Source organism: Thamnophis elegans, chromosome 7 (assembly GCF_009769535.1).
Source record: "Thamnophis elegans isolate rThaEle1 chromosome 7, rThaEle1.pri, whole genome shotgun sequence".
NCBI classification, from domain to species: Eukaryota; Metazoa; Chordata; class Lepidosauria; order Squamata; family Colubridae; genus Thamnophis; species Thamnophis elegans.
In genome coordinates this window covers 47921898-48066076 of record NC_045547.1, presented here as the reverse complement: position 1 = coordinate 48066076, position 144179 = coordinate 47921898, and the positions used below count along the sequence as shown (strand labels likewise).

General features: G+C 37.9%; 5 protein-coding genes across 12 annotated transcripts in view; 4 read left to right on the top strand and 1 right to left on the bottom strand.

The window, feature by feature from the left end:
- Nucleotides 1-2039, top strand: part of SLC35E3 (solute carrier family 35 member E3) — a 9529-nt gene extending 7490 nt beyond the window's left edge. Inside the window, exons 4-5 of the mRNA XM_032221756.1 lie at nt 199-281; nt 1323-2039. Coding sequence (XP_032077647.1) covers nt 199-281; nt 1323-1509 — 270 coding nt within the window. The 3' untranslated portion in view covers nt 1510-2039. The remainder of the gene's footprint in view (nt 1-198; nt 282-1322) is intronic.
- A 21063-nt stretch (nt 2040-23102) lies between these two features.
- On the top strand, nt 23103-38625 carry MDM2 (MDM2 proto-oncogene). 3 transcript variants are annotated; one of them, XM_032220733.1, is made up of 11 exons: nt 23103-23404; nt 24017-24104; nt 25613-25687; nt 28428-28561; nt 29635-29684; nt 29973-30034; nt 30819-30879; nt 31640-31794; nt 34229-34378; nt 35811-35888; nt 37216-38625. In XM_032220733.1, the coding sequence occupies exons 2-11, from the start codon at nt 24036-24038 to the stop codon at nt 37765-37767; spliced, it is 1386 nt and encodes a 461-aa protein (XP_032076624.1). In that variant the 5' UTR covers nt 23103-23404; nt 24017-24035; the 3' UTR covers nt 37768-38625. The 3 variants fall into 3 exon arrangements, with proteins under 3 accessions (XP_032076624.1, XP_032076625.1, XP_032076623.1); XM_032220732.1 differs by lacking the exon at nt 23103-23404 and adding an exon at nt 23446-23781; XM_032220734.1 differs by lacking the exons at nt 23103-23404; nt 34229-34378 and adding an exon at nt 23445-23781.
- On the bottom strand, nt 38363-63494 carry CPM (carboxypeptidase M). 2 transcript variants are annotated; one of them, XM_032220735.1, is made up of 9 exons: nt 63409-63494; nt 63075-63234; nt 54884-54981; nt 49663-49835; nt 48604-48788; nt 46030-46200; nt 45023-45175; nt 40049-40197; nt 38363-39801 (listed from the first exon to the last, which is right to left on the bottom strand). In XM_032220735.1, the coding sequence occupies exons 2-9, from the start codon at nt 63226-63228 to the stop codon at nt 39586-39588; spliced, it is 1299 nt and encodes a 432-aa protein (XP_032076626.1). In that variant the 5' UTR covers nt 63229-63234; nt 63409-63494; the 3' UTR covers nt 38363-39585. The 2 variants fall into 2 exon arrangements, with proteins under 2 accessions (XP_032076626.1, XP_032076627.1); XM_032220736.1 differs by lacking the exons at nt 63075-63234; nt 63409-63494 and adding an exon at nt 63298-63401.
- Nucleotides 63495-77996: 14502 nt separating this feature from the next.
- On the top strand, nt 77997-121582 carry CPSF6 (cleavage and polyadenylation specific factor 6). 5 transcript variants are annotated; one of them, XM_032220549.1, is made up of 11 exons: nt 77997-78147; nt 86123-86332; nt 86701-86804; nt 87207-87352; nt 100076-100249; nt 101026-101530; nt 103369-103461; nt 104348-104463; nt 105923-106076; nt 107119-107311; nt 121055-121582. In XM_032220549.1, exons 1-10 carry the CDS (start codon nt 78088-78090, stop codon nt 107306-107308), a joined length of 1752 nt encoding a protein of 583 aa, XP_032076440.1. In that variant the 5' UTR covers nt 77997-78087; the 3' UTR covers nt 107309-107311; nt 121055-121582. The 5 variants fall into 5 exon arrangements, with proteins under 5 accessions (XP_032076440.1, XP_032076439.1, XP_032076444.1 ...); XM_032220548.1 differs by having other exon boundaries at nt 117041-121582; XM_032220551.1 differs by having other exon boundaries at nt 77998-78147; nt 107122-107311; nt 117041-121582.
- Nucleotides 121583-126958: 5376 nt separating this feature from the next.
- YEATS4 (YEATS domain containing 4) lies at nt 126959-136263 on the top strand. The gene is made up of 7 exons (XM_032221743.1): nt 126959-127155; nt 130429-130548; nt 130838-130904; nt 130997-131091; nt 132541-132633; nt 132892-132979; nt 135694-136263. The coding sequence occupies exons 1-7, from the start codon at nt 127105-127107 to the stop codon at nt 135861-135863; spliced, it is 684 nt and encodes a 227-aa protein (XP_032077634.1). The 5' UTR covers nt 126959-127104; the 3' UTR covers nt 135864-136263.
- The last annotated feature ends 7916 nt before the right edge of the window (nt 136264-144179 follow it).

The window sequence follows — 144179 nt, the reverse complement described above, 5'->3', positions numbered from 1 at the left end:
GTAGAAAAAGCTAAGGATAAGAAATCAGATCCAATTGTTTATAAACACAGGCAGTAATTCTTACTGTGAATGTAAAATGATCAGAAAAGCAATGAACAGGATACCATTTGCAACCATCGATGTCACTTTATAAAGGATATTGTCTATTAAAAATAATTTGCAGTGATTTGTAAGTGCTTTCCCCTCCCTAATCCACAGTCTATGGTGCTGGTTTCTGGAATAATAGCATTTATGGTGAACTTGTCTATTTACTGGATTATTGGGAATACTTCACCAGTGACGTATCCTTTCACTTGAAAAATTATTGCTGCAGTTTTGCAAAATTATTTACTGTATTACACTGGTAATAAACTCTACAAATCAGAAACATCAGGTGAGTCACCAATAAGATCTTTAAAGTAAAATTCAGAAATTGTAGAATCATATTGTATTGGACTTAAATACTATGTTTTAGGATCTTTCAACAAGTTTGTTTGCATTGTTTTATGAGAGAATAACTAATCTCCAATTCCTGAATTTACTTTCTATAGTAGCAGTAAAATAATGATGAATCTTTTATTGAAAAATATATAAAATGAACACAGGCAGTCCTCGACTTACAACAGTTCATTTAGTGACTGTTCAGAGTTACAATAGCCCTCAAAAAGTCCATTTTTCAGACTTATGATCGTTGCAGCATCCCCATAATCAAAATTCTCAATTTTCAGCAATGTTTTGGGGTGATGTGAACACCTTCTGACAAGCAAAGCCACTTCGGAAACCAGATTCAGTTAATAACCATGTTACTAACTTAACAGCCACAGTGGATTCACTTAACAACTATGGCAGGAGAGGTGGTATAAACGTCTTAGCAACATAAATTTCAGGATTACCTGTATTGTTAACAGTGAGAGAAGTTTTCCTTAAAGGCAAAAATGAATGAACAAATACAAGAGAAAGTCTTGCTAGGCATTTTTAAGAACCATTGTACATAATAAGAAACTATGGAAGTGACTCTAGCAAAAGTATGCACTAACAGTAACAAAAATATTATTTAAGCTCAGGAGAAGAGGAAAACTTTAGAATGAAACTGACTCCACTAACTTGCTTGGGAATAAGAAAGAGGGAGGAAAATGCTATTGGGCTTTCAAGATTCTATTACTATAACCTGTATTAATGAATCAGAATTCCAGTTATTCTTGAGGGATGTGTTTTCTGACCTAGCTTACATTTACAAGAGTGGGACTTAAGAAGCCAAACTGGCACAGGATATAGTATTTGATTATTTTGGATTAATTATTGGATTTGGCTTAATTATGATGTTCCTTAACACGGTTATATAGATACAACATGTTTGGACACTTCAAATTCTGCATCACCCTCATGGGAGGATATCTCTTATTTAAGGATCCTTTATCGATTAATCAAGGCCTTGGAATTACATGCACATTGTTTGGCATTCTAGCTTATACACACTTCAAACTTAGTGAGCAAGATGGGAGCAAAAGCAAGCTGGTTCAACGTCCGTAAATTAAGTATTTTTGTTGGTAACAAATGAATTGCTTTAATATGCACTGATTCCAAAAGCAATGTACTGTCTATGGAGGAATCTAAAATTGTCCATCTCCCAGCAGAGCAGGTATTCTTTCTCCTATAGCCGCCATGCACTGCCTCCGCCTCCTCTGGCCAGTTGGGGTATGGATTGGATTACATCGAGGGGGTCACAGGACTCAGTAGAAAGAAAAGCATAGTAAAGAAGACTGGTAGTTGATGTGTGTCTGCTTACGTTGGCATGCCCAGATTCTCCCTCTCTCTTTTCTCCCCTTCCCTGTGTGTGTGTTGTGTGTGTTTGTATGCACATATGTATGTATGCACAATTTGTTTTTTAAAGGGCTGTTTGTAATTACAGTGCAATCATTGTGAACTGTTCTATTTATACCAAATGAACTCATTCAGACAGATACAGTGTTTTTTGCTAGAAAATTAATCATGTCCTTATGATTTTGTCAGTATTAAGAGACTGTTTTTTGTGATCAAGTGAACATTGAAGTTTCTTGATATGGTAAATACCGAAAACCAAATTGTTTTTTCTGGATTTTTAATTTCCATCTGGGACTTTGTTTCTAGTAGTCACATGCATTGTTATATTTTTTTCTGCATATTTTAAAACTTAATGTATATTTAACTATAATTAACATTCACGGTTGAACAAAATACTGGTACTCCAAAATTATTAAGACTGAGAATTTTACAAGTTGTTAAATTTTCTAAGTTTATAAGTATTACCTAACTCAGTGCAGGCTGGCTCCTGTAGTTTGAAAGTGTTTTCTTTTACTTTGTTCAAGATTCAGTAATTTATATAAAAGATTTATTTTCTTATTATTTTGGCCAGTGTAGATGTAGTGTTACTTGCAACTTGATTTGTAAACTTTCTTGCAACTTGTATATATTTCTGCTATGTTTTAAACATATTTAAGACAGAACTTCCAAAGCATTATGGGAATTTTTTAAAATCAATATCATCCTCTTAACCCCAGGTTAAGAATAAATTCTCACTGAATATTAACTTGGTGATATAAAGATAATCATAGTTAAATCAAGATAGGGTATTAATCAGTCTCACCCAAATGTATCCTTATGTTTTAAACTGTAGTTATAATATCGACTAGAAATTACCAGTTCAATTTAGTTGGATTATGATTAGCTATGGATTTGTCATGTTACCAGATTCTATGCTATCAACACTGTATAGAAGAGTTTTGTATTCTTGACCATAATAGAGGCTGCTTATTATGGTTGGAAGTCATAACAGTAGTTAAAGGAAGTGACTCATTTGCAATCCCTTCATCCCTGCTTTCCCAGATGTGGTTGTTCGATAGATCATGATGTCCTTTGGGGTGGCCGGGGAGGCTCTGGAAGGCCTAATCCAGGGTCTCCCCCACCCCCAAGACATCCTGAACTCTGTTTTCCTCCCCTAAGCGTCTCTGCAGGCTTTGGGCCTGATTCCCATCCCACCAAGTGCCACACCTTCCTCCCCACTTCACGTCACCATCACACACTTTTCAAAGATCTCTGATCTCAGTTAGGGAAAGAGGACAGGCTGCTTCCAGGATGTTACTGTCTGGCCCAGCAACAGAGAAGCTTGCTGTGCTCCCCTAACACACGTTCTGCAGTATTCTACCACATTCTTCAGGGCTGCGGAATACTGTGGGACTCATGTTAGGGAAGCAAAGTAACCACTCCATTGGCACTATCCTGGAAGAAGCCATTATTTTCCAAGCCACCACAATTCAATGTGGCTGCTTGGGAAATTACAGCTGTTTCTGGGATCACACCACTTAGCCCAGGAACAGAGCAGCCTGTCCTTCCCTAAACTGAGCTCTGGAGATCTTTTAAAGGTAAGTGAGGAGGAGGAGGATATAGATCCCGGCAGGATGGAAAGCAGGCCCAAGGCCTGCAGGAACCAGAGGAAGGGAATGGGCATGGGAAACAGGCAGGAGGATGCTACAAGATCCTGCAGCCAGCCCTAAGGGCAAAGCACTGTAATGGAACACCAGAGGTTTAACAAAAAGGCAAGAATTCTATAATAAAAGTGTAGTCTCGGACAAATCTTGTTATTATTGCTTTATATATTGAAAAGTGTTATGTTCTGCTTTATTTTTGAGAGCCAGTCTGGTCTACAGGTAGTCCTTGTCTTCGTGGCACGACAAAACCGCGCTCGTCAAAAAAGCGGTGATTAAACCGCGTTGCTAAAGCCGCGACGTCATCACCACGCGTCATCACCACCGCGACAATAGCGCGGCGACAGAAGGGCGTTCTACATGCTTCGTTCTTTGCCTCCAAAGGTAGCCCTCCTCCTCCAGCTGACAGCGGCAGCGGGCACGGGGCAAAGCGGGCTGCCCAGCAGCAGCAGCCGGCGGGAAGGGTCTAGCTCAGCCGCGGGGGGCAGCAGGAAGCCCGTGGGGGCCCCGAGCCGCCCATCCAAGGAGATGTTGAGGAAGAAGAGGGCAGCCTGCCTCCGCCGGGCAAGCCCACTTCGCCGGCCCCGGGAGAGCCTTAGCCGCCACTGCTGCCGTGTCCTCTGCCGCCGCCGGCCCCGCTCAGGGCCCCCGTGGGCTTCCTGCTTCCCCCCCCTGGCGGCTGAGCTGGACCCTTCCCGCGGGCTGCTGCTGCTGGGCAGCCCGCTTTGCCCCGTGCCCGCTGCCGCTGTCAGCTGGAGGAGGAGGGCTACCTTTGGAGGCAAAGAACGAAACATGTAGAACGCCCTTCTGTCGCCGCGCTGTTGTCGCGGCGGTAGGGTCGTTTTTTTCTTAGTGCTTCGGACGCCGCGGATTTGCCTCCGCACTTATGTCGGCGCGGATAAGGGCATTGCGGTTTTGTGGTGGAACCCCTTGTCTTACAACCATTCATTTAATGACAGTTTGAAGTTACAACAACTCTGACAAAAATGACTTTATGACAGTTGCACTGTCATGGGGGTCATTATCTGTAATCTTCCCAGCTGGCATCCGACAAGCAAAATAATTGGGAGAAGCTGGGCTCACTTAACAATCATGTGATTCACTTAACAACTACAATGATTCGTTGAACAATGGTGGCTAAAAGAGTCATAAAAAGGGGAAAACTCATTTAACAACTGTCTTGTTTAACAATGGAAATGTTGGGCTCAGTTGTGGTCATAAGTCAAGAACTATGTGTATGGTTAAGGCCTGAGGCTAGAAACCACAAGACTGATATCCCTGGTTTTGCCTCATTCTCAGTCATTCTCAGTTGTGGGGAAAATGGAGCCAGGAGAATTAGGTATGTTTGCTGTCTTAAATGTGTGGGAGAGGGTGTATATAAATCTTTTAAAATGTATTGGAGAAAAGACTTTTCTAGGAAAGGAACAAAAGTCACTTTCCTAATGAATCTTTAATTTTAAAATAGTTATTATCTGAATATTCCAAATATTAACTATAGTTCTAATTGAAAGCACCCACTACAGACACGGTGAATTGATCAACTGTAATAATATACTGTTCAGCCAAATTCTAGAAGGGAATGCAAAACATGAGATGAACTGGACCAATATATTGACACTATGATTCAAGATCCGTAGTTGGTTTTATGTACTCATTAAACATATTGTCTGATTAATGTACATTTTTGGAATCCAAAGCTGCAAAAAATATTGAAACCTCATCATGCTATACACTAATATAATGACCTCTAATTTTCTGAAAATGCAAGCAGAGTCTGTATTTTGAACCTTTGATTCATTTGTACTGTTTGTTACAGGAAAATGTAGTTGTTTCTTAATTGTATACATTTATGTTAGAAATTAACCTTATAGGCTTATATTACTTTTGTGAGTGTATATAAAATCAGTCTGAATCAATTTGCTTTGTCCACTGAAAGTCATGCTGGATCAGTCCTAGTTCAGCACCATAATCTCCTACTGACTCTATTGTGTATGTTTGTATGTATTAAGTTCTTGTGTACACAAGAGAGTACACAGTAGTGTAGAGTACACAGAGCCAAGGTGGCGCAGTGGTTAAATGCAGCACTGCAGGCTACTGCTAGATCAGCAGTTCAGCGGTTCAAATCTCACCGGCTCAGGGTTGACTCAGCCTTCCATCCTTCCGAGGTGGGTAAAATGAGGACCCAGATTGTTGGGGGCAATATGCTGACTCTCTGTAAACCGCTTAGAGAGGGCTGAAAGCCCTATGAAGCGGTATATAAGTCTACTGCTATTACACACCATCCATTCGTCCCCTGGCAATTTCAATTTTTACAAAGAACAAACCCAAAAGCAGATGAGGAACAGAGTCTTTGCTCTCCTGTTACAAGTAGATACTTAGCTCCCATTAAAGATTTAGGTTTGTTGTTATCCTGCCTTTATTGTTTCCATAAATAACTGAAGGTGATAAACATAACTAATATTCTTTCCTCCTCCTACTTTCCCCACAACAAATCTATGAAAGTTGAGCTGAGAATGTGTGACTGACCTAAAGACACCTGGTTGATTTTTACTCCCAGTTTCCTGGTTTCTGGTGTCTTAACCACTATATCAAACTGGCTCCTATGTACCTGAACTTCAAAGTTGGCATTTTACAGTATGCTTTCAAAAGTATTCATTTTGGAAGGGAGTTCACTTTTATTTCAAAAATACATTTGATCATTATATTAGAATAAAGACATTACAATGTTTTGGGATTTTTTTTTTGCTTTGTTTTCTTATAAAATATGCTATAAAACAGAACTTTTAATGTATTATCCAAACATTTTTTCCCATATCACTTTAGGAAGCTGTGATAATGGGCAAAAAACTGAATCTATCTCCTCCAATAAAATGTCTCTGAAGTGTCATGAAGAATATAAATTTAATATGCTTTCAGAAATTTGACCAGTATATTTTATAAGCTGTCTTAAGTGGATCTTTTTTTAAAGAGGAGCATTTGTTCACATGCACAAAAGTAATAGCACAGAACATGCCCCCAGTTTCATTTGCTGTTCTAAAAGTATTTGATATCTTGAATACCAAATTTATTCAGTAAATCATTCTTGTACTTTCTGTCAGTATTATGAAAGCTCGGCTATTTCATGTGATTAGCTGGATCTTAGCTATTATTCAGACTGAAGAATGCTTTAAATGCAATATTTGATAGCTGTAGTTATTATTCAAAACTGCCTGCTAAAGGTAATGTTCAAAACAGCATGTCCAGGGCAGTATCATTGTGTATTACAAAGCAATTTTGTGCTCTGAAGAGTATTTTCTGAAATGTAAATACAATTTTAAAATTTCAAGTCCTTGCATCCTATGTCTTGAAGAGAGTAACAATAATTTAGAGTATCTTTATCCATCCAAGCTCAATATATTCTTTCCTCAAGTCTTTTAGAGAACAAAATGGTAACTCCACATCTCATTCAGCTGTAACATTGCATTTGTAAAATAAATTTCCATTGATGGGGAATTTGTAGGTCTCTACATGCTACTGGATTCCACCACTTGTCAGACTTACAGGGTTTTAAGAATAACTGGAGTGTCAATCCACTAATATCTAGAGACTTAATAATTTTCACCCCTTATTAATATAATTATAACACACAACAAACATGTACAAAATATTAATAGGGATGGTGTAGATGGTAGTCTGCACTGTGTGGGAGTCTTTTTATTGTCAGAAATAGAATATATCATAAAATATATTTATGACTGTATAAAACAGAATGGCAATGTTTTTTAATGTAATATACTTGTTTTTTATGAATAAAATAGATCTTTATTAGTCTTGCCTCTGAACTCTATTTTGCTTCTTTTAGAAAACTGAAACAGTTTTCACTTCTTTAATATCTCCCCCTAATATGCAGCAGATTAAGTGATGTATTTTTACTACTCTTTATTTTTCAAAATACTTAAATGGAATGCTATTATACTGAAAAAAGGTAATATTTAAGGAAAACATGATTGTGTTGATACAAATATTCCTACAATTGTCCACTTTCATAATTATCTTTCTTTATCTCTCTCACCCACACACCCACACAGAATTCTGCCGTAAGCACATGCATCCCACAATCTTTCAGAATTGCCTGCCTTTTCATTCTTTTCTCAAGCAGCAGCAGCTGGGGAGAGGTACAGAATATCTCCAGGAACCCAGAGAGACACAACTCCTGGCCTTCACTGGATCAGCTGATCCATGGGCCATGCATGGTTAAGGGGCCAAGGTGACAGGGAAGGGAAGGGCTGCTTCCCACCCACTTCACTAGGGCTTATTTGGGGGCAAGGATAGTTGATGCGCAAAACATACATTGCAACGCTTATTGCAAAGCCTCTCAACTATCAAACGACAACCCGGCCTTCACGTGGTGCCCCCCGTTCCCACCAATCGGGCTCCGTCGACCCTTGGGACTGGCGTCCCCTTGGGTATATCCAGCCGAAACAGCTTCCATGGATCGCCGTATCCAACAGTGGCGTCAAATTTCCATGGAAGTCGCCTATACCCACGATGGGTGAAGAGGCGTCAAGTACAAGTACGTCTTATATTAGGCCCACCCCAAAAAATCAGGGGAGGGCTTACTTTAAGGGGACGTATTTTTGGGGAAACACAGCTAGAGGATTTTGGACCAGTCATTCTTTTTCAGCCTCAGGAAGAAGGAAAGGTAAACCAGTTCTGAAAAATGTTGCCCAAAAAATTTCATGGAATTTCCCAGGCAGTGGCTAGGAGTCAAAGGTAACTAGGATATTATATTTGTGTGTGTGTGTGTATATATGTATTTTACACACACACACACAAATATAATATACTAGGAGAAAAATAATGCTCTTTAATTTGGAATAGTTTTTAAAATTGAGTAGGGCAGTACATTCAACGTAGCTGCAACCATACCAATTTTTAAAAAATCTTGTCCCAAATTATTGCAGAGCCTGGATGAAAAAGCTCTACTTATATTAAAAATATTGCTTATTTTTATCACAGAAAAATGATTTCATGAATTTTTTTTAAACAGGTTTACTAGTTCAGGGAAAATTTCAAGATAGAACATTAAATTATCTTGTTTTTTTTCTTGGATATAGGCAAGCAATTATAGCATGTGAAAGAAGTCATAAGGCCGTGACATACTATCACAACAATGTGAATTATAGAATTTCAAAAATTCTTGACTTTATCTCAGTATAAATTAACATAAGTTTAGCAAGGACACTTGTGAAAACAAATAATACATCAAAATGAGAACAATGAATTCAAGATCAAGAAACAAATGTTTTCCCTTGTATAATTGAAAATATCTTTACTGTATATTTATTTGAGTTACATTTTTAATTTGCTACACCTAGAGGATAATTGATAATTGTATCAATTATTACTATTTTTGCTGATCTGAATCAATTTGGCCTTGGTATTTTGTATTGGTGTTCCAAATGCCAAAAGTAATTTTACTGACCAAATATTAGGATGATGAGAATAATATCTTAGAGGAAAAGAGTGGTTGTGTCTTCCCTTACAGTAGCTTTCAGTGATGGGCCACTTCCTTTAATACTAGCACCACACTGGAGGTTTTTCTTCTGGATAGTCAAGAGATGCCAATTTTTGAAACCATCTACAAGTACATGAGTTCCTCAGAGCTCATCCTTCCCTAGCCAAGACCTACCTCTACTCTTTCAGTTTTAAGTCTCTCTATTTTAACTAATCATATTGGTACAAATTAACATTTTCACATGGGAAATTCCTGATATTTCAATAACTTCTATAAGGGAGAAGGAGGGAAACCAAGTTTACTCTTGTGGGCCACTGATGTATGTTCTGTCCAGACCATGTTATCTTTTGAAGAAACCTCTGCTTGTTGACAGTTCACAGATGGATTTCTACCTAAACCATTCCCAAGCTTTGTTGTTACTGATTAGCCCAATAGGCCATATCAAAATACAAAAGGAAACATTCAGAACAAAACATAAAATGTGACACAATAGAACATGTAAAAGTGAAGTTACAACAAATAAAAAGGGATAAATAAGGAACACAATATCATATTTCTGAATCACCCCTACAATTTAGTCCAATCAGACCAACATATGTAGATCTCAGCCGGATTGTTTTATTCAGACAAAGGACTGTGAAATCAATCCCACATCAGAAAACATCTGTGATAAAAAGTGGACATGCACTGGAGTTTCAGGTTATACTGTATTTAACAAATGCTATCTTCCGTCATTAGATACTTTACCTCCTACATCAGTGATGGCGAACCTATGACACGCGTGTCAGTGCTGACACACGTAGCCATTTGGGGTGACACGCACAGGATTTCATGCGATTCATCCTCGGCTCCTGCACGGCCGCCGAGGATGAAAGAATCTGTGCTGGAGGAACGGGGCGGCGGGACGTGTGATCTCCCCCGCCCACACTCACTTACTGTATCGCCGCCGCCCCTTTCTGAGCGCAGGGGCTGCTGGTAAGGCGTGCGTGCCGTGCGCACACACGTCATCAGCGCGGCGAGGGAGGACCCGCAGGAGAGGAGCGCGGGAACAGTGCGCGCCTCTCTCCAGTCAGGCCGGCACAGAGAGTCTACTCCTGGGACTGTCGGTTACGACCGCACCACAGCAGGGAACAGCGGAGTGCCAATGGGAACTGTGAGCGCCATTATACATTTTTGTAGTTTAAACTATAAATTGCGCAAAATTATGTTTTTGTCGAAGTGACACACAACGCGAGTTATGCTCGATTTTTTGCCGATTTTTGACACACCACGCCAAAAAGGTTGCCCATCACTGTCCTACATACTTTGAATGCAGGGGGAAAGTGTTCTTTGATTAGATGTTGGGTCATGTCTAATATACACTACTAGTGGAAAATAGACCTCTATAGGAATTACTGTCAATTCAGTAAGGAGAATGGAGGATTTGACAACTATAGGTACCAGGGCTCTACAGTTTGTAGGACTGTAAATTACAGGTCTGTAAAACGTAAGACACATTTTATCCTTAAGAACCCTAAAAAATTTTAACTCCAAATCCCACTCAGAGATTGTATCTCAGCATCCTACATAAAACCTTTCAAAGGCATCCAGTTTAATTTGTCAGAGTATACCAGTAATAGAATGATAGATGGCTACTTTGTAGAGTATAAGAACATGGTTTATTCTAGGGAAGGCAAGCAAAAAGAGTAAATATCATAAAATACCATTTCTCCAGAGTTTAGTTTGGTCTATGAGAGCCAGTTTGGTCTAGTGGTTAAGGCAATAGGCTAGAAAGCGGGAGACTTTGAGTTTTAAGTCCTACCTTAGCTATGAACATAAGCTGTGTGATGTTGTGTCAGTCACTGACTTAGCCCAAGTTACGTCACAGGATTGTTGTGGGGAAAATAGGAAACAGAATATGTGTTGGATAAGTTTAAGGAGCAAATAACATGGGTTTTGTTATTTGTTAACTAACATAGTTACCTTGGATTTTAATCTGATTTATATTTTTTTCTTTTAAAGTGATGTTCAAGATTTATTAGCTTTTAGCATTCCTAAACTGATGAACAAGAGGGAGACTAGCTCCTGATAAGAAAAGCTCCTGATAAGATTTGTTAGTACAAATCGGAGTATAGTTTATCTCTTTTGTGAACCCTAAACCTTTCTCCTTACAAGTTATTCCCCTTCAGATCTCATTTTAATAAACATGCATGCTATTAACCTGTCCAATCAACTTTCTTCTTTCAGACTTCTTTGTTATTTTAACTGAAAGACCTTTAACATCCCATCCAACTCTGATATTCTGTTTTTGGTATTGTATGTGTGTGTGAACTTTGCATTGATTTTCCTTTGCATTTAGTTTGGATTTATCCTAAATAATGGGTTGGAGGGCATTCTTGTCAAAGGAACAATCCTATGAAATTTTATTTACAGCATGTGTTTTTGGAACTCCTTGCTACTGCAGAGAGGTGATTAATTGCTGGTTATTTGTACCGTTAATTAGTTATTTGTAAAAATAATATGAGAAATAAATAGTATGATAATACCAATATAAGAAATCTAAGTTTACTTTTTAAGGTAATGGAAATACAATTTTAAAATGTATTTATTTTTATCTGAAATAAGCATAGAATAAATGATGCAATTTGTGACAAAAATCCCTTCAGGTTAATGTGTTAATTCTGTCATCAACATTAATACCTCATGACTTTTATACATTTGGGGCTTTTACTTGCAATGGCAAAAGACTAATCCAATTCAATACAAATTCAAGGAATATCACAGAGAAAAATCATTTCTTCAAGAAATTTGAAGAAAAAAAGTATTTTTATGTACAAGTGTTGTGGCTCGGTAGGAGCCTTTGGAGCTGCTGTCAGACTCTGAGAAGATAACAAGCAGCTGTGGCTCGTTAAGATCTCCTCCTGCAGATAAAAGACTGATGGTGCCACACCCTAGTTGCAGAAGTCAACGTTCGTTCATTCATTCCATTCCGTTCCGTGCCTGTCCTAGTCAAGTCTCTGTTTGTTTGCAATCATCGAGAAGAAGCACTTGGATAAGCGATTTGCTTTATATAAACCTGGTTTGCTGTGAGTGTTTGTTTTTGCATTTGCTGTTTAACTTTTTGCCAGAGAATTTATCTATGTTTATTTTGGGCTCGCAGCCAGCAAAAGACTCTGACGCTACTGGCCCCACATTGGCAAACAGGGGGCAGGAGAGAATTGAGGGGGAGGAAAGAATTCCAAAGGTGTATTGGGATCTCAGGGGTTTTTTTAGTGAAAAATCTTCTGACAAATTACCCCCCCCCCCCAGACCCACAGATTGCACTGTTGATATTTTACCTGGGGTGAAGCTTCCAAAGCCCCAAATATATTCAATGTCCCCTAGGGAAATGGAGGAAATGAGGAAATTCATTGATAAGAACTTGGAAAGGGGTTTCATTGAACCGGCGAGACCCAAGGTAGCAGCTCCTGTACTATTCAGAGAGAAGAAAGATGGCTCCATGAGATTATGTGTTAATTTCAAAAACTTGAATGCCATATCATCTCAGAACCTCTAACCGTTGCCACTAATGAAGGACGTGCTGGCCCAACTAGGGAAGGGCTGTATTTTCACTAAGTTGGACTTAAGAGAGGCGTATTATAGAGTCAGAATTAAAGAGGGGGACGAATGGAAAACTGCTTTCAACTGTCCCCTTGGCTGTTTCTAATTTCGTGTGATGCCATTTGGCCTACAGCGGGTGCCAGCAGTCTTCATGCAACTAATGAGGTTTTACATGACCATCTTTACAAGGGCGTTATCGTATATTTAGATGATATCCTTATTTACATGGAAACACGTGAAGAACACGTGAAGCTGGTTCGTACAGTGCTGAAGAAACTTCGGGCAGCTGAACTCTACGACAAATTATCCAAGTGTGAATTCCATCAGAAGAAGGTTGACTACCTGGGCTATCGCATCTCCCACGAGGGTGTTGAAATGGACCCCGCTAAGGTCAAAGTGGTCACTGAGTGGGAGGCCCCTCGTACACGCAAGCAATTGCAAAAAAATTTGGGTTTTGCTAATTTCTATCGCCAATTTATTCCCTCTTTTGCTAAGATAGCTCTTCCGATAACTAACCTTTCCTCAACCATCCTGGACTTTTTGGACCTTCCCAGAATCTGCACCTTTTTTAATAACTGCGCAACTTTCTTTCTCCTTCTTTTTCTTTTCTCCTCTTCTTTCTTTCTTTTGTATGGGATATGCATGGGATACGCATGTGATTGAGTGAATGGTCCCACTTTTATTGATCTATTTTGCTGTATTTTATGTGTTTTAACTATCACGTGGGGACTGTCTGAGTGAACAAATGAGTGTGCTTGATTCGGAGGGCCTGCCGGGGAACGCAGGAGCCATAGGGGTGGTTGAGGGAACCACGGACACGGGAGTGGGCCGGAGCATCACGGTCGTAACAGGGAGGGGCAGATATGGCGGGGACTTTAGGGCTGGCCATTACCGGGGAAGGAGGGCTCGCTACGTCACAGAGATCCCTCCTTCCGGCCCTATGAGTCCCACTCCAAGGCCAGATGGCGCGAGTAATCAGGACCCTGGTCTCAGGCTGTTGTCGCTAAATGCCAGGTCTGTAATTCACAAGGCTCCCCTCGTCCGGGACTTAATTTTAGATGAGAAGGCAGACCTGGCATGTATCACTGAAACCTGGCTGGGCCCGGAGGGAGGAGTCCCCCTCGTAGAGATGTGCCCAGAAGGATTTCAGGTGCTCCATCAGCCGAGAGCCCAGGGAAGGGGTGGAGGTGTGGCTATTGTTATCCGAGAGTCTCTAGTACCTCGTAGGATCCCTGCTCCGGAGCTTGTCGGGTGTGAGTCCCTGCTGGTGAAGTTGGACCTCAAGGGTCAAGTGGGTTTGCTGTTAACGTACCTGCCTCCCAACAGCGTTGCAGCAGCCCTCCCCTCGCTCCTCGAGTCGGTAGCCGAGCTGGCAGTTGAGTTCCCCAGGCTTATGGTTCTGGGGGATTTCAATTTGCCTTCGCTCGGTGAACACTCTGATGGAGCGCAGGAGTTCATGGCTTCCATGACAGCCATGGGCTTGACCCAGGTAATTCGGGGCCCAACCCACTCAGCGGGTCACACGCTCGACCTCGTATTCCTCTCGGAGCAGTGGACTTGTGATCTTGGTCTGAGGGGTAGTGAGATCATACCCCTGTCGTGGTCAGACCACTGCCTACTGAGGCTTGACTTTCGGAGACCAAACCTCCACTGTAGGGAGGAGGAACCGACCAGGTGGTTCCGCCCCAGGCGACTTATGGACCCCTTGATGTTCCAGACAGAGCTTGGGGTTATTCCCGATACTCTCGCCCACAGTCCGGTGGAGACCCTGGTTGCTGCCTGGAACTCGGCAGCGTCGGAGTCTCTTGACCGGATTGCGCCACTACGGCCGCTCCGAGGCAGTGGATCCAGGAGGCCTCCTTGGTTTACCGAGGAACTCCGGGAGAGGAAGCGCCAGAAGAGACGCCTAGAGCACCTATGGAGGTCCAACAAATCCGAATCGAGCCGAGCATTTCTAACATCGTGCATCAAGGAATACATCAGGGCAATTAGGACGGCAAAAAGAGCTTATATTGCCACCTTGATCGCCTCCGCTGAGTCGCGCCCAGCCGCCCTGTTTAGGATAACCCATTCCCTCCTAAATAGGAGGGTTACGGAGGATCCCCTGCAGGGTAGGCCTGAGGACTACGTCCAGTTCTTAGCGGACAAAGTTGCTCGGTTTCGGTCGGAGTTGGACTCCGATTCTGCAGATCCAGCCGAGGCACAAGGGGATAGGAATAGGAATAGGAAAGTTTATTTATAGGCCGCCCTTTTCCCTGGGGGGACTCAGGGCGGCTTACAATCCATGGGGGGGGAACACAAACAGTAAAACATATAACAATACATAATTAAAAATAAAACACAACATTCATTCATTCGGGTGGGGACGGATTACAATCTAACCCCAGGCCTGACGGGATAGCCAGATCTTAAGGGCAGTGCAGAAGGTCTGGAGGGTGGTGAGGGTACGGATCTCCACGGGGAGATCGTTCCACAGGGTCGGAGCTACTACCGAGAAGGCTCTCCTCCGCGTAGTCGCCAGTCGACACTGACTGGCAGATGGAATTCGGAGGAGGCCTAATCTGTGTGATCGAATTGGTCGCGAGGAGGTAATTGGCAGGAGGCGGTCTCTCAAGTACCCAGATCCACTACCATGAAGGGCTTTATGGGTGGTAAGTTGCACCTTGAAGCGCACCCGGAGATCAACAGGTAGCCAGTGCAGCTCGCGGAGGATAGGTGTTATGTGGGTGAACCGAGGTGCACCCACAGTCGCTCACGCGGCCGCATTCTGGACTAGCTGAAGTCGCCGGATGCTCTTCAAGGGCAGCCCCATGTAGAGCACGTTGCAGTATTCCAGCCTTGAGGTCACAAGGGCACGAGTGACTGTTGTGAGGGCCTCCCGGTTCAGGTAGGGTCGCAACTGGTGCACCAGGCGAACCTGGGCAAATGCCCCCCTGGTCACAGCCAACAGGTGATGATCAAAGATCAGCTGTGGGTCCAGGAGGGTAATAATCTGGTAGACCACCCCTGGGTTGAGTTTCAAGATGTTGCCCCTGAGGACGTGGACAAGGCCATGAGAGCTGTGAGTGCCTCCACATGTGTACTGGACCCGTGCCCCTCCTGGCTGGTTGCTAACAGCAGGGAGGTGACACGGGGCTGGATCCAGGCGGTTGTTACTGCCTACCTTCGGGAGGGGGTCTTTCCCCCCGCACTTAAAGCGGCGGTGGTGAGACCCCTCCTGAAGAAACCATCTTTGGATCCAGCCGTTCTTAACAATTATCGTCCAGTCTCCAACCTCCCCTTTGTGGGGAAGGTTGTTGAGAAGGTGGTGGCCTTTCAGCTCCAGCGGTCCTTGGAGGAAGCTAGCTATCTTGACCCATTCCAGTCTGGCTTCAGGCCTGGCTACAGCACAGAAACCGCTTTGGTCGCATTGACCGATGACCTCTGGAGAGCCAGGGACGGAGGCCATGCCTCCATCCTGGTTCTCCTTGACCTCTCAGCGGCTTTCGATACCATTGACCATGGTATCCTTCTGCGATGACTGTGGGAGGTGGGGGTGGGAGGCACTGTTTTGCGGTGGTTCTCCTCTTACCTCTCGGACAGGTCGCAGTCGGTGTTAGTTGGAGGGCAGAGATCGACCCCTAGGCCCCTAACATATGGGGTGCCACAGGGTTCGGTCCTGTCCCCCCTACTTTTCAACATCTACATGAAACCGCTGGGCGAGATCATTCGGCGGCACGGGATAAAATACCACCAGTATGCGGACGATACCCAGTTGTATCTGTCCGCCCCGTGCCAACTCAATGAAGCGGTGGAAGTGATGAACCAGGGACTTGAAGCTGTTAGTGACTGGATGAGGGCTAACAAACTCGTGGTCAACCCAGATAAGACCGAGTGGCTGTTGTGTTTCCCTCCCACCAATTTGGCTAGTATTCCATCTCTCAGGCTGGGGGGTCAAACACTACGCCCCTCAGACAGGATCCGCAACTTGGGAGTCCTCCTGGACCCACAGCTGACTTTCGAACATCACTTGTCAGCTGTGACCAGGGGGGCATTTGCCCAGGTTCGCCTGGTCCACCAGTTGCGCCCCTACCTGAACCGGGAGGCTCTCACAACAGTCACTCGTGCCCTTGTGACCTCTAGGCTGGAATACTGCAATGTGCTCTACATGGGGCTGCCCTTGAAGAGTATTCGGCGACTTCAGCTAGTCCAGAATGCGGCCGCGCGAGCGATTGTGGGTGCACCTCGTTTCACCCACATAACACCTATCCTCCGCGAGCTGCACTGGCTACCTGTCAATCTCCGGGTGCGCTTCAAGGTGCTACTTGCCACCCATAAAGCCCTCCATGGTAGTGGATCTGGATACTTGAGAGACCGCCTACTGCCAATTACCTCCACACGGCCTATTAGATCTCACCGGTTAGGCCTCCTCCGAGTCCCATCTGCCGGTCAATGTCGACTGGCAACTACGTGGAGGAGAGCTTTCTCAGTGGCAGCTCCGACCCTGTGGAACGATCTCCCCGTGGAAATTCGTACCCTCACCACCCTCCAGACCTTCCACACAGCCCTCAGAACCTGGCTATCCCGTCAGGCCTGGGGTTAAGACTACAACCCGCCCAAATAGTATGAATGTTGTGTTTTAATTATGTATTTGTCTTATATGTTAAAAGTTTGTCTCCCCCCCCTTTTTAAGTTGTAAGCTGCCCTGAGTCCCCCCAGGGAAAAGGGTGGCATATAAATAAACTTTAAAATCTTAAATCTTAACCTCCTGAAATCTAAAGGTGGGGCGAAACCCAAGCCAAGGTGGCGCAGTGGTTAAATGCAGCACTGCAGGCTACTGCTAGATCAGCAGTTCAGCGGTTCAAATCTCACCGGCTCAGGGTTGACTCAGCCTTCCATCCTTCCGAGGTGGGTAAAATGAGGACCCAGATTGTTGGGGGCAATATGCTGACTCTCTGTAAACCGCTTAGAGAGGGCTGAAAGCCCTATGAAGCGGTATATAAGTCTACTGCTATTGCTATTGCCTAGCAAGCCGCTGGATTGGACCATGGAATGCCAAGCTACCTTCGAGAAGTTAAAGCGACTTTTCATGGAGGAACCAGTCCTCAAACACCCGGACATGGACGCACCTTTTGTGGTCCAAGCTGACGCCAGTGACGTGGCTGTCGGGGCTGTGTTACTTCAAGCTAATAGTCAAGGTAATTTACAACCCTGCGCATACACCTCTCGCAAACTAACCGACACGGAGAGACGTTGGGCCATTTGGGAGAAGGAAGCGTTTGTTGTTCGCTGGGCTTTGGCCACATGGCGCCATTTTCTAGAGGGCGCCAAACACCCTTTCGAGGTATGGACCTACCATAAAAATTTGGAAGCTTTGAGGACGCCCAGAAAACTTTCTCCTAAACAGATGCACTGGGCTCAGCATTTCAATAGATTTAATTTTACCTTGAAATACATTCCAGGGGGAAAAAAATTTATGGCTGATGCTTTATCCAGACTTCCTCAATACAACTGTTCTAAGCTCAGTGTGGTCCAGCCTGTCATTCCCGCGACGAGCCTCGCTGCTCCTGTTGTTACTAGAAGTCAAGCACTTTCTAAGGTAGAGGTGTCTCAAGACTTTCTTTCTAACCTGAAAAAAGCCCTCACTGATGATGATTGGTTCCAACAGCACGTGAATGAATGCACAATGAGGGATGAATTGCCTTGGATTGGGACGAAATTATACGTTCCTGCATCTCTTAGACTCATTGTTCTTCAACGGGCACATGATTCTAAGATGGCAGGGCACTTTGGTTTCGTCAAGACGCTCCACCTCGTCAAGCGACAATTTTGGTGGCCCTCTTTGAAAAAGGACATTGAGAAATATGTTGCCAGTTGTCCCATTTGTGCTGCTGCTAAACGCCCCCAGGGGTTAACTTGTTGGGGAAATCCATTTTGCTTTCTAAATTGATACAGATCTAACCCTAAGTGAAGCTGTCCCATAAAAGGATTTTTTCTTGAATTTTACCAAGAAACACAAATAAGGCGGACTTGAAAAGTCAAGGCCCTCCTAAGCAAACCGAAACGCTACAAATTCACTGTACATCCATTTTGCATGTCCAAATTCATGGAAACCTATCCCCACAGTGGGATTTTTCTGTGTATTTTACTAGGAAATGCAGATAAGGCAGGCTTGAAAAGTCGGCTCCCACCTAAGGTGATAGGAATCTGTTAGGTGGATTCAGATTACATTAAAATATCCATATTAATTTAATCATATTTGCTTTCCTTCATTCACATGTTCTTCGTACTTACCATATTGTAATAGAATTCACAGGGAATCCACAATTTAGCAAATAAAACAGTAAAATAGTAGAGAAAGTATGATAGTCAATAATGAGTATCGGGGAGAAGTGAAATAAATATTGTATGTTTAATTAAAAGTGTCAAAATAAAGGCAAAGTGGGATGGCTTGGACACTTTTATAGTTATAGATAGACCCACTTTAATAATGGGAATCCTAGGTACAACATATATCAATGGCATTATGAATGTTACATATGTCGATGGATCTAGAGGGAAGCTGTTTCAAATACTGAAATCTACCCGCATTTCTGGAGCAACTCCATTTTAAACATTGAATTATCTAAAAGTGTTCTTCTAGTGGCCAAATAAAGAATAAAATAAAGATCTTGGCCAGTTGTAAGATTGAAAGCATTTTAGATTTTTAGAATTTTAGAAATTCTGGAGGAAAAAGTTCCAATTATTATTTAAATGCCAGTTTTTATGTGGTTTTGCATATTTAAGTTATGTGCTTAACAATTTGTAATATTTATTTGCTGCTGCTTAAGAACAGAACAAGTTTGGGCAAAGATAATCTCAAAATAGCCCTGCTGAGTCAGACCAAAGATCAGGCTTATGATAATGACCAAAGAAATATTTATGAAGCAGTGGTGGGTTCCTACCGGTTCGGACCAATTCGGCTGAACTGGTAGTGGTTTGGCTGCGACCCAGGCCTGCCACACCACCAAACTGGTTCCCTGCCATAGGCACCGCCATCTTTTTTCAATTCTGCGAATGCGCAAAACAGTTTTAAGTGCACTGTGCATCAAGTGTGTGCAGCGCACTTAAAACTGTTTTGCGCATTCGCAGAATTGAAAAAAGATGGCAGCAACCGGCAATAATGTCTGCCAGAACCCACCCCTGCTGTGAAGCCTACACAGAGGAAACCTTTTGTTTTTCAGGATTATTCTATCACAAGGTAGAATATTGCTTTGGTAATACCGTGTTTCCCCCAAAATAAGAAAGGGTCTTGTTTTCTTTTGACCCACAAATATGGCTTGGGCCTTATTATCGGGGGGGGGGAATTGTTTTAGGGTTGCCAGGCAACTGCTTTCTTCCGAGTGGGCTCCCGAAGAGCCTTGCATAGCCTCAGGGGCAAACAGCTGTATTGCGCTGTCACAGCAGCGCAACACAGCAGCCATGAGGTGACCACACTCAGGAACAGCCGCCCAGCGACCCCCCTCTCTAGCCGTGCAGAGCGCCATTCACTGACCTAGCTGTATCCTGAAGGCAACAAGCCATGTGGCATTCTGCCCGCCCACCAGCTCCCGTGGCTTGGCACATTCGATATACTCCTAGGTCAGTGCGTGGTGCTCTGCCCAGCTGGAGAGGGGGGTTGTGCAAATGCCTGTCCGCCCCCAGCTCGCGTGCCTCCCAGCCTCGCCATGCCCTGCCCAGTTTTCCTGCAGAGCCAGGGCTGCACCGCCGCCACACTCCGAGCATAACTTCTTCCCCGGCTTCCAAACTCCGGAGATCAGCTGCCAAGTCTTCCGGCAGCAGCCATTCTGGGAATGCACTCTATGGTTGTGGGCTGGCTGCTGGAAGACACTGGTGGGGCAGAGCAGCATGCACTGACCTAGGGGGTATCCAGAATGTGCCAAGATGCGGGAGCTGGGGGACGGGCAGAGTGCCACGCATCTTGGCGCCTTTGGGATACTGCTAGGTTAGTGAATGGCGCTCTGCCCAGCTGGAGAGGGGAGTTGCCGGGTGGCTGCTCATGAGCGTGATCACCTCAACCGTTCTCCCGGGACTGTGTATGGCTCTTCGGGAGCCCGTTCGCAAGAGAGCAGCCGCCCGACAATTCCTCTCTCCAGCTGGGTACAGTGCCACTCACCAACCTAGTGGTATCCCAAAGGCGCCAAGTAACGTGAGCACCTTTGCCCTCCCTGGCTTGGTGCCTTCAGGATACCTCTAGGTTGGTGAGTGGTGCTCTGCCTGGCCGGAGGGGGGTGGTTGTCCAGGGGGCTTATTTTCAGGGGAGGGCATATATTTTTGTCCACCTGAAAAATATGGCATGGCCTTATTTTCAAGACATGTTGTATTTTCAGGGGAAATGGTAGTAGGCACTAATAACTTGTGACCCGTCAAAACCGCGGAGGACAAAATCGCGCTTGACGAAAGCGCGCATTTGACGTCATCACAGCGCGACGAAAAAAATTAAAAATTGAAATAAAAATAAAATTAAAGCAAGCCGATTCACATAAAGGTAAGGGTTAGGGTTAGGGTTAGGTTAAGGGTTAGGTTTAAAGCGTTAGGGTTACGTTTAGCGTTAGGTTAAGAGTAGCGTTAGGTTTAGCGTTAGGTTAAGGGTTACGTTTAGGGTTAGATTTAGGGTTAGGTTAAGGGTTAGGTTTAGGGTTAGGTTTGGGGGGGTTAGGATAAGGTTTTTGCTTTATTTTTACATTTTTCGATCACAGCGCGATGTTTTCGTCGCACTGTCATGACGTCAAATGCGCGCTTTCGTCGACCGCGATTTTGTCCTCCGCGATTTTGTGGTGGAACCCTAATAACTTTGTCACCTAGAAATACACCATGTCCCCTCTTAAAACCTTCAGGTATCTAAAGCTGTCATGGCTTCAGAAATTTATCTATAAAGGTTGTGCATGCTGCCTACTCATGACACAATTTATTATTTTATTTTTGCTTTCAAGTCAGTCTTGACTCCTGGCAACTGCCTGGACATGTCCCTGTAGTTTTCTTGACAAAATTTCGAAAGTAGTTTGTCACTGTTTCCTAGTGCAGAGGGTGAGTCTGTGGTCCAAAATCAACCAGCTGACTTCATGCAAAAGTTGGAACTAGAACTAGCAGTCTCCCAGTTTCTTATCTGATACCTTAACCACTAAACCAAATGGTTTTTCTGATTACTTTTATACATTCTCTCACAGAACCTATTTTGTTTGAATTTGGTGCCCTATTGTTGTATGAAAACTTTTTGCTTAGTTCTTTCCCATTTTTAAAAATTATGGGGAACCCCAAAAACAGCTCTTATCTGTCTAGATTATATTTATCAATATTTATTGTATTAAGAATTACAATTGAAACATTCATAGTACCCACAGGTGAACGGTCACTAGAGCAGCTGAGCTGTATTTTCCATAATCTGACAGAGGTTTGCACAAATGTACACGTCAGGGCAAGTCTCTTAAGCTGGTCCTTCGCCATACATAGAATTTTACACATAAATGCAGTGTGGTACATTATGCTTCCAGTCTATTTTTACAAATAACTCAAGGCAGCAAATTTATTCAACACTTTCCTCCTATTTTCCCCCAAACCAACCTGTGAGATGAGCTGATCTGAGAGAGACTGGCCCGAAGTCACTCAGCTGGCTTTCATGGCTAAGGCAGTAGAACTCACGGTCTCCACAATATTAATGTATCTACTAGGCCTTTCAAGTTGTGGAAAAAAACACGGAGTAAACGTGCATTGGATTTTATGTTTGTATACGGACCCAAAAATAATCAAAGCCAAACCAAGAGAAACACGCTGATAAGAGTGCTTGTTTTACTAATAAACCTTGTGCATTTTTTTTTAAATTAAACCCGCGGAATGCAGCGCAATGCAGGAAGTCTGCAGCAGCAAATGATCCCCTCCTTCCATGGTATTGTAGGAAGTTATCACCCAGCCCTCTCCCAGAAAAATGAAATATCCTAGGAAATATTGAAAGGGCAGAATATTTCTCTGGATGTGAAAAGAAAGAAACATGTTTTAAAAGACAGAATAGCTGCCTGTAACTTTCTGCCCATCCCCACTTTGTCAATGGGCCATTAAGAAGGCCAAGCTAGTCCACTTTACATAATAAAGGCTTCTCCACTTCAGCTCCAGGGGGATGAGATTAAAGCATGATAATATTGGCCCCAACTCACCACATGGCATCTGAGAACTCAACCAAACCTGGATTCAAAATGCAGCCTAGCGAGTTGCCCCTGCATGGCCCCATGGGAGTCTGACAACCAATCAGAATACATTTCTTACACAGGAACAGGAAACAGAGAGGTGGGACTGAGCAGGTTATATAAAGCCTAGCAAACCCCTCCCTCAGTCCTTCTCTTCTTCTCCACCAACATTGAAGCATGTGATCACCTTTTCTGTTCAGGAGCTCAAGCCATGTGGTCCTGTCCACCAATAAACCATCTTTCCAAGCAGCCTCCATGTCTCCAGTGTCTTTTTCACCACTTGGAGCCGAACCCAGAAGGACATTTCTTTCATCAGTTTGAAACAGGGGTTTCCAACCTTGTCAACTTTAATCCTGGCGGACTTCAACTCCCAGAGTTGAAGTCCGCCAGGATTAAAGTTGACAAGGTTGGAGACCCCTGGTTTGAAACATGAACGATAGCGCGGGGCAGGCACTGAGGGGGGAAAAGGCGGCCCCTTCCGTAGAAAGCGGCTCGCTCGGGCCGGCTGGGGGAAGTCGGGAGACGGCGCGAGCTTCAGCAGGCCTAGCTGGCGGCGCCGCGTAGGCCTCTCTCGCGCAACCGCTGACAGGAAGCGGCTTCGAGCTCCTTGGTTCGAAATGGCGATGCGTGGCACGACATTGGGCCTCCGCTCTTAGGCGGAAGCGGTTTTTCCTTCGCTAACAGGGAAAGAGGCGCGTGAGGAAACGGGCGAGCGCGGGGGGACGGGGGAGGGGGGGGACGAGCGCAAGGGAAGGAGCCGCGGAGCGGTTTGGGAGTTGGGCTGGAAGAGGGATTTCTCCTCTTGCTTCCCCGGACGAGGCGCGTTCAGCTTTGAGGGATCGTTGGGGGAAAAAGCGGAGGGGGGACGGGGTGGCGGCTTCGCTCCGTTCCCGGCCCTTCTAACCTTGCTGACTCAGCGCTTCTCTCTCTAATCATGCTCGGACATGCCCGGCCGTTCTGTTTGGAGGAGCGAAGTCCAGGCATGCCCGTAAAACGAGGTCGCGGGGTTACTATTTATGCTCGGCTCTTGCGAGGCGCTTGAGACCGCGTAGCTGCAGGGCTCCTTACGGTAAGGTCACCGTGGTACTTTGGGTTTTGCTGCCATGTCGTCTAAGCAGGGGTCTCCAACCTTGGCAACTTTAAGACCCGTGGACTTCAACTCCCAGAGTTCCTCAGCCGCTGGCTGAGGAACTCTGGGAGTTGAAGTCCACAAGTCTTGAAGTTGCCAAGGTTGGAGACCCCTGAATTGCACCGCCTCGTCTTATTTTATTTTATTTTCTTTTTTTCCCTTTCCTCCCTATCAGGCAAGTGTGCAATACTAAAATGGCTTCTGCGACCGACCAGCCCGCCGCTGGCTCAGCTGTCATTGGCTGCTCGGATCAAGAAGGCCTGGTAAGCGCGTGAGGCGAGGCCGAGGCCTTTCAAGAGACGGTTGCATTTTTCCCGAGGACCCTGTTGAGCCCCTGCCGACAGGACAATAGGAAGGAGAGGGCGGTTTGTTAGTGTTGTTTATTCTGTATGTACGCGCCCCATGTTAGATGAGGGTTCTTTAAAAGTAATGGCAGGGGTGTTAAAAGGTTAGGTGGGTCACACGTTTTAAAGTTTTAAACCCTGATTTAGGAACTGCAATGAGGGATTCTGTCAGCATCCTGAGATCAGCAAATGACAGGCTGATTTAACCAATGAGGGTTAATTAGTAAACCTACTAATAGGTTTTTTTTTAATCGGAGAACTTTGATCCACTTCATCGTTCAAAAAATCCTTTGCAGTGTCTCGGTTTACAAATTCAGAGAAAAAGCTACTGTTAATTTGCTTGGGAAAAATCCATTGGATTTTTAAAAAACATGCTTTTGTGTAAATTATTCCCGAGATGATTATTTACGTGACGCCAAAGACCCAGTGAAAAAGCTATAAAGTGTGCTGGGAAGTTCAGGCTAATGAGATTTCTTGGCATAAATTTCACAGGTGCAAGGTATAATCTGTCACTTGAAAGGTATAAAAAAATTGCTACATGGAATTGCAGTAATTAAGTATTACCCTGTATTTGAGATAGAAAGACATTTTTGAACCAAAGTGAATATCACTTAAAAATATGTCCTCATTTGGATACGGGATATTTTCAACTTCCTAGTTCAGGGCTGAAGACTGGCTGGTTAAATTCTTAAGGGAAATCTAAAACTTAGGTCACCTTTATCATTTAAAAAAATGTGGAATATGTACTTATGAAGCTATTCTGTTTGATAGCTGTATTCAAAGAATTTACAAATACTGGCAACATAGTATCTAAAAAGCCCCAACATTCCTTTAGACCAGTGTTTTTCAACCACTGTGCCATAGTGTAAGGTGTGCCGTGGGAAAATTACTTTATATATAGTCAATATAGGCACAGAGTTAAATTTTGAACATTTTCTAATGGTGGTGTGCCTCGTGATTTTTTTCATGAAAAAAGTGTGCCTTTGCACAAAAAGGTTGAAAAACACTGCTTTAGACATCAAAATAAGATTCAGTTGGTTATCAACGCCCATGTGTGGCTGTTTTTCATTTCATATGTTTAAAGCTGTTCTGTTATTTATTTAGTTTTGGTTATGTTATTGTATCTCATGTGAATATATAAAATATGTTAAGAGCCAGTTTCAGCCCATCTCATAATAAGTAAGCAGAATATAAGATTTTAAATAAAATAGCATTCTCTGTTGTTTGGACATGATAGAAACAAGTTTAGGAAATTGTGCTTTTTTCCCCTTCTGCTTTTAAATACAAGCCTTTTTGAGGTTGACCTCAGAAAGATTTGCTACTGTTGAGCATATTAAAAACTTTAGAGCTAGGTTAGTTTTTGAAACATTTCCCATATTTTGAACAAGACACAACTTAACAAACTGCATCTTTGTTTATATTTTCAGATTAAGCCCAAACCACTGCTTATGAAACTTCTACAGTTTGCTGGTGCAGAAAAGGATACTTTTACCATGAAGGAGGTAAATAGATTTATTGCAATCAACATATGAAGTGAAAATGATTTAGGTATTTATTTTTCATATATTGAACAACATGTTGCGTTAACCTTGGCTGAAGAGTGAAGAATACTACAGAGCTGAGAAGCTGAGGTTGTTACTTTATCTTAGCTTTATATATGAAAGCAAACACAAGACCCATATTCTATTTTCCAAAGTTACCCATTTTCAAAGAATTATTTTCAACATTGTGAATATTTCTAATTTGATTAGAAATCATTAATTTCTAATTTTAAAAATAACCTTATTAGATTTTAAGATAAATGGAAACTAACAAAAATAATATTTAAGGTCAAAAATAAAAAAGAGGAGAAAAAAGAATGAAAAAGAAAGCAAAACCAAAAATGTATGTGGAAATTAAAATATCCTTTTTATTATTTTAGATCCTTTTTATTTCTTTCGATTTTCCTTTTTCATTCTTTATTCTTTATAAATACAAATAAGTTACCTCCACCTTTATCTACTTTTATTTCTAAATTAATATTTTTCTTAATATTTTTTCTGGTTCTTGCAAAATATCAAAAGGGGCTTCAAATCAGCATTAAAATCAATGTATTTTCTCTCACTATCTTAGCCAGCTCCATTTGGTGAAATTATAAAAAAACTTAATTGCAGTCAAGTGATTGTGGGACACTGCAAACAGTCATAAATGTCAACTGCTCAGTGCAATCTTATTTCAGGTCTGTCATAACTCTGAGCAACCATTAAATGACCAGTCATAAGTCAAGGACTACATGCATATCACTACTACTATACCTTTTAAAGAATTATCCATCTGATACAAAATTTCATCTGTCTTTTCAAGCCAATTTTAGTCCTGAATTAATCAAACATTGATTTTAATAAACTTAAAAGGATTGCTTTATCTTCATTACCATTATCTTTTCTACTCTAACAGTTGTTCTGAAAAGCCTCTGTTCTCCCTTTGCTTGTTGTCATTCCAAAGCAAAAGGCAGAAAAGAAAACAGATACAGGTAGTCCTCGACTTACGACCACAGTTGAGCCCAAAGTTTCTGTCGCTAAGTGAAAAATTTGTTAAGTGAATTTTGCTACATTTTATTACCTTAAGTGGATCACTGCAGTTAAGTTAGTAACACGGCTGTTAAGTGACCTGGCTTCCCCATTGACTTTGCTTAGAAGAAGGTTGCAAAAGATGTAACACTGCAACAGTGATAAATATGAGTCAGTTGTCAAGTGTCTGAATTTTGATCACATGACCAGGGGGATGCTGCATATGTAACTGTAAAAATCAGTCATAAGTCGCTTTTTTCAGCACTGTTGTAACTTTGAAGAATCACTGAATAAATTGTTTTAAGTCAAGGATTATCTACTTCACTCCCTCCAGTGTCTTTAAAGCTGTAGTTATATGTCTCAGCCAAATACACAATCTTCTCAAATTACTGTGGCCTTTTGTTTTATAAATCCAGTCAACAAGATATTAAGACAAAACAAAAAGCATTCCCATGGAAGAACTGTCAAATTAATGCAGTTGAGAATTTTACAATGCAAATTCATGAAAAACTTTTTTTTAAAAGTAATCTTCCCCATCTATTAATACCTTTCTTATATGACACCTATTATCTGGCTTATTGTAAAATATCAGTATATTTTTAAGTTTCTAAAACTTCTAGGTTTATAGTCACAGAAAGAAGTACTTATCTGTTGCAAAAGAAAATCTCTCTTAAATTGAAGAATAATAATTTTCTAAATATAATTAAGAAATGAGGATTGGCAGATCCAAATGTCCATAGGCTACATCCGTGATGGCGAACCTATGGCATGCGTGCCACATTTGCAGGGCACGCAAGGCGTTGCCCTGTCAGCTGGCCAGCTGACTTCGGCCTTCTTTTGAGGCCATTTTTCACCCTACTGAGGCTTTCTTGAGGCCTCCAGAGCGTGAAAAGCCGGCCCTATGGGCAAACCAGAAGTTTGGGAATGTACTTCCGGTTTGCTCATAGGGGCGGTTTTAGCCTTCCCGAGACTTCAGTGAAGCCTCCGGAAGGCTCCATAGGGCTAAAACCGGCCCTACGAGCAAACCGGAAGTCCGTTCCTGAACTTCCAATTTGCCCATAGGGCTGGTTTTTCGCACTCCGGAGGCTTCAGGGAAGCTCCTGAAGCCTCCGGAGTGTGGGGGAGGCTGTTTTCGCCCTCCCCAGGCTCCTATAAAGCCTCTGGAGCCTGGGGAAGGCAAAAAAAGCACACAAAAAATGGGGGGAGCAGTGGACGTGTACGCATGCACGCTGGGATAGTGCACATAGCATTATGGGTGTGACATGCCCGTGCACGACCCCCTTGCACTCCCCCCACCTTTGGCATGCAAGCCAAAAAAGTTTACCATCACTGGGCTACACCATTCTTAACTTGTGAAACAACCACAAAAAACTTCCATCTTTGTCTTTAACTGATAGTGAATGGCCATCTGAAGATCAAGTAGGTTTATTTCATACTTCCTCCTTCATTCAGAGGAAGTTCAGCAACCTGCACTGGATGTTGGGTTCCAATCAAACTTAAACTAAAGCACCATTAGTCCTCACTGGAATATTTATAATTTCAGAATGGCACCATAGCATTATAACTGAGACATTGAGAACTAGCTTTTGATTTAATAAATGTAATTGTTCTGTGAGCAAACTGTACTAAATGCAGTACAGATTCCACTTTCTAAATCTTGTATTATAAAACTGTTTAATGTTGTTTGTTGTAGATTTTGTTCTATATTGGCCAATATATTATGTCTAAACGTCTATATGATGAAAAGCAACAGCATATTGTACACTGTGCAAATGACCTTCTGGGGGATCTGTTTGGAGTACAGAGTTTCTCTATAAAAGAACACAGGTAAAAAAATACCCAAACTTGTAGATTGATCTTAAATGCTGTGCTATAGTTTTATTGGCATGACTTTATGTGCTACAAACATATCAATTCAGATTGCCTGCATGCTTATAGTGAACTTATTTTTAATGTAGAAATCTAATGTAACCTTTTATAGTTCTGTGTTGTATTTCCTTAGTACCTGTAATAAATAAACTGTAAAATAAAATAGTGTCTACAAGAAAACCATCCACATTTTGGCAATATTTATTTACTGCATTTATATACTTCTGTGAGAGCTCACGAACTGTTTGCAAAGGAACCGGTGCTGATTATTGGGGGCTGTAGATAAGAGTTTTTTAAACGTACTATAGCAAGTGTGATATAGTGTTTCAGGTGTTGGGCTGGCACTGAGGATACAGCTTCTAGTCATCTTTTAGCCTTGGAAACTCTGGATGACTTTGGGTCAAGACTGAAGATAGGCTGGAATCTGGATCCTAAGTGCTAACCCAGCAGCTTAATATTATATCACATGGCTGGATCTGAATGTAGCCTTAATATGGCCATTTAGAATTTTTTTGGGGGGGGGGAGGTAAAATATGCTATTTCAACAATTCTAGCTTTAGAATTAGAAGTGGATAGATGATTAATAAGTGTCAAATAGGCTGTTAGTTGGTATAAGTAAATGGTATAAAGATAAATGCAGATTTAATTCCAATCCTGCCTAATTGTAGTCATATTTTAGGCACTGTCAGTTGTACAAGGTTGGAATAACCACTTTATTTCAGTCTAGGAACAGGGCAAGGGCAAACCACTTCCAAAAATGTTGCCAAGAAAACTGCAAGGACTTGTCCAAGCAATTGTCAGAATGCAGAGAAATAAAAAAAGAGGCTGGGAGGAGGAGGAGAATCATATACTGAAAGATCTGTACTGATTGCTGAATGGCTTAAAGCCCTCTTTCACTCTGCTTTTAGCAGCCATTTTCAATTTGCTGTTTCTTTCCCAGAACTTCTGAATACATACAAGCTTTTTAAAAATCATTTTTTGTTCACTGTTCTTTATATCTAAAGCTCAGATCTTATTTTATCTTTAAAAAGGCAGTTATATTTGATGATTTCCAAAAACCTGGTAACAGCCACCCAGCAAGGTAAGTTATTTTTTTTCTAATAAGCTTGCACTACAATTGATGGACAGAGAGCAAATAAGAAACCCATTGAACTGTTGCATGGTTAAAATTTTGAAAACAGAATAGATCCTGAAATGCAGTTATATAAATATTTGTTTAATCCTTTCTAACTATTGGTCAACATTTATTACTGAATTTTAAGGAATTAAAATTTATACAATTATAAAGTAATAACTAGATTATTTTTAAATGTGTGTCTGAATTGCCAGCTTTCCTCTTTTGTGACTTTCAGTATGTATTTTTTTAAAGACTTTAATGCCATAGCTGTGAATCAGTCCAGATGCCAGCTAGAAAATGGAAACATTCTAAAGGTGATCACTGATTTATATTACATTTATTTATTTATTCATTCATTCATTCATTCATTCATTCATTCATTCATTCATTAAATTTATTTGCTACCCATCTCACCACAAAGCAACTCTGGGCAGCTTACAAAGTTAAAACCAACAAAATAGTACAAATACACATATAACAATAACATTATAAGTTATGGTAAAAATATAGGGAGGGAGGTAACAAGTTGTGCGGATGGTGATGTGGGATCAGTTATTAATCTACCAACCATCTCCAGCGTAGCATTCCCCCATTGGGGCCCCAAGCCAACTGGCAGAAACAGGTTTTCGGGTCCTTATGGAAGGTCAGGAGAGAGTGGTGTGGTGGCTTAGAGGTGAAGACATGCTTGCCTTCCACTCAGAAGTTTCAAAGTTCAATCCTGGGTAGCAGCAGAGGTTTCTCTATCAGGGTACAAAGAGAAAATATCTGCTGCGGACTCCATGTAGGTGTCAGGAAGGGCATCCAATCAGTAAACACCATTTAGCTACCCTGACTCCACTCCAAATAAAGGAATTAAATGATATAAAAAGGAATCTCTCCCCAGGAGGTAAGATGTTCCAAAGAGTAGGAGCCACATGAGAGAAGGCTCTTGACCTCACCAACCGAAATTCCTTGACTGACCGGATTGCAGTATACCTCCCCTGATGGGGCAGCATGTCCCCTTGTATTGAGATAATTCTTCAGGAATATATATGGTATTTGCCCCTTTATTCTTTCACATGTAATTCTGAAATTGTTATTTAATATATTATTAAACAGGACACAATACAAGAAGCCACTGAAGCCACCACTTCCCGAAGAACAAGATCCAGTGAAACAGGTATATAAATCTGTTGTGTTATGTTTCAGTCCTTAGAATAATTTGGATTTTCAAAGGTAATCATTGACTACTAATGTGATTGTATACATTGTGTGGAAATAGAGTTGTTTATTGTTGGCTAACCTCTGATTGATATCTGACTTCTCATACTCTTTAATACATTGACTGTTGGCCTCAAATTTAACAATGGAATTTAACTTGTCTGTCTAATACAGTGTGTTGTGGAGATATAGCTAAGTGAGATATAGCAGCTTTGTTTATTCTTTGTATCCTGAATATTATTTATCCTATAGATCAATTTACTTCACACTGTTCCAACTGGTTTAGTGAAAAGCAATTGTACTAGAAACATTTTAAATATAGTTACAATTACTACTGTCAAGTAGAAGCTTTTTTTAATCTTTATAAAATAATGTCTGCTTTTAAAAATATTTAGCAGTGTTTCTTTTAAAGATAGCAATCCAATGAACAATTTCTCGTAATTTGAAATTACATTGAAAACATGTAACTTGGGGGGGGGGGGCATGTCAATAGATGTCTTAGTGAGCCATTAGTATTTTATGCAACGTTTTAGGTAGTACTGGTGATTTTCTTTCAGAATATGGAAAGAAGATTTAGTCCTCAGATAAGAATAAGACATAGCAATCACCTATACTTTCTGAAGTTTAGAAATTGCCTAGCAGAGTTTCATCATTCAGTTCTTTTCTAACACAAAATCAGAGATTTGGTAATTTGCTTAAGAGAGTTTTTTTTCCAATAGAAGAAAGTGCTTCAGAAGATGTGAATTATGAAAGACAAAGAAAAAGGCAGAAATCTGACAGTATTTCTCTTACATTTGATGAAAGTCTTAAATGGTGTGTAGTACATTGTGAGCGAAGCAACAGCAGCAGTTCAATCAATTCCTCACCAAGTCCAGTAAGTAGATACTAGTTTGAATTTTTAAACAAGAAACTTAACTATTAAAGCTGTAACACTAGCAGTAAATGATAATAGCATGAGAAAATGATATGATGTATTTTAACCTGACATATCAAAAAAGAAGAAAACTAGTCAAGGCTTCTCAGTAAACCTGCTAATTTGTTATCTGTAGTTTCCCCATCAGAAATAGGAAAGTATTGAATTCATGTCCGTATTCTAAGACAGAAAATGGCTGAGAAAATTTTTCATGAAGTGAAAGGCTGAAAGGCCTCTTTGGAAGTACTAGAAACAAATAGGTCTCATGTATATCACTGTATACAAGAGGAAAAAAATTCCCCTTTAATATTTTGTATGTTTTACTCCAATTCTGTTGCATTGAAATATACCCACCAAAAAGATAACAGAATTGGAAGGAAACTTGGAGGTCTTCTAGTTAACGCTCCGCTCCAACAGAAAACTCTATGCCATTTCAGACAAATACTTGTACAATCTTTTCTTTAAAACCTCCAACGGTAAGAGTATGACTGTCAGGAAACTTCTCCTTAGTTCTAGGCTGGTTCTCTCGATTTAGTTTCCATCCATTGCTTCTTCTGCTTTCAGGTGGTTTGGAGAATAGGTTGACCCCCCTTTTCTTTCTGGCAGCCCCTTGGATATTGATATCATGTCATTCCTAATCCTTCTTTTCATTAAACTAGACATACCCAATTCCTAAAACCATTCTTCATATGTTTTAGCCTCCAATCCCCTAAACATCTTTATTGCTCTTCTCTGCATTCTTTCTAGAGTTTCAACATCTTTTTTATATTGTGGTAACCCAAACTGGATGAAATAGTCCAAGTGTGGTCTTACCAAAGCATTATAAAGTGGTAGTAACTCTTCATGTGAACCTGATTCTATCCCTCTGTTAATGACTGTGTTGGCTTTTTGGCAGCTACAGCACACTGCTGGCTTATATTTAAGTGACTGCCCACTTGGACTCCAATATCCTTATAACAGTTACTATTATTGAGATAGTCATTCTGATGTATATTTATTATGACTGTTAGCTTTCATAGTTTGAACCCTCTTTTTGTTGACTAATTTACATAATTGGTAAGATGGAATTACTACTGTAAAATGTGTTGTTATTAGTCTGAGTTGCATATTTCAAGATGCTGTATTTTGTCTACCTCCACCCACTATGTTTTCAAACTTAAAACTTATCCTTGTCCTTCCTGCCTAAGGTGATGTTTCTTAGGGGCTTCAGCAACTTTAACTGCAATGTATTCTTAGCTAGTAAATTATTACATCTAGAGCCTTTCTGTAACTGCAGTCACAGTACATATTTTTCAAAACCTGTTTATTCTGCTTAAATAAGCCAAGGGTTTGTTAAATTAGATATTGTAAAATAGAGGAAGCTTTTATTAAAATATGATTTTGAATTGGCAGAATGGGTAATAGTATTTCAGTGTTGACTGGCATTTTCCGCAACATTTGATTTGACAAAGCATAATGCAATAGTGAATCATTAATATTCAGTGATATCAGAACTTGCCTCTACAGACTGGAAACTAGCACAGTACAATATAATACTGGCTAAACAATTTTTTTAGACTTTTGTGCAACACACCACCTGCTAAAATGCTAAATGTTCCACACAGAACCATAGTAAGGCAATTCCTAAAACTGTATGACAACTGATGCCTTATGATCATTGTTGCTGAAACATAATTTGTCTCTTCTGTTCAGTTCATACCCATGCCATTTCAATAATGTTCCTTCTTTCAAAAGATTAATGTTTACTTTTTAATTATGGAAGTAGTCTTGTTTTTAAAGAAAGAAAACACTTTTTCCCATAGCAATGCCCCTCTACTTCAGAGAATATGCAATTTTCATTGTAGGAGCTTGGACCATAATTGGGATCTGAACCAATTGGGATTGCTAAACTGATGTGGTCATTAAGTGAGTCATGCCCAATTTTACAATCCTTTTTGTCATGATTGTTGAGCAAATCATATGGTTGTTAAATGAATCTGGCCTCCCCCATTGACTTTGCTTGTTGAAAGGCCCCTGGGCAGTTTGCAAATGGTGATCATGTAACCCAGAGACACTGGAACCATTGTAAATACATGCTGGTTGTCAAGCATCTGGCTTTTGATCATGTGACTATGGGGATATTACAGCATTCATAAGTGCAGAGACTAGTCATATGTCACTTTTTTCAATGCTGTCCTAACTTCGAAAGGTCAAATGAATGATTGTAAATCAAGGGGTTCCTGTACTTTGATAAACAAATAAATAAAATTAACTACTTCCTAGAAGTTTGTATCCTATTAGCACAGTTTTGTTTCCATTATTTCAGATGCTCTTTTCATCCTATATATGCATTATAATTTTAGGGACCTCATCTCTTAAATTTCATTACTATTCTAATCAGAAACATTCTTTCTAGGATCGTGCCAGTTTAAGTGAAAATTCAGACTGGTTAGATGAAGATTCGATTTCAGATCAATTCAGTGTAGAGTTTGAAGTTGAATCTATCTACTCAGAAGACTATAGTCCTAATGAAGAAGGGTTTGAATTAACAGATGAGGATGATGAAGTATGTATATTTGAACCAAAATCAGATGGAATGTTGTTTGAGAAATGTAACTTCATATAGGAATGTTTAAAAGTGAACATAACCAAGCGAACTAGCAATCTCTCAAAATCTAGAGGTACATTTCTGTGAAGTTTCAGAAGTTCTGCTTACCTTTGCTACTCACTATTATCAGATCTTCATGTAAGTCCTTCTGCTATATATAAAAGGAGTCTGAATGAAGAAATAAAGTTTGATGCTGGGAGAAAATGCTTCCTCCCTGAATGGCATATTCTTTATTCTATTTTGAAAATCAATAAATAGCAATAGCAATAGCAGTAGACTTATATACCGCTTCATAGGGCTTTCAGCCCTCTCTAAGCGGTTTACAGAGAGTCAGCATATTGCCCCCAACAATCTGGGTCCTCATTTTACCCACCTCGGAAGGATGGAAGGCTGAGTCAACCCTGAGCCGGTGAGATTTGAACCGCTGAACTGCTGATCTAGCAGTAGCCTGCAGTGCTGCATTTAACCACTGCGCCACCTTGGCTCTTAAGAGGAATAATTGTAGCTTGGAATAATAAAGAGGAATAATTGTAGCTTGGAGTTGAAATTAGGGGTCCTTGGTGGTTTCTTACTTGCTTGTTTTCTTGCAGACGATTCATTACCCAAACTAGGGCAAAGCTCTGAGCACTGATGTTACCTAGTTTGGGTAATGAAACGTCTGCAAGAAAACAAGCTCAGAGACCATCAGACCCCTCATTTTGAAAATGAAATCCAGGTTTTAAACATAGGACTTTTCAGTGCAAAATTCTACATCATTAGTCTTCGAATGTGTCTGATTAAGTTGTGTACTGACAAGTTCTCAGTTCTTTGAAGATTAGTATAAAAAATTTGGAAATTCAAAAATAGCTAATAATGTCAAAAACAATGTACTGAGGCTGTGCAATGCTTATAAACCTTTCTCTCTTAATCCATGTTTGCTTCCATCCCCCAAAGCTTTTAGACAAAGGCTGGGTTTACTTATGATGCAGTTATGATATGAGTTATTTGATATGGTTTAGCACATTATATGCAGCCAAATATTGTTTTGAATAGCCTAATTAATGTTTTAATTTTCTGAACTGGACCTCTAGCTTTTTAAAATAAGTAATTGTGTAGTACAATTTATAGCTAATTTTGAAAGTATTCTGAAAGAGTAGGAAGCTGGTAACTTTCCTTTTTATCACAATCTTGTTCTCAATAATAATTTCTAATAAGATTTTATTGATTTAAAGTATTCTAAAAGTAAATAGTCATTGACTTGGGATGGAGAAATTACTGTATTTTCTTCTCAAATGATAAAATAATGGTGAAATTTATTTTCATTGATGAAAGAAAATTAAAACTTCACAAATTAACGTTAGAGTTATAATTTGTGTGAATTTTAATTAAAAACAATTTAATTTTTCATCAGGTATATCAGTTAACTATATATCAGACTGAAGACAGTGATATAGATTCATTTGATGAAGACCCTGAAATTTCACTAGCAGTAAGTAAAACCTTGATTTGAGACAAATTGCAGTTTTGAATTTTCAACATATTCCTTAATTTATTCCAGGAGATGACCCATCTGTCTGTAAACACACACACACACACACACACACACACACACACACACACAGAGCGAGAGAGTGAGTTTACCCGAAAATAAGCCCCACCCCGAAAACAAGCCCCAGCCTCATTTTTTGGGGTGGGTCTAATATAAGCCCTACTCCAAAAATAACCCTGGGAGAATGGGTGTGGCCAGCACGAGAGACCGCAAGTGTACAGGTGTCGATGGTGTCTGGATGCAGCCGCCAGTCCCTTGGCGCAGTGCAAATACCGTTAATTCTGAGCTTAGTGGGAGAGGGGGAGGGGGAGAAGACAGGTGATCCAGACAAGCTGCGGGGCTGCCTGACTCACGGGAGGTTGCCTATTGGGTGCTTGGGATATATTGATTGAATGTATAGCATGTGTTGTACTTCAAATTGCACTCGTCTTCCTTGGGAAGCGCTCCCCACCACCACTATTGGGCAATAACACTTTAGGAAAGAATACATATTGTTCCCTTTTCACAAACTATTACACGTGGAATGATAATAATTTCCCTAATAGGATCAATGTGATTGCATTGATGCAACAAAATGTGAATTGTGTATATCACCAAATCATTCTGCAGGAAATCAAGTATCTCGGACAGCAGAGTGCATTACAATAAATATGGCACCAAGTCTGAAATCCTGTCAGGATCATCTCCTGAAATAATCTTGGCAAAAACGTATCAATTTTAAATCATTTTTCTTTAAGCACAACTGTTCTGTGGCTAAAGCCAAAGTGCTGTGAATAGCTGTACCCTAAAGTATATTGAGCAGTCCAGATCCTGGCCAGTTAAAATACTTCTACAATGAAATTTTGTTCCAGTCATGGACAATTTTGCCTTTCAGAATATATTCACCTCATATCTTACCAGAGGCCAAAGCATCTGACTTAGGACTTCCAGTCAATTGCTATTTATATACAAAGCTTCAATCTTTCATGAACGTAGAAGAAGTATAGGCTTTACATATTTATATATGTGAAAGCATCCAATGTTATTAGCTCTTCAACATCTTTCTAGATTACCATGCATCTATGGCAAGTGCCATTGTTTTGACTTTACATGTTTATTTTCTACAAATAAGGTTTGCAATAATCAGAGAGGGTAGTTTTGGTTAAAAATATGACCCTTCTGAGATCTTCTTAGAGCCCATCATGTGTACAAATAACTTTATAGTTTATCTTTTATTTTGATAAAGCATTTGCTTTAACACAAATTATTTCTATTTAATTCACCAAAGGATTATTGGAAATGCTCAAAGTGCAATGAAATGAACCCCCCTCTTCCATCCCATTGCCCAAGATGCTGGACTCTTCGGAAGGACTGGCTTCCTGATAAAAAGACTGACATAGCCAAGAAGAACAAATTTCTAAATTGCTCACCGTTAGATCCTGAGGAGGGCTTTGATGTTCCTGACTGTAAGAAAGGGAAAATTAATGAGGATAAAGAAGAGGAAAGTGCAGAACAAAGTCCCGAATCTCAGGAAAGTGAGGCATATTCACAGCCATCTACATCTAGCAGTATGGTTTATAGTAGCCAAGAAGACTATAAAGAATCTGAGAAAGAAGACATTGAAGACAAAGAAGAAAAACTGGAACTGGGGCAGCCTGTCTCCAGTGTAGAGCCTTGTGTCATATGTCAGACAAGACCTAAAAATGGTTGCATAGTACATGGAAGGACAGGACACTTAATGTCATGTTTTGTATGTGCAAAAAAGCTGAAGAAAAGGAACAAACCTTGTCCAGTCTGCAGGCAGCCTATTGAGATGATATTGCTAACTTATTTTTGCTAGCTGCAGTACAAACAGCTGTTCCAACATGTAGAATAACAGGATGCAATTTTGAATGTTTACAGAAATATATTTATTTTCCAAAAGAGATAAACTTTTAAACATTGCACTGCAATTGACAGTATGATCATAACATTCTCGAGTTTAGTTTTGAAATTTGCCAAAACAGTAAGCACATGTATATTGTACATGATGAAGACTGATAATTCAGAGTTTATTCTTTATATTTAATATAAAGAAATCTTAATACACTTATAGGGATCACAGAAGTAAAGTATGTATTACCTTCTAAATCTGAAACTGATTTACTTACCTAAGCTGATCCAAATACTGTAGGCCAAACACCGTGGATACAATGGAAGGTCCTTAATGATTTTTAGTTGTTTTCCAGGTTTCTTATATCTAAGTGGTTATTGGCTAGTTATCTCAAAAAGAGCTTAAAGCTGATGTGAAAAAACTTGTCTGACAGATCCCTTAATTCTGATTAAAACAAGAGGCAGACAGTTGTTTTGTGCCTGGATAAGCTTACAAATCTGTTCCCAATGTGAAAGCTCTACCTTTGCCTCAGTGAACCCAATGAAGTTTTGGTGGTCTACTCGAGTTGCGTTCTTTAGGCCATAGTTACCATACTTGTATTTCTTTGGTGAAATTATAAAGGGTGACTTACATTTGTGCTGTGATGAAATATTATGGCAAGAATTCTGTTTAAAAGGTTCTTACAAGAACTAATTCTAAAAGTCACTGAAATAAGATGTAGCATTCCAAGTACTTACCCACTGTTTTAATACATTCACAGCAAGCAAATACTGTACAATGTGTGTGAGTTGCAACCTATAATTTACCAATAAACAGTCAATCTTTGCTTTTGTTGATTTGCCACATTTTATTTTCATATAGTAATTCAGTTCACAGTAGTAATAGGTTATCAGTTTCCAGTTTTTCTTTGGTAATAGGGAAAGGCAGCAATGTGTAATTTTTATTCTTTTCCTCCACATCTACAATCTAAAGATTGTAATGGTGATCAATTTACTTGAACTTTTTCTAAAATGAGATCTGACAAGAGCTTCCATAATACATTGTATTTCTTGGTGTGTGTGTGTGTGTGTGTGTGTGTGTGTGTGTGTGTTTGTATGTGTGTTTGTATGTATGTGTGTGTACTTCCCCATTTGTATTAATTCTGGGGCAAAACTCTGTATCAGTACTGTTATTTTGTTTCTACCTGAAATGCAAAAATAGTTTGTCATTGAAATTTTTCCCTAATTTAGTTCTCTTGACTTCAGTATTCTAAAATGTGATTCTAAAGAGACGAGGAAAGGTAGAAGCAACAGATCATGCTTTTTTATACAGTACCATATCCAAGAGCATTTGTTATAGATGCTTAATAGGTACTAATAAAATAATCTCATTGGCTCAGGTTGGCTCAGAGTAGGTTCCATGTGTGTACAGATGCCCTACACAGTGGGGAAAAAGAATTTATTCAAGCAAATTTTTGCATTCATTTGTCCATTAAAGAGAAAAGACCAATCATGTAAAATTAAAACATCATGTTGGTCTCTTCTGACCTATCATTTTTATCCTTAAGATCCAGTTATGTTAGTATAGTAATTCTATTTTAAGTGAAAGGCAAAGGTGATGTTTCATTAAATTAATCATAAATTAATAATTATATCACTGTGACCCGAGTGCACATTTTCCTATTCTCAAAGGCTGAAACAGAATGCAGTTGTTAATTCAAAGACTTTATTATCCAGAATAACTCAATAAAAATTAAAATCTTCTATAGTCAAGTAATGTTAAAAAGCAAATCTAAAAATACAAATATTATATGCCTATATATACAAAAATTAGAAAGTTAAACACTGTAACAGTAACCGTACTAACACTGTTTGAATAAAGTGGTTTCAATGGACATGGAACAGGCTTTTTTGAGGTAGATCCCAGGGAGAAAATAAAGTCATATTCATAGGCACTGAATTTTTCTGCACCATTTGGTAAAACTACTTCCTGTTGTAATGACATAAATCCAGGGAGGGTTGCCTGAAAAACAATTTAGTCTTGTCAGTATGCTTTACTATGTTTACTATTCTAATTTTCAGAGTAACTTGGAAGTTCCATTATCAATGTAAATGTTTGCTCCATGTGCAGAATGCTCATTTCGTATCATAAAGCTTGAAACACAAGTTATTTCAAATTCCTTAGATTAATAGATTTTAAGGGCCTGGGACAGATTAAACAAAATACAAAAGAATTTTGGATAAGAGCTGGATAAGAGTATTGTACTTACATTGAGAGTGTAGACTCCAGGCAGGAGGAGAAGGTAATATTCACCATTTTTATTGGTTACGTAAGGACATATATGCCTCCTTCCCTGAACTTCCACGATCACATTTGCAATGGGTTTGTTCTTTTGATTCAGAACACGACCTTTTACACCTATAAGGAGGAAAAAAGAGAGGATGGTGTTTTTATTTTTTTCAGGCTACAATTGAGAATTTTCTTTGCTACAGATAATCACAATTCAGTGATGACTCTTTGCAGGCACAATTGTGGCTGAAGGGCAAGTTGGAATTTCTTGGCTGTGGCTGCACAATAGGACAAGCCTAAATCATAGCAATAGCAATAGCAGTTAGACTTATATACTGCTTCATAGGGCTTTCAGCCCTCTCTAAGCGGTTTACAGAGTCAGCATATTGCCCCCACAGTCTGGGCCCTCATTTCACCCACCTCGGAAGGATGGAAGGCAGAGGCAACCTTGTGCCGGTGAGATTTGAACCGCCGAACTGCAGATAGCAGTCAGCTGAAGTGGCCTGCAGTACTGCACTCTAACCACTGCGCCACCTCGGCATCAATACGTAACACACATAAATGCTCCAAAGTACCTCAGACAAAGTTAATGTGGATATTATTTCTCTGTGGTAGTGCTAATGTTATTGAGCTCCATGTCTCTGAAATCTGAACAGCTCCTTGTTAGGCTTTAGGAAAATTATTACAAACAGGATTGTTTCAAAGGGCCTTTGATTAATACACTAGATATTTCAATTTATACTGTTTGCTCTTATGTAAGTCATTTTATGATTTAATACATGATTTTATTATTTATAGGGAATTACATGTTTTATTGTTAGATGATTTGAAATTGTACTATACGTGTTTTCATTATGATAATTGTAACCCACTAAGAGTCTCTGGGAAAAACATTAATAGATAAATAAATAATCTTTTCCTCGAAAGGACTACACAAGGTGATCTGAGTGATGCTATCTATGCTCTCACATGATGCCTGGAGGCTGCAGAGATTTGGATGGGGGGCAACAGATTTCGACAATCTTGTACTTGCTTTGGGTACATCAAGCCTCAAGACTTAGTGTTTGTCAACCTTAGTTCTGGATGTGGTTGCACATCCCTGATTAGATCCAGTTTGCAATCAATAGATTCTGCTTGATTCATGCGCCTAGAGCAATGTTGGAGGGCTAGCAACTCCGAATCCGACCGAACACTACTAAGAGCCTTTACTAGGACTTATTTAGTGGCGATACGGGCGGTAAAATGTGCGCATTTTTCCGCTCTTATTGTGTCCGCAGAATCTCGCCCAGCCGCCCTGTTTAGGATAACCCGTTCCCTCCTGAAAGGGGGGGAAACGGGGGATGCCTTACAGGGACGAGCTGAGGAGTTTGCTCAGTTTCTGTCGGACAAAATCGTTCAGATTTGGACAGACCTGGAGTCCATTTGGACAGAACCAGCGGAGATGCCGAGGAAGGGTCTTGTTCAGACTTTCTGGAATGAGTTCCAGCTTGTCACTCCTGATGAAGTGGATAAGGCCATGGGAGCGATGAGTGCCTCCACCTGTTTACTGGATCCGTGCCCCTCATGGCTTGTTTCGACCAGCAGGGAGGTAACACGAGGCTGGCTCCAGAGAATTACAAACGCCTCCTTGCGGGAGGGATCTTTTCCACAACCTCTGAAGGAGGCGGTGGTGAGACCCCTCCTCAAGAAGCCTTCTCTGGACCCAGCTATTTTTAAAAACTATTGTCCAGTCTCCAACCTCCCTTTTTTGAAGCAGATTATCTAGACCCTTTTCAGTCTGGTTTCAGGCCTGGTTACTGCACCGAAACCGCTTTGGTTGCACTGACTGATGATCTCTGGCGGGCCAGGTATAGAGGGCATTCCTTTATCCTTGTGCTCCTTGACCTCTCAGCAGCCTTTGATACCATCGACCATGGTATCCTTCTGCGACAGCTGGAAGAGGTGGGAGTGGGAGGCACCGTTCTACGGTGGTTCTCTTACCTCTCCGACAGGTCGCAGTCGGTGTTGGTTGGAGGACAGAGGTTGACTCCTAGGCCCCTCAATTATGGGGTGCCGCAGGGGTCGGTCTTGTCCCCCCTCCTATTTAATATCTACATGAAGCCACTGGGTGAGATCATTCGCCGGCACGAGATTAAATACCATCAGTACGCGGACGACACACAGTTGTATCTGTCCGCCCCGTGCCAACTCAGCGTAGTAGTGGAAGTGATGTGCCACTGCCTGGAAGCTGTTAGGGTCTGGATGGGAGTGAACAAACTCGTACTCAATCCTGACAAGACCGAATGGCTGTGGATGTTGCCCCCTAAGGACAGCCCAGCTAGTCCGTCCTTAAGCCTGGGAGGAGAAAATTTGCTCCCCTCAGAGAGGGTCCGCAACTTGGGGGTCCTCCTGGATCCGCAGCTGACTTTGGAACATCACCTGTCGGCTGTGACCAGGGGGGCCTTTGCCCAGGTTCGCCTGGTGTACCAGTTGCGGCTCTATTTGGACCGGAAGGCACTTCAAACAGTCACTCACGCCCTCATCACCTCAAGACTGGATTACTGTAATCTGCTCTACTTGGGGCTGCCCCTGAAAAGTGTTCGGAGACTACAATTAGTCCAGAATGCAGCCGCATGAGCGATACTGGGTGTACCAAGGTGCACCCACACTACACCTATCCTCCGCGAGCTGCACTGGCTTCCCATTGGTCTCCGAGCATGATTCAAGGTGCTGGTTATCACCTTTAAAGCCCTGCATGGCCTAGGACCCGGATATCTACGAAACCGTCTTCTGCCGCATACCTCCCTAAGACCGATAAGATCGCACAGGATGGGCCTTCTCCGGGTGCCATCAGCTGGACAGTGCCGGTTGGCGACGCCTCAGAGTAGGGCCTTCTCTGTTGCCGCTCCGGCCCTATGGAATGAGCTACCCCCAGAGATCTGGGCCCTACCCACTCTCATGGCCTTCCGTAAAGCTATCAAAACCTGGCTTTTCCGGAGGCCTGGGGCTGTTGACCTCTTGACTGAGGTCCAGCCCCACTTAGACTGGGTGCATGTTGTGTTTCTTTTAATTTGTTGTGTCTTACTGTTTTAATCCTTTCTTAAAATTTCTAATTTCTGTAAGCCGCCCGGAGTCCTCTGAGATTGGACGGCCTATAAATTCAATAAATGGAAATGGAAATGCTTTCTGCTCAAAGAGAAGCTGGTAAGCATGAATAGGAGAGCTTTTGCGTAGTTCCAGTTTGTACACCAGTTGTGACCTTTCCTAGATCACGATTCCCTGTGCTCATCTGGACTAGTACAATGCATTCTACATGGGGCTACTCCATTTGGAAGCTTCAACTGGTGCAAAGCCCTTCATGGTAGTGGATCTGGGTACTTGAGAGACCGCCTACTGCCGATCACCTCCACACGACCCATTAGATCCCATCGTTTAGGCCTCCTCCGAGTTCCATCCGCTGGCCAATGCCGACTGGCCACCACGCGGAGGAGAGCCTTCTCGGTGGTAGCCCCGACCCAATGGAACGATCTCCCCGTGGAGCTTCGTACCCTCACCACTCTCCAGACCTTCCGCACAGCCCTTAGACTCTGGCTATCCCGTCAGGCCTGGGGCTAAAGATTGTGTCCTGCCCGAATGGTATGAATGTTGCGTTTTAATTATGTACTGTCTATATGTAAAAGTTTGTTTCTCCCTTCCTTTCTGATTGTGAGCCGCCCTGAGTCCCCCCAGGGAAAAGGGCGGCATACAAATAAACACAAACTAAAACTAAAGTGCAGTAGTAATAACAGTCTTTAGAGTCCCTATGATGGCCCATATTTCATCTCTGTTCCACTTCACTGGAACCGGTCTGCTTCCAAGTACAGTAAAAGGGGATGTATTGATGTATTCTCATTGTGCTCTTTTTCATTGTTTATTTTATTGCTCTATTATCTTGTTCTGTTTACCCTCTTTTCATTTCTCCCTTTTTATTGTTGCAAGCCCCACAGCAAGAAAGGCAGCAAATGAATTAAACAAACAATAATAATGAGAATATTTATCAGTGGTGGGATACAAATAATTTAATAACCAGTTCTCTGCCCTAATGACCAGCTGAGTAGGCGTGGTTCAGTGGTCATGTGACTGGGTGGATGTGGCCAACTCAATGTTACTCACGTCAATAGGCGCCTTAGCTGTTATAATGTAATAAGGGTTAACTAGAGAGGCAGTTTTTTTAAGCAGGGCAATAAAGATTAAGCTAGAAACAACACCAGAATGTTTCCCTTCCTACCTTCCTTACAGGATTAGCCCTGTAAAGTGGGGAAAAAAACAAAATGAGATTTCTTCCATCAACCGGTTCTCCCAACTGCTTAGAAAGTTAACAGCCGGTTCTCCTGAATAGGTATGGACTGGCTGAATCCCACCACTGATATTTATCATATATACATTAAAATGAATTGAGCATGTAGAATGATAACAGTGAGTAGACAATGTACTTTTTGGGGAAAAACATACTGCATGTTCACATATGAATTATAATTTGTAATTGTAAATGTATATTTATTATTCAGTCATTCAGCCACTTCTCATTCTATATGATTAGATGGACATTATTTTTCCAGGATGGTTTGTTAGTACTGGTGGTCATCAACGTACAAATGTTCACTTAATAATGGTTCCAAATTATGACAGCTTCAGAGAAAGTTATTTTCATCTGCCCCCGAAGTTACGATGCTCCCACAACCCCAGTAGTTACATGATCACAATTCAGGAGTTTGGCAACTGGTTCCCGTTTTACAACTAGTTGCAACCTTCCCAGCCAGTTTCTAACAAGCAATGTTACCGTAATTAGGGAAGCTGGATTTGCTTAACAATATTATTATCAGTGACAATTCTTGTACAAACAACCCAACAAATATAAATTGTCCTTTTAGTAATTTATTCCATAAGATTTAAGTATATCAGATTCCAATAACCAAAAACAGTAGAACTGACTTACCTAGATGAATTTGTTTAATATATTCAATCAGAGCAATTTTATTGTCATCCCAGAAATCTTGAATCTTATCTTCTGAGGGATAGTGACAACATGATAACTCCAATGTAATTTCAAAGCATTGTCCCCAAACATAATTATAATCCTGCATACTACCTAAAATAAAATGTTCAATTACATCACTGAAAGGTCAGTCCAAAAATAAACAAGCATATTATTCTCCTGATCACTTCCATATTACTTCTCATCCATCAAAATGTGCTCTTGATCTGAAAGCAAGCACTTCTGCATCATGAATGAGTCTGGACAACACCAATACTGAACCTCTCTGCAGATGTCACCATCAGGTTTTGCAACTCCAAATAATTAATTATAATAATGCTAATTATGAATTTTATCACTGCTATTGTCTATGCTACTGCTTCCACATAAGGATCCCCTGAGGAGATGAAAGCACAAATAACTGCCATGTACTGCTACTGTTAGGTGGAGCAAACTATTGATTCTTTATAATTTGTGTCTCCTCCCTATTACACGATAGACAATGGGAACAGTGCGCTACTGCTCCTTTAGCCTTTTCATACCTCTTTTTGTTGGTGTAACATTACATAAGATCAGGCATACAAAATAACCTCAATGCCAAATATAATGCAAATAATGCAAATGCAAATAATGTTGAATACAATTTAGACGTTAATCTGAATAGGTGTTTTAGCCTGTGTATTTATTCAAACAAATGTACATTGAAACAAATCCAAAGAATTTAAGATGCATGAAGCATCTTAACAATTCCCCACTCTTCCTTATTTCCATCTTTGGCCCCAAAAGTATCTAAATCCTGTCGCTATGTTTTCAGCATAAGATTGATCCATATTGGATTCCATATTAATCTCAACTTTCACCACTGTGAGTTCTTCAAACTCTTTATGAATGACAAAGATCTTAAAATATATACACTTTATACTACCAAAGAAACAGAAGAGGCACAAGGAAAGAATGGGAAATTGTACCTTTCACTATATACCAGTGATATCCATTCGTAATGCCATCTTTAAAGTAATTCGTATCATCACACACAATGTCTTTATGCATCATGCGATGGTTGTTAGAATATGTGCTTGCAAGATGAACAAAAACATCATCATCCACTGTTTTGCTAACACCATTTGCATCAATTGTAACTGTAGAAAGAAGGTGGTTGCAGTGAAATTCATATTAATGTTTAGTCAATTTAATGAATAAATATACAAATAAAGGTAATATAAATCCTTTCCCAGGTCTTCCACAGACAATAGAATTTTCAGTTTTCTCCTATAAGGGCAGAAAAATGATTGTACTTAGGGACAGTGTCTTGAAAACAGCTGATGCCTCTTCAAATTTGAAATTTTTACAACAGTCGTAAATAAAAATGTTTGGAGATATGAAATATGACATGATGCTCTGGATCCTTGGATTTCAAAGTCCATTCCATTTCACACCCCAAGAATAGAACCACAAATATTTTGTGTCAACCATGAAGTTCAATTTTCAATAATCTGTTCGCCTTGTACAATTTGCCTTTGAGTGCTCTCATTTCTTCTTTTAGTTAGACTATCATATTCAGCATATTTATGCTGATAACATCCAGATGTCATTCTCTATTCAGGCATGATCATCCTTTTTCTGTTGCCTTCCTAGTTGGATTTGCAGTTGAGTCTGTTTCTCACAACCTTAAACTAGATATGAAGACCAAACTTGTCTCTTATCTTGATCATTCTTCTCCCATTTCTTTTGCTTTTCAGGACTGTCAGCTGTAGTGTTACCAATGGTGCATTGGGCATTCTTATGAAGGAGAAATTTTATGTGAAACTTTGATTGATAAAGCCACAAGAACCTGCAATCTTTATCTCCTGAATGCCCAGAGAATTTATCCATTTCTTACTGTTGAAAAGGTCATACAGTTCATGCCTTTGTAGTGTACAGAACTACTGTAATGGTTTGTTGGCGTGCTTTCCTAACTTTGCTCTCCATTCTTTATCTGAATCTAGAACAATACAATCCATTATCCTGGGATGTTTTCTGATCTTCCTTACTTTTTTCCATCGATCTCTCCACTGACTGGATCTTTAGGTGTTTTACTAGTTAAAACTTCTCTTCTTGCGTTTCGGGGCCATGATATAGGAAACCTCCATTATTTGACTCAAGTCCATATTCCTGTGCATCCAACTTAACTATGCAGTTCCGGGTTACTTACTTTTTCCATATATAAGATTGTTACAATTTTAAGCAGCATCAACAGGACAGCTTTTCAGTGACGAGAAATTTTAAAAAACTGTACTTTTCATTAGTCAGACCCTACCTTAAGTATTGTTTCTAGTTCTGGGCACCACATTTTTAAAAAAAATCAGAGAAATTGAAACAGATATTTCCCCCCAAAACACAATAACAAAACAGGGATGCTCCAGGAACTGGAAACAAAGTCGTATGTGGAGAGTTTTAGGGGACTGGATATATCTGACTGTGAAAAAAGGAAAATAATTAAGTCATGCAGATAATGTCAAGCTATATTTTTCTAATTCCAAAGTGCAAGCCATGAATTAACATTCATAAGTTACAAGAAAGAAAATTGCAGCTTAATTTCTTAGTTTTCCTAACTTTCAGAAAAATGTACTCGTGGTAAGACTAGTTCAATCGGGGAGGCAATTACTGAGGGAAATGATGATCTGTTTTTCATCATGCATGTTCAGATGGTAGCTAACAACAATCTGTTAGGGAAGCTTTAATTTGGATAACTATTGTAAAGGAAGTTCTGTAGATTTATATGCTGCTCTTTTGCCTTCCTGGTGATGGTGGGAAGAGTTTTCCACAATGAGGATGCCACAGCACATCCTGCCTCTTTCTGCTAGCATTGTTCTTATAATCGCTTCTTGCACAATTCACATTTTTACATTTATAATGCTGGCTCCTGCAGTAAATTTTCCCTTTATCAGTTCAGAATGAAGAAAAAACTCTCCTGTATTTTAGTGGAAATTTATCTTGGTCTGTTATCTATAGGATAGCTGGCTATTATTATAAGATGGATTTCATATGACAAATCTCATTAAATGTTACATTTTTAAAAAACTTTAACGTTCACATTTTTCTGATAATTTAGATGCAAATGAGTATGTACATGCAGATAAAATGTTAGTTTTCTAATTGTTTCCTACCTTGGAATTGATAAACCATGCACTGGATTAACAGAGTCTAAATTAGTTTGTTAGACTGAATGACTGTTTACGCCTTTTAGTGGGGTTTTTTTTTTTTTTTGTTTTTTTTTTTGGCATATCACCTTGAGTCTCTGGAAGTGGGTGATCTATAAAAACATGCATAAGTTAACAAATAAATGTGCTGGTCAGTTGCATTGTTAGATAAATTAAAGTACTGTGTGTGCGTGCGTGCATGTGTGTGTGTGTAAAATCCAAAGCTAATTTATTTTGATTTATTATAATACTTGCTATTAATAAATTCATTAATTTATTTTGAGATGAGTATCATGTAACATTAATTAAAAATTGAGAAATGTTTATTGTAGTATCCTTATGGTCATCCAAGTATTAGCTTACCGTGATTGCCATTATCAAAGGGGTAACTTGCAACCAGTGCTCCACCATGCAGATTAGCAGAAAGAACAAACATTCCAGAATTTATCCAGTTCATAATTGCTTTAGTCTCTGGCTGGATAATTTGATTATTGGTGGTAAAATGATCAGGAAAATTCCTGTTCAGATCTTTTTTATTAGCATTGTACCTTGAAGAGATAACATTATAATTATATAACTTTTAATGTACTTTTTGAGTATATGAGCTCAGCCATAAGAATTGAATCAGAGGCTAGGCTAATGCTAACAGAATTGTAGGAAATAGTAACAAGCAACAGTACCTGCACTGGCTTTGATGATTAGTCAGGATGGTCTGTTATCAAGTAGATTAGGAAAGAACAGTTCCAAGGAAACAGAGCAAAGATGAGTAGATAATAAAATAAGTAAATCTAAGAGCAAAGAGATGACCTGTAAGGAGAGCAAACAAGGCATAAGCCTGTAGGAAGAGTAATAGAAACCGTCATCTCAGAGGAACCCAGGGAAATGTGTTTGTGTGTGTGTGTGTGTGTGTGTTAATCAAAGGAAAGTTAAAGACCAGCAGAGAAATTTACACTAATCTGGAATGAAAGATGGACATGATTATGGCAGGTATTGATAAAGGATGATATGAGACTGGTTAATTCAGAAAGGCACATACATTTTGAAGAAGTATCTAAAGATGACCCAAACATTAGAAGAGGACTGATGAATATTCATTCTTGTGGACCAAGGGCAAGATTACATGAAATTCTAAAACCTCTTTGCAAAAACTCACAAACTATTTATTCCCTTGCCCCCAGCCTGCTTTTGAGTTAATAAAATCTTCCTTGTTACATGTAAAGGTAAGTGGGAAAGACCAGGCTAAATAAAATTTCCTACTCCTGTTCAAGAAACTATAACTTGATTTAATGATATGATAGTTAAGAACAGAGCCTACAAAATTGTTCTGCTATACGTATTGTGTAGCAATACATAATAGCATGTAGCATGTTGAAAACATACCCAAGACATTCCTCACTGTATCCTAGGTTGCTTTTTTCTTACCTGCCAATTGTGGCTGCACACTGAAGCATTGTTGATGCTTCAAAACCATCAGGGTTCATTGAAGGCATGATGTGTATCCGAGTGTGGTTAATGAGTTTTGTGATGACTGGATCATGTTGATCATTGTCCACCAAATATTTAATCAAATGGAGGAGGAGTTCCCGCCCAAGAGCCTATGTAGGGAAGCAGAGGAATAAGTACTCAAATTAAATTGGCAATAAGAGGCAACAAACCAATATTAGTTGGGCAAAAATCACATGATACAGAAGTAAGACAAAACAAACAAATGCGATGGGTAATGTTTTCAACTTACAAATAATCTCCCTGAAAACTGGTCAGAAAAAAAAAACATGTGCTATCTTATTTACATGAAACGGTTCCTAATATCACATAGCAATAGCATTTACACTTATATACCGCTTCATAGTGCTTTACAGCCCTAAGCGGTTTACAGAGTCAGCCTATTACCCCCAACAATCTGGGTCCTCATTTTACCCACCTCGGAAGGCTGGAAGGCTGAGTCAACCTTGAGCCTGCTGAGATATGAACTGTCGAACTGCAGCTAGCAGAGTTGAAGTAGCCTGCAGTACTGCACACTGCGCCACCATGTAGAGAAATAGCACAATGCATGTACCTAATTAATGGATACATATGTATGGACATATGTACAGCATGCATGTGTACAAAACAGAATTTATAAAAAATATCAACTTAATTTATGGCCAGACTAATTAATTAAAGGGTATTCTTCATATAATCATACAAATACATCTTAGATTCATGGATTGTGATAAAGTTTCATTTAACCATGATCAGCGAAAATCAATTGTTAGCCATATACTAAACTATACAAGTAGTCCTCAACTTATGAGTACAATTGAGCACAAAATTTCTGTTGCTAAGCGAGACAGTTTTTAAGTGAATTTTGCCTCATTTTTGGCCTTTCTTGCCATAATTGATAAGTCAATCACTGCAGGGGTTAGTAATATGGTTATTAAGTGAATCTGGCTTCCCCATTGACTTTGCTTGTTGAAGGCTGCAAAAAGGGATCACATGACCTGGGACATGGCAACCATAACAAATAAGAAACCAGTTGCCAAGCATCCGAATTTTAATCATGTGACCATGGGGTTGTTTCAATGATCATAACTGTGAAAAACACTCAGAACTTTTTCCAGTGCCATTATAACTTTGAATAGTCACTAAAGAACTGTTGTAAGTCAAGAACTACCTGTAATTATGGATTACAAACCACAATAGCTGGAGTCACAGCGCTTGCCAAACCAAAAACAAACCATGCAATGATTTAGCAACATGTATGATTTCAGCTATTGAAAGAAACAGATTTCATAACAGAAGCCAGCCTGTTTTCCTTAACATCAGCTGTCAATGGGATTCCATGCTTGAAAATGTAACTATGTGCATATTTTATGTTATATTTTTGGTAAAAATAAAGACTATTATTGACATTTAACTACCCATGTTTCTCTGAAAATAATTTTCTTTTGGGCCCCAAAATAAGCACTAGGACTTATTTTGGGGGGTTGTCTTATTCCCCCCCCGAACGGGAGACCCACTTCTGCTTGCTTGCGGCAAGGCAGCAGACTGTGTGGTATACAAGTGCTGCCACCATGAGGCAGGGAAGGGTGGAGCTGCCCCATGGACCCCATACCAGCTTACTTAAGCACCCTTGCAACCAGGCCACCCACGCCCCAACATCTGCCTTGCCTCATGGCAGCAGCTCTAACAACCACGTCCAGCAGGACCCCACATGGCCCCTGGCCCATTTCTTCTGCTTGCTTGCAGCCACAACAAAGCAGGAGGCTGAGCGACACAACAGTGCCACATCCGCAAGGTGAGATAGAGAGTAGACCTGCCCCACGTGCCCCTCACCGGCTTACCTCAGGGCCCCCAAATCCAGGCCATCCATGGCCCAACAGCTGCCTCGCCTCAGCACCACACACCACTCAGCCTTCTGCTCCATAGCAGCCATGAGCAAGCAGAAGTGGGCTGGTGGCCACGTGAGCTCCTGCTGCACATGGCTGTTGATGCTGCCACCACAAGGCAGATGTTGAGGCATGGGTGGCCTGGCTGCAGAGACCCTGAGGTAAGTTAGTGCAGGATTTATATGGCAGCTCCACCATCACCCCACTTTGTGGCCGAGGTACCGCAAGCAACCAGGCAAAATGGGCTGCTGGCCAGCTGTGCAGGCTCTTAAGTAGGTCTTATTTGGTGGGGGGTTGGGGCTTATATTAGACACATACATAAAAACATGTTGGGCCTTATTTTTGGGATAAGTCTTATTTTGGGGGCAACAGGGTAGTCATTAAAAGAAATGAGAATATTTTTATTTTCTTCATAGTAATAATTGATAACTTTAAATTTAGTTATTCCTGTAATATCAACCCTCAAACTTGCAAATAGTGAAATCAAGATAGGAGATTATTGTCCAGTGTCCATTTATAAAAGTATTCTAGACCTCTTTATGTGAATAAAATATACAGGTCCTTGCAAGTAGGGCTCAGAATCATTAACTGCCCCACAAGAGACTACAAAATTAAAGAAAAACCTATATTATTTCTTCTGGACCATATTGGGCAAACCAAAACTGCCAGATTCATTGTATCCCAGAATTTATTTATTTTTTCATTAGAATGTTTAAAATATTGTAAGAGTTTGGATCATGTGTGATTTTGACCATTTTAAGTACTTCTGATAATGATAATCATTTAAATTACTAGGAAGAAAATAATAATAAAAGAACATAAGAAAAAAATATAGCCTAAGAAGACAAATAAATATCATGTATTACGATATTATTATTAAAGGCAAGTTCCTATCTACTTAATGCAGTAAAACAAATACAAATTCAATTAAGAAAATCAACAATTAAATCAGGCCAAAATGCATAAATGTATTTATTTATTTATAAAATTTATCGGCCGTCCATTTAAGATAACTACTTAAAATAATACCAAAATGCCTGAATAAATAGAAAAGGATAAGTTTCTAGATGAAGCAATTTAGGATTAAAAAATTATTACGGTAAATTTATTTGCATTGTATGGATAGAGAGACCAAGAAAGATAATAAAAAATCCAATAAATTGTAGTAGTTGAAGATAAGAAAAAAGAATGAAATCGCTAGTAATTTAAAAAGCAACAGGAAATTATTTCGGATCCATATTGAATAGATTGTGGCTTAGATATGGAACACTAATCTGACCAAAAGGACCTTGTTTGAGGGATCTGCACAATTGCTCTGTCTGGTCTAGAAGCCAGATACTCACTTTACTTATTGTCTCCAACCCCTTATCAGCCTACAGCATTGTAACTGTATTTCTCCAGCAATTCTTGAGCCCATTTTGGGTGCAGAGAAACAATGTGGGCTACAAAAGTAGGGCAGAATTGGTAAGAATAGTAATAAAAAAGATTAGAAACCCACCACTGATCTTTGGCCACTGCTGATGTACCAACTACAAGCATCTCTCTGCAAATCCTGAATGTCATGTTATCATTTCCTTGGCTGAACTTCAACCTCCATGTTCTGTCACAGCAACTACCAGTATAGTCCCAAAACATGCAGGCAGGTACACGCTTGACCTAGTCTTTGTTTCAGAGCAGATGAGATGTGATCTGAGAATGGAGGAAATTACATGTACCCTTTACCATAATTACATCAGTACTTCAATAAACTGGACATCATGACGACATGGACCTCTGTATCGCATTGGGCCCATTTGAATAGTCCGCCTATCAACTCAAGTGGATTGATAGGAATTTCATTCTTTGATATGACTTCTTAGAGGTGTACATATGTTTTGATGTAAGTTGTCTGGATTGCCTTCTGTTGATTCCACTTTAGTTCGTTTCTTTATCATTTTAGAGTTCGGTGGCATTAAAATAGAAACATACAAACAAATAAATAAGTGAATACTTCCCTTTCATCTTGTATTCTGTGATTAATATATTCTTATGTTTTGGGCCTAAATGACTGACTGTGGATATTCATTCTGATCAGTTATTTTCTGAGTTGATGTTTTGTACTCTGTCCAGAGCCTCACAATATAGGAGTAATGCTACAGCAAGAAAAAGGAGGTGAAGCATTGCTTTAGTTTAATTCAATTAATACATATGTCTGATCCAATTGTTCCAACTTTTCTCTTTGTCTTTGGGGAAGCAGATAAATACACACCTTTGGAGCTGAGACAAGTTTTTTCTTTCATCTTTAGATGTCATTATGTTTCTATTTATAAGTGGGAGAATGGAAAAACTATTTGGCTGTTGTAAGGAAGGCATAAGAAACAGCAGAGATCCAAAATTGGACTGCCAGTGATCATAGGACCATTTATGTTGTCTCTTTATTGATAAACATTACTGAAAACATATGGCTGGTTTCTAAAATAATTTAAATATTTTTATAATGGCCACAAGGATTAAAATATCAGAAATGTTTTGATTCTTCAACTTACTTTGGAATTCTTATGCTCCCCCCCTCCCCCCGATTATTCTTTACAGATAAGACTATCAGGATCATATATTTCCTCTCAGAATCAATAGAAAAATGCAAATGGCAGAACCAGCAAAAAGTGAACTTTTATTTGAATGGTAGCTTTATAAAATTGAACTTTTTTTTATTTTTTTTTATTTTTTATTTTAACATACATATAATATAATCCAAAGCATATAGATCTTAACAAACATTTTTTGAGTGTTCAATAGTATATCAATTCTTTGTGCCATTAAGCCTCTTCAATATAAAATTGAATTTATAGTGGGAAAAGATTTTTGGAAATGGTGAAGGGTAATGCTAATAAAATTATATAAAGGACACTGTAATTCTACTTCTAATTATAAACAGTATTAGAATGGTAATCTATTAAGTGACATAAATTTCAACCGACTATTTATGGCTTGTCCTTGTTGCTGAAAGCCATTTGATTTAAATGTGCCTTACTAGATCATGCTCATTAATGATAGCAAAATATAACTCTTTTTACTTCATGAAATTAAGGAAAATACAGAGCATTTAGCAGACCTCCCTGTCTTGTATGGTAGCATTTTTATAACTTTGTACAATATTCCGTGGGGGTGGGGTGGGGAATGTTGTCAGTCTTCTTTTTTTTTTAGATAAAAGATTAAACTTTCCCCACACATATATAAATCGGGGTGCTTCCTAAAAAAGTGCTGTAAGGAAACCACAACTGAAGTTATAGACGTACCTCATTCCCATGCATATTACCAACATACTTGAACTCTGGTATGCCAATCTTATGCTGAGTTGGAGACCTTCCCAGAGCAAGAACCCAGAGGTCTCTACCTTTAAGTGGAAAAGAATTTTACATACACATAGATATAGAATGTATGCACATAGTTGTAAAAAAATAACACAAAAAAACAATGAAGAGCTAAGATAAACTGTCTTATTTTTAATTCATTTGTCATGGCATTGAATCAATGACTTTTAAACATAGGTTATTCAGCTGAATTAAAGCCCAATGTTTTCTTTTCCTTTTATTTCAATTAAAACACTATCTATCTATCTATCTATCTATCTATCTATCTATCTATCTATCTATCTATCTATATATCTATCTCTATCTATCTATCTATATATATATATATATATATATATATATATATATATATACATATACATACTATATACATATATACATACTATATACATATATACATATATACATATATACATATATACATATATACATATATACATCATATACTACATATATACATATATACATATATACATATATACATATACATATACATATACATATACATATACATATACATATATATATATATATATATAGTATTTGGGCTGATAAATAAATAAAGGGAGACTAGTATAGATCTAGTATAGATCTAGTATAGATCTATTTCAAACTATTTAGCTCTCATCAGCTAGCCATACCCTTACTGGCTAGCTGATGAGAGCTAAATAGCTTGAAATAGATCTATACTAGTCTCCCTTTATTTATTTATCAGCACAAATACAACACAAATGTAACAAAGGCAACAGTAAAAATATTGGGTTTCTGGATGGATGGTCTCTTGTGACGAGCCGATGGACAGAGAATGGAAGCAGTGAACGTCCTCCCATATTTGGGCATACCAGGGGTTGTGACTTTTTATATATATATATATATATATATATATATATATATATATATATATATATATATATATATATATATATATATACACACACACACACACACACACACACACACACACACACACACACACACACATCATACACATATATATTTCATTCCTACAAGAATCCATTAATAATAACTAAATAAAATTATTGAAGAAAGCTAAGTTTAAAAATATATGAACAAGAAATCTGCAAAAAAAGAGATACAAACAAGAAGTCAGACCAATGAGGCTTAGTGAGAGACAACAGAGGACTGCAAATGTTTAAAAGATCAAATATAATATACAACTAATATTAAAATGGAATAAATTCTTGTTTGAAAACTTGGAAGCACTTGGAACAAACTATTTTTCTCTGAGTAGCTAAAACAAATATTTAACTTAGGAAGAAAAGTCCCTTTTAAAACATTTTCACTGTTTTAGAATAGAATAGAATAGAATAGAATAGAATAATAGAGTTGGAAGGGACCTTGGAGCTTCTAGTCCAACCCCCTGCCTAGGCAGGAAACCCTATACCGCGTCAGACAAATGGTTATCCAACATCTTCTTAAAAACTTCCAGTATTGGAGCATTCACAACTTCTGGAGGCAAGTTGTTCCACTGATTAATTGTTCTAACTGTCAGGAAATTTCTCCTCAGTTCTAAGTTGCTTCTCTCCTTGATTAGTTTCCACCCATTGCTTTTTGTCCTACCCTCAGATGCTTTGAAGAATAGCTTGACTCCCTCTTTTTTGTGGCAACCCCTGAGATATTGGAACACTGCTATCATGTTTCTCCTACTCCTTTCATTAATAGCAATAGCAATAGCAGTTAGACTTATATGCCGCTTCATAGGGCTTTCAGCCCTCTCTAAGCGGTTTACAGAGTCAGCCTATTGCCCCCAACAACAATCCGGGTCCTCATTTTACCCACCTCGGAAGGATGGAAGGCTGAGTCAACCCTGAGCCGGTGAGATTTGAACAGCCAAACTGCAGAGCTGCAGTCAGCTGAAGTAGCCTGCAGTGTTGCATTTAACCACTGCGCCACCTCGGCTTAAACTAAGCATACTCAATTCCTGCAACCGTTCTTCATATGTTTTGGCATCCAGTCCCCTAATCCTCTTTGTTGCTCTTCTCTGCACTCTTTCTAAGTTCCAACGTCATTTTTACATTGTGGCGACCAAAACTGAACACAGTATTCCAAGTATGGCCTTACCAAGGCTTTATAACGTTGATCTTTACACTGGCCCAAGTCTGAGATTTAAAAAAAATGAAGTAGCACTTTATATTTTAGTTTAAATGGGACTTATATTATTGGGGGATCATTTTATCCAACCCCCTATTAATATTAATTGGAGCTTTTAATAGTGTTTACAGAGGAAGTTAAGCAGGCTGAATTTTCCGAATAAAATCGCCATTCCTTCCTCACTCCTGGGGGAAGGTTGCTGCAAAATTCCCATTCCCTCCCCACCCTACTACACTGCTTTCCAGCTCCGTTCTTCTGTGCAGAGCAACCAAAGAAGACCCAGCCGATCAGCTGAGACTTGGGAGGCAGCGAATAAATCCAGCAACTGAATTACTTCAGTTAGAACAGTTCACCAAAGTGATCAATACCAATCCCCTCAAGATCAATGGGACTATCCAAGAACATGATAAATGGCTGTGGATCAAAAGAAAGAAATTACAGGGGGGATCAGTATATAGTTTAATAAATATTGAAAGGTTGACTGGAGACAATTAATTTTCGGGGGTCTCTGTAGAACTTGTCTCTAGGCCTGAAGATGATTAGCCTAGCAGTGAGGCAGGCTTAACCCAGTGTCTGATGATCAGCTACCAGTGAGCGAGGCCTTGAGTTGCCTCTATTATTATTGTTCTTATTTGTAGTATTATTAATTAAAGTAGCATTTATTACATTATTTTCGTGTAGTAATTATTTGTGAATTGTGAACAATCTGGAACTTCATGAAGGGGTCAATGAGGCAAAGAGTTTAGGGAACGCTGCTTTAGAACTAACATATTTCCATGCACATTACAATGAAGTCTTTCTGATTCTCCTTCTAACAGTCTTCTGATGAACCAACAGAGAAGCAGGTGTCTACATAAGGGGAATTCTACAATAGCTATACAGTATGTACACTGTACATACAATACAATAACTGTCTCTTGAATTTCTATCAATATGGGAATCAACTCTTATAACCATTTTACCAATTAAAAAAGAATGCTCTGCACATGCTTGTACATTCTGAACCACATCTTTGGAAGGATTTGTACAGCCCTAGTTTACAATATGACAGACAATGTGAGTCGGAGAGAAGTGAAACAAAATCATAGACCAGGGATGTCCAACTCTATTTCACTGAGGGCCCTATCAGGGTTGTGTTTGACCTCGGGGGGCTGGAGTGGGCATGGCCACCTCGACATCAATATGTGGATGATACTCAGTTGTATCTCTCCGCCCCGTGCCAACTCAGTGTAGCGGTGGAAGTGATGTGCCAGTGCCTGGAAGCTGTCAGGCCCTGGATGGGAATGAACAAGCTTACACTCAATCCTGACAAGACCAAGTGGCTATGGGTGCTGCCCCCCCCCAAGGACAATCCAGACATTCCATCTCTAAGCCTGGGGGGTGAAACTCTACACCCCTCAGAGAGGGCCCGCAACTTGGGTGTCCTCCTGGACCCGCAGCTGACATTAGAACATCATTTGTCAGCTGTGACCGGGGGGGCTTTTACCCAGGTTCGCCTGGTGCACCAGTTGCGGCCCTACCTGGACCGGGAGGCACTTCAAATGGTCACTCACGCCCTCGTCACCTCAAGACTTGACTACTGTAACGCGCTCTACATGGGGCTGCCCCTGAAAAGTGTTCGGAGACTACGATTGGTCCAGAATGCAGCCATGCGAGCTATATTGGGTGTACCGAAATACACCCATGTTACACGTATCCTCCGCAAGCTGCACTGGCTTCCTATCGGTCTCCAAACGCGCTTCAAGGTTCTGGTTATTACCTTTAAAGCCCTACATGGCCTAGGACCCGGATACCCGCGAGAGCGTTTTCTGCCACATACCTCCCAACGGCCGATAAGATCACACACGATGGGCCCTCTCCAGGTGCCATCAACCAGACAATGTCGTCTGGCGGCTCCTCAGGGGAGGGCCTTCTCTGTAGCTGCTCCGACCCTATGGAACAATCTACCCCCAGAGTTCCGGACCCTTCCCACTCTCTCGGCCTTCTGAAAGGCTACTAAAACCTGGCTATTCCGGCAGGTCTGGGGCTGTTGACCTCATGAATGAGGTCCAGCCCCGCCTAGATTGAGTGCATGAAGTGATTTTTTTAAATCTGTTTTTCTTTTCGCTATTTTTTAATTTTTATCCTTTTAGTGATGTATTTCTGTAAGCCTCCCGGAGTCCTTCGGGATTGTGCGGCATATAAATTTTTAAAAAAATTTTAAAAAATGAAAAAAAAAAAAGGCTCCTGAGTTCCGTTTTCAGCTGCGATGGCCTCCTGCAATCTTCTGCCAGCAAAAATGGAGCTCAGGAGCTCAGTAGGGCCGAGGCACTGCTCTTTCAGGGCAGTTCCATGGGCCAGATCTAAGCACCACATGGGCTGGATCTGGCCCCTGGGCCTTGAGTTTGACACCCCTCTCCTAGACTGTCAGATGGAATTGGCTCCATCATAAAAATGTATAAGAAAGCAGGGAAATGTAAATTAGCCTTTATTATCACTCTGTTACACTATCAATTAATGTTAAGTTGGAAAATGCCTGCAAGCTCTTGAAGACAAGTACTGTATATGCAGGATGATATTCCATATACAGTACAATTGTGAAATTAATGCCATAGCCTTCATCCTCATTCTATTACAAATATGATTTAAGTCAGATAAAGCATTTTAAAATGAAGTCCACATTCCATCCAGGGTAATTTGTTGAGGTTATATAATTGGAAAGGCACAAGAACTGTAATTTGCTGGGAGGAATAAAATCAGTAGGGGTAAAATAAGAACCAAAAGTGGATGAGTACTTCCTTTTTTTCTCCCTCTCATTCTTTTTGTGACATTTTTTTCTGTCTCTCCCATGCATTATGTTATGGGGAAGGAAGAGATATTTATTACTAAAGACTAAACTAATCTCATTCAAAGTTTTTTTTTTTAATAAGCAGAGAAAGGTATGAAATTTGATTATGCCTATAGTTCTGGAGCTAAAAAAGTGCTCAATGCTCATCAGTAATTAAGCAGAATTAACCATGCTCATATTACACAACTCAACGATCATTCACTGTGTTTCTTTCAAACCTGTAAAGGATTTTTCTTAGTCCCCAATGACTCTTTAAATAAGGGACTTCTGTAGCTTCACAAACTATTAGTATCTCTGATGTGTTTAGAAATACATAGGTTAGAATAATTAAAAATCTATCCACATTCCATCAGGACTAATTTGTGGGCACAATAGAAAAAAGGCTAATACTTGAAAATGCTGACATTTTCAAATTCCAAAGCATAATCCAGGTCTTTGCCTTTGTCAAGAAAGTTAAAAAATGTATACATGTCAGCATTATGAGGTATACCAGATCAAGAAACTGACACCACATGAAATCTATAACTACATTATTTTGACAGAGGAGGAGGAGAAACAACCGCAAAATAGAGAAAGTCATAGAAAATGAAGAAGTTAAATTGCCCTGGGATTTTAGAATTCAAACAGACAGGCATCTGTCACATAGCACCCCAAACTTAACAATTGTCAATAAGAAAGGCAAAAATGTCTGGCTAGTGTCTATGTCAGTACCAGAAGCAGTGGTGGGTTTCTGCCGGTTCGAACCGGATCGGGAGAACCGGATGGTGAAATGGACCCGGAAGTAACTTCCGGAACGCCTGCCCTGGCCCACGCTCGCTCCACGCTCACCCCCACCTGCTGGAGAAGTCCAGCGGCACAATCCACCAGACAGCAGAGGCAAGCTCGGGAGTTTTCTCCTGGATTCCCCTCTGTCTTGCTTCCTCCAATCTCCCAAAGTTCTTTCCCCAGCGTGTGATAGCTTTCTACTGGATTCCCCTCTGTCTTGCCTCCTCCGATCTCCCAAAGTTCTTTCCCAGTGTGTGACAGCTTTCTACTGGATTCCCCTCTGTCTTGCCTCCTCCGATCTCCCAAAGTTCTTTCCCCAGCGTGTGATAGCTTTCTACTGGATTCCCCTCTGTCTTGGCTCCTCCGATCTCCCAGTTCTTTCCCCAGCGTGTGATAGCTTTCTACTGGATTCCTCTCTGTCCTGCCTTCTCCGATCTCCCTAATTTCAGACTTTAATCCTCCAGTTGTCTATTTTTGGGAGGTTTTCCCCTCTCTCCCCCGCCCCCCCCCTTAATAGGAGTTCCAAAAAATTTTGCCACATGGCTTGGGGGTGGTGGTCATGTGACTGAGTGTACATGAATGATGTCAAGTTGGCTAAAGCTGCCCAGTCACATGACTATCAAGCCATGCCCACAAAATAGGCCACACCCACAGAATAGGTTCTAAAAAAATTGAAACCCACCACGGACCTGAAGACAGCAGAATAGAAGAAAAAATACTGGGGAAAATCCCAATGTGCAAAGACTTGCAAATAGAACAAGTGTGACAAAAGAAAGCAAAGACAGTACCAATAGTAACAGAATCCCAAAATACCCTGGACCGCCAACAGTATTGAATACCAACAGTATTGACAAAATCACCATCAGTCAATTACAAAAGGTGGATTTTGTACTGTACTGTTCCTGGAACAGTTTACATCCTGTAACAGTACCTTTAACATTATCAAAAGATAACATTTGTCTATCCCAGGTCCCAGGAGTTTTTTTACATGGGCTAAAATATTAATAATATCTCAGAAAGGGTACAGATTTCGGTGGATAAGAATTTAAAAGATGATGAGAAAATCTTCAAAAACCTTTATGTGACATAGACCTTACAAAGAGTTTGAACGCATGGATGATAACAAAATTGACATTATCCAAGTACAAAAGACAATTCAAAAAATATGGGAGACACAGTAAGATATTTTGGTCTCTTTTTGGGAAGAAAAGGAAATAGAACTGGGAATAGCTATGACAAGAAAACCTGGGTGATGCCTCTTTATGGGATTTACAGAGTATCCTGGTGAAATCTTTGAAGACTTTTTTAAAGTATGAAAAATGATGGAAGATCAAATGTTTCAATCCCCTATAGGGAGTAAGTCAAAATTGTACAGAGCAAAAATACGAACTATAAAGTTGGACTATCAGAGACAAACTATGTGTTTGATATTTCTGGCAACTTCTAATGGATTTTTTGTTGAACCAGGATGAAAAATATTATTTCTTTTTCTTTTAGTTTAGTTTTTATTACCTTTAACTATGTTTAGGATTACATTGTATTAATGTTTAACCAGAATATGAACCTCAATCTTAAATCTTTAAACTTATTTTTTCAAAGAAAAAAACTGATCTTGCACAAATTATTTGTTGCAAATCATTTCATCCTCAACGGTTTAACTAACTAACCAAAAAGATAGATGCACTTATTTCCTTTTTAATTGGAGAGGGGGGTGAAGAAAAAAAAGCTGGGAAGACTTGGATTACTTATGACAGAGGGCAACATGCTGGACCTCTTTTAAAATGCTATGTTTAAGTAACAGCAGTCTTCTTTCCCTGTAATGGAGATATTACAGCCCTTTTCAAAGTTGCACAGCTCCAGCTAGATGAGGACACTCTCCCATGATAATCCTTAGGCCCTCAGGAATAACTAGAGTGGGCAGGAAATGTAGCCCAACTTGTCCGGATGATTTCAGTGGGACTGTATTCTAGGGCCAGGGGTCTCCAACCTTGGTCCCTTTAAGCCTTGCGGACTTCAACTCCCAGAATTCCTCAGCCAACCTTGGGGCTCTTTAAGCCTTGCGGACTTCAACTCCCAGAATTCCTCAGCTAACCTTGGGCCCTTTAAGCCTTGCGGACTTCAACTCCCAGAATTCCTCAGCCAACCTTGGGGCCCTTTAAGCCTTGCGGACTTCAACTCCCAGAATTCCTCAGCCAACCTTGGGCCCTTTAAGCCTTGCGGAGTTAAACTCCCAGAGTCCGCAAGCTTAAAGCGCCCAAGGTTGGAGACTTCTGTATCTAGGCAATGGTGCTTAGCCATACCTCTGGCCGATACCGACTTTTTTTTTCTTTCCTTTGCAAATGCTAAATTCTACGCTGGGCAAACAGGCCGGAGAGAAACAGCGTAAGTTCATCCACCCCACCCCAGCCTTACCTTGCACTGACTTGCCAATGCTGTACAAGTGAGTGATGGCCGGGTAATTCTTCTGCACCTCCTTCAAAAAAGCTTCCAATTCCTTGGTGCGATGGTAGCGGAAATCCAAGCCGGATGCCAAAGGGAGCAGAAGAAGCAGGGAGAAGATGCCCATCTCCTCCTGCTCGAAAGAAGCATAGCAAGGGAATAAGCGCCAGGGGAGGAGAGCGCCGACGAGACCCACCTTGAAGAGTTTAAGCCGAGCGAATAAAGTGCCCAATCAGCCTCGGGAGCAGCAAGCCGACTGGCAGAAGGGGCACGGGGCGAGTTTGGCCAGGCGCTGCCTTATTCTTACCGAAACGACGGCACCCAACCAGCCTCTCAGAGGCAGCCGCAAAACCCGTAGGGCACTGGATGATTCTGTTATGTCTGAGACTGGGCAAACGCGAGGTGTCAATCATCTCCACCCGATGGCAGGATTGGTCGGTCAATGTAGGCGGCGCCTAAGGAAGCTAACGTCGTTCTTTTATATCGGAGCTGTCAAACCGGCAACCAATCAAAACGACGTGAGCTTCCTTAGGCGCCGCCTAAATTAACCGACCAATCCTATCATCGGATGGAGATGATTGACACCTCGCGTTTGCCCAGCAAGACAGAACAGCTTCACCCAAACTGGAGGGGCGAAGAGCTAGGAGGGGCGAGGCGGGACCTTATTTTGAGTGACACAGGAGGTGTCCAGTCCAGTGAAAAGAGACCGACTTGCCCGGCCAGCCCCCCCACCTCTTCTCCACCTCGACTTCCCCCGCCCGAGTGTCCCGAGAGCAGTCAATCAGCGCGCGAAGCCAGCGGGCCGATTCGCGCCGAGTCCTTCGCCGTGATGCTAAGGTTGTAAACCGCCTGGAAGAAACGTTCCCTGCAATCGAGCGGGAACTACCTTCAGCGCAAGCAGAGCAGGCCGGTTTTCGGGACTGAGGCGCGCGCTTACAGAAGACTTCGGAATGTTACTCCGTGTTCCAACGAGGGCTCTTCAAATCCTGCTGCTCCAATCCAATTCACCGCAATTCGTTCCTGTTCCTCTCTTTTGCGATAGCAGCAGCAGCAGCAGCAGTGAAATTCAATATTAGGATAAAAGGGGGAGAAAGGAAACTACCCTCACATTTTGCATTGGACGCTGGCCAGTCAGATGCATTCTGAAACAGTGATGTGCCACATTTGCCTTCGAGAAGTGGAAAGGATTATAATCTTACTGCATAAAATACAGGACATTTGACAACTTCTTTCCCCCCCCCTGCCCGATCCTTATGGCACTGCCTTCATCTCACCTGTAACTTATAACAAGCCAGTCTTAAGTCATTGCCCAACAGCAGGAAAAATATGTATATACCTATATGCAAACATATCAGCCTGTGAATCAATTATGCAGTGATTAATTAATTAATTAAGCAGCAGATTTTGGCAGTAGATGCACTTGCTAGTTTAGGGCTCTTCCAGTCTGTTGATGAGGAAGAATGAAGAAATTGTGACATTAAATCCAAAAGTCTAATTATTTACCAAAACCATTTGCTAATCACAGCACAGCACAGATTAGCAGATGCTTCCCATCACTTGGTGAGGCTTAGAATAGGGGATGGCAATAACCTAGTCCTATGGTTTAATGAATGACTTAATATACTCTGGACATATGAAATCATGACATCATGATTTGACAGCAAGCCAGAGGCTGCAAGATAGGAATGGGGAATGGGAACAGCAAATGTTTGCCATGGTTATCTGTGCCTTTCAAGTCCCATTGCACTCCCTCAGTGTGAAAATTTGTGTGTGTTTGTATATGTGTCCTGGGAGGGATGAACAAAGAAGTCTGGGTGCCAATATTATATTCTCTTAGCAGGGTCACAGAAGACATGAAGGTCACTTCAGCTGCCTACTTAAAGCAAACAGGTACCTATATTGGGATCTATGATATGGAAAGATACTAGAAGCAAATTATTGGCTCAGCCTTCCATCTTTCCGAGGTTGATAAAATGAGGACCTAGATTGTTGGGTGCAATACGCTGACACTGTAAACTGCTTAGAGGGGGCTGCATGGAAGAAGTCTGTGGCAAACTATTGTATTTTGCCCAGAAAATCACATGGATTAACAAAATAAAGTTATTTACAATATAGTGCTGGCTCCTCAAGTTCGGAATACTCAAGATGCTACTGAGGAACTGCTGAGGACTTTCAGAATGCTAATGGTATTTATGACACAGAATGAAGCTCTTCAGACATCTATTTGCTGAAGTTGTCATTCAGGAAAAGAAAATCCCAAGCTGCTAAAACAGTATTACAATGGGAACATAGTATTTTTATCTATCTATCTATCTATCTATCTATCTATCTATCTATCTATCTATCTATCTATCTATATCAGATTTCTAGCCACCCATCACACTTCTGAGAATGCAGGAAACATGTACATAGGAACACTTGACACAGTGAAAAATAAAACAAATTGACTTCATGTTGATACATTGGTAAATGAAATAGACTGAAACTGAACACATACCCACACAGCAAAATGAAGAAAAGATATAATAAAGATAGTATTTGGGTATAATACCACCAGTGATCAAGTAATATTAATTAAACTTCATGAACAGCCAATTGATATAACAATTATCCAAGATTATGTTCCAGCCACTGATGCAAAAGTAGAGAAGGTTGACAAGTTTTATGATCAACTTCAATTTAAAATTGTTAGAAAGTACAAGCAAGATGTGGTGCTTGTAGTTGGAAATTAGAATGCTAATGTTGGAAATAGTAAAATGTAATTGGATTGTACAGTCTAGGAAACAGAAATGAGGCAGAAAAATGATTCATTGCTAACACAATCTTTAAACAACCATCGCATTTATATAAAAGGATATCTTCTTAACCAAATTGATCTTATTACTGGTAAAGAAAATAGAATAGTTTGGTTATAATAGGAAAGCATGGCCAGGAGACCAGTGTAGAACATATCAGATTCAGAAATACTTGTGTCCAAGTTCCAAGTCAAGTTAAAGCAAATAAAGCCAACCGGTTTCCACAGTATGATATTAATCTACATTCATACATCAAGGAGAATCCTGAATAATCACTTTGAAGTCCTGGATCTCACTGATAGAAGGAGAAAAAGAAGAACTGCAGAATGAGATCAAAAGAATTGTTAAGAATATGAAAAGAGAATACCAGAGAGTAAGAAACAAATGAAAGCAAACTGGATGTCAGAACATAATCAAATTTGTCAATATGAGATACCAAAGTCAAGAGGGACAAAGATCTAAGGAAGAAAGTTAACAGCAGAGAATGGTTGAAAGAGACAAGATTATAATGTTGACTATAAGTCATCAAAGCTAGAAAGAGATGAAAAAACAAGGAAATTGTTTTATTTATTTCCCACCTTTACTGATTTTATAACTAATTCAAGGTAGCAAACATAGTTAACACTTCTTCCTATTTTCCACAGAATAACAACAACCCTGTTAGGATTAAAGTAAGAGTACAAAAGTCACTCAGCCTGCTTTCATGCCTAAAGCATAAACTCAGAGACTAGAAATCAATCTCAGTCTCCTGGTTTCAAGCTTGTGCCTTAATCACTACACCAAAATGCTTAGACTGCTGACATAGTCATGTTTTAAGGGACTTCTGGAAAAATATTAAATATGGGATCAATTTTCAAATGTTCAGACTTATTATTTATGGTGCCTTATGTGTATTTCTATTTGTTATAATTTAGATTGAAGGTTATTCACAATTAATGGACATAGACTAAATACAGGATTATTAATACGTAGGAAAACTGTATGAGCCAATTGAGCCATTCTGAGCCTAAACAACAAAATAAGCTACAAATAAAATCCAACAAATGTATTCATTGATAGGTTATGGTTTTCAAAATGGGAATAATATATGGGAAAATGGCCACTAAAGACAATGAGCTAGCAGTAAAATTGAATCAAGAGCCTGCCTATCAATTAAGTGTAAAGGATTATTAGCAATGGGAAATGAGATCTGAATCCTTTCCTGAGGAGCTGTTAAGATTATATTACAACTTTACCCTTCAAATTGCACTAAAATATTTTGGAATTTATTAGGATGGCAGAGTGTATGATCTGCATCAATCCTAGTACCCAATTCTGCTTTACTGAGGCCAATGTAAAACTGAACATGTATATTCATATTTACATTGATTAAATCAACAAAACCTCTTAGTATTCTTTGGAAAAAGTATTATGTTTTACAATCATTCCTCATAAACTGGAAGTGAAGTGAAACCATAAATTCTATTGCGGTACATTGATAAGAAAAAGGCACAGATTAGCAGAAGACAAGGAAGATCAAACAAATGCACTAAAATATGTTGTGACACCGATACCGAACAGAAGTCACAAAAACTCTATAATGAAAGTAATCCAGCAGTAATAATTAACTTTTATGTTATATAAATTCTTGCCATAACATGGATGGTATGAGGAAATGCCTTGCCCTTGAAAATACCTGTTCCTACTTTAAAAAAAAATTTTTTTAAACAATGCATTATAGTGATGGAGTAAGGCAACCAACACTTTAAATTAAGATTTGTTCCTGTTGTGAAATATAGAGTTCCAATGTTTTCTTCCTGTGATAAAAAAGCTGGCTGACTAATTTTAGTATCAGGGTTGGGTGAAAGATCATCTATCATTTACTTGGTGATGAATCAACAGCAGATTGAGGGGAGGGAGGAAACGGGTAAAGTTCAGCCATAATTAAAATGAGATCAGATCTGACTGCAATGGGGTATTGCCAAAATCGTGTACCTAATAAATGACTGGATATCTTTTGAAACTTGATTCGAGGCTCATGAATTAATTTCGGAAACCTGACACAAAGTTTCATTTTTTTCCACTTCAAGCACAAAGTTCAGAAGTGTCTCCATGTGGAAGCAAAAGTACTTATATTCTTTTCTTTAATCAAAATGGTCAATTTTGCCATTTTAGCCAACTACATCAGCTTCTGCAACCATTCATTCATGGTAGGAATCAAGGTGTCCTTCCATTTTTGTGCATACAGGAGTCTTGCTGCTCTCAACATATATAGTAACAAAGTTCCGATTTTTTTCTCCAAATCTTTTTCCATTAGGCCTAAAAGGAAAATTTCTGGTTGCATCTTCATTTTCAAAATTTTCTGTATTAAAATATGGATCATATTCCAATTCTTTTTTTTCTCTTTATCACATGATCACCATAAATGATAAAAAGTCCCTACTTTACTTTCACACTTTCAACATTCATTTGACATACCTTTATAAATCTTAGATAACTTATCTGGTATTAAATACCAGTGATACATCATCTTATTAAATGTTTCTTTTAGAGTATAATTTAATATAAATTTAAAACCCCTTGTCTACATATTTTCCCATTGTTCAAGCATCACACTATATCCAAAATTCCTTGCCCTCTGAATCATACAAATTTATGTTGGTTATTAAGAAACCATACATGAGATCTGAACCAAAGATTCAAAATCTATTATTACGGCCTTCAGTTAAGCAAAACAATTTTGGAATGCTTTGCTCTGTCTGACACACAATTGTTAAGAGTGATTGTATCAAGAGTTACATCTTCTGGATAGATTGCATCATGAACTACATTCATTTTTCTTTGCCCTTATCACAGAGAAGAGAAATACATTACTATAGCAATAACATTTGATTGCCAAGTACTATCACAAACCTCTATACCAGCAGGAATGCATCAGCACAAATATGAAAAATGAATAGTTAAGTGATGTGTGGGGTGACAAGAGAAGTACTGGCAGTTGTTGAAGGTCTCTGCTTTCCAGTTCAACCTGTTCTCTTTGCTCGTATGTCACCCAAAACAAAGACTATAGAATAGTGCTTCTTAAATATTTTTCTCTCAGGACTTATGGAGAACTCCAAAGCACTTGGGTTATATTTATTGATATTTCCAATACTAAAAATTTAAATTGACAAATTTGCTGTTGCTATCATTTCTCATGATTGTTTAATGGGACTTTAATCTTGTATTACTTACAACCGAAACTAGCCAATAATTTTGATTTTGCAGTTACTTGGGAGGGGAAAGTATGCATGCAATTGCAATCTCTTTGCAACTCTTTGGTGCAAAGGTGTATCTTTTTCAGGAATCATGCAGCTGCCACTGTCCAGCGGGGAAAAACCCCCACAGCTGCTTTAAAGAGTTGCAACTGAATGATATATTTGTACCCCCGCATGCTAAAGTGTTTTTGGAATTGACTTTGAAACATGGTCTTTATTTAAAGAGTTTTTCTTTATTGCTGTCTGCTAAATATTCTTGAGTTGTAACTGAAAACGAAATGTAATATGAATTGATGAAAGAAATCTTTAGACATTTGAGTGATCCAAAACAACTGACAACTTGTAGTGTGAAATATATAAAAATAGAACAGGCAGCTTGAGGTTAGTGGACTGGTCACTGCACACAGAGACACTACTGTCAAAAGACTGCTGAATAGGGGGACCTATAGGAGCAAATCATATTCTACACTCACATTGACTGGATTCCTCTGTTGTCCTGAGCATAATGTGCTTCGTCAAAGTTTACCATATATTGTGTGAAATTAGAGACTTGCACTTTATTTAACAAATCATAATCAAACAATGCCATAGTTATGTCTGAATTAGATCATTAACCATTCCATTCAGCCACAGTCACTCAGAATTCTGTGGAACTGAATCCCCTCAATAATCTTCTGTCTGTTTGGGACAAGATGGGTTCCTGTCTCTAGGCATTTGTTCATTTAAAGAGTCATGGGGACGGGGTGATCTGGGAACATATGCTATTCGCAAACAACTGGTAGATTGTTCTGTTCTTTTTTACAATAATACAATAGCAGAGTTGGAAGGGACCCCGGAGGTCTTCTAGTCCAACCCCCTGCCTAGGCAGGAAACCCTATACCATTCTAGACAAATGGCTATCCAACATCTTCTTAAAGACTTCTAGTGTTGGGGCATTCACAACTTCTGGAGGCAAGCTGTTCCACTGATCAATTGTTCTAACTGTCAGGAAATTTCTCCTCAGTTCTAAATTGCTTATCTCCGTGACTAGTTTCCACCCATTGCTTCTTGTTCTGCCCTCAGGTGCTTTGGAGAATAGTTTGACTCCCTCTTCTTTGTGGCAACCCCTGAGATATTGGAACACTGCTATCATGTCTCCCCTAGTCCTTCTTTTCATTAAACTAGACGTACCCAGTTCCTGCAACCGTTCTTCATGTTTTAGTCTTCAGTCCCTTAATCATCTTTGTTGCTCTTCTCTGCACTCTTTCTAGAGTCTCCACATCTTTTCTACATCATGGCGACCAAAACTGAATGCAATATTCCAAGTGTGGCCTTACCAAGACATCATAAACTGGTATTAACACTTCACATGATCTTGATTCTATCTCTCTGTTTATGTAGCCTAGAACTGTGCTGGCTTTTTTGGCAGCTGCTGCACACTGCTGGCTCATATTTAAATGGTTGTCCACTAGGACTCCAAGATCCCTCTCAGAGTTACTACTATTGAGCAAGGTACCATCTATACTGTACCTGTGCATTTTGTTTTTCTTGCCTAAATGTAGAATCTTACTCTTTTCACCATTGGATTTCATTTTATTAGATAGTGCCTAATGTTCAAGTTTGTCAAGATCCTTCTGTATCTTAAGCCTGTCTCTGGAGTGTTGGCTATTCCTGCCAGCTTGGTGTCATCTGCAAATTTGATGAGCCCCATTTATTCCCTCATCCAAATCATTGATGAAGATGTTGAAGAGTACTGGGCCTAAAACAGAGCCTTGGGGTACTCCACTGCATACTTCCCTCCATGTAAATGCAGTTCCATTGAGGGTGGTTGGTCAGCCAATTACGAATCCATCTGCTGGTGATGTTGTCCAACCCACATTCTTCTACTTTATCTAGTAGTAGGTTATGGTCTACCTTATCAAATGCCTTACTGAAGTCCAAGTAAACTATATTGACGGCATTCCTTTGGTCCACTAATTTTGTCACTTTGACAAAGAATGCAATAAGATTAGTCTGGCATTATGTTTTTGACAACCCTATGTTGGCTTTTGGTTATTACTTTGTTTACTTCTAGGTGTTCGCTAATTCATTGCTTGATTATCTTTTCCAGAATCTTTCCTGGTATTGAGGTCAGGCTGATAGGTCTATAGTTTCCTGGATCTATTTTTTTCCCTTTTTTGAAGATGGGAACCACATCAGCTCTTTTCCAGTCCTCTGGCAGTTCCCTGGTGCTCCAGGATCTCTGAAAGATATAGTTCAGTGGTTCTGAGATCTCATCTGCCAGTTCCTTCAGAACCCTGGGGTGTAATCTGTCCGGTCCTGGTGATTTCAACTCATCAAGGGTAGACAGGTGCTCACTTACCATTTTTCCTCCTCCTATTTCAATTTGTGTTCCTAATCTGATTTTTGTAGTGCTGTTTTTGATAGTTTGGACTGTTTTATCCCTTTGTGTAAAAACAAATGCAAAAAATGAGTTAAATAGTTCTGCTTTCTCCCTGTTGCTTGTCACCTTTCCACTTTCTCCCAGCAATGGACCAATTGTTTCCTTAACCTTTGTATTGTTTTTAACATGTTGGAAGCTTTTTTTGTTATTTTTTACTTTTGTGGAAAGCCTTTCTTCATTGTGAGCCTTAGCTTTCCTTACTTCATCTTTAAAGGCCCGGGCTATTTGCTGATATTCTGCCTTATTTATGTCCCGCTTTTTATTCTTATCTTTTTTGTCTTTCAATTTGTCAGAGAGTTCCTTATGCAGCCATGCTGGTTTCTTTGGCATAGCAAAACAGCAAGTTCTGCAATGAAATCAGAGCCTACATTTCTGAGATAAGGATGCAACTACACTGACAGCAACTTCACTTGCTAACCTCAGGAATATACTGAAAGAAAAGGATTGGTAATATTCACCTGCAGATGATAAAATCTTGCCTGAAAATATGCAATTTTCAACTCCAAATTTTCTTTATATTCAAGTCCCCAGAGCCTACAGATTATTAGTATAATTACTGATTTCTATCTCTTTAAATACTCTTGGTTTATGGTGCAAAAACCCAAGCCTGAAATTTGATAATGTAAAAGTATTTGTTGAAAATCTAGCCATTGATCACTGATTAACGCTTGTCGTTCTAGGATGGCTAGAAATATAAGTAAGAATTGGGCAGTACTATTTTTCCCTTCTATGACTGGTAGATTTATAAAATAAACATTTTTACAATTAATTTGGAGGAAAATGAGACAGAAAATGCCTTTTGTCTGACTCTTGAGGAAGAAAAGCAGTAGCTAACTATGTTGAGGTAGGAGACAAGGATACCAAAAGCATAAAGTTCTTATAACATGTATTGTAATTTTTGACCTTGCTAATGTTGGATAAAGCCTAAATAATTTTGATGATAGGGCTAGTATATAGTCTCACCTTAGCCTTTTTTAACCTTCTTTTCATTACTGTCTATAAGCATTTGTATATCCACCATGAAGGACATTTAGCTATATCCTTAGCTCATTACACTGCATTACAATGTTTTTGTTAATAGCATTACATTACCTTATAAGGATCTCTTAGATTAAATTACAGTGTAAAAATAATAATGTATTTTTTCCTGCCATCCTAGGGCCACCATACTGTATCTGGGCTGCAAAATTCTGGAAATTATTAGACAGCAGCAAAGAGAAGCAGAAAACTGAATCTTTGCAGCTGTCCAATTTTATTAGCATAATTAAAGATAAATAATTACTGAACCAAAGTGGAAAAAAATAGGCAATGAATTTTTAAAATCAAATTTATGGGTCTAAGGTTCTCCAGTGCAGATTTTTTGACTTTTCTTTAATCTTGTAAATGCAGTCAGGAAAAAATAGGGGGGAAAATAGAAGAGCTGATAGAGAGAGGTCAAATAAATGTAACAACTAACACCTATACAAACAATAATTGAGATCCAATCCATATATCTAATTTATAGCACTGCAACTTACAGGGTGAATATCAATGACATTCTACAGTATCTCACTATGACACTGATGTCAATCTATCAAGTATATACTGTACATTTACTAAAAGCCTTTTAATTAATGCTGAATGCTGTCGAATTAACCTGATTATGCACAGCTTAAAAATATGCATTTGAATTAGATAATTACTAAGTTAATCAGAGTTGATCCTGGTACTTGTGCCTGAAGTTGCAAACTGGGTTCTTCACAATTATGCTTTTGCTCCCATCATTCATGTACTGGTAATGGTCCTGCCAGAATGTGTTTTGAGCAACTGCTGAAAAAAGACTCATTTCTTCATTCATTATTTCTTTTTGTGAACATTAAGAATGAAAGTTTTCTTCTCTGTCCTCTCAGATTTTTAACAGATCACATTTATACCAAAAATTCTTAATATAATTGCATGTCTTTTAAGCATTTTTTTCATCTTTTATGGTAATAGTACACATTTTGTGTACATCAGGAATGTAGTGCCTATCTTTTTAAAATAGCAGGCATAATATATTCTGTACATGACTGTATGTGACTAGTATTTTATTACACTTAACAAATTAAGACTAAACCTACGAACAAAAACTTATTTTAGATGAAAAATATAAAAAAGTTTCAAGAAATAGTTTAATTTAAAGAGAGTTTAAGGAGTCATAAGTTCCAAAAAAAGCAGCTTTCTTTAGTATCTCTTGTGATATATATGCTTAGAAATTAATAATTGCTGCTATTAAAATGGCTTTCAAGTATCAGTAAAACAAAACCTAGAGATAAATTTGTAGATAAAGTATCTACAAATATACTCATCCTGCTAGTTATCTTCTTTTTAGCAACTCCTTTTAATCAGTTTTATATAATTAGTTTCTTTGATTATGTGATATCTCCAGATCTCTGCTCTTCCCTGTTTATGAGCAGCAGAAGCAGAATACTGTTTATTAAGAGGATGACCTAGCACAGGTAACACTGGATATTTTGAGAACATTTCATGTGGTCCACTGTGAATCATGTCTTGTATTAAGTCTTTTCTGATATATTTTCTCCAGTTCTTTCTTTTCAAAAAGAACCGATGTCCCATTCGAGTTACTAAGAAATTTTTTATCTTGTCAAGGTTTTTCAATGGAAATTAGTTCAAGCTTACAACATGAATGTGACTAAGGTATTACTACAAATACTGTCCTAAGCAAAAATAGTTTTTGTACAAAATTTATGGAAATATTTCCAAACTTTCAAAGAGAAAAAGCTCCTAATAGCTTCAGAATATATAATGATGATATTACAAAATGATGGAGAATGGACATTTTGGACAATATGGACATATGATTATTGAACATACACTTTGAATATAATCCAGGAAAATAGGAAAAGTTAGTTCAGCTCAAAAGGTGAACAAATGGCACAACACAATTCAATCAATAATATTTATTTGGACAATGCTCAGCAAAGTTTAAAAGAACAAAACAAATGAGTGAAGCAAATGAGTGCAATAATACACTAACAACTAAATTAGATTAGAATGTAAAAGAAAATGAAAAATACAAGGTATTTTAAAGAAAATCAGAAAAAAAATGTTTGCTGCATCCCTGGTAGGAATTTCAAAAATAACCACATAACAATCTAAAAAAAAAGACTAAAAGCAGATAGAAAAATAAAACTGAAACAAATAATTCTAGAATGATTGAAACACTTCTAGTGAGAAGAACCAATTCAATTAGACAGTGAAATATGACACGCAACAAAGCAGCTATAGAAGTAACAAGCAATAGAAAAACCACTGAACTATTTGTAATTGCATAAGAGAGAATTGAAGTGCTAATAGGTATGTAAATCAAGAATAATTTAAAGGAGTTGTAGTACAGACAGATGCAGTGTGATCCAGAAAAATGGTAGCTCCTAAAAAGGACTCTTTGCACATAATACCTTTCTCTGTGGCATGCCCACCAATATAATGGTCACTACTTGCTGCTCCTCTATAAGGTCTTACAGTGTATCTAGTATCTTCCTCTGCCTCCTTCACTGAGTACACAAGGCCAAGCAATGGAGGACCAACAGGGCAGGAATGCAAGTGAAGATGGCATTGCTGGTTGCTGCAGAGACTGAAAAAAAGCAGTTATCACCAAGGAACAGAGAGGAAGGAAGGAAACTGTCCTCCTACTTGTCTGCTGGATGGTCCAGCCTAGTTGCCAATGCCCACCAAAGTTGAGGACAGTGACAGAGTCAACTGTGTGTATATGAAGTCTTGTACTGTATGAGGTGCAATTTCATTAGCTTAGGGCTATAGCTGTGTCGCAATTTAAACAACAGCAGGTATGTAGAAACTTCTAATGCCGTGATGGTGAACCTATGGCACGTGTGCCAGAGGTGGCATGCAGAGCTTTCTCTGTGGGCACGCATGCTGTCGCCAGCTGCTCTTCTGGTTTCCAGCGCACACAGGAGCACTGGCCAGCTGGTCTTCGGTTTCTGGTGCTCCAGTGCACGTGTGTATATTCTGGTTTGGGCACTTGGTGCCAAAAAGGTTCGGCATCACTGTTCTAATGCAGGGGTCTCCAACCTTGGGCCCTTTAAGCCTTGTGGACTTCAACTCCCAGAATTCCTCAGCCAGCTAGACCTCTGTTCTAATGCATCCAGCGTTTTGTAGCACACACTATTATGTTTTTAATCCCAACTTTAGAAAAATTATTTGGTCAACTCAAGATAATTTACCTAATTTCTCCTGTGTGTGTGACTGGCCTTAAGTCACCCAATTGGCTTTCACACCCAGTGGAGGCCTAGTACTCAAGTCTCCTAGTTCCTAAATGAACCACCCGACCTAACTGGCTCTCTTTGGCAGTCCTAATACCCTTCCATCAAACGTATGTATATGTGTGGCTATCTGTTTGTGCGCATCAGTGGAACGGAGAAATGTTTTAACAATTGTAGACTGCCCGGAATCACTGGGAGTCAGGCAGCTTATAAATTTAATGTTATTTTTATGAAGCTAAACTTAGATGTGAAATACAATGTACCCTATTTTATATTCTCAAAGAAAGATCACACTTTATTTGTTTGGATATTGCCTATTATAACTATCCCCCCCACTTGCCTTTTTCTACTTATCCACTAATAATACCAGTGAAAGCTAAACAATCAAAGAACGGACAAGAGTTTATTTCCTAAAGAAGTCATTACAAGAATCTAATCTCTAATCCTTATTGTGGTCTCAAATTATAAATCTGAGTTTCCCTGATGACTATTCGGGTTCTCCCTTTGCCAATTGGGAATTATAAGAACTGTTGTTCATTGCCTGTGGAGGGCATCAGATAAAAGAAAAGCTGCAAGAGAGATGCCTGGACCAGGAGCTAATGCATCAGATGCTGTTTATTATTCACACATTGTTTATGCTTTGCCCTAAGATTTAGGAATACTCCACACACTCTTGAAAACAAGAGGTAAGTAACCTAAAAATACATTGCAGTCTAAGAAAATTGCAGTTACTAGCAAGGACTTTAGAAAGCCTTCCGACTTGTAAAAGTTAAAGCATTTTGGATAAAAATATGGTGGATTATTCAAAATATTTTTAAAAAGAGGATAAAGTTTACTCCTCAGTTGTTCTTGCTAGGTATAATTACAGACTGTACAGTTATAGAGACTAAGTTGGTTCTGAAAATAACGGCAGCAAGATTGTTGGTGGCGCAGTACTGGAAGAAAGAAGAATTGCCTACTATTCAAGAATGGATGTTAAAAGTAGTAAATTTAGCAGAGATGGCCAAAATCTCAGTATATTTGAAGGACCGTTCAAATGAGAAATATAAGTTGGAATGGAGAAGATGGATTGATTACATTCAAAATAAAGATTGGACTAAGAAATTTCAATTAGCTTATGAATGAACAAGAAATGTTATAATTTATCTAAATTTAGTTTAATAAAAGGGGAGTTAAAGTACAAGAGGGAGGTAGGATGCTATAGTTAGTTAGCTTATGTTAGTGTATGATTGTTAAATGTTTATACCCTGTATTTTGCTCTGGGAAGTTGGGAGGAGGGAGGGTTGGAGGTGGGGAGGGAAGGGGAAATATTTGTAAAATTTATTAAAACTTTTCAATTAAAAAAAAGAAAGCCTTCCGACTTGGAAAGTGGCTGCCAGCTAAATGGGTTGCTTAACCTTGTATAATTTAGACCAGGCTCGGCAACTTTATGAGGTATGATCTTCAGCTGCCATCCCCCAGCCAGCAAGGTGGGTAGCTAGGGAATTCTGGGGTTTTAAGTTCACACATCTTAACGTTGCCAAGTTTGAAAAACATTTATTATTCTAGACTTTCTCTTATCCCCTCCGTGCTCTCCTCGCCTATAGATCCGGAGCACAAGCAGGCACCTTCGAAACCTCTGTTGTTGGTAGATGACATTCTGGTTCTGAGCGACTTAAAGATCACCTAATCTCCTACCTTGGCAACTTTAAAGAAAAGCAAAGCTGTCTGAGGAACTCTGGGAGTTGAAGTCCACAGGTCTTAAAGTTGCCAAGGTTGGAGACCACTGATCCTAAGGCAATGGAGACTTTACAGTAATGGCAACGGACTGATCTGCCACTGCAAAAAATATAACGTCCGGTTTTCTGACAGCTCGTTCCGCGTGGAACTGGACAGAAAAACGGTCAGGGAAAAGTGCCCCAAAGGTACATTTCCAAAAGGCAACTGGACTTCCTTGTTTTTTTTCCCCCTTGAAAACGTTTCGCTCTTCATCCGTTTCTTTCGTTCTCAAGAACTGTCTTTTGGAAAAGCTCCTTTTGGACCACCGCCACCTGGGCGATGCAGAACCTCCGCAGGGGGAGGGAGGGGGGGTTGGACAAGGAACCTCCTCCTTCATCGCTCCGTGGGCGTGGCCACCCGCGCAGCCCTTCGGAGCGCCCGCCGGATGTTCCCTTGTCAGCTCCCGGAAGTGACGTTGCGCAGCGCTAACTCCCCCCCCCCTCTCCGGCGGTGGCTGGCTGCGGCAGCTGTAGAGCCAGGCTGGGCCGGCGGAGGCGAAGGGAGCAGCCGTGCAACATGGCGGACGGCGTGGACCACATAGACATTTACGCCGATGTAGGAGAGGAGTTTAACCAGGTAGGAAAATTGTGCGCGGCCGGCTTTCCGCGGGGACGTTCCAAGCCAGAAATGGCAGCCGGCGGGGAGGTGAGAGACCTGCGGCTTCGAGGGGCAGAGCGTGGCTGGCTAGCGCGGGCCTTTCAGCTCACGGGGAAGCCGGCGCCATTGTTGACTGTGGCGCTCACAAGCGCGACTTTCCCGCCTGGCGTTTGGCGCGGCTGCACACCGGCTGTGTGCCCGGAGGATCGCACGACAGGGGCACGGCATCGTACCTAGAATGCGCCTTTTCTCTCCCTTCTCTGCTCCGCCTCTTCCCTTTTCTCGTCGAGGCTCCCGAGCGCTAGGAGACAATGAGCCGAAGGAGGAGTCTTCTCTCCCTGAAGACTCCCCGTCTTGTTTATTCCCAATCCCGCCGGCTCGCTCCCTTCAGGAAAGGGAAGCTGGAATCACCCCGCGGCACAAAAACACGGCGGCCTTTTCTTCTATGAGGCTCTAAAATCATCGCGGGGAAAACGGGGCTTTCACGGCCTCCCTCTCTGTGGCGGATCCATCGAGATGGTCGCTTTCAACCTGTAGGGGTAAAAATTATTCCCCCCCCCCAAAAAAAAGAGTATGCAAGTCCTTCGGTGCCCTCTTTTATCTTTTCACAAAACGATTCGGTGTAATGAATTCGGGGCAACCTTCGATGTGCAAGTTTTAATAATAAACTCGATTATACCAGAATGACATTTCCGTTATTTTTTTTAAGAGCATCGGCTTCCGCAGATTAATTCTTAAAAATTAAATCGGTGTATTTTACATGTTTGGTGAAATATTTTTTACTTTTGAAATCGGTAGAATTGGACAGAATTGTAAAACGGTTCGATTGCAGAACTATGTTCCCAGTCAGTGATAGTATTAAATCGCATATTATGATGTAAAGCTGATAAATTTGGTTCTATTCTTCCCTTTGTCATACTCTGGATTACAATTTTATAGTTCTCTATATCAGCAAGCATTTAAAACTGTACATAAAAAAAATTCAAAGGCAAAATAATTTTCCATTGGCTAATCAAATATAGAGTAACAATTGAGAGTACAGATAGTCCTCAATTTACAATCACAATTGACCCAACTTTTTTATTGCTAAGCAAGACAGTTAAGTAAGTTTTGCCCCATTTTACAATCTTTCTTGCAACAGTTGTTAAGAAGTCGATCTGGCTTCCCAATTGACTTTGCTTGTCAGAAGTTGCAAAAGCTGGTAATATAAACCTGGGACACTGCAAGTATCATAAATACCAGTCCCCAAAAGTCTGAATTTTGATCAAGTGATCATGGGGATGCTGCAATGGTCATAAGTAGTAATAAATCCTGTTTTTAGTTTCATTGTAATTTTGAACTGTCAAAAATGAATGGTTGTAGGTCAAGGACTTCCTGTACTTACAGTCCTGCAGAAAATATTCTTTGAAAATTCCAACTGATTACAGATATTCCTCGATTTACTAGCACAATAGAGCTCAAAATGTATTTTGCTAAGCGAGACATTTAAGTGAGCTTTGCCCCATTTTGCAACCTTTCCTGCCACATCTGTTAAGTTAAATTAATACTTGGTAATATAGTAATTAGTATTTAATAATGCAATTGTTGCATTATTAAATATTAATTTAACGATGCAACAAACAATTGCATTGTTAAATCAGTATCACGGTTATTAAGTGAATCTGGCTTCCCCCATTGACTTTGCTTGTGAGAAGGTCACAAAAATATGAGTCAGTTGCCAAGCACCTGAATTTTGAACACATGACCATGAGGATGCTGCAATGGTCATAAGTATGAAAAATTGTACGTCACTTTTTTAGTGCTGTGGTAACTTTGAATAGTCACTAAATGAACTGTTAAGTACAGGAATACCTATACTTAAGTGTAGAACTTGGCAACAAAAAAAGAAGGAAAAGTAGCCTGTACTGCTTTGTGCTTTTGCATAATTGGCTTGATTTGTATTTAAGTCATAGTAAATTGCTTTATATTTTATTGCTATTGCCATCAAGTGCAAACTCAATTGTAATATCTGCAGATATGCTATGAATTCTAAATCTATACTCATTGTTGGAGTGATGTGATTCTTTAAATTTTTGGTATTTGATTTCTCATATTTAAATGTAATTTGAATATTTTAATAGCAGGAACAACTTCTTCATAGTCCATGCAGATAATATTGCAAAGATGCTTCAAAAGATGATACCATTCCCAGAAATTTGGAGAAAGGTGGGATGACAGAACTATGTTTGATTTTAAAAGATATAGAAGTGTTTTGCAGATACATCATTGTTCAAAGATAGACTTCTCCCTTATTGATTGCATTTATGGCACTGGCTTTATCCTGTTTATCTAAACAGAAAGTAAACATAAATATTAGATGAAGTGATAAACAGAGTTATACAATCCCTGTCACCCTGATCTTACCAGTGTAGGTTGCCAGCTTTAATTGAAATTAATCATAGAGGTAGTCTCTATGATTAGTTTCAACTAAAGTTGGCAACCTCCCTATATATATATATATATATATATATATATATATATATATATATATATATATATATATATATATATATATATATATATACACACACACACACACACATACATACATACATATACATATATATGTTATATTTATGCTGATAAATAAATAAAGGGAGACTAGTATAGATCTATTTCAAGCTATTTAGCTCTCATCAGCTAGCCATACCCATGTTGGGAATCGAACCTGTGCTCTATTGCCTCTTAGGCAGATGTGTTAACCATTGAGCTACAGAGCTCGACACCTTATCAGCCAGCCAGGGTAAGAGGTATATATTTAAAGTCACAACCTCTGGTATGCCCAAATATGGGAGGAAGGTCACACTTCCACTCTCTGTTTTCGGCTCGTCACAAGAGACCATCCAGACAGAAACCCAATATTTTTTACTGTTGCCTTTTTGTTACATTTGTTATATTTATGCTGATAAATAAATAAAGGGAGACTAGTATAGATCTATTTCAAGCTATTTAGCTCTCATCAGCTAGCCATACCCTTACTGGGATTTGAACCTGGGCTATATTACATACTAGGCAGACATCTTAGCCATTAGGCCACAGGCTCTTATCCGTTATCAGCGAAGCCAGGGTGAAAGGTATCTATTAGATTTTTACAACCTAGCTAGCTGATGAGAGCTAAATAGCTTGAAATAGATCTATACTAGTCTCCCTTTATTTATTTATCAGCACAAATTAAAAAAAACACAATATAACAAAGGCAACAGTAAAAATATTGGGTTTCTGTCGTGATGGACTCTTGTGACGAGCTGATTGACAGATGATGGAAGCAGTTAGCTTCCTCCCATAATTGGGGCTTACCAGGGGTTGTAAAAATCTAATATATATATATATACATGTATGTATGTGTGTATGTGTGTATGTATATATAGTGTGTGTATACATACACACACACACACGACATTTATGGGTAGTCTGAGTAGTGTGTATGTATGTGTGTGTATGTATGTATGTGTATATATATATATATATATACATATGTATGTGTGTATATATATATGTGTGTGTGTGTATGTATGTATCTATATCTATCTTATCTTATCTATCTATCTATCTATCTATCTATCTATCTATCTATCTATCTATCTATCTAAACAAGCCTGAAGATGACAAATGAGACTTCGTCGAAACGTCGCCAAGACACTTCCTATTTTACGCGGGAGAAAACCCGAATAACCAAAGACATATATATAGATAGATAGAAAGAATACATCTGTGAATACATAGTTGCCTGAAGTCCAGTTCCCAAAATGGGCAAGGCCAAGACAATGAAAGTTGTAGAAACTAGTCACGGATAGATCTGATTAGGATTTGGGCAGGAGATCACCAGAGAAATATTATTGGGTGCATAATTAATTCAGGCTGTATATTGAATCAGTATTCCTGTTTGAAGGATGATTCTTGAGAACAACAAGTTCTCAAGAAGTTTCCATTGTTTTTCATTATTTCCACTAAAAAAATTTCACCTTTAGATTTTCCCGCAGAAGCAATATTTAACCGAAGTTATTGCTGATTTGATTATTTATGAGCACTGCTTGACCGCTTCATATGAATCTAAAGAACAAAATAAAAGAAGTTGAATGCCTGACAGGTTTTCCTGCTCCATTTAGTCCAAAAATCAGTTTGACTCTGCTTTTAGAGATACTCCAAATATGTCTCATCTCTCTATACATCTCTTCAAACCCATTCTGGGATTTGATTGTGGATGTATTTTATATTCTTTAAGGATTCAATGCCCTTATAGTCTGTTTTGTATTAAATGAAGAAGGATTAAATATCTCTTGGGTTTTACTTTCATTTTTGCCTGCATATGAGGTGATATGGACAAGTTCTATTTCCTGCTCAGGCATCCTTTCGTTTGGCTACTTTTTCTCTTCTAATGTTTTTATTCTTGTAGTAACGAGATTCTTGAGCAAAAATTGTTTACACTTTTGTTTTGGGTCGGGGAGTTTGTCTACAATAGACACATTTCTTGTAACTATCATTCTATTTCATAGTGCTGGCTAAAATCAGAGTAATACAGAAATATTTTCTCTTTGTGAATTTCATTTTCATTTGTAAAGTTACTTTTGGCAATGTGTTTTAAAGTCCTCCTCCCTTCTTGTACATTTCTCATTCAGAGAGTTCTCAACTTACGACTGACCATTACAGTAATAAGGCATTATGGTCTCAAGCAGGTCACCCATGTGTTACAATTGTTTTTTGTGGTGGTCATTAAGCAAATCTGTGGTTGTTAAATGAAACCATTGTTCTCTATAGAGCGTTTTTGCTGAGACTGGAAATAAATGATAATTTGGGGCAAAAATAAATCATGGTCATGTGACTGCAAGATTGCAAGTGGTTGTAAGTGAGGACAGTTGCCCAAAATGTGGTTACATGACTCTGGATGGCAGCAATTAAAACTTCAGAACCTGGTTGTAAGTATTTTTGTGGGGAGGTCCATTGTATGTTTGCTAAGCCACAGGTCATAAGTCAAGGAGGACCTCTGCAACTTTTAAATTGTATCATTCTGTCTCCTGGCAGTTTACACCTGTAATGACAATGGTGTTATAAGGAATGCTGTAAATTTTTTGTTTCACTAAACATTAATACATGTTTAAAGGATACATAGCTTTTGGATACATTCTTTCTTTTTTTTAAAAAGTTGAGTAGTATACATTTTTTTTGCAAGGAATGGCTGTTTTTGCCAAATTGAATTGGAAGGGATGGCTGACTTCTCATAAATGTGCTAAGCAAGGATAATGCAATTTTTCCAGGCTGTGGGCTGCCCTATTTTTGAATAGCAGGTGTGGGGCTTTGCTGCAGAAGTGGATAAAAGTTTGACAAAAACGGTCCTTGAATTAAATTTTTAAAATGCAATTAAAATTTAAATCCTTCCTTAAGTTGAACACAACTGGTGATTTAGTATAGTTTTCTAGCCAGCAGTATAGAAATAGCTTTATCTTGATTTCTTCCAGAAAATATTCTCAACTTTGTTGTTTAGTCTAGATTAGAGCCCTAAATTTTTTTGCTAGGTTTTCATTGAAGTATTAACAAGTTTCTGTTGTCAGCGTTCCAAATATCATGCAGAATTAAATCAGACTCGAAGGCAAAACTATGCTTAAAGTTCCAATTTAATAAGACAGGCATGTTGGCATCGTGCTGTGGGATTACATCAGAATGGAAGTTACATCAGAATCCCACCCATTAAAAGTTCATGATCTTGTCCCCTTACCCACAATCCATCACATAGTCCAATCTTTTTCTTCCACGCTGGCATCCATGCCCAGCTTCTTCCAGTCAGGTGTACTGGTGAGGAGACAAAGGATGACCTTGCTTCTAGTAAAGAATGAAAAACAATACATTCCACAATCCTACTCCTTCTATTCCCCCCTCTCACCTACTATACTTAAAGAAACAGCATAATGAAATAAGAGAAAGTGTAGCAGGCCAAAATTCTAAAAGGAATATAAATGCAGGCCTGACATCTGTCCTGCTTAGGTTTTTGCTTTCTGTGTGTTTAGTAAATTTGCCATGTGATACATTTAAAATGAGTGAAAGAAAATGTAAATGAAAAATTGCTACAAAAGTTGTTATGCTCAGAATAGAATATCTGGTTATATTTTATCACATAAGCCTGTCAAGAAAGCTTATTTGCTGCTTTTGCAAGTTGCCATCTAATCTGTATAATTTGATTTTGAAGATTGATTTCCTCTACTCTGAGAAATTTGCTTTGACAATTTGCTGAATGTTTTGAGGAAATTATTCATAACTATATTGGCATACATGCTAGGTGTTAAACAGATTGAAGTGGGATGTCTAATGTTTTTACCCATTATTGTTTTGTGAAAACAGTTTTTGTTATCTTTGAATAGATAGCCACTATGTCTTCAGTATTATCAGTCCAGATCAATCCACTGCATGATAAAAGGCTCTTCATTGAAGGTCATGGGCCATGCTGATCCAATGTGAGCTGGTAGCTTTTTGCTCCCAGTATGGGCTGAGATAACATGAGTGCCCCTAAATTACCCAATTTTGACTTCCATTCCTAGAGGAAAGGACTAGAACCTGGGTTGTCTTCTTCAGCATCTTGGCTTTCTTGTATTGTATATTAAAATTAAATCATTGGTTTTCTTGGAGGCTAGATAGGGAAGAATTGAGGAACAGATGCAGGAAATAGTAGTAGTAGATGGCCTTTATCTAAAAACGTAAGACAATTACTTAGGTTCATAGCTATTAGGTATTATACTAAAAGTCTGTAATTTAGAAGAGCAAGAGGAAACCTCAAATTTAACCCATGAAATATAAAGGTGATTTCCAATTTTGTACTAATAATAGTATGTAATCAACTACTGCATAATGGCTTCATTTCTAATCTTATTTAACCATGTCTATAAGTCTTCTGAGAAGTCAAGCAATGACATATTGGGTGTGATTTACTGCTGAATCCAGATTGGGAAGTCTGACAACTTGACTGCTCACTCTTTGATCACTTTGGGAAAGGAACCATTGTCTTGAGCCCAAAGAGTAACATAATGAGTACCTTTATCTGGCAGCTATACTAATTGTATTAATCCTTCCCTCCTGTGGCCCCAAGGATGAAGAAATGCTATTGTTCTTGTTAATGGTAAGGTGCTTGACAGTTGGCCTGGGGTTGTCCCATTGAAGTGAAGTGACTCTGCCTTTTTTTTTAATCCCTTTGGGTGAGAACCAGAAGTAGTTTGGGTGTATGTGTGTTATGAGAAACCTCTCCTGGATGATGGGGATGTGTTGGGGGACAAGGAGCAGTTCATTGTTGGGGACAAGGAACAATTGTCTTAAAATGGTTCCATGTTCCAACACCTTGATCTTAGCCTTTATGTCTTGTCAGTGGATATTCAGTTGCTCTGGTCTCCAGTTGCTGTTATTGAATGCTAAGTTGGACTGCAGTAAAGCTCTGTAAACCCACTTTAATAGGCTTGGTAGTAAATGCAGGTTATATGTGCATGAAGAGGAAGTACCTTTTACCCCCATATACTTTTAAGCACCACTGTATGTGCTTTGCTCTTTCCATTATATGTATGTATATGTACATATTATAAATAATATATAGAATAATCATTTTAAATTTAATAATAGTAATGTAAATTTGGAGACCCCATTTGTGATGGATAAGATAAATCAACTAGTTGCATATGATTTATACATTTTTAATATTTGACTTGTTAAGGTAATATTTTAAACAGTGAAAATGTGTTGCTTTAGAATATTTTAAATATGTGATTGATCTTAATTTTAATGTATAATTTATTTTTGCAGCATAAAATTGTTTTAGGATAATTAGTATAAAGAAAGCATGTGATCTATACATAACTTTTTTTTTTGAAAAAAGGAATTTAGATATAGACTTGTCTAAAGGAAAATAAGAACTGATCATTAATATTTATACATTGTCTTTTAGGAAGCTGAATATGGTGGGCATGATCAGATAGATCTGTATGACGATGTCATCTCTCCATCTGCCAATAACGGCGATGCACCAGAGGATCGTGATTATATGGACTCTCTTCCACCATCTGTTGGAGATGATGTGGGCAAAGGATCAGCACCAAATGTTGTCTATACATATACAGGGAAGAGAATTGCATTATATATTGGGAATCTTACTTGGGTAAGTGCTGGATTAGTTACTGCTGTATTAGTCATTTAGTCTGTAATCAATTTAATTCACAATTATTTAAATTTGGCAGTCGCTCTAATATTTGTTAGTAAACAGTTTTTCTGAAAACTTACTTGAAGGTGCAAACATGAAACTTTTTTCCCATGTGGAACATAAACTATTGCTGAACTATAACTGTGATTGTAAGATACTTTTTAGGATTTGTAATCCTAAATTACTTATTACTTATTTTTAAAACATGGAATATGTTGGGGCATATATTTGTGCATTATGTTGAACATTATTGTTGTGAATGGTGTGTTGAGAAAAGTATTGTGCTCTTTTGCTGTTAGAAAATGTCATTTACAACTGTCTTGCAGTGGACCACAGATGAAGATTTAACTGAAGCAGTTCATTCACTTGGTGTAAATGATGTTTTGGAGATAAAATTTTTTGAAAACCGTGCTAATGGCCAATCTAAGGGGTAAGAATGTATTTAAATTCAGCACAGGTGCTGTTTCTAAAGTGTTATAGTATACTTTATTTTGAAAGACCAGGCTGATGAATGATAGGGAAAAAAATAGGTGGGAAGAAGACCAGAGATCAGAATGAGAAAATTGTAATGATTTTACAGTGTCTGATTACAGTAATAGCTGAGACATTCTAGAAAAAATATTTCTGGAAAACTTGGAAGATAATTTATGGAGTGGAAGAAATAGTTCCACATATAAAATAAGTCATGATTATAATTATTTTGAGTTACAGTGGGATATTCTAGGTGGTTGAATATAAATCATAATTGTGCTAAATCATAATGTGGTTTGATTTATCAAGTTATTCATCTGTTAAGAATCCTCATCATAAAATTATATTGTCTGTCCTTCAGATTTGCTCTTGTGGGTGTGGGATCTGAGGCATCTTCCAAAAAGCTGATGGACCTGTTGCCCAAAAGAGAGTTACATGGTCAAAATCCTGTTGTAACTCCTTGTAATAAGCAATTTCTCAGTCAATTTGAACTGCAATCGAGAAAAAGTAAGAATTGTTCTCTACTATTTCCTATGAACTGGAAAAATATTTGGGGGGGAGTGGTTAGAAATTACCAATTACTATATTATATATTTGAATGATTAATAGTTTTGATATAATCTGCTATCTTTCAATCTCATTCACTGAAGGTCTGTCTTGTTCAAACTACTATTGAAGACTGCTGGAAATAGTATGTTTTGGAAGTAAAACATGTTTCTTTAGTTTTAGTAACAAAATATTCATAGGGATTTTTAACATCTATATGGCTCAAAATTATTTTTAAAAATGTTTTGGATAGAGTACAAGCACAATTTTTTTTAATGTTTATTCTCTTACATACCATTTTAAGTATACATTCACATAATGGTTATTCTTTACATTTATCATTCTTATACATTTATTATTTCATTTAATAGGTTATAATATACAGTTTGGGTTGCTTTGTTTACCATCCCTTCCTCCTGTTGTAGCACCACCTTATTTCCCTTTCTTTTCTCCCTCCCTCCCTTCTCTACTTCCTTCCTTCCTCCTCTCCTTCCCCTTCCTTCTTCCCTTCTCTTTCTCCTACTTCTACTCTTCCTCTTCCCCTCCCCACCCTATCTCCTTCTCTTCCTCTTCCTTCCATCCTCCTCTCCTTACCTCTTTCTTCTTTCCCTCGTCTTCCTTTCATTCTCTCCTCCTCTCTCCCTTTCTTTTCTATTATTGTAGGTGTCTCTTTCAGGTCTCAGTTTATGTTTCCGTGGGATGATATTTCTGCAAACCCAAATATAATTTAATATTTATTATTCCCTTACCTTCGCTAATCTATATTTCCCCCCCCCCCCTGTGTGTCTCGCTCTTGTAGTACTTATATATTTAATATTTTCTTTTCTGTTTTTCCCTTCCTTTTCCCCTTTTCCATTTAACAGTGCATCGTCTGGGTTCTATATCTTCTCCTTACTTTTTTTCTAGTTTACTTTCTCTAGCCAACCATAAAATCTTTCCCATATCTTCAAGTACTCTGATTCCTCTTTATCCTTTATTTTCATCATCAGCCTATTCATCTCTGCACAATCTAATAGCTTTTTTATTGGCTCTTCATCTGTTGGTAGCTTATTTAGTTTCCAATTTTGGGCAAATATGATTCTTGCTGCCGTAGTTACATGTATAATCAAATAGGTATCCTCTTTCTTAAATTTCTCTGGGATAATACCTAGTAAAAATAACTCTCGTCTAAATTCTATTTCTTGAGACTTCCGGGGAGGGACTTGCCGTCGTTGGCAGCTTAACGGAGCTGCCCCCAGATTCCTGGTTCGTTATCTATTTAATATCTATTAGATGTCTCTTTTTTCAAGAAAAAAGCAGAGAGCGACTCAGTCGGTACGAGTCTTCTTTGAAGTTCGCAGTTTTTTTTTTTTTTTTGGCTGCGAACGGAGGGGGAGAGTCAGCCAAGTCTGAGTCATTTACTCCAGCCAGAAAATCTCAGCTGTTTTTTTTACAGTACAAGGCAAGAACCCCCCCCCCTTGGACAATTTTTGTAACTATGTTATTGAAATTAATACAGGCAGAGACCGAACTTGAGAACTTTATCTTTTTTTTTTTTTCCTACCAAAAATCCCAGTTTCAATGTGATAAAAAAATCCCTTTGTGTAATTGGTTCTAAGATGGCGATCTTGTAGCTTTCGCATTTGTATATTTTTAGCTTCCTGGCACAGCCGACAGAGAGAAAGATCAAAGGTATTGCCTGATAGCATTCTCCGACTAATTAACATTGTTTCCTTGAAGACCTACCAAGAATTTCTTTTTCTTATCAATTCTTAAAAGCTGTTAAGCCTCCTTGTCAATATAGAGATATTTTAAACACAGATGAATATGAACTGTTACACTACAATGCTAATTTTTTGAGACGTGCTTTGTTACAATGCTCTTTTTTGAAATCTTTTGAAAAACCTCTATGAACAAATAAAGGGGGGACTCAACACTTTCTTCTCTTGCAAGTTACATAACGGGCCAGCAGAGTTCGAGTAATTCTTGACTAATTGTTTGAAATAATGGCACCAAAATCAAAGTCGGGGAGACGTCCTTTTAGCAATACACCTCATGCATTTGGAATGAAGTCGCAGCCTTTACCTTCTACGCCCCCTACTAGAGATTTGCTAACGAAAGAATTTCTTTTTGAGACACTTAGAGAATTCAGAGAGGAGATAAAGCAACTTATTACAGACTTTTGTGACAAGTTTGACACTAAGATTGCTAATACAAAGGAAGACATGATAGGACTTGTAACTGTATTGACAGAGTATGTTGCTGGAATGGAAGATAAGCTAGAGCTTCTGGAGGAAGCCAATACCAACTTGACATCCAAAATCGAAGTGATGCAACAAAAAGTTGAAAAAGCTGGAATGGAAGATAAGCTAGAGCTTCTGGAGGAAGCCAATACCAACTTGACATCCAAAATTGAAGTGATGCAACAAAAAGTTGAAAATACAGAAAAACAAATTGTTATGATAAATTATAAAAAGATGGAGCTTGCATTAAGAATCAGGGGACTGCGTGAAAGGGAACAGGAGAACCTGAAACAGATTTTCTCAGAGGCCTTCAGTCGTCTGGTGGGAAGACCGGGAATCAACTTTGATTGGCAGATTGAAAAAATTTACCGCCATAATTCTTGGACGGCAAAACAGAGACAGCTCCCTCGAGATGTAATCATATATTTTGCTACAAGAGAGTCTAGAAATAGGATACTACAAAAGTCTTATAATACCAAGCTACAAATTGGCGGACAGGATTTGATTGTCTTCAAAGAAATACCACCCCAAATGTTAAGAGCCAGGAGAGATTACACTTTTCTAGTGGAAGAACTCAGAAACTGTCAGATACAGTATAGATGGGATGAGCCATTTGGTATTATAATTACACTTGGTGAGCAAAAATATCGTCTCAACTCTGTATGGGAAGCCCGAGATTTCTATCATAAGACCCTGAAGGTGGGACATTCTGAATCATCTGGATCCGGAGAAAGACAATGAGAAGGACAAGATAAACAACAAATTATACAACCACAAGATAGAAAGCATCTTCTTTCCTTCCCGGTAGGGCAAGGGATCAGAGAACAAGGACCTAGCGGTACGACTACCAGACGAATGGGGAAATAAGGCAGACTGCAACAACTTTAATAGTTATTGGCCATTGATTACATGGTCAATACTTTGTGACTTCTGTCATGCAAAAGAAAAATGACATAGTTGCATACTGAAGAAAAGATATTGACTTGATGGATAATTATGAACTTTTATATAAATTACTGATGATTTATTTTCTGGGGCGAAGAGGACAGAGATTGTGGTGGGGGTTCTTTTGGATCATGGCCCAGTTTGGATGGAGTTGGGAAGGGTAGTGTAGGTAAGAAGATCTTGGAGGTCGAATGGGAGCTATTTTGATATGAAAAGTATATTAATGATTGTAAAAATCGCTATCTGAATATCATGTTCGGAATATGAATAAGGGTATATTTAGGGAATTTCTAGGAGACCCAAGAAAAGCATATATGAGAGGAGTACTAATGAATATAAAAATATATATGTATATATATGTACGTATATATATACATATATAGGTGTGTGAAGGTGTGTGTGTGTATGTATGTATGTATGTATGTATGTGTGTGTGTGTGTGTGTGTGTGTGTGTATATATATATATATATATATATATATATATATATATATATATATATATATATATACACAAATAAAGGCAAAAAAAAAAAGAGTTGGAAGAGGAAATCAAAAGAAAAATTCGAAATGTACCTAAATTCTGTTATAGAGGAAGGAGGCACAAAGGGAACAAAATTAATGGGTTTGGAAATAGACAGAACAAAGCAAACTGTTTAAATTTGTGTAATGGTGAGAAGCTGAGTTTAATGTATATGAACAATGTAAACTGCTCATTATGGGACTAAGAAACTCCAGATAGTTTATGTTTAACATTAGTAATAACTTAAAACTGTTTAAAATTTGGGAAACAGTAAGAAGCTGAGCTCAATGTTGAGATATTTTAGACTGTGATTGTTAAAATGCTATACCGTGTATGGGCTCTGGGAAGTCGGGGGGAGGGAAGGGAGGTGGGGTTCTGGGGGGAGGGGGGGAGGGGGGAAATACAATATGTGTTAAATTCTATTTCTTGTTGTAACATTTTCTTTAACCATACTCTTATCTTAGCCCAATATTTCCTTGCTTCTGTACATGTCCACCACATATGATAATAGGAACCTATTGCTTGTTGACACTTCCAACATTTCGCTGATTTATCTCTAAACATCTTTGCTAATTTTTCCGGTAACATGTGCCATCTATAAAACATTTTGTATAAGTTTTCTTTGTAAGCTGTTGACATGGTTAATTTATAGTTCCTTTCCCATAGTTGTTGCCACTTTTCTAACTCAATTGTGTGACCAAAATTCCTTGCCCAAATTATCATTGTATCTTTAACCACTTCTTCTTCTAACCTAGTTCTTAGTAGGTAGCTATATAGTTTCTTAATTATTTTTTTCTTCTGTTCCCAGAAGGAACGTATTCAAGTCTGAAGTTCCTAAGTTAAAACCATATTCCCTTTTATCTTTTTCATATCTTGATTGTATTTACAATTGTGAAAACCATCCTATATCAATCCCTTGTTTTTCTAATTCTTGTTTTTGTTTTAGTTCCCCCCCTTTCTGTTAAAATATCTTTGTATCTAATGATATTTTTCATATTATTAATACTTGGATGTGTCAATGCTTCCATTGTTGAAAGCCACATTGGTATTTCTAAATAGTGTTTCCCTTTCACTCTTTCCCATATTATTAACAATCGGTTCCTTACATAATGTCTTTGAAAATAGTCATGTGCCTTACTTTTACCATACCCTCAAAAAGCATGCCAACCTAGTTGCAAATCATGACCTTCCATTGTCAATAATCTTGTATTACTCAGTAAGATCCATTCTTTCATCCATGCTAATCCTGCTGCTTGATAATATAATATAACCAAATGCACCTCGAACTTGCAACATTTTTATATTAATTCTTGGTTTTTTCCCCTTCCATATATATTTCCCCTCTATTTTATTCATACTTTCAAAGTATTTTTTCTCTAATTTTTATCTGTATTATTTGGAATAGATATAGCAGTCTTGGTAGTATGTTCATATACTACTGCTATTCTTTCCATCGAGTTGTAAGTTTTTCCATCTTTCCAGATCTATTTCTATTTGTTTTCTCACCCTATAATAATTACCCTCCTTTACACCTTGATGTCAATTAAATACCCAAATATTTCACATTTTTCACCACCTGTATGTTCAGTTTCCCCATCAACTCTTTTCTGTTTTTCTCATATTTTTCACCAGAATTTTTGTTCTATCTTTAGTAATCTTCAAACCCACTACTTCTCCATATTCTTCTATTATTTCAACTAGTTTTGGCCTGTTTCTATTGGATCTTCCATAATAAACACCATATCATCTGCAAATGCTTGTAATTTGTATTCTTTCTTGACCCTCATTCCTTTTACCTCTTTATTTTGTCGTATTTCTCTATTCAAAATCTCTAGTGTCAGTATAAATAATAATGGCGATAGTGGACATCCTTGTCTAGTTCCCTTCGTGATCTCTATTTTTCCTGTCATCTCACCATTTACCATTACCATTACCGATTGGTTATTGTATATCGTTTTGATCATATTTATGAATCCCTCACCAAATCCCATCATTTGAAGTTGCATTATCATAAATTGCCAATTCACATTATTAAAGGCCTTTTGTGCGTCCAAAAATAACAATGCCATTTGCTTCTCTGGGTGAGCTTCGTAGTACTCTAGCGTATTCAATAAAGTTCACATATTGCCTCTCATCTGTCTCTTAGGGCGAAATCCATTTTGATCTGTGTGTATAAATTCATTTAAAAGTCTCTTCATTCTTTCTGCCATTATTGATGCAAAAATGTTATAGTCCGCATTTAGTAGAGAGATAGGTCTATAGTTTTTTACTTGTAGATCTGACTCTTCTTTTGGTAAAAGCATTATATATGCCTCCGTCCATGTTTCTGGTATCTCCCTTAATAAGTCATTAAATACTTCCAACATTACATTGCTTAATACTTCTTGTAGTGTTTGATATAGTTCTGCCGGTAGTCCATCTGGTCCTGGTGTTTTCCCCTTCTTTTGCCTTTTGATGCCTTCTATTACTTCCATCATTGTAATTCTTTCTTCTAGTGCCTTAAACTTTTCTTGGATTTTAGTTATTCTAGTTTTCTCTAAGAATTGTCTTATTTTCCCTTCTGGTACTCTCTCATGTTGATACAGTTTGTTGTAATAGTTCTCAATTATTTTTTTCTTTTCTCCATTTGAATGTTGTAGATTCCCTTCTTCATCCACCAATTGGCTTATCAGCTTTTTTTCTCTTTCCTTTTTCAACTTGTAGGCCAACCAACATCCTGGCTTATTTGCATTTTCAAAAAAGTTTTGTTTTGCTGATTTTATTTTGTTTGCCAGATCTTCATTTTCTATCAAGTTCAGTTTATGTTTTTGCAGTTCCAACATATTTTTTACTTTTTTGTTTTGTGGGTTTTTCTGCAGCTCCGTCTCCAAACTTTTATATTCTAATTCCTACTTCTTTTGATTTTGTCTTTCTGCCTATTCTTTTTCCCTAAGTATGTCATTGTGAGGCCTCTAATATATGCCGTACAGGTGTCCCGTACATTCTGTAATGATGTGTCTTCCTTTCTATTTTCCTGGAAAAAATATGTCAGTTCTTTTTCCATATATTGCTGGAAGCTTTTTTCTTTCAATACTCTTTAATTTAAAGTCCATCTCCCCTTTTTCCTCTGTCCCTTCCAAGTCGTTGTTATTGGATTATGATCAGCCCATATGCTTATGTCTATGTCTGTCTTGAATGTTTTGAGTGTTAACTTTGTTGACATCCATATCATATCTATTATTGAGCAAGATAAGTGTCTGTTTGAGTAGAAAGTATATTGTCTTTCTTTCGGGTATCTTGTTCTCCAAACATCTTGCAAATTTAATTCTTGCGCCATCGTGAAAATGTTTTGGGTAGGGTTTTCCTCGGCTTTTTGTTCATCTTTTTGTGGATTTATAGTCTCTTCCATTATTTACAATTGCATTGAAGTCTCCTAGCATGCCTATATCTTTATATTCATATTGTATTATCTTTTTGTGTAGTTTCCCCCAAAAATCATCTTGTTTATCATTTGGAGCATATACTGCCACTAATAATATCTTTCTCAAATTCATCATTATCTCCACCATCAGTATTCTCTCTTCCCCATATTCAAAAATTATATTTGATTGAATTGTCTTTCTAATGAATAATGCTATTCCTTTTTTACTTTGGTCGGCCAGAGTTGTGTATAAGTTACCTAGTTTTATCTGTTCCAAAATTTCCTGTGTTTCTTTCTAATATGTACTTCTTGTAAGCATATAATGTCCAGTTTCAATTTCTCTAATTTGTTGAATATTCTTTTTATTGCCGAGTTTAGTCCATTTATATTTATTGAGATTACTTTTATTTCTTCTTCCATTTCATTGATTTATATGTTTAGTTGATCTAGTCGTACTTAGCTCCCTCTGCTCTTTTGTCTCTTTGCCCTTGCTCCTTCCCTTAGTGCTTTCTCTTCCTGTTCTTTCTCCATCTTCCCTTGCTCTTTTCCCTTAGCTTCCTGGTATTTAGCTCCCCCCTTTTCTCTTACCAGCATTCCCTCCTGTGCTACCATATGTTGTTCATAAAAAAGTTCTGCGTTCTCTAGTGTATCTAATCTGTACCTTTGTTCTTGCCAGTTTACCAAAATCTCTTCTGGAACCAGCCATCTAAAACTCACCTCTTTCTTAATCAGATTCTTAGTCAGGAAGTGGTATTCTTTTCTTATTTCTCTGACCTTTCTTGGAATTTACTTCAATACCTCTCGACTTGTATTTAATTGTGGTACTTCTTGTTGCTTGCAATATTTCATTTTTAGAGTTTTTTAAAATAAATCTTACATTTACCTCTCTGGGCAGGTTGTTTGTCATTGCATATCTTGTATGCACTCTAAATGTCTCGTCCATTCCACCTAAAATATATTCCTTAACTCATTTCTATGATCCCTGAGAGAATTTCTGCAATCTTCTCTACTAAATTCTCTCCTTTCTCCTCTTCAATGTTCTGAAATCTTAGGTAGAATTCGGAGCATTCCATTTCCCAAAATATGGTGGATTCTTCTTGCTTTTTATCAATTGTTAGCAATCTATAGTCCATCTCCTCCACTTTTTTTCTCTGTTATTTCTGCTCTTTCTTCCACCTTCTGCAGTCTCTGCTTGTTTTTCCCCATCATTTCCTTGACTTCTTTCAATTCATCTTCCACCTTGTCCACTTTGTCTTCTACTTTGTTTACTTGCTCCTTAAGATCCTTAAGATCCACGTGTATGGCTTGCAATATACTTTTTAACTCCAAGGTATCTTTATCTTGTCGTGTTGGTATGCCTCTTACTTTCTGTGTCACTGAACCAGGTGGTGTAGCTATTGGTGTAGTATCACCAATATGCAGACGATACGCAGCTGTATCTGTCTGCCCCGTGCCAACTCAGCAAAGCAGTAGAAGTGATGTGCCAGTGCCTGGAGGCTGTTAGAGTCTGGATGGGAGCAAACAAGTTGGCACTCAATCCAAACAAGACCGAGTGGCTTCTGATGTTCCCTCCCAAAGATTGTCCAACTGTTCCATCTCTCAGGCTGGGGGGCGAAATCATACGCCCCTCAGAGAGGGTTCGCAATTTGGGAGTCCTCCTGGACCCACAGCTGACTCTAGAACACCATCTGTCGGCTGTGACCAGGGGGACCTTTGCCCAGGTCCGCCTGGTGCACCAATTGTGACCCTACCTGGATCAGGAGGCCCTTCAGACAGTCACTCACGCCCTTGTGACCTCAAGACTGGATTATTGTAATGCGCTCTACATGGGGCTGCCCCTCTGGAACGAGCTACCTGTTGAGATCCGGACCCTTACTACCCTCCCGGCCTTCCGCAAAGCCACCAAGTCCTGGCTGTTCCAGCAGGCTGGGGGGAGCTGAGAAGCATCTACCTCCATGGAAATTGTGAATGTTGGTTTTGTTTCTAATATGTTGTCTTTGTCTCGTTCCCCCCTTTCCCTTGTCTTTTGTGAGCCGCCCGGAGTCCTCCGGGAGTGGGCGGCATACAAGACAAATAAATAAATAAATAAATTGCAGATGCATATGATGTTATTTTCTTCATCTTGGTATTTGATTCTGACATTGTTGTGTTTGTGTTATAATCAAATTTTATAATCCAAAGAGTGAATTAACAGATTGATTGTAATCCTGACTTCGCCCACAGCAGCTCAAGCACCAACCTCAAAAAAAAAAAAAAAAAAAAAAAAAAACACCAAAAAACCCAAACCCCAACCCTGTTCTTGGACCCGATCTTCAGGTTCTTGCTACCTTAATCTATTCGCTTTATAATGCCAACGTGTAGGGGGAAAAAAACAAGGAAAAAAACCCCAAGGAAACAAGAGAAAAGGGGATTGGTGAAAAAGCACTCATCCCAACAAACAAACAAAAAAGCCCCAAATTAATTCCACAATGCTAATCCACATTTCATTGCAAAAATACAAAGAGAGAGAGAGAGAGAGACGGAGAAAAAAAGGAAAGAAAAAGGATACAAATTCGCATAGAAAAAAGGACCAAAGTAGACAAATGGGGAAAAAACCCTTTAGTGTGGATTGTCTGGTTTATCGAAGTTTCTTTTTCCAGTAAGGAAAAAAAAACTGCACTGTCCGAACAGTATTCTCAGCAATCTATTATAATGTAGCAAAAGTGCAACACCATGTTTACACAGCTGGTCTTAATTTCTTTCTTCTAGAGAGACTTTATCATCAGTTCAGTATTGTCAACAAAAAGTCAAGGTGAATTCTTCTTAGCCAGCTTCCTTTTATCTTTTTCAGTCAACTTTGTTCAGTGAACTTTTATTTATCACTAAATGGCAATGCAGACAAATAATTCATCAGATTTATCCTTTACATTTAAATCTTTAAATTCACAGCTTCACTGCAAATCGAAAAGAAATCTCAAGAGATTGTCAAAAGTTACTGAAAAAGAACAAAAGCGCAGAGTGAAAGTCAGGATCCCTTAAACAGTTAAACAGTTCTATTGTTCCTTTTGATTTACTAATGGCTTTGTCTGTCTGTTTGCTGCTGGTCCATGGGTGGTGCTTTTCCAAACTGCTCAGCGTGGAAGCTCATAATGGCTGCCTTTCCTGCTTTGGGTCCAGAAGCAAATTGCAGGTGTTTTGGGGGAGTTACGGGTTTCCCGACCATACCCACTTGTGCTTCCCCTCTTCACTCCCTCCCCAAGGCAGCTGTCTTAAACACCCCCTCAAACAGCAAGGAATCTGACGGTTCTTCAGAGAGTCCCCCCAGAGAACACGTCCTGTTGCTGAGATTCAGGCCACACACACACCCCACCCCGAATGTTTTATTCTTTAAGGGCTACATATTTCCTCATTTTCACTGTTTTAATGAATTACTGTATTTTTCGGTCTATAAGACACACACACCCCCCTCCAAAAAGTAGGTGGAAATGTCTGCGCATCTTATAGAATGAATATTGCCAAAGTCCCAGCCACCCTTCGGCCTCTGCCTTCCAGCAGTTTGCCTCCTTGCAGCAAACTGCCTGGTCAGCTTCAGCACAGCCTGATTTAGCATGAGCAGCTGATTGGCGGTTGGATTGGCCTCCCAGAATACCGCTGATCAGCTGTTCCAGGCTGCGAGGATTGCCGCAGCCTATTGCCGCCTCTGTGCATCTCATTTCCAACCTCAGTGCCAGTGGTAGGTTGCTACCGGTTCATACCAGTTCTGGTGAACTGGTAGTGGAAATTGGCACTTGCTCACCGAACTGGTAGGGACGGCAGGCTGGACATGCCCTCGAACTGGTTTCCTGGTTGCCGTGGGTGTTGCTGGCTTGGTTTTTAATCATTTTTTAATGTTCCGTGCATGCACAGAAAAATTACTCTCAACTGTGCACACACACAAGTGAAGCGAGGGTGCGCACACAAAACGCACACACAGCGAACTAGCAGCAATGCTGGCAGCAACCCATCCCTGCTGCGCACATCCCATTTTTGGCCCATTTGTAGGCAAAAACGGGACACATGGAGGTGGCGATCCCCAAAGCCTGGAACAGCTGATCAGCGGTATTCCAGGAGGTTGATCCAACAACCAATCAGCTGCTCATGATAAATCAGGCTGTGCTGAAGCTGATCAGGCTGTTTGCTGCAAGAAGGCAAATTGCTGGGAGGCAAGGCAGATTCTCTCTCTCCCCCCCCCCCCCCTTTGTTTTCTTCCCCAAAAACCTGATGCATCTTAAGGTTCGGATCATCTTATAGTCCAAAAACTGTGTTTTTAATATGACACTTAAAGCAGGACATCTTTTTTCAGACTTGCGCGGAAGTCTGAAAAACAGACACTGCTTTAATGAAGATCAAAGAGGTGCTGCATTTGTGTAAGGTCCAAATCATTTATTCTGAATCATTTTAAAAAATGTACAGTTTTACTATTTCATGACTTCTATATTAAAAATATGATAACCATTAACTTGAATGCTTGTGCAAGTCCCATTAATAATGGAAGAAGTTGGTGGTTCACGTATTTATGATTTTTAAAACTGAGTTTGAACTGTTTCTGTGTTGCTAATTTACTTTTATATTGTAGTAGAAAGTCTCAAGAATGTTTACTATGTAATTCTTTAAATTAAATAATTGTTTACTTCTATGGATAAGTTATTTTGCTCCCTGAAGGTATGTTTTACTATCTGCCTTATAGAACATCAGTACACTTCCATAGAAATAAAGCTAGAGCTGTTTACCTTTTGAAAAATTTAAGTTTCTAGTGTGCCTATTGGTATGGGGAATATTCAGGCACCTGAAGTTTATTAAGCAATTTAGATATTCTGCTATTTAATCAAAGTGGTGAGCAATATATGTATCATGAGCAAAAAGAGTGAATCAGATATGGTTTGTGATCTTTATTTACAAAAATGCTTTTAGATATTACTGAAGAAATAATAAAGACCATTGTATCAAAATTAAGCAACTATTTATTAATTTGTTCAAGGATTTGGGAATTGCTTGTTCAAAGTTCAAAGAAGCACTATAGATTATTTCATAGGTCATTTGGGGGAAAAAATCAAGTTCTGAAATCTCATTGGGTACACTTAACTCTAAATATATGTATAGTACAGGTAATCCTTAGGAAATCCAGATTCACTTAATAACCATGTTATTAACAGTTGCAGTGGATTCACTTAACTCTGGCAAGAAAAGGTTGTAAAATGGGGCAAAATTAACTTAAATGTTTTGTTTAGCAACAGAAAATTTAAGTTCAGTTGTGGTTATAAGTCGAGGACTACCTGCAACTTGAATTTTAGCCTTAAAAATATTTTAAGATCTTAAATTCTAGTAAATAAAAAAAACAAACTAGAGAATGGCAATTTCTTTTTTTCTTGGTAAAACTGTATTTGTGCAATTTTCTTTCCAAGGAAACATACATTGTTAACTTTGTCAACAAAAACATACAAAGCAAAACTCTTATTAAAAAACATGTTACTTGTAAAACAGAATTGCCAAATAAAACTATAATTGAAATAGAATAAACCACTTTAACCACTTGTTAATTCCATAGTACACTTCAAAGACTTTATTTCATTAACTGCAGCTACACAATCAGGCCAGATGTCTGGTGAAGGCAAAGCTGGTCCCCCAGGAGGCAGTTCACGAGCAACTTTTCCTCCAAGTAACAGAGGGAGGGGCCGTTTTCCAGGTGCCCTTCCTGGAGGGGACAGATTTCCAGGACCAGCTGGACCCGGAGGGCCCCCTCCACCTTTTCCAGGTAAAGTATTTCCTACTGTTTTGCAGTTTTGGTGTCCTGCAGAGGTAGGAGCCTTGAGGCTTTTTTTTCCCCTAACATTTAGGAGTAGTGCAGAATGAAATATTGATGTATTATATATTGAACTAAGTCTTAGACACAGTATAAATGTAAAATATTCTAATTTTTGTTACTGTACTGCAAACTAATGGTTTCTCTTCTATTAGAATACAGACATTCTGCTTTTTTTCCTTTGAAAAAGTAGTCAGTTTAGAATAGAATGAAACTCCTTTTTAGAGCTACCTAAGATGTTGAAAGCTTTCCTAATTTGTTTTGTTAAATAAAAGGAATAACAATAACATAATTTATTAAATGTATATTTCACCTGATTCCCAGCGAGACTCAGCAGTATGGTATGGTAGCTTTAAATATAAGATTTCTTCCATATTTGGCCATTTTTATTTTTATTTACTTTGATGGTATGCTTTTTCTATATTGTACTGTTGATACTTCCCTTCTGAGTCTATACTTAAATTGAGAGCTTTTTAAATAAAAGAGACAGAGGAAGAAAACTGCTTTGAATAATTCTTTTGTAGGAAAAAATAGCAAATTAAATGACAATATGATAGGTGTTTTTATTATTTTTTAGCCTTCTTTTGCCTGGAAAGGGGAGAATTAGAATCTGACATCTATTTAGATTTGATCTATTAGACAGCATAGTTATTGCAAAAATTTTATGTGTTTGGAGAAAATATGGGCAGTAGAATATTAATAATTGACATTTTTCCATCCCTCTTTAGCTGGACAGACTCCTCCACGTCCACCTCTAGGTCCTCCGGGCCCACCAGGCCCACCAGGTCCTCCTCCACCTGGCCAGGTTCTGCCTCCTCCACTAACTGGTCCTCCTAATCGTGGTGACCGTCCCCCTCCTCCAGTTCTGTTTCCAGGACAACCGTTTGGCCAACCTCCATTGGGTCCACTTCCGCCTGGTCCTCCACCTCCAGTACCTGGCTATGGTCCTCCACCAGGTCCTCCTCCCCCACAGCAAGGTCCTCCACCACCTCCAGGTCCTTTCCCCCCTCGTCCACCTGGTCCTTTAGGACCACCCCTTACACTGGCTCCTCCTCCTCACTTACCTGGACCACCACCAGGTGCTCCCCCTCCTGCCCCACACGTGAATCCAGCTTTCTTCCCCCCACCAGCCAATAGTGGCATACCTACATCAGACAGTCGTGGTCCACCACCTTCAGACCCATATGGCCGACCTCCACCATATGACAGAGGTGATTATGGGCCACCAGGCAGGTGAGTATGCCTTTTGCATTTATAACATATTTATTGACTTAAGGGAATTCTAGAGCCTGTTCAGATAGCATTATCTCATTTTGAACAAGGGATATTCAACATCTGGTGTCATTATTAAAACAGTATTTTCCTAATTTTAACCTCTCTCTCTGAGTATTTTATGACTTTGAGCTCTCCAATGTTCTTCTGCTGATAAGAGTTCTAGAATTCTCTGCAGTGGGGAATATTTGTCATTTTGCATTAGAAAGTGATACAAAAAGAAAATACATTTCATTGGAGAAAGCCTGCTAATACAAAATTGCAAAAAAGTACATAGAGCTTACCCATACTTTAGCTGAATAGTCACTGTTCCTCTTTGCTACTATTTGCTTCCCAGGGGTGCTTTGACACCTACCTACCAAAGCAGTGTACCAAACAGTTGGTTAAAAATGCTGCTTAGGTCTTTTGTCTTCCATTCATTTACATATTTGTTTGTGTTTGTCCTTTATATATTATATGTAAGCCTTTTAAACGTATTATGAATATTATTTTAATGAGATATATTACATCTCTCTTGCCTTCTGTAGATTTCCTTTTAACTTTAAATATCCTTCCTTTAATGAGTCCTTTACTCACAAAAACAGCTAGCCATTATGCAGGGAGATGCTTGTAACTTATATAACAGACATGGCTTTTGCTTTGTTCTGTCTCCTATACATAGATACCATCTGCTCTGGAATGTTAAAATTCATTATTCTGGTGGACACAGTTCTCTCAGTGTCATAATAGTCTATAATAAATTCAAGAATCTACTGTCTTAAGATTTAAGTGACAGTTCGACTGGTTTGAAGAAATAAAATTGTTCTGGATCCTGTATGGATACAGATTGCTCTGCAGTTGCAGAGGGTAAACATGCAGTCCTGAGAAAAGAAGTTATCTGTGTTTATGGAGTTATTGCAAGTACTATGAGTGCAATTAGGTATACAAAAGCACTTTTTTCTTTCAGATTCAAAATACTACAAAACTCTACTAAAGTAGTCAGAATTAGAAGAGTCCTCTAATAAAACCTATGTGGATTGTCTTACTTTGGCATGTTTTTCTTTTCAGTCTGCTGTACCTGTATATAGAGATCTTTATTTGCAATATCTATTATCTAGAATAACCAGGCATTGTGATAGAGTCAGATAATATTTTCAGATGGCAGAATATATGAGGAAACACCCCTTACAAACTAAAGGATGACAACAGGCATATTGCAGTGTAATTGAGCAGTACCTTTTCAATATTCAACTTATGAATATGTATAGTGACTTCACATGACTGCTTCACCACTCCATATTTCAGTTTTTAAAATTCACTTATTTGTTTCCTAGCTTTATTTTAAAACATGCTGTAGGCTTATGGTGTTTCTTTATATTTATTTTTGATGGTATTTATATTATATTAATGTTATAGCACCTTTCAAAATTTTATAGATTGTTATAGATAATTTTTTTTCATGTTGTGAGTATATCAATGAGGCTTTGTGGGCATGAAGATTTGTTAAATAAGTAGCATAGTTTTTTTTTCCTGAAACATTGAGTCCAGTATTAATTTATTTGTTGAATTGACATTAAAAAATTAAATATAAAATGTAAGAAAGCTTATTTATATGAAGTTAAAGCATTATGCATAATTGCTTGAAATAATATGCAAAGAACTCAATAAATTTCTATTTTTATATAGAGAATAATTTAATAAGCAAAGGAGGGCTGAGGGTGGTGAAAGAAGTAAAACCTCTGCACATAATGACCAATATTTTCATGATGATCTCAACTACAATCCATAACTATATTTAAATTGTCAATTATATATCATAGGCGTTTCACTGGAAATAACATGTCCATAAGAGAACAATTACATATGCCATTGTATTGGAGACAAACGAAAAATAATACTCAAAACGCAGGGAGGTATGAATTTTTAGACATTTCCTCTTATGCTAAATCAGCTATAGGATCTTGATCCACTTCTTGCTCTTAAGAGGATAGAATTGCTTATTCTGCATTTTCTTTCTACCAGAAAAACTAACATTTGCAAGAAACATTTCTCAAAAGCAATTTAAGCCATATAATTTACAATGCTGGAAGGAATATGAAGAACATATAGTCTAACATCACACAAGGCATGATCTCCTTTCTAAGTGTCTCAGTGAAATTACGTAATTTTGATTTGTATTTGTAACAAGCTGAGGGGAGGAGAAAACAGATTAATTAATTACATCTTAGCAGAGTGCCTATAGAAGGGAAAGGGCGCGCTCTGTTTGTATTGTCAGTCTTCAGATCTTGTTGAAGATAGAGATTGACAGAAGTCACAAAGTTCAAAAAGGCACTAGCAGAATAAGTTAACATTTTCAATCTCCAATTTTAGGTAATTAAGAAATTAGCCAAGTCTGTAGCTACCATATTACTTTGCTTATGTGTACTATATCATTACAGAACATAGACTATTTTTAATTCTTGGCACAATTTACTCATTGTTTCTTATAAAAAAAATAAGCATATGTATTGAGGCCATACTTGTTGATTGGGACAACTTTGGTTTTGTACCTGAATTATCATGCATTGATTGACAAGTTTTGTAAGCATCTGAATTTTTCAGAAGATGGAAAGCACTGCATAAATATATCAGAGTTGCTGCTTTTGTGATAGTATACTTTTTTTCTCTCTAGCTTGCAGGTTTTGTATTGCAAAGAAAAAGCTTTCCTTTATATGTTTTGCTTATAATTCCATACTAAAATTACTGTAATAATTGTGCTGCTGGAAGTAAATAAAAATGAACTTGTGTGTCTGTTTGCAGAGAAATAGATGCTGCAAGGACACCATTAAGTGAAGCAGAATTTGAAGAAATTATGAATAGAAATAGGGCTATCTCTAGCAGTGCCATTTCAAGAGCTGTATCAGATGCAAGTGCTGGTCAGTATATTTAATTTATGATTATTTTATTCTGTAATCTGTATTTACATGTAAGTAAGAGATAAACCTGAAACAATAAATATAGGAAGTAAAGTTTTCTGATCAATGTATTATAAAGATATTTATTGCTTATTGCTATGCTTATCTAAAGGACTGGTTCCTCCTATGTGAATTGGGCCATTTCTTCTGGAGAGGTAATTTTTGTGGCTTTATTTTCTTATATATAACTTTCAAGGACAAGGAAGTGGGACTTTGTTTCTGAAGCACAAAAAAAGTATCAGTCTACACCATACACCTTTGGCCCTTCTATTGGTGTTTCAGCTCTAACTAATGCTATCCTTTCAGAAAGCTTTTAACATACAGTATTTATTTTTGCCTCATTTTAAAGCTTTACTAATCATTGACATCATAAATTCTTTTAACTTTTAGATACAAAATACTTTTTGAATTTTTAAACATTTTGCTTTTATTTAATAAAACAACAAAAGAAAGCAATAATTAAAAGAAAAAATATAAGAGCAACAAAATTGTATACTTATATGACTACACATGTGGACAATATTTACACAGGTTGCAAGAAAGGATAGGTATACTATATTTTTATTGTTCATATATAATCTGTATCTGTAAACTAAACTATATTTCAGAAATTGCAGGTATCATCAGTTCCTCATCTACTGAATTATTTGGAAGAGTACTGTGGTATAGATGTCTAATAATGTTGCTTACAACATTATTGAATTAATATTTGTACAAATGATGAATAAATAAATCTGTGTTTTGTATGTCAGAAGGGGAGTATAGGACACCTTGCCATGACCAACTTGCCGCAGTCAACTAGCTGTGAGACAACTTGCAGCAGGACAAGAGTTACACTAATATTGAAGAAATAGTGGAATAGAATCATTAAAGAAAGGATGCAAAAAGAGGGACAAAATGAAACATGAATGACAAACATTAAAATATATTTTAGTTAAATTGAATTGTTGAATTGGCTCGTGGTGAGTTGGCCCGTGGCGAGTAAGCTGTGGTGACTTGTCTTACAACGAATTGGCTGCAGCAAGTTGCCCAAGGTGAGATGTTTCCATTTGGAGTGGGGGAGTGGACTCATAGAGCACCTATGATGGGATGCTTTTCTAAAAAACATTTTTATACAGAGACTATTTGTGTTGGAGGAATACAAGAATGGAATCTTTTCCTCTAGTATTTAATTATATTTTTCAAAGTGGTGGACTTAAATCTTATGACTCAGTCCTACTCATTGATTTTAAGTTCTAGTTTATAATCTAAAGTGGCGTAAGCCAAGAACAGGTTTATCAATTTACCGTATATTTGTATGATTTTAGTTTTAGTACATTTTTGAGGAAGAATAGAAAATATTTGAGGTTGAGAATAGAAAATATATAGAGGTTTTTATATTAAGCAAACATAATCTGTTCACCAAATTCTTATTTTTCAGCGGAATATGGAAGTGCTATAGAAACCTTGGTGACTGCAATTTCATTAATTAAACAGTCCAAAGTATCTGCAGATGATCGCTGCAAAGTACTTATTAGCTCTCTGCAAGATTGTCTTCATGGGATTGAATCAAAGTCTTACGGTTCTGGGTCAAGGTAAACCTTTTGTTTAAAAATCTTGACTGAAATTTAATTGAACAAAAAGAGTTATGTAATAAATTATGATTCTTGGATCCCTTTTTATCTTTATACATTCAATTTTTAGTTAGGAAAATACATGTACAATTTTGAAAATTCATTTTTAGTCATGCAAATTTCTATTCAGTGGTGTAGCAATCCTATTTAAGCCACTTTTTACACACACACAGAGAAATATATACATAATTAAAATTATTCTACAAACAAATGGAATTTAAATGATAAAATTTTAGACTAGGAAGCAGGAAAACATTTTTGAAACAGCAACTAGCTCTGAAGTAAATCCATTAAAAAGAAATACACTGTATTTTCAAAATCAACGCCAAGAGTACACATGAGATAGGAAAAATACTATTTCCAAATTCAGAACAAACATTGTGTTCTTGAGGTCTACTAAACTGTTTTACTTCAGCCATACTTCAGTAGAATAAAAAAAAGGAATACTTTTGCAGATTTTGGTGAGATAAAATATGGTTGAACAAACAAAACAAGGCCAGTGTACATTGCCCCTTCTCTCCCTTCTCAGCAACTGGCACTTCATGTTCTACTGGCCCATCTCCTATCCTCCTACCATTTTCCCTACCCTCCTATCTTTCAGTCGTTGCCAATAATCCACTGGCCTGCAAAAATCCTGTTTTATTCATATGCATGGAGCAAAATGACCCTGCTTCATTTGTGGATGGACCAAAACATTCAAAGAAACATATTTGGTTCAGGCTTGGACATTCCAAAACTACCTCTTTAATGCATCAAGCTTTTGTGTCCAGAACATTTTGCATATTTATAATTAGTACTACAAAAATCTATTTTGTCTTTTCAACTCCTTAATAACAGTTATTCCTTGCATTACACCTGCATTACTTGCATTAGTAAAATGGGACTACCAAAACATATTCATCATAAGTTGTTGTGCTTGGACTAGGTTCTTATTCAAGAAATTTTAGATTATTACAAGATATGTAAATTGATTTTAGAGAATTAAGGAAGTAATTTTTTTTAGAAGACGTGAACGGTCAAGGGAGAGAGACCATAGTAGATCAAGAGAGAAAAGTCGGCGCCATAAATCTCGTAGCAGAGATCGCCATGATGATTATTACCGGGAAAGAAGCCGTGAACGTGAGAGGCATCGTGACCGTGATAGAGACCGTGATAGAGAGCGTGATAGAGAACGAGAATATCGTCATCGTTAAAAGGTGGGCAGATTTGTTCCTCGTTTATGAATTTATTAATCTTGAAATAATGTAATAAATATATATTCTTGAATTGTACAGCAGTTTGCTGTACTGAATACATTTTTCATTGGGAGATATGGTCAGGTAAGTATGACAGTGGTATCTCCAACTATTCCTTCCCTTTCCCTCCTTTGCTAATTGCATGCATTTCTTTTGGATGTGATATGTGGTTTTTGTTGTCTTCATCAGTTAATTGCCAAATAGCTAATTCAGATTTTTAGGATCCAGTTGGTCCTGATGTTATATGCCCTGTCCATAGACAGAATTTGCAGAAAAGGAGAGCACCATGGGTTTTTCTTTAGGATTCAAGGAGCCAGTATTAGAATAGTCGTTAGATTTATAAAATAGTATTTATAAACTTTTTGTTTAGTAATAGGAAGCCAAAGATAAAAGTAAGAGGTTCAAGAAGCAACAGCTATTACAGTCAACGGCTGCTATGCTTGAAGACTGACCTAGCACTGTTTAATTGCTTGAACACATTTGTTTACATAGTGAAGTCTTTTGAAATCACTGGGTTCGTTCATAGATTTGAGCATTAGGCTTTAAGTATTTTAAAAAACATAGCTAATAGAAGTAAAGTTGTAGACATTGTGAAAATTTTTAGAACTTAAATTTCTGTATCCTTCAAGTTCTGTTTGACTACCCTATTTAAATGTGAATTAAACTAAAAATAAATGATTAATGCTGTATTTTCTACACATTAGAAATTCTGAAAAGCAATTATATATTTGTAATATTGATTATTTATAGAACTTTGAATAGAATTACTGATGTAGTCAATATAAATTTCTTATTTTTAAAAGACCTCTTTATAGCATGTAGAGTAATGAGATTGTAGCTGAATGTATCAATACAATTTCATGTATGTAGTCATAAGGATTGGATGGTGGGGTTTTTTGGCAACTTGTTTTCTGGTTCTTTTTCCACTCTTGATATAATTCTTGCATGCTTTTTTCCAAACCAAGAAAATACATAGTTGTCTTTAATATTATTCATAGTTTTGGATTTTAGCATAGGATATAGTCAGCAATATGACATTTAGAGTAGCTTCGTATTTGCTTTCCAAAGGTTGATGCTGACTTTTTTTAGTTCCAGTAAATTAGATGATAGTGAGCTACTTTTTGGGGTATCACTTTCTTTTAATAACAGTTATATTTATATAGTGCTCCATAGTGCTTTTACAGCACTCTCTGGGCAGTTTACAATATCAGCATATTCTTATTTTACTGACCTTGGAAGGATGGATGGATGGGTCAACCTTGAGCCCAATCAGGATCAAACTCCAGGCTGTAGGCAGAGTTTGCCCGTAATACTGCACTACCAGGACTCTGATCATTTAAAAGTCACTATTATTCCTTTAAGATTCTTGTTGCATCAGTTTATTACCCCTTTTTTAAAGCCTGAACATTTATTTCAACATGCCACCAATTGTCAAAAATTACTTGAAGTTTCTCATTAGAGAATCATTATATTCCTATTTTATCTTATAGCAATTAACATTTCTTCACTTCCAGATTTTTTCATAAAGACATTTAATAAAGACTGTTTAGGCATAGCTATTTAGTATCAGTTACATACTAATTAAGTACAGAATAATTAATCTGAACATGCGTTGTTTCACATTATATAACAAGTATCATTTTGAATATCAATTTTTTTTTGCACTTGTCAGATAGAATTCACACTTTTTTCAAGAATAATAACAAGCACACTCAATACAAACTGAAAAATGTATTAGATTTTCTTATTATCAATCGTCTTCTTAATCTTTTCCGAGTAGATGGTGCTTAATATTTATTGTTGACCTGCATGCTCTCCTTACTTAATTTTATCTGCAGGATCTGTTTCTTGTATAAGATGTTTATAAATGTTTGTTATTTGCAAGTAAGAATTACATTTACAGTATTTTTAAAGTAGTCCAGGTTCCCTTACACCTGATGTCATTGAGCCTCTTTCCTCACTTGATAACCCTGCATGGTTTTTTTTTATTTCATTCAATCTTTTTAATGAAAACCTTTGTGCACAGGGCAGACTTTAATCCACAATCTTATATTTGTAGTACTTCTTTTAGGTTTGGAATTTACTGTACAGCTTTATTTATTAATGCTTAGAATTTTACTGAATGATGCATGGGCCAGTATGGGGATGGGTATTTTATATATGCTGAGGGTTAGGGTTTGAGGCTATTAGTTAGGTATTTTATGATCTTAGTGCAGTGACTGCTTCCAGTAATTGTACAAACATAAATTGAGTTTTTCGTGGAGAATCATCATCATAGTTTTGCTATTCATTTTATAAATATAAGAGCTATTACCCTTTATGCATGTTTAACTATTAAAATGTGTATCTGTCAGTGATGGGAAGAAAAGAAAATCCTCTTCTGATCTTAGAGAAACTTATCCCCAAATTCCAGAGAGAATGATATATTACAATGATCTGTCAAGAGATATATTGTGGTCGTTGTATCTGTCAGCATCTGGAAGGCCACATGATTTCTGTTTGGGTCAAAAGTAAAAGGAAGACCTCTTAATAAATGTAAATACATTTTTGAGGCAGAAGGTTTCAGGAACTTAGTAATACAATAGTCACAGTTAATATCCAGCTAATATCCTGCTGATCTGTCCATGTGAACATTCTATTAATTTAAACAGTGCCTGAAAGGGTGATATCAATTAAATATGAGATATATGTTTCTTTAAAATATAATTATGTTGATATATCAGTTAAAGAACATTGAATATACCCTAGCTGTTTTGTATGAAAGACTTGATGTTAAAAGCCTAGAAAGTTCTGTCCGTTTTTTTACATATGCCCAATATGGTTTTCAACTTCTTTTTCTTGCTCAGCTATCTCCATCCCATTTAAAACACGTATTGGTGATAAGTGGAATGAGGTAAAACTCTCACTCTTTTAGGAAACTTTTACATGTAAAAATAATAATTTGGCCTTTGTTGTTACAGTTTATTAAAACATTTTGAATAGACTATAGAGGGATCCTTACACATGTAATTCAAGCTGGAGAAATTTTGTTTGAAATTATCATTTGCTTTTATGTCCTTGAAATTTCATTGTGTACATGTGTTCCAGTTTACACAATCTTTCAGTTACCTAATTTCAGTACATTAAATTCAAATTCTATGAATTTTAAGTATTAATCAAACAATATAAAACAAAATGATTTGCCCTTATGCTTGTAATAATTTTCTAAATTTTGTAATTTGAAATAATAGTATGCAATGTATACCTCAAATTCCTAAAATATGAAATATATGACTATATAATCTGCAATTACTCACAAAATACAATGTTTTAAATTTTCACTTTTTAGTACTTAGGAGGAATTTGAATGAAGACTTGAATTTGGGGTTTTGAAAGCTTCTTACATGAAAGTAGCTATATTTTGTCAATTATGAAATATATAGCATTTACCATTATGAGATAGAATGAGATTTCTGCCTCAAGAGATGCAGAGTTTTGTTATTAATCATAAAACTCAAAGCAATCTGTTCTGAAAGTTATATTTGGTTTCTCTGAAATAAAACTCATTTTTATTTTTAAAAGATTATTTTGGGCACAGTTCTAAATCTGATGTAATGATACTATCTATGTTATATGAGGGTACCAGATTTTTTATATAAAGGAAGATGGTTGAGGTAACAAATGTATGTTCTCTGTTGCTTATAACCAGCCTAACTTGCATCTCAAACTTTAAATTACGCAGTATTAGTGTTAGCTGATAATACTTTCCATCTACATTGATATGTTGTCCATCTAAAAATATAGATTATCCAAAGAGTATATTGAAGGATAAATGATACAATTTTTACCTGTGTCTTTGTTTTAATTAAACCAGTTGCTATATGTATCAGCAGTACATAATTTTATGTTACGGATGTATCATCTTGTAATTAGTAATATAACTAGATGTACCTGTAACATAGTGACAGTTGTAACAATTTTTTCTATCATTGATTTTTTAATTAATGAATTTTCAGTACAAATCTAAAATATAAATCTGAAAATAAGCCCTCCCCCAAAAATAAGCCCTCCCCAAAAATTGCAACACAGCAGCAGCCATGAGGTGACCACACCCACTGCTTCCTGCACCTCAAAAATAATAAGACCTGCCCGAAAATAAGGCCAAGTGCTTATTTGGGGGGGGGGGGTTTCAAATTATTTTCGGGGGAACACGGTATGTGGTCTTTTGAAGTTTATACACTATATTCAGACTTATTTTTCCTACTCAGTTTTTATGAGTAAGATGAAACCATATGTCTTGCAGACATATACTGCAAGAATTCTACTGCTCACCTTTCAACAAGAGTTTTTGAAAGTGCCAAAATTTGTTTTCTCTTTCTTCCTATGATTGAATCTTAAGATGATAATCACCCACATTTACTACAGCTATAGGAATTACTTGTATTTATGTAGTTCCTCTGAAATCAGATGTAATTTTCCAATTTTGTTTGGGGGTTAATGACTGAATGATCCCAAAATGGATTTTCACCTGGCTTCAATGTGTTTAATGACATTTTTTAAAAATGTACCTTGACAATGTACTTCTGGCTACTGGATTGTTTTGGACGTTTTCATAAATTTCTGTATTTTTGTTATGTCTTTTGTAAATTGTCATTATAAAAGTACAAGAAAATTGTAAATATTACAGATGTGTATCTATTTTCTTGTACTTAACAAAAAACCCAGAAATTCATGTGCAAACAGCCAACAGATTTGTGTTGGATTATACACATATTTAGATTAAAGGTTGAAAGCAACATGATTATATAGAAATAATAATCACAATTTCTAAAATTGCTTCAGGCATTGTAGATTACAGGATATCATGTGATAAGTTTAACAATTTTATGCTTTGTCATGAATAAGCATTTTAAAAGGCAGGGAATTAAAATATTCTTAAGCTCTAGTGCATATTGTATACATTACAAACAAGATTTTTAACATTTTGAAAGTTTTCAATTTGGCGTTTTTACTTACTTGCTTATCATGATTTGTTCTTGCAACCTTGATTAAAAAGAGGATGAATCAACCTAGCATTGATAGATTTGAGCTTTATTTGACAATAAATTTGTCTCTGTTCTCAAACCACTATAAGCAAACCACATTGTAATTTAAAAGTAGTTTGAATGCACATAATTCTTGGTCAAATTTATGTAAAATTTAAAGTGTGGCTTTTTTTGTTTTTTTACAAAGCATGTTCTTAAAACTCTTTTCTTTGTGAAGAAAAAAAAATAATGTTTCATTCTTGAGAAGAATATTTGTATTCACACATTCAGTGTGGTTTTCACGATCTAGTGGCCTAAAGATATGTTGGATTACTGTTTGCATTTTCCAGTAGGCAAGGAAATAATTACACTGTCTGAGGATGATGGAAATTATAATTTAGCATATGCACACTGCATCAGATGGGTATGCTGCAATACCTAATGAAAGGTGGAAACATAAGATTTCTCCATCTTCTTAGCATTTTATGTACAGTCATTGCACATAATAACATGGTATCTAGCAGAATAGACTCAACACTTGTGTCCAAGAATAATGAATGTACTACTTCATCCCTTATCTATTTTGCATAAACGTTATATAAATAAAGATACAAGATCGTAATAATTATGTATCAAATGCACATCAGAGGATATGTAAGATGGTTACATCATGACCCTGGTAAAGTGTACTATTAAATGGATTGGGCAGATGTATTAAATACCTGTATTCATGGCCAGATTAATCAATACTGTTACTCCTGTCTTGAGAGGCAATGCTAATTTATTGTAAAATCAGTGAAATGTATAGAGAGAATAGCTGGTTGGATTAGATGGTTGGCAACAACTATGTCTCTCCCTTTTATAATCCAAATTTTTGTTTAAAATCTTTGCCAGAAAGAATTTCTTTTAAACTTAAAAGTCTTGATATTTGTATCTGAAATTCTTATTCCAGCTGATTGTATGTTTTATGTCTTTTTTACTATAATGTTTATTTTACTGGTACTCTTTAGTACTGGTGGTTAAAAAATGTGAATAATCACCTTTCAGTTTTAGGTAAGAATTATTTTGTGAATATTGGCAAAATTAATAGCAATTTTGTGCATGTTCGTAATTTTGCTGTTATATTTGTACTATGAGTTTTATGCTAGTCCAGTTCCTTTATTTTAATCACCCTTTTCTAATAGATTCATAACAAAATTTGGTTTGAACTGCTTTCCTTATGTGAAGTAATTTGATTTTGAAAGTGATAAAGATCATGGGGTTGAAATTCATTTGTCAACAAATATATTGGAGTACATTTCTTGCTTACTGTGGTTTGAGAACTTTTAAAGGAATTCAACAGTATTGTTCTATTTTATTTGCTGCAGTTTTAGCTTTACTAGTTCCTCATATACCTCAAATATGAAAATATATAGAAATATGTGAAAATTTCAGATTACTTTTTGTGAACTGAGAAATTGTGACTGATTGCATTGTTATCAGATCCTAGCCACACATAACTATGTATCAATATGGTATCTCTTGCTTTTGCCACATCTGTTCTGCCACATAAATGAGTAGGAGGCTGCTTTCCACTAATACAAACTGGAAACTGTTTTATAAAAACTTTTAGTTCAGACAATATATGGAAACTAGATTGGATTAAAGATAAAATGATTGTGGCTTCCCGGCTTCTACATCCCTTGCATGAAGGGAGAAATGGCTAAACCAAAGGAATCCCATGATGATGCATAGAATTTAATTTAGCCAGAATTGAGTCACCCAACTTGAGTTCTTGTAATTTAGCTGTATAAACAGACAAATATTAGACAAAACTAGTAAAAAAAATCTAACTCAAGAAAAAGCAAAATAAGACATATCACCAAAGTTTCATTTTGAATTTACAACTATATAATACTTAATAGTATTTAAAAGTAAAAGAACAAAAAACCCAGACATAAATAATTGGACTTTTATTGGAATACATTTTCCTTCCCAAAAGCTGAAATGCTAACGTTAGAATCTCCTTGGAACAGAAAAGCCAAAGTATTTTATTTGCAAGGAAATAAAGTATACATTTTTACATACTTAATGCATTAAAATACATAATCCATTAAAATATAACAAGCCTAAGACTTCATAGAAGATTAATCTGCAACTATGGTTGTGTGATGTATGTTTGACAAATAAGTGTTTATGTTACACTATGGGTGTTAATCTCCTTGAGAATTTTGCGGTGGTGGTGGTGGTCAGGCTCTGTGTATATAAGGGATTACAATAAACCAAAGAGTCATGGGCTTGCAGTTCTAAAAATGTCAGGTTTTGGAGATTGTGTATTGTGTGATGCTGCATCTGTCCTCCATAATGTCCATAAATTCTGCCTGCTCCTTTAAAAATCAAAAGTAATTTACCTGGGTTTGGTATCTCAAGAGATTATTAAACTGGGAACTAAATTGCTCTAAAGAGGGAAAGTAGGAAAGGATTGAGAGGATGAGAAGTTGCCTAATCGCTTTCACAGTTCCTAAACCTGTCTTATCTTTGCATTTTTATTTAGGAACTATTCAAAAGGACTGAATTGCTATTTAGTGAAACCACAGTGAAACGTTTGAATAATCGTGAAAACTATTGGGTTTTTGGCTTGCATTTGCATATTGCAGCAGACATCTCCCCTGAAATAATTGACCAATAAAAATATATTATGTATTTAATAGAAGGAAGAGAAAATTGGTAATATCAAAACTATACCACCATTGTAATAATTTTAATAAATATTGAATCTCTAAATAGCAATGTTCCTATAATATATATGAAACAGACTTTATGAGTCATGTATATGAAACAGATTAGTATTCCCAATCTGCAACATGCTAGTATAGCTTTTTTTTAAATACTACCTACCAATGAAAATAATGTTAGTATAAATTCATTAATTTATTTATAATGAAATAGTTTAGAATAGAATCTGTGTCAATAACTGAGAAGCTTGGAGTCTATACTTAAATAGAAATAGTTTATTATAGTTAGTACTATGTTTCTTCATGCTTATTTCTTTAGGTACTTAATGGACACTGTATTCAGAATGGATTCTAATAGTCTTGCAGTTGTCATTTTGTTCCTCTGAAACTGAGATTTCATCTGTGCATTATGTTAAAATAACACAATTTATGCACATTATGATTCATCTTGTTAACAAAAACAATTTCAAAAGGATTTTTTAATGTGCAACAGAAGAAAAAAATCCGAATATTTAATACTCAAAGTGAAAACTAATTAAATTCTCACTTGCTTAAAACCCATTGTGGGAGAAAAGGAAGCACCAGAGAAGGGCATCTGAAATTTTTATTAATTGAATTAATTTTTCTAATTTGAACTGTATCAGTAGTAAGAGTGACCTTATGGCAGCTGCATATTGCTTTGTGTTTTGAAATTCTTTATCTAGATATCTGCATACAAAATATATCAATATGTACTTTTGCAAATAGTTTAAATTTTCTGATTTTTTTTTAAATTATTGCTTTGATGTTTTATGATATATCCTAACATTATTTTTTTGGAACCATGTTCCATTGGATTCAGCATGACTTACTTTACAGTAAGATTTAAAATTTCTGTTTTAAGACTGAAACATTTAGGAGCTGCCAGCATTGGGCATAGGAATGAACAAAACATGTGATGTATTAATGTATTTTTAAAATCATTTTTAATATTGATTACAATAATTGCCAAGCAGTATTTGTGTATTTACTGTAGATTTTATATAGAACATTCTACAATAATGTTGTTATTAAAAAGTGTGGAACTTTTAAAAAGCTAATTAGATATGAAGTATAAATTTTGACCGTTTTGTTTCTGGAATTTGTCTTAGGGCATATTTGTTTTGTTAAACCAAGCAAACTTTTAAAAGTTTCTGATACAGCCTGAAGAAAAAAAAGAACATGTTAGCCTTTGATTGTCTTAAAGGGGGAGGGGGGTTGATGTTTGTATAACAGCTACTGATTTTAGTACAAATTAAAGAATTGTTCATGGTATCCAAAACAAAAATAAGTCTTCCATGTGATCATAGCAGAGTTATGTAACTGTGATGAAGTCTTTAATAATTTTGCTATTGAGTTGATTTTGATATTTCGAAGTGCCAAACAGTTATGTGATTGCTGCTTATAAATATCATACTTGACTGCTAGCTGTGTTTAGAAGTGAGCCAAGCTCCTCTCATTTTTCCATATTTCTCTTAATTCACATACATATTATCTAGTTGTCTGTTTATCTGATTGTCAAGCATGAACAAAAAGCTACATAGAGGAAAACAGATGTTTATAATTTATCTGTCAGATTAATTTGTTTTTAACATTTGTATTATTTAGCTGTTCACATAGTTTCATTTTTTAAATTAAAATGGTTAAACAATGTAACAAAATGATCTGACTGATGCATAATCCTCTGTGCACTTTTTGAATGTTGATCTGAAGAAGCATTCCTACTAATGTTTACTTTTTACAAAATTAGGTATCTATATATTCCTGTAATACGATTCTAAAATGATCAACCTGCAATTTGGAAGGTTTTCAAACAAATTCTTGTTGTTTTCATTTTTTATTTTTATGCTGAAATAGATTTGATGTTTGTAAATTGTGTATGTATAGTTAAACCACCATTTTTGCTTGCTGTGGGATCTAGCAAAATCTACATCACAAATTTTAACACATTACAGCTGAAGGAAGAGGAGCACCTCGCCAGAAAAGAAATGTAACTTCGTGGAAAGAGGCTTGTCCAGCAGTTTGCTTCTTGTGATCGAACAGAGCTGTAAAGGATTCATGGATAAATTGAACAGGAATAGATCTGAATAAAGCAAATCTGCATATATGGTAACCAGTAGCTCTCTTACTTTTTATGTTGCTTAGCTGTTTTTATTTGAAGGAACCTGTGTGATTTAAAACATGTAGCTTTTTGCAACTATTACTGGTTATATATATATATATTTGACAATTAAAATGTGCAGGCAATTGGAAAAAAAGTCAAGTAAATGCTTGTTTTTATAGTAGTTGGTTCTTGTTTAAATGTTCTAGATAATGTCTGTAAAGCGCACCAATTTGATTATAATAGATGTAGTGTTGTAATAAACTGTTTGATGGGGCTGATGTGTAAATCTGTTCGAGTTATTTGATGTTTACACCTCAGGGAGCGTCTTGTGTTCAGCAATATTTAATGGTGTTAAATGTCTCTAACAAAATGCATATTTTTTACAAATGCATCAATTTATTGTATTTGATGAACTTTATGATGAAACTAGAATAGAAATCACATTATTAGTTTACAGCCAGTTTTACATAGATGGTTTTGAACATGCCTAAAAGTATACCAAAAAATTAGTGTTTCTGATCCTTGTAGATTGAAATTCCAATGGAGAAGACTTTAAAGTTAAAGTGTACAAAAGACTTCTGTTGTAATATACAGAACTAAATACCCCATATTTATTTATAAAATGTTAGAAAACAACATTGGGCATTTTCAGATGATGGTCATTCTTTATTTTTTTGTTATATCCTATTTCCAAATACTCTTGATAGTGTATCCATAGACACACAGTTGTACACAGTAGGTACAAAAGAGTTCCCTAGAAACAACAACTTGAAAAATAAAAATCCCAGAAGTTTCTTTACACAATAAAATATAGTTTGCCCTAATAAGTAGATGTAAATCTGATGTATTCCAGATTCAACAGTAGATTTATAGTAATGCTCAGCAATGTTTGTTGATAAAAACAGACTTCTCAGATTCTTACTTGTACCTGCCTAATTTCTTCTTTCAAAGCTGTCAACATTTTAAATGTTTACTATTTCCCCAAATTTACGGCAATTGGTTTCTGAATTAATGAAAATCATTTTTAATATTTAATCAATATCTTAGTAAATTGGATTATAAATTTGTTGAGATATGAAATTAAATACACCATATATATTCTGCAATTATAATGATAAAAACCATGATCAGTCTTGAGTTTTTTAATTAATATTATAATCTACAGTTTTTAAGATAAGTGAAGCATACATAGTAAAATATATGTGTGTTTCAGTTATATACATAAGGTATTATCTGGATCTTTGTTTCAGTTTACCCAGGAGTAAAACCCTTTGAAAGTGGAATTACATTTAAGTAAATATGCATGCTAGTATATATTCACTCATTATTAGCTGCACATGGAAACACTCAAATTACTATACTGGTTCTGTTCATAATCCTACTCAGAGTAGAAATAAAATATCTGTCTATGACGGTTATCCAATATGACTTAATTTACATTGTTATAAAAGTCAGTTTATCAAATGCTTAACTGAGTCAGTGCAACTTAACCTATTGTATAGACTTGTCTGTTTCAAATTAATTTTTAGTTGTTAATAACTGGAGTGGTATGAATATGTTAATGTTCACTGAAAAGATTTTTATAATGGCTCCCTTTATCATTTTTGTACATTGGACATTCTTATGATTCATTCTTGGTTTGTTTTCTTGATCTAACACATTTTTATGTGAAATTGGCTTCTGTTAAGCATATTATTATGATCAGTTTACCTAATTAGTATGTGGAAATGTTAATATTACTTTCGATTTAGCTTCCAATTTCATTGTGTGTGTGCGTGTGTATGAGTGCGTGTGTGTATATATGTATAAATAAATAGGTAGTTCAGAAGTAAACATTGATTGAAGTAAAATATTGAGATGTTTGGGTCCATGTACTCTTTTTATTTAAAAGTTATACTTAAGGTTTTGAGTTGTTTCCTTTGTGCAGGGCTGAATAGGTATATAATCAAAAACGGGGAAATTGCTCACATACTTGGAATGGCTTGTTTATGTAGGGTGGTTGTCGTTGCCCTAAGAATTCCAGTCAGTAATGCATTTTTAATTAGCTAGAATGTGCACAAAGAATCTGGACTAAAAACTGGAAAAAGCAAAAGCTGAAGAAACAGCCAGGTAAGTTAGATATGCATCATGGATACATTTTATTTGGAAAACTTAGTATCCAAGAACCAAAATGAAAATAATTTAAAATTATAACTTACTTTAGTGTAACTTTTTACAGTTTAAAAATAGCGTTATTGCTGTATATAGATTATTTTATGTTTTCTTCTCAAGATTTCCATTGCTGGCAGTGGATTTGCCAAAAATCAAAGTATGAATGGGTTTTTTAAAATAACTTTTTATATATGTAGTGTGAAAGTTTCTGATGTGTGGTAGTAAATTGTAGGTAAAAATTATTTTCCAATCTGAATTATTAATTTCAATTAACATTTAAAGAATTCCAAAGATTTTAAGACAAATGAAGGCATTCCAGTTGTGATATGTCTGTGAGCAAACTCAGGATATATTATTGTGAATACTCACAAGACAGTAACAAAAATCTGGATATTTTCTAGGCTTCTACTGAAATTTGTTTGGATTTCTGTATTTATTCTGTTTCTGACAGGAAAATGTATCCAAGTAGGTACTTGATGTTCTGTATATAGATATTCGTCGATTAAAAAGAGGTATTTTATGTTTTTATCAATATAAATTAAAAGCAAAACACAGACTTAAATTAATTAATGTCTCCTTAGGTATGTCAGCATCTACCTGTAATGTCACTGTCACGTTTCTTAATGTGCATAGTTGCAGCAGGTGGTACTCTTGGAACTAATTTGAACTTAAGCCAGAACAGCGAATTTATTAATTGGATAGATTTTCTCTCAATGTATTGAGTTAATACATATAGCTGGATAACTTTGTTTTTAGAATAAGTTTTCAAATTGCATACTAAGCAGATATGCACTCTTTTTTGTCATATTTAAAATCTTGCCCATTACCTATCATGTGTCTCTCCAATAACCTGATTGCAAATACTGCAGTGGGAATGCAATCCATGTTACCTATGTTTAGATTTCTTAATTAATTTTACAGTGAAAATCCTGGTTAGTTTTGAGATTGTGTGTGCTTGACTGCTTTTGATTATTCCTGGATTATTTGGTTGTCAAATATGAACTGCAGATTTTAAATGTATATAATGACTTCAGTTTTAAGAACTCTTTTGTAAATACAATATTGGATAGTGGTTAGATTCTCACTCCAGCTTACTACTAATTTTTATATGTAGGGTCTTATTCACATTGTTTACTTGTTTGATGTAAGATTTCACAGCCTTAAAATGCAGCTTTTAATGTAAAAGCATTAAACATATTCTGTAAAATGTGCATACTTCAACTGTTTGTCAATCTTAAAAATCTGAGAAATAGGGAAAATTGTGTTAATGAAAATAACATTTTCATCTGAGCAAGAAAGAATAGTAGGAATTTATTTAACAACCAGATAGTTAATCTGAGAACAAGGTGTTTTAAAAAGCACATTAGAAATATTTTATATAAGAAACTGATACTCCTTATGTATGTGTACATACTATGCCATCAGCAAACATACACATGCTTATGCAAACTATTAATACATTTTCATTTCCATCAAATATTGCTTTCTTTCTTTGCAGCTGTAAATTATTAGTTTAAATAAAAATAATGCCACAGTATCCATATTACAAATGTAGATTATTTCAAGCTTTTGGGGTACAGTTTTTTAAATCAAAAGCCACTTTTGAGAAGACATTCTCTAGAATACAACATGGGACTGCAGCAGGGCAAAATGAAAGAATGTTGTAAGGTCATACTATATAAGCAGTAACATTTCTGTTTTCATACATTTCTAGTCCAACTCTGCTGAGATCCAAAAATGCAATAAACATGGAACTCTGCCACACTTTGGATTTAGAAGCAAAATAGTGCTTCAGATCATGCAGACACACAAATGTAATGCCTATCTGCAACACCTTAAATAAGTATTTTCTGAATTCGTACACCTGCATCATGACGTTGGGAAAAGAGCATAACTACTTTGAAGCAAAACCAACTGATATGTTTGCCCCTTATATACTCTGATTACTTTTTTGCCTTTGAATTTGAAGTGTTGCAGAACCGTGCTTTCTCCATGGAGAATGACATCTTTTTCTACATTGTATTAAACTTTGGGTATTAAATGATTTTACAATTTTCTCCAACTCTGAGACAATTTATCATTGTAGTTATTGAGAATCTTGTTAGGCAAAATTTTTAGAAGCTTCCACAAAATGTCAAATTAATCAGCATTTAGAGTAGGATGTTCTATATAAAGGGGTGGGGAGATGAAAGCTAATCGCCTTATTGACAGGTTATTGGAAAGAGACTACTGATGGTGGAAAGAGCCAAAATAGGCAAGTACCTCTTTGAAGAACTTCCTTTATGCTATCTATTATCACATGACACATCAGGTACACACTTGAAGCAGAGGAGGGAATATTTTTCAATTGGATTCCTAGAATAATTTATAATTGCTTTTCTTGAAAGTGAAATTAAATGCCAAGCAGTTGTGATCTTGCATTCCTTATTGACGGATTTGGCATGATTTAGATACCAGCTTATTTTTTTGTGAAACATTGAGATTCTATGAATTTACTTGTAAATACATTGCCTTAAAAGTGGGCAGATTTAACTTTCATATTATACTTCTTTAGTGCCTGTGGAGCTAACCACTTCTTTAGATACTTTTACATGGCTGGGGTTGGGATTTATTATGTCATAGTTTGCACAAATGTTTACATGAAAGTAAAAGCACTGTACACTAAGATTTTAAATTAATTGGTATATGTAACCAACCCAGGTTCTTTTGACTTTCTAATACCTGGCAGCTCAAGAACATCTTGAATGTGTTGAATTTTTGGAACTTAAATGGCTTCACAAGGTAAGAGGGAATAATGTAATACCATATGAAATTTTATAAACCAAATCTCTGCCTCTAGAAATGGCTTTTAAAATTTCATTTCACTTCTATTTGATCATTTGGTGATTTTAATTACCTTTATTTCTAGACTTTAGGTGACTGTTAAGAATTTGGTATTGAACCATTAGTTGGTTTTTTAATCTGCAAAAGAAGTAATTCTTTTTATTGGAGAAAAATAAAACACATTTTAATGAAAGCTTAAGTCTATGTTGTCTTTTTTCATGGAACTATGAAAGTTTTTTTGAAGTTAAATGTAAGCTGTTCTTTCTGGAAAAAAAGGAAAGTAACAAGCTGAACAAAATATCTTATAAAAAATAAAATAGAGAAGGTAATGTTTATCATTTTTATGGCAATTATTTCTATGTAAACACAATGATTTATTACTGTTCCTCCTCCTCATCCTACTGTTATTACTCTGTACACATATTCATGTAAACAAATGTAAGCACAATGTAATTGGTGCTTTGAAGGCCCAAATCTTTTAATATTTCTGCTTTGATCCTAGTCTATAATGTACATTTGTATAACGAAATAATCAATTTACAGTATTTCCAGTTCTGAAGTTGATCAAATATTCTTGGGAATCTATTTTGTTCTCTTCTTTTCACACTTGATTATTTTAACTTCCTTCTCAGTATAAAATTTCTCTTAAATGTGTCTCCATATTTCCCATCAACTACCGTATATACTCGAGTATAGGCCGAGTTTTTCAGCCCACTTTTTGGGCTGAAAACAGCTGCCTCGGCTTATACTCGAGTCAGTGAAAAATTTGCCCAAATGGAGGAGAAAAAGGGGCGCCCCTTTTTCTCCTCCATTTCGGGACCCAGTGGAAGTTCTCTGCGCGAGGTGAAATGGCCGGCAGCAGCCTCACTCTCCTGCCGTGGCTTCCGTTTCAGTCGCGCAGAGAACTTCCACTCGCTTCCCGGGCTTGTGTTCTGATGAGGGGGAAAGAGAGGACTTTCCTTACGCCCGCATCAGAGCTGGACGTAAGGACTTTACCCCATTGATGAGGCGGGCGGCGCGGATTGTAGCAAGGACGGCCGCCGATCGCAGCCTGGCTGCGCTGGCGGGGACGGGCGGGGCGGGGTGGGATGAGACTCCCCACTCGCCAAGATGGTAGGACTCCAAGTCCCATCCCCTCCACCCGTCCCCACCAGCGCAGCCCCTGCCGCATCAGCCGGAATCTAATTTCCCCCTCATCAGAGCTCGGCGCGGATTGTAGCAAGGACGGCCGCCAATCGCAGCCCGATTGCGCCAGGGGGTTCCGCTGGTTGAAAGAAAGTCCTTCTTTGCACCAAGCGCTTTTCCCTCCCAACTAATTATAACTAATTATATTAATTAGATAGATCAGTGTTTCTCCACCTTGAAGACTTGAAAGTGTGTGGACTTCAACTCCCAGAATTCTGGGAGTTGAAGTCCACACACTTTCAAGTCTCCAAGGTGGAGAAACACTGAGATAGATGATCCACGGTGTTTATTTTTGGAAAAAAGCGCCTCCTGCTCTGGACTGCCGGGAACGCGATCGCGTCTCTCTCTCTCTCTCTTCCCCCCACCCCCGGCTGTTCCCACCCGGGAATGTTCTGGCGGGCTAGGCGGAGGGTGCGTGTGCGTGCATGTGTGTCAAGGGTGGGGAGGCTAAGAGGGCGAGGTGAGATCCTGGCGGGGACCGCATTTCACCCGCCGAGCTTCCTTTCCCCCCGTCTTTTCCTCCGCTCGCCGACTTCCTTTCTCCCGTGGCTGACAGGTGGGTGGGTTTCCCTCCTCCTCCTCCCTGCTGGACGTGGATCTGCGGCGTGGGTGGCCGTCCTTGTTGCCCGCCGGCGGCAGGTCGCGGCAAAGAGAGGGAGAGGGAGAGAGAGAGAAATGCCGCCGCTCCCCGGCTCGCCTCTTTTTCCCGGGATCGCCGTGATGCTTTGAGTTTTCCTTCTGCGGAGGTGGGGTGGAAAGAAGAAGAAGTGGGGCCCTTCCCCGCTTCTTCTCGGACTACCTAAGCGTTGGGTGCGCTGTCCCCATCTGGGAAAGTAGTGCTGACTCATCAGGTGTCTGGGAACGGGTGGGGCTGAGGAGCGGCTGGGGGTGGGGGGTGTTTCACAGAGCGGCTGGGGGTGGGGGGTGTTTTACAAAGGGATGAGGTGGACTGAATTACCCCCTTGTATCTGCTGCCTTGTTTAGTGATTGTTTTGTTTGCAGCTATAATGATGGTGAAAAAGACCTGTAAAGCAAAGGAAAACTGAATAGGATCCTCAGCCCAGTCACAGTTTCATTTAACAACCATTTAATGACCAAGATACTAGTCCCAGTTATGTTCACTAAATAAGGATTATCTGTAAACTGTTCTTTTGGTATCCACGTATGCAAAAGACTGATAGCTGTAGGAGATGACCAAGCTGAGCCCAAGGGAAGGGTCAAACACATCAATGGCCAACGTAATTGTTTCAGGGTTCATTTTATTTACACCAAATATAATTCATTTAAGAAATTGGACAGCACATCCTTTATTAGTTTCAAATTCTTTCTTTAAAGATATCCATGGTGGAATGTAACATGCTGAAAGCAACAGTGGCAATGGGATGCTTTTGTGGCCCTTTGGGATAACCAAGAAATAAGTGTGTGTGTGTGTGTGTGTGTGTGTGTGTGTCAGAGAAGAATTTTTAACACAGGTATGTTGTACATGCATACATTTGGACAAACTTTGCAGAAATCTCCTCTTTTTTAAGTTTTATTTGGCATCATTCAATAGAGCAAAGTCTGAAAATGAAGCTGCATGCTACTGTAGGAGTCCAACAGTTTAGCAAATAAAAAGAGAACTTAGTGTTCCAGGGAGATGAATTTAAACTGCATGGAGATGAGGTGAGTGAAGTATTTCATTGAATACACCGGTATTGTGTGATAATAATTTGTTATCCAGAGCAAATTTTTACAATGGCTACTGTATATTTAATGGGCACAGGCAGGCTGTATATGTTATTCAATGGGCAATGGCAGGCTGTAATTAATGGACACAGGACAGGCTGTATATTCAATGGGCACAGGCAGGACACTGGTAGAATGTATATTATGAGCCTATGAGTTTTGAAGGATTTTAACTCGTGTTTTAGCTTGGTTGCTGAATGAGCTAAGGTTTTTGTACTTTTAAAGTTATTGTTGATACCATATTGTTTTTATTGACCCTCTTTTCCACTTACAGAGCTAGTTTACTGTTTTTCTTTGAAATAAATATTCAAAAACATTATTGGTATCTATTTTTATTTTTGAAATTTACCGGTAGCTGCTGCATTTCCCACCCTAGGCTTATACTCGAGCCAATAACTTTTCCAGTTTTTTGTGGTAAAATTAGGTGCCTCGGCTTATATTCGGATCGACCTATACTCGAGTATATACGGTATACTTTGATCCATTTATTTTTCCATTTATTTTTCCCACAGAAGATTTTATCAATGCCCTTAAAAATATTTTCAGTCTGCTAGTTCTTAATTTCCAGGTACTATCCTGTTTTCTCCTGAAGAAAGATGAGCTATATTCCAGATGAACTCTTATGAGATTTAAATTAAATTACAGAATGGCAAAATATTCAGATATTATTAAATGCAGAACCATGAACATATTTCATTGGGACTTTAAACTTTCCCCTGTAAGTTGTGAAGTTTAAAGGTAACAACAGTTAACAGTTAAGACAAGCTGAAGCTCACATATTCATAAAACAGGGATGTTGAACTCATGGCCCGCAAGTGGATGTGTGGTGCTGGCCACCCCCACCCCCATTTTAGCAAAGGGGAAAAGGTGATGTGTCACGTGACGACATGAATTTGACACCCTTGACATAGGTTAGATGTCAAAAAATTCAACTGTTGTGTTTTAAAATAATAGCAGGGTATTTTGGAAAGCAGCTAAATAGCTATCATTAAGATATCACTAATATTAAGAATTCCATATAACAATCCTAAAATTAATGTTTTCTATTTGTTGGATATCAATCTTTCATTTGAAACTAGCATAGCGCTATAAGAGCACTAGTGCAACATTCTTGGGAGAGAAATAGATTTCTGAAGTTGGCTTCAACAACAGGCAGTAAGTATACAGTGCATGAACTCAGTCTTGGTTCTTGGGAGACACCTTTTGCAGTTTTTATTGGCAAGATTTCAGAAATGGTTTGCCATTTCCTCCTTCCTATGGCTGAAAGAATGACTAGCCCAAAGTAACCCGGCTGGATTTGTGCCTAAGGCAGAGCTAGAACTTAGTTTTCCAGTCTCTAGATTGATGCCTTCCTTAACCACTACACCAAACTAGTTCTTTGATGTCTCCTTTATAAAAAGCATAGGGAATTAAATGAATTTAATAGGAAGTATACTAACTTCAGAGCCTAAGATGGATCTGTTATATTATTATCTTAATAATATAAATAAATTATAATATAAAATTTATTCGGTTACAACAGTATCGCAAGTGCTTATAAGTGACATTTTGGGGAAAGCAGCTTGGCAGATAGACTTTTGAAACATGGAATTCAAATAGACGTTTCTCATAGGCTAACCTGGATTACAGAAACTCCCGAGGAGCATCTCAACAGCGGTTAGTAACTCAGAATTGCATTTATAAGCTTACATTTGCATTCCAAAATGTAGCACTTCACAGCCAGCGCGACCGCCGCTTGTCTTAGCTTTCCAGCCTTTCACTTTCATTATCTCTGGTTCGCCAAACTAAAGCGGCGGGAGGTCACGTGACGTAACCAACCCGCCGCTTCCTGCTGGGAATGGGAAGGCGCCTCCAATGGGCGTTTACGTCGTTCTTACCCGGAAGCTCTTGTACTGAGGGTCGCGGACTCCTCCCAGAGCGCGGAGGCCGGATTGCGGAGAGAAGGGAAGGTTTCCCTGGGCGGGCAGATGAGGCCGGCCTTGCCCTGGCTGCGCTAGAGCGGCGCGAGGGAGCCTTCTCTTCCGGTGCAATATGTTCAAAAGAATGGCTGAGTTCGGGCCTGACTCTGGTGGGAGAGTGAAGGTGCGAGGGCCGCTGGGAGGGGGCTTTGGGGACCATCCGCAAACGGCTTCCCTTCCTCCCGAGGGCGGTGTTGGGTCCCAAGGCGATCGCAGGGTTTGACGCACATTTGGTCCCTTGGGGCGGCTTGTTGCCCAGCTTCAAGGGTATCGATTGGTCAGGGGTCGCTTTGCTGGCTGGGGAATTCTGGGAGTTGAAGTCCGCCAGGTTTAAAATTGACAAGGTTGGAGACCCCTGGTTTAAATGGCTTTGCGGAATCAATTGTTTCGAAGGAGGGAACCGTCTCGGTTGTTGCTGCAACTAACCCCGAAGGGTCTCCTGCAGCTTAGAGACCGAACGATTTATTTGCATACAAGTTTCCGAAGATTTAAGTCACTGTAATTAATTCTTTTGGAAAGCTGTTCGTGCTTCACTTACCTTTTCTTTTTTAAATATAAACTTAACTCTCCCTAAATTTAATCTCTCTGTTACTCTCCATCGGCGTTGCTGAATTAACAAATAACGTATATTGTTATATATTTCATCATTTCAGATTTTATGTATATTCTTCATTAATTTATGACTTTTTAGAATTAATATGGTAGGTGTAAGAAAGGGGATGCTGAAGCTATTGCAAATTTTTAAGTAGTTACTGTTTTAAAAGCCATATATAGTACCTACTTATGGTTCAAATGAATTCTCTATTAAATATTACCTAGTTTTGTATGGTGAAGGTGTAGTTTGCTGTAATACAAACAAATGACATTCAAATAATTTATAAGGTATTTTTTAACAAGATGTTGGTCTCCGGATTTATGTGCAGGTTGACCTCGACTTTTGACCACAATTGAGTCTAAAAAATTTCTTGCTAAGTGAGACAGTTAAGTGAATTGTGTCCCATTTTACCACTTTCTTCCCACAGTTGTTAAGTGAATCATTGCAGTTAAGTTAGTACTAGGGTTGTGAAGGGAATCTGCCTTCCCCATTGACTTTGCTTGTCATAAGATCCGGGGACACTGCAGCTGTCATAAATATGAGTCAGTGCCTAACATCTGTATTCAGTTCAGGTGACAATAGGGATGCTGCAGTGGTCCTAAGTGTGAAAACAGTCACAAGTCACTTTTTCAGTGCTGTTCTAACTTCAGATAATCATTAAATGAACTCTTAAGCCGCCCAGAGTCCCAAGGGAGTGGGCGGCATACAAATTTTATGAAATTGAAATTGAAATCTTGTAGGTTGAGAACAACCTGCATAACTTTTTTAAATAGTTGGTCTCCAATTTTTATAATTCAGAAGGTTTGTATCAAGTAACTTTGTAACCTTATATAATTATAAGTATTGGGAGTAAGTGCTGGTACATTTCAATTGGATTACACAACCAAGAATTCTAGTTTCTTAGGTTTAAACTTTAAACCCTGTTGGAACTACTGATTTGACTATATGTCTTATTGATTGCTTATTATTTTATAATGCTAAATTTTTCAACACTACTTTTATATTTACATTCTAACTTTCTGTCTTCAGGAAATTCAGTACAGATAGTCCTCAAAAGTATGACCACAATTGAGCCCAAAATTTATTTTGTTAAGTGAAGCATTTGTTAAGTGAACTTTGCTCTCTTTTACAACCTTTCTTGTCACAGTTGTTAAATGAATCACTGTAGTTGATTAGTAACCCGATGATTAAGTGAATCTGATTTCCTATTGACTGCATTCAGAAGGTCACAAAAGGTGATCATATGACCTTGGGACATCGCAACTGTTATAGATTGAACCAATTGCCAAGCATCTGAATTTTGATCACATGATCATAGGGTTGCTGCAAAGGTCGTAAGTCTAAAAAACTGTCATAAGTTACTTTTTTCAGTGCCATTGTAACTTTGAATGCTCACTAAACAAACTGTTAAGTCGAGTACTACTTGTAAAGTTCCATATAGGATATCAATCATTTTCCAATCGGGCATTACTAAAGAGACACAATGAGTCATAATAAAATTGATACTGTTTTCCAATATTGGTAAACATTGAAAGCTGTAAAAAGCTGAATATTGAAGTGAATTAAATGCTCATAGCAAATATAATATTGCTTAATATAGTTCCATTGAAATTAGTGGTTCTGATATTTCATAACCATTCTGATTTCATTTATTTTAGTGGGTCTAAATATGACTTGAGGTTAGATCCAGTATTTACATACACAACACTGAATTTCTTCAATTTTATTTATCAAATCAATGTATGTAGCCTCTCAATCACCATAGTCCAATATTGTGTAATCATAACATAATAGCCCTTCAGAATTAAAGTATATTAAAACATATTGTGCTGGAGGCAACTTTAGTCATTCCAAAACAAAAATGAGTCAAAATTGGCACAAATCTTGTTTACCTAATGTCTGCGGAAAGAACCAAGTTTTTAAAGCCTTTCAATATAGGCAGAATTAGCGCTATCCAGTTTTTAGGGAGAATTTGGTTCCAAAGATCAGCTATAGCAACAGATTATGCATATTGTCCACCAAATGACACTTTGCGTGACAAAATGTAAAGTTTTGTTTACCCTTTCAGATCCTATCAGTTGGGCAGTATTAATTAGAGACAGGCAGTTTCAAAATCTCTGTGCACTTTGACATGAAAGGCTTAGTAGGTCAAACCACCACCTTAAATTGCTGCTGGAAACTTACTGGCAATCGGCTAGAAAAGCAGCAGTGTCACATGGGTATTAGGAGTGGTCCTCATGGCACCATTCTGGATTAACTGTAGTTTCTGAGTGGTCTTCAAGGACAGAACCATCTAGTGCACATTGCAGTGATTCAGATGAGAGGTGAGAAAGGAATGGGTGACAGTATGGCCTGTCAGTCCAGAAGTGTGTGTGTAGGAAAAAAATAATTTCTAAAGTTTTTGTAATTAAAAATACAGTGTAACTTTAAATCTGCATTACATACAAGTTGGAATTCTTACATGATTCTACTTTTTAGTTGTATCTCATTTTTACTATTTTTACAAATAATTCAAGGTGGCAAACACACCCAACATTCCTTCCTCCTCTTATTTTCCCCACAACAATAATCCTGTGAAGTGAGTTGTGCTGAGAGTGACTGGCCTAAAATTGGCTTTCATGGCTAAGGCAGGACTAGAACTCATAGACTTCTGCTTTCTAGTCTTGTGCCTTGATGATTAGATCAAACTGGCTCCCTTGACTAAGTTCTGAAGGAAGAGACTGATCTAAGAAAGAATCTTTAACTTTCTGTGTTAAAGCTTCAAAGTAAGAATGTAAAATGATTTTGCTTTTTTCTTTCAAGGGTGTAACTATTGTAAAACCCATTGTTTATGGTAATGTTGCCCGCTATTTTGGCAAGAAACGGGAAGAAGATGGGCATACACATCAGTGGACAGTTTATGTTAAACCCTATAGAAATGAGGTAAGCAAAAATATTTTCAACAATAATGTATTTTTCCCCATTTTTTTCAATTTTGGGTATTTAAAATGTTTAATTAGGACATTCTATTCATCACCATTAGATAAAATATATAAGGATGTTCAGAATGTCTTATCATTAGGAGGACACACAAATATTGCATGAGGAAAATAACTTAAAATCTGTAAAAAGTACTGGAACTAATCAATGGAATGCTGTGTGACAAAGAGACACAGTATAAAACACAACTATGGTACATATGTAAATTCTTATTGGCTCTTTTTAATTTTAGGATATGTCTGCTTATGTAAAGAAAATCCAGTTCAAGTTACATGAAAGCTATGGTAATCCACTGAGAGGTATGATTTAAACAGTCTTAAATGAAAGTAGAATGGTTTCATTATTTTTCAAAGTTGGATATCTAATATTTAGTGTTTTCCTTCTTTTTTAGTGGTAACTAAACCACCATATGAGATCACTGAAACAGGTTGGGGTGAATTTGAAATCATCATTAAGATATTTTTTATTGATCCTAATGAAAGGCCGGTAAGTAGTTTTCCCAATGCAAATGGCAATACTCATTTTTTGTTTGTTTTTTAAAATAATTTTTATTATACAGTTTTTTTTAAAAAAAAAAACTTTAACAGTTTCCTTCTATACATTTCCATATATGTATAATCCATTATATATGCATTTCCCCCATACTCCATTATGCCATTATCTATAAATGTAATTCCAGTGCTTTTATACATACAAATATATTCATTTCTTGAGTTACAGTCATTCATTGTGTGTCATTTCCATTTATACATATTTATTACTAATTTCTAACTCCTGTATCTTCTTCGTTTAATCTTTCCTTAAGCTTCACACCTCTCCCCTAACCATTTATACCATTCATTCCAAACCTTATAATAATCTGTTTCTCCTTTAGCTTTGATCTCTTTTGTGAGGCTGTCCATCTCTGAACACTCTAGGACTTTCCTTATCACCTCTTCCTCTGATGGAGCAAAATTATTATTCCATTTTTGTGCATATATAATTCTGGCTGCCGCTATGATATGTAAAATTAGATATTATGGTTTTTAATCATATTTCCCTGTCAATATTCCCAATAAAAATAATTCCGGTTTCATGTCTATTTGCTGCTTGGTTATTTCTTCGAGCCATGCTCAGTTTTATACATCTGATTACCTTGAAGAAGTCACATTCTATTTCAGCTAAGCTAAAATGTGGTAGGTCATGTATAAATTGCTAGTATTTGTTGGGAAAAAAATTTAACTGGTGAATTTTGTGCTAAGGTTAAAGAAAAGTCAGCTGAATTGTTTTAAGCCATGTTTAGAGAAAAAACACTAGCATGAGAGAGAGCTTAACTGGGTATATCTGTATGTGTTTCAACATGACTTTTTAAACATTCTGTGAAAGTCGATTGCATATGTCACCAATTCCTAAAGCAGTCAATGACTATAATTCTTCTCACGGTATAATCATAGGTAAATTATTTGTGATTGACATGTGGTTCAGTTTAACTGGAGTTTGGCTGGAATTTTGAGAACAACATGAAGAGTGCATCCTGTTTAAAATAACAGTTGGGAAAATATTGAAAAGTTTTACCTATATTTAGAGGATGAATCACTTAAATGTATTACTTTGGGCTTTGTCTCTGGGAATGATACAACAATTAGGTGTGCCAAATTATGAGGAAACAAATATTTTGCAGCATAATCTTAAAATGGTTCCCTGTGTCTCTACGAAAAATAAATGCCAGTAGTGAAGGTTAAAAGGTTTTGCCTTCTGAAAAATATGTCAGCAAATAGTGTTATTCCATTGCAGGTGACCTGTAATTACTAATTCATTTAAGTTTATTAATTTTTGTCTATATAAAGTAAGTTTTCGGTTTCAGTTATCATGGCAAACTGAAATGTAAAATATTCAATTTCTTTTCTGTTGTGTGATTTGTTTATTTGGTAGTAACCAGATTTCTTTATTGCACAGGTGACTCTCTATCATTTACTGAAGCTGTTTCAGTCTGATACAAATGCCATTTTGGGAAAGAAAACTGTTGTTTCTGAATTTTATGATGAGATGGTATGATAACAAAAAATTACATCAGCTTTTGCATGATAGTCTCCTCTTCTTCTCCTTTCCTTTTCAAACTCTAATAGTCTGAATCTGTCAGAGAGTGGTTCCCCAATTTTTTTGGTGCATGTTGGATATACAGGAAGAAAGATCCATTAGATTGGAATATTCTAGTAACCAAATTAAATAATTATATATATTGTCCATTTTACTGTGAAACATTACATAGTTGGCAAATAATAGAAATGTATTACTTTTCTCCAATAGATTTTTCAGGATCCCACTGCTATGATGCAGCAACTGCTAACTACATCTCGTCAGTTAACACTTGGTGCTTATAAGCATGAAACAGAATGTAAGTGCTGAACGCCAAGATTTCAGTAATATGTGTTGATTTTAGATAAACTAAAATTTGATTTTGAAGACCCTCTTTCCGATCATTATTGTATGACTTAAACAAGATCTGCACTTTAGCTTTGGCTTTCATGAAAATTATATTTTACTTAAAAAAAAACCTCAGTCTATAATGCGTATTTTAGTCCAGATGGAGAAAAGTAAATATGGAAAGGTATGGAAAGGTTAGTTCTGAATAATCATCATATTTTAATCCTATATGGTCTTTATAGAATTTCACTATTTAAGGTCATGCTCCTCAAACTTTGTTGTGTTATGAACCCCTAGAATAATTAATTAATTAATAATTAATTAATTGTGATTATCATTCATCTTTTTAGAAGCTGTGTGTGTGTCTATTTGTATTATAGAAAGCAACATTGTGTTAACCTGCATATGAAAGTACAAAGAGCTTCTGTCTATGGGAATTAAAGTTGTGTGGTAATATTGTAGATAGATACATGAAGTAAGTGCCATCAAATTGGTGCCTGCTCTTAACAACCACATGGATAGATTTTCACCAATAAGCTTTCTCCCCATCCTGGATCTTCATGTCTTCTAATGGTGCACCCATCACCAAGTCTGTCTATCTTGCTGCCAGTCACTGACTTTTATTTCTGCTTGTCTCAGCATTATAAACTTCTCCAGAGAACTAGGTCTTTGTGAATCTGGTCATTTGTGATTTAATGAGAACCTTGGGTTGGTTGCTTTGATGATAGGTTTGGAGTTTCTTTGGGTGGGGGTTCTCCATAGTATTCCGAGGATACAGTTCAAAAGTATCAATAGTTTTTCTATTCTATGTCTTTAAAGTATATTGATATACAAAATAAATAAAAAAACATACCCCACTGCTCTTGCCCAGATTTTTTCTATAATATCACTGGCTGGTCTATTTAAACTTTCATGGTGGTTCCTTCATATAACTTGCCAATCAAACAAATAAATCTCTTATCTGTAGCATTAGGCTGAGGCGATAGTTGGCTGGATTTGTTTTGTTTCTTTTTTAAAAAGAGGATTCCAGCACTATTCACCTAATTATGGGAAAGCTATTTATATAACATTAATATGAGGATAGCCAACCACAGTGCCCTCCCAATTTGAGGCTTTCAATTTGAAATCTCTTAGTATCAGGTCCATCCCCAGCAATTTAATTCTGCCTCTTGATGAACATTTGAATTGACCTCCACCTTATTGATAAGCCATTCTGAAGCAGATGGTTAAATGTCCTTTATTTCTTCCTGCCCTTGTCTTTTTTCTTCCTGCTCAAGTAAGCATTTAGAAAAATTGGCTCACTCAAGCAGAGGAGAAGCCAAGTCTCAATTAGTATAGTATTTCTTTGGAGAACTAGAAACCCTTTTTATCATTCTCCAGCTGTTGTATAGACAGAGGGTTTCAGGCTATTACAAAGCTTATTTTAGAGGTTTATAATTAACTACTAGTGTAGTAATAATAGTGGCTGTTGCTTGTAGCATCAATAGGCTGAGTAATTTATTTTGCACTGTAATTAAACTGAGTCAAGGATCACAATCTTTCCCAGAAAAGACTGCTGAATCCTTTTCCTTCAGAAATCTAGACAGAACTGTCCTTGAAAAAGAGGCAAGGGAGATAATTTTGATCCTGGCTAGGTCACTTTTGGACTGTGGTAGGAGATGTTGTTGTGAGCACAACACATTGAAGGTCTGAATTATTGTAACGCGCTCTACATGGGGCTGCCCTTGAAGAGTGTTCGAAGACTTCAGTTAGTCCAGAATGCAGCTGCACGAGCGATTGTGGGTGCACCTAGGTACACCCACGTCACACCTATCCTCCGCGAGCTGCACTGGCTACCCATTAGTCTCCGAATCCGCTTCAAGGTGCTGGTCGCTACCTATAAAGCCCTACATGGCATTGGACCTGGGTACCTGAGAGACCGCCTCCTGCCGATTACCTCCCTCAGACCGATAAGATCTCACAGGTTAGGTCTCCTCCGGATTCCATCTGCCAGCCAATGTCGGCTGGCGACTCCCCGGCGGAGAGCCTTCTCTGTTGCAGCTCCAGCCCTCTGGAATGACCTCCCCGTGGAGATCTGGACCCTTACTACTCTCCTGGCCTTCCGCAAAGCCACCATGTCCTGGCTGCTCCAGCAGGCCGGGCGGTTTGTGAAACACCCAGCCCCATGGAAATTGTGAATGTTGCGTCTTTTTTTTAAAGTGTTGTCTTGTCTATTTATCCCCTTTCCCTTGTCTGTTGTGAGCCGCCCAGAGTCCTCCAGGAGTGGGCGGCATACAAGACAAATAAAATGAAATGAAAATGAATGAAATGAAATGGAATCTACGATGCCCTTGTGCCAGCAGCTTGGTAAAAGCCATATATGTCTAGCAAAATGCAACACCCTCAGGGCTTCCAATCTATTGTTGGAGAACTTTTGGTTTATGCAGATTATGCCAACTTTGTATTGAAGATAAGCTAATCCAGTTGTTTTGGAGTCCTAAAATGATAATTTTATTGCAGCTACAATTTAAAGGCATTGTATGTTAAAAATATAGTTTGTATTGTACTAGCAACAGTGGCACATGGTGCTTGGTCCAGAATGTTTTAATGTTTTTGATTCAAAATAACAAAGACTGCCTTTCTAAACATTGAAAGAAATATTGAAAAAAATAATTAAGCAAAGTATCATCTATATTTGTCTTCCAGTTGCAAGTGTAGAAGTAAAAACTCGAGAGAAGTTGGAAGCTGCTAAGAAGAAGACCAGCTTTGAGATTGCAGAACTTAAAGAAAGATTAAAAGCAAGCCGTGAAACTATCAACTGTCTAAAAAATGAAATAAGAAAGCTTGAGGATGATGATCAATCTAAAGATATATAATACCTATTTACTACTTTAAGAGACTTCACATGAAACTTATTTTGATCATGGAACCAATAACACATTTCCTTTTCTGGGAAGAATTGCATATAGGCATTCTGGAGAGATTTTTTTTTTTTTTTTTGGTGGACAAAAGGAAAAAATTCACTCTGTGACATTTCACTAAGTATTTTTTTTTAGAAAATAAACAATATTTTCATGGTTTTAAGTTGCAGTTGTTATTTTTAAAACTGACTCTAAAGAAAAAGGGAATATATTGCTGTTACAACTTGTTCATGTTCTGATGTATTGAGTATATGAAATACTTCTATGATATTGTTATTAAGTGTGTAGTCAAAATTCTACTTATTTACATAAACCATCACTACCTTAAGGAGAAATAAAACTGTATTATAGAGAGTTTTATGGCTAAACCAAGTCTTTATTATTTTGTTTCCAAATTTCTCAGAAACTTGAGAGAACTGTACAAAGAAATATCAATGGTAAGTTTACCCTTACAGAGGATAAAACTGATCATGACTCTTATTTGGAAACTGTTTTCTGTTGTTCTAGAGTTCCAGTAATAAAAGTAATATGTGAAAACATTATATTTTCTTTAATATTAAAATATGATAAAATATATAATTTTATATAAACAGGAAGGTAGTTGAAAACAAATGTTATGAACATCAACTAGCAGTTAAACAGCACGACCAAAAATCTCTGATATCAAATTACATTGATAATACCAGTTCGACTGGGAAGGAACAAAAATCATTGGCCATGCCAGCACCCACCATACATGTGAATTTATTGAAACCTGGTATTCTACTAAAGGAGCAATTAACAAACATATTGAGATCCAACATATGAATATGTAAGAAACCAGACCATTCAAACAACCAATTAACAAGAGAACTAAGCTGCTCAGAATTTAAATATGGCACCAAACGAACAACCATTCATATAACCAACTGTCTAAAATAGCACACAAGACATTTATAAGCTAAGGATAATAGGACAAGAAAATCCTGATGGTGTTACCTAGTCTGGTAACAAAACATTCAGAAATGACCATATTTTTTTGGAGTGTGATGCACTTTTCCCCTACTAAAGAGGGTGAAAATTTGGGTGTCTTATACACCGAATGTAGCCCTGCCCACCTGCTGGCCCCCACCCTTCAGCCTCCGCATGTCACGTTTTAGACCTGTTCCAGGCTGCAGGGATTGCCACAGACCATTGCCTCTTCCGTGGCTTCTGTTTTTGGCCTCTGCATCTCTCATTTTCAGTCTCTGAATGCTGTTTGAGACCTGTTCAAGGCTTCTGGGGTCGCCAGAGCACACTGCTGCCAATTGCCACCTCCATGCATTGTGTTTCTGGCCTCTGTGCATCACGTTTTAGGCCTCTGCATGCCGTGCGTTTGGCCTCTGCATGTCGTGTTTTCTGTTGGCAATTTAAAAAAAAACTGAAATATCACATTGGCATAAGTATTCAGACCCTTCACTCAATACTTTGTTGAAGCACCTTTGTGCCAAGCTTCTCCCATTTGAGAATTATGGAGGCCACTGTGCTTTTAGGAACCTTCAGTGCAGCAGAAATTTTATTGTAGCCTTCCCTCCATCTGTACTTTGCAATAATCTTGTGTTTGAGCTCTGTAGGCAGTTCCTTTGACCTCATGGCTTTTGCTCTGCTACAATATGCATTGTCAGCTGTGAAGCCTTCTATTGAGAGGTGTGTGCCTTTCCAAATCATATCCAATCAATTTAATTTACCACAGGTGGACTCCAATCAAAGTGTAGGAACGTCATAATTGAGTGAGTTTCAGCCGGCGTTACTGCTGGTTCGCTTATGCGGGCACTTCACGCATGCTCTGGATGCACGTTGCACGTGCATGCACAGTTCAATGGAAGTTGTTCTGAGCACGCACCGAACGGGGCCCAACTGGTAGGAACCCATCTCTGGTCCTAACTATCAAGAGAAATGAGAGGCACCTGAGCTAAATTTCAAGCATTGTTGCAAAGGGTCTGAATACTTAAGCCAATGTGATATTTCAGTTTTTTTCTTTTTAATAAATTTACAGACATTTCTAAAATTCTGTTTTCACTTTGTCATTATGGAGTACTGAGTGTAGATTAATGAGAAAAAAAATCAACAACTGTAGAATCAGACTACAGCATGACAAAAATGAAGGGGGTCTGACTACTTTCTGAATGCATTGTATACCTGAATGCACTGTATACACACACACACACACACACACACACACACACACACACAGACATTAATCACAGTCCATTTTGAATACATAGTGGAAAAAGGTCTTCTTGAGAGTTAGCAAGATTGATGCTATGTGGTACAAAGTTATTACACAATCTAGTTGTTCTGCTTCAGATACCACAAAACAGCCTCTTCCTCCAGTTAATAATATTTTAAAAAAACAGTAAGACAAGGGGGGAAATGAGGATTTTAGCAGCCATAGCATACTTTTTCTGACACTTTATCTCTTATAATGTGTATAGGAGCTGCAAAGGTCAGACATTAGTCTTTGTGGATTAGTCAAGTTAGATCTAACAAGAGAAGCAATTCATTAGTGTAATAATGTACTAAATAAACATTAACATTAAAATAGTCTTAAAATTGACAAAGATGGAAAGGAAGGGAGCAAGATGCACACAGGGAGGAGGGGGTCTTACCTCAATCCATTAATTACCTCCAGTTTGATTAGGGGTCCAGATCAATTGGCAGAACCATGATTTCAAGCTCTTTTGGGAGGCCAAAAGGGTGGGTGCAGACATGCTTGGGAGGAACAATGGTCCAGGGGACGGGAACCATGATAGAAAAGGCTCTTCTCCTGGACCCTGGCAGTAGAATATCTTGACTGACAGGGTCCACAGCATGCCCTTTCTGCTGGAATGGGTGGATGTGGGCCAATCCCTCCCCAGATGGTACCTCAGGTAACATGGAGCCATTAGTTATGGAATGTATTCATTTATCAAGCAGCACAATTAAGTTTAATGAAGTAAAAGTAAAGATTCTCTTGAATCAGTTTCAACTGATGATTCTGTGGCTTTATCTATGCAATATCTTGATTTTGCTGGTTGGCTTTGAGCCATAATGGGGGTGCTCTTCCCTGAAAGTGGTTGACAGGTAAGAAAAAAAATATCATCCCAGCGCTGTCTGTCGCCTTGGTTTAGTTTTTATTCTTAACTAGCTGATAACCAGGCGTTGCCCGGGTATTTATTTATAGGGGGAAATGTCTGGACCAAAGGTAAGTTCTGATGTTGGATTTTCCTCCTTACCAGAGGGAGCCCCCTTGTGGAGTACTGTGAAGCCGTTACCATGGCAACTCCACTGCGTTGCAAAGTTGTAGCCATTTTATGGCAGTACAGTAGAAGCCATTTAAGGAACAACAGACTGTATCTTAACAGAACACACACACCGAAGGGTTTTAGTGTCTTTCCCCCCACAGTATTTGTTTCCAGAGAGTAAGTCATCTATGTATCAAGTTTGGTTGAAATTGCTTGAGGTGTTCCAGAGTTATGCTGGAACATACACACAGCCATTTTACATATATCTTAATTAATTTTAATTGTTTTTATATTTACTTTTTTAAGCTTGTAAGATTCCCTAGAATTGCCTTATTGATGAGATGGATGGCATACAAATATAATAAACAAACAAACAAACAAACAAATAAATGTTCTAATACGGTAGCGGTTGCTTCCATAATGTTTTTCAACATCCCAATCCAGCCATAACCCTTTCTGTTAATATCTCATCAGCATACTAACCGGCCCAACCTACTTTTCTAATCTACCTACCATAATTTTGCCCAGATATTGTCACCTGCTGAGATATTAAGGTCAGATCTACCTAAAAAGAACTATTTAAAAATACACTTGTTCCAAGGAGCTTACTTTTATTAAAGCCAAATTCAAATGATATATAATATTTATGTGTTGTGCAGTAGGTGGCAGTTGGAGATAATTAAACTCTGGGGAAGGTTTACAATAAAAGAGTTTCTTTTTGATTTTTTTAAAATTTTAATTAAACAAAAACACAAAAAAAGAATCATCCTTCATTACATTTTGTAGAAAGAGTGTTGATTGGTTACAGATAATTTTCGTGCATTTCTTCCACAGTCATTACTTATAGTTCATATTAGATTATACACTTTAAGTCAAAAATCTTTGTATATCTTACTGTCAATCAGGGACGTGCAGTCAGGGGAGGTGGGGCCTCACCAGTGTAATGAGGAAAAGAAAAGAATATTTAAAATAATTAAAAAGGCTAAGGTAGCTGCTGCCAGACTCCAGAGTCACAGTGACTCTGAGTCTGCTTAGTGCTAACTGCAGGGGGAGGCGAGAGAACTATGGGCCTCCTTTGCATAAGGAGTTTTTTGCCTTTTAACCCTTGCTCAGAGTTAAGCAAGGGTTAAAAGGCGAAAAATTCCTTATGCAAAGGAGGCACGTGATTCTCCCGCCTCCTGATCTGGGAGCAGCAAATCGTGCCTAACCTAAGTAAGTTGCTTTTTTAGTTAATTTTTTACATTTTCATCATGGCGGGCAGACAGGAGGAGAGTTGAAATCCACAGCTGGAAAAGGTATGTGGATCGGACGGAGGGAGGGGGATTCAAAATTATTGTAATTAAATTTGTAATTTTTTATTGTGAGGAATTTGTGTGTGTGTGTGTGTTTGTGTGTGCACGTATGTTTCTTTCTTCACAGCAGTGGGGTCGGAGGAGGCGGGGGCAAGGCGACGAAGCGCGGCAGCGGCAGGGACATTCTCACGGCTGTGTCCAACAGGCCAGGCATCTCGCATTTATGTCCACCATAAGCACGAGACGCCTGGCCTGTTGACACAGTGGTGGCGGGCTGGCGCTTGCTTTCGTTTGCCAGGCCCCTCGCACCGTGTCCAGCCCGCTGGAGTTCGCCACACCGGCGGAGGAATGGGCTGGGTGGGCTAGCTGGCTGGGGAGGGGGGAATCATGGCTGCTCAGGCCCCGGCGGCAGGGCTTTAAAGTGGCGGCAGGGCCCCGGCAGTAGGACTTTAAAGCCCTGCTGCCACATCTGCCATAGAGCAGGACCCGATCTATGGCGGACGCAGCGGCGGGGCTTCGGTGGGGCTTTCGCTCTTGCCTCACCAGCCATGAAGCTCACTGCACGTCACTGCTATCAATGTAGCACAATTCTCATTTGACTACAATTATTAGATCATGCTTTTATCTCAAATCATTCATACTTAAAGACACAACCACATAATGGCATTCATTAGCTATTTCAAAAACCCCTCCAATAACATTATACCTTTATAGCATCTTTTAAGTAAAAGTCAATAGATAACATTTTCAAACCTTTCCCCCCTTTTTTCCCCAACTCACTGACTAACATTTATATCTAAGTTACTTTAGCCAATACCATAGCATGTATAATTGTTAAACAATGACCATTAACATTTCCTTGTTATTATAATTGGCTAAAAATCATTTACTATTTATGCCCCATGACCTCTCATCAGTCCCCCCCACCATAAAAGCCTTACACCTTTATAACAAAATCTAAATGAAAATTTGTTAATAAAATTTATAGGTCTTTCTCCCAAGTCACAATTTATAATTTATATCCCAATTTCTTTTACTAAATTGTCAATACATGTATAGATCATTACACTGTATCCATTACCATTTCATTATTATTATTTATGGTTAATTAATTGTTAGCGAGTAAACATTTAATAACAATCTAAAACAATCTAGAAGTTACAAAGTTCCTACTTATTAATCACCAATAATAAAAAAACTAATTTTTTATTACCAACTTTCATTGTCAACCTGTATCTTTCCAATAACAAAACAGTCTTATCTCTCTTGCCTATTGTGGAGTCAGTCTTCTTTTTGTCTCCTTTGCAAGGTTTTATTTTTTAATATAAATTTTTATTTTTATTACACAGACAACACATACACACAACAATAAAAACAAAAACAAAAAAAGCATCATCACATACAGCATGTCGTTTGGTTACAGGTGTTTTAACATCCATATTCTCAAATAACATTTACCATCACAGATTTTTCATCTAGTATAACTAAATACCTCACTTTCATTGTACAGTATATGTTCAATTACAATTAGTATTATTTTTTTCCCAATAAATCATAATTCCCTTACATTCTTGATTGTCTATTTGATAACAGTATACCTTCATATAATCCCCATGTGAAAGAAAAAAATTTTTTTTACCAACCATTTATATATCACTATTTTCAATTATGCATAGTTCCACCAATCAACTATCAGGTATGCTTATGTTCATTGTTATCCTTGTATTTCATACATTCAAACAGAAATCTTATTCCTTCAGTTTTCAACAAAATATTCTAAATAGTCGCTACATATATACCAATTTTCAATTATTCCTTTATTAAAATTATTTATCAACAAGATATCATTGTAATATGTTCTTAAGGTTATATATTATATTACCAATCCTCTATCAAGTATACATAAAACCATTGTTATCCTTATCCTTTTTAAAGCAAAAAATTCTAAAGTATTCAATTCATAGATTTATCAGTTTTTCATTGTATCGTTGTTAATCTATTTCACAGCATAATTGTATTATCATTTAACTCCTTCAGTTAAAACATGAACAAAACATTTTTCATTTCCAGGTTTTTTCCCCCAGCCACTGATAAAACAAGTCCCATATCTTATAAAATTGCTCGTCCTCTTGTTCTCTAATTTCAAGTGTCAATTTACTCATTTCAGCACAGTCCATTATTTTTCGAATAACTTCTTCCTGTTTTGGTATTGTTTCATTTTTCCAGTTTTTTGCAAATACGATTCTGGCTGCTGTTAACACGTTTACAATCAGATATTTTAAGTCTTTATTATAGATTTCTGGTATGATTCCCAATAAAAAGACCTCTGGTTTAAAGTCTATTTGTTTGTGTGTCATTTTCTCGAACCACATGTGGATTTTAGTTCAGTATCTTTTAGCTTCAATGCAAATCCACCACATGTGGTAATATGAGCCTGGTATCTGATGACATTTCCAACACTTTTCTGATTTATTCTTGGACATTCTTGCAATTCTCATTGGGGGTAGATGACACCTGTAAAACATCTTACTGTATATACTCAAGTATAAGCCTAGTTTTTCAGCCCACTTTTTGAGCTGAAAAAAGCCGCCTCGGCTTATACTCGAGTCAGTGAAAAATTTGCCCGAAATGGAGGAGAAAAAGGGGCGGGGCCATGCTGCTGGGTGACGCTTGTGAATGGCCCAGCGCCCCTGAGTTTCCCCTCCCTCTGTGTCAGTTTGCCGCGCAGCGTGCACCGCACCATCCCCCCTCCTCACGTTCTAATGTAATGCAGGGCTATCTTACGATTCCCCTTCCTCCCCCTCCTGCCGCTCTGCAACGATGTCCCACCTCCTCCTTGTTATGGCAAGCAGCCACATAGCGATGTCCCACCTCCTCTGGTACAGTGATCCAATGATAGGAATCACTGTGCCGTGTGTCATAGGAGGCGGGACATCATCATCACAGCGGGACATCAGCATCATGAGGTGAGTGAAGTATTTCATTGAATACACCAGTATTGTGTGATAATAATTTGTTATGCAGAGCAAATTTTTACAATGGCTACTGTATATTTAATGGGCACAGGCAGGCTGTATATGTTATTCAATGGGCAATGGCATTATTGGTATCTATTTTTATTTTTGAAATTTATCGGTAGCTGCTGCATTTCCCACCCTAGGCTTATACTCGAGTCAATAACTTTTCCAGTTTTTTGTGGTAAAATTAGGTGCCTCAGCTTATATTCGGGTCGGCCTATACTCGAGTATATACGGTATACAAGTTTTCTCTATATGCAGTAGACATTGTCATTTTATAGTTTTGAAACCACAGTTTCTGCCATTTCTCTAAATCAATCCCATACCTAAAATTTTCCCCCCAAGCTATCATCGTTTCTTTAACTTGTTCTTCTTGTAATTTAACCTCCAATAAGTATCCGTATAGTTTTTTAATTGCTTTTTCATCAGTACCTGTTAAGATTTTGTCTAACTCAGTCATTTTATTGTAAAAACCTTTGGATTTTCTATCTTCATTATATCTAGATTGTATCTGTACATATGAATACCAATTCATTTCTATCCCTTCTTGTTTCAACTCTTGGATAGATTTGAGTTCACCCTCTGCATTCAATATTTCAATATATCTAACTGTTCGTTCCTTTTTATATATTATTGGATATGAAAATGCTTCAATCGTTGATATCCAGACTGGAATTTTTAAGTAGTGTAACACACATACACTCCACAATAAAAAAATTA

What these genes read in the sequence shown, in the direction of transcription:
- YEATS4 (XM_032221743.1), top strand. Translation starts at nt 127,105, where the DNA reads ATGTTCAAAAGAATGGCTGAGTTCGGGCCTGACTCTGGTGGGAGAGTG. An exon ending in ACTCTGGTGGGAGAGTGAAG is followed by an intron (nt 127,156 to 130,428) that starts GTGCGAGGGCCG and finishes TTTTCTTTCAAG; the next exon opens with GGTGTAACTATTGTAAAACC. An exon ending in CTGAATTTTATGATGAGATG is followed by an intron (nt 132,634 to 132,891) that starts GTATGATAACAA and finishes TTTCTCCAATAG; the next exon opens with ATTTTTCAGGATCCCACTGC.
- MDM2 (XM_032220733.1), top strand. Translation starts at nt 24,036, where the DNA reads ATGGCTTCTGCGACCGACCAGCCCGCCGCTGGCTCAGCTGTCATTGGC. An exon ending in ATACTTTTACCATGAAGGAG is followed by an intron (nt 25,688 to 28,427) that starts GTAAATAGATTT and finishes TGTTTGTTGTAG; the next exon opens with ATTTTGTTCTATATTGGCCA. An exon ending in TTCTCTATAAAAGAACACAG is followed by an intron (nt 28,562 to 29,634) that starts GTAAAAAAATAC and finishes ATCTTTAAAAAG; the next exon opens with GCAGTTATATTTGATGATTT.
- CPM (XM_032220735.1), bottom strand. Translation starts at nt 63,228, where the DNA reads ATGGGCATCTTCTCCCTGCTTCTTCTGCTCCCTTTGGCATCCGGCTTG. An exon ending in GTAATATGCATGGGAATGAG is followed by an intron (nt 49,836 to 54,883) that starts GTACGTCTATAA and finishes TTCCCTACATAG; the next exon opens with GCTCTTGGGCGGGAACTCCT. An exon ending in TCACTGGTATATAGTGAAAG is followed by an intron (nt 45,176 to 46,029) that starts GTACAATTTCCC and finishes ATTTTATTTTAG; the next exon opens with GTAGTATGCAGGATTATAAT.
- CPSF6 (XM_032220549.1), top strand. Translation starts at nt 78,088, where the DNA reads ATGGCGGACGGCGTGGACCACATAGACATTTACGCCGATGTAGGAGAG. An exon ending in GCTAATGGCCAATCTAAGGG is followed by an intron (nt 86,805 to 87,206) that starts GTAAGAATGTAT and finishes TCTGTCCTTCAG; the next exon opens with ATTTGCTCTTGTGGGTGTGG. An exon ending in TCTTACGGTTCTGGGTCAAG is followed by an intron (nt 106,077 to 107,118) that starts GTAAACCTTTTG and finishes AATTTTTTTTAG; the next exon opens with AAGACGTGAACGGTCAAGGG.